Below are 121,896 nucleotides of genomic sequence, written 5' to 3' on the forward strand. Positions count from 1 at the left end.
AAGACTGGAGTGGGTTGCCATGCCCTCCTCCAGGGGATCCTCCCGACCTAGGGATTGAACCCATGTCTCCTGCATTGCAGGCGGGTTCTTTACCACTGTGCCACCTTGGCAGGTTTCCCCAAACCAGGAACTGTCAGGAAATGGAAAGACAGAGAGTCACACGGATGCGGGTTCAAATTCCACCAGGGGTGTTCACTGGCCGTGTGACCTTGGGCCAGTGATTTCACCTCTCTGAACCTCAGTTTCCTCATCTCTAACATGGGGAGAATAATAGGAAGTCGGGTCATGACCCTCCTCTGCTCGGAATCCTCACATGGCTCCCACCTCTCTTGGCAGAAAAGCCAAAGTCTTCCTGTGGCTCCCAGGGCTTGCATAACTGCCCCTCTGCTCCCCTTACAAGCGCATCTTCTTCTATTTTCTCTCCTTCCCTCCCCTCCTACCACACTGGGCAACTTGTGTCCTGCCAACAGGCTCAGTACACTCCTGCCTCAGGGCCTTTGTACTTACTGTTGCCTCTGCCTGCAAGATCCTTCCTCCAGATACCCCTCCTTACCCTACTGGGGTCTCTACTGAAGTGCCCTCAGGAGGCAGCTCTGACCTTTTAAGTTGCTCCCCATTACTCTTTAACCCTTCGAAAGTGTTAGTTGCTCAGTCGTGTTCAACTCTTTGTGACCCTGTGGACCACCAGGCCCCTCTGTCCGTGGAATTCTCCAGCAGGAGTACTGGAGTGGGGTGCCATTTCCTTCTTCAGGGGATCTTCCCGACCCAGGGATCGAAACCGGGTCTCCTGTATTATAGGCAGATTCGTTACCGTCTGAGCCACCAGGGTGCCCCTTTGCCCTGTGTTAACGTCCCTCCACTGCTTGACATGATTTGGGGACTTTATTAATCCCTGTCCTCCAGACTGTATGCTCCAAGGGGGCAGAGCTCAGTTCTATGTTATTCTGTTTTAAACCCTCAGGGCCCGGCTCATAGCAGTTGCTCACCAAATGTTTGTTGACTGCACCCAGGCAGGGTTACGTGGTAAGGCTGAAGACTGAGTGTATAGACGGTTCCAACCCGCAGAGTCCTTGCTCAGTAAAGCGTTACTTCCTTTTCTCCCTTCCCAGCACCAATCACGTGCCACATACTCGACTTCCCATCACAAAAGGAGGCCTGTTGTAGATGCAGAACCCACACTGGAGAACCCAGGCCCACTCCCTGGGGGGTCTCTGAGGTGTGGACCAGGGGCTGCAGCCTCCTGGACGTGGTGACAGGGTCTGCTGTGACCTGGGCCTGGCTGGTTTAGGGTCTGGCTGGGGGAGCTCTTTAGACCCCCAAAAGGGCTGTGGGCATAGGAGAAGCTGGCTGTGGCTTCAGGGGACATTGGGCCCTGGGCCTGGGGTTCATACCCTTGCCCTGTAGCCCCCTGGTTCCCATCAAGGGGGCCCAGGGTTTGCAGAAAGGGGTTTTTTCAATTTTCCGTTTCTGGAAAGTTCTGTCCCAGGAAGGGCAGATGTCAGAGGAGCTGTTGGATACGGCTGGAGCCTCAGAGACTCGGAGCCTCCGGGTGTCCTCTCTCCCCGGCACCCAGCCAGTTCCCGAAGCAGAGGGACTTTCCAGAGAAGTCCGCCTCCTGCTCCCCCTGTGCCTGCCCACGAGACTACAGGCCAAGCTCTCAGCGAGGCCCTGCCCCCACCCTTGTTTCCCTGTTTTTATTTCTTAGAGAGGCCAAGGAATCTGGGGTGAACAGCCCCAACACTAGGCCCACGGTGTGGAAATTTCAGAGCCACAGGCTGGCTTAGCACAGGCCCCAGGATATGACCTCCCCACCTGGACCTCCACCTCGGGCTCTGGGTTGAACTGGGCCTGTAGCCGGCCTAGGGTGGGCTGAGCAATTGCCTGTGCACCCCGTCTTCTGCTGGCAGTTTCACCTCTGCCCATCAGAGCTGCCTTGCCCTATGAGGACCCCCTTCCACACTATTACAGCAAAGCGGATGCAACTGACACACGAGCAAGAACTGTCCTCTAACCTTCAGGGTACCCAGAGGTGGCCAGACCCCCAACCCCTCAGGGCAAACCTGCTGCCACCCACAGCCGTATCCAGCCCAGGAATATGTTTGGTTTGGCCCTTAATGTAATTTTTTAAAATGTGAATCAGTTACCAACATTCAAGATATCAGGAGAGTTGACGTAAAATCCATTTTTCCGACTTCTCTTAAAAAACAGGAATCTCAGGCTGTGCGGGGTCCGCTTTCCTACGGGGCGTGGGGAAGCCGGAGTGGGTCATGGTTCCCCTTTCAGAGCAGCACATAGCAGATATTCTCTTCTTCCTCCCAGTCTCTGCTCAGCCCACTTTTCTCATACACATTGCCTACCAGGGTCTTGAAGTATGAGTAGGAGTTCACCAGACAAAGGCGTGGAAAAGCATTCTGAGAAAAAGAAGAGCGTACGTCTTTGTGATATATCTCTTTAAGATTCATCCAATAAGAATGTATTGAATACTTACGGTACACCCTGGGGCATAGAGCAGGAAACCAACTAGATAAGGATCCCTGCCCACCTTGCGCTCATTATTGCAGACCGCAACTCTCAGCCAGGTACTATTATGTCACCCAGGGACACTTGGCAATGTTCGAGGCATTTGTGGTGTCATAACAAATGTGGGTGGAGAAGGCAATGGCACCCCACTCCAGTACTCTCGCCTGGAAAATCCCACGGACAGAGGAGCCTGGTAGGCTGTGGTCCACAGGGTCGCTGAGGGTCGGACACGACTGAGCAACTTCACTTTCACTTTTCACTTTCATGCATTGGAGAAGGAAATGGCAACCCACTCCAGTGTTCTTGCCTGGAGAATCCCAGGGACAGGGGAGCCTAATGGGCTGCCGTCTATGGGGTCGCACAGAGTCGGACACGACTGAAGCGACTTAGCAGCAGCAGCAAATGTGGGTGGGGGGAGGGGATGCTACTGGCATCAGTGGAGAGAGGCCAGGGGTGCTGGTAAACCAATCATGGCGTGCCCAGGGCACCGCTTCACAGCAAAGACTGATGTGACCTCCAAAGTCCAGAGTGCCAAGACTGAGAAACCCTGGTTTAGCGGGAAATAGTAAACTAAACGAGCCAAGGAACACATCACCTGAAGTCAGGTGGTGCTGAAAGTTTTCTGATGAAACTGATCAGAGTGTGGCAACGGGGGTCAGGAGGTGCGTATACAGCTGCCTAGGGGAGGTTCTGTTTGCACAGAGACCTGAGGATGAGAAGGAGCCGGTCCTGAAAAGATCGAGGTGCCCCCGGCAGGTGACCCCAGATGGTAGTTGCTCCCTGAGCGGCAGCTCCTCCCCTTTCCGCACTGCTTGTCACCTCAGCCTCACTTCTGGGGCTGGGATCAGCGGTCCGGTTGCTACTTTACCATCAAAGGACCCTGGCTGGATGTCACAAGCCTCTAAGAGGCTGACCCGGGCCACCAGACCACTCTGAGCTGGTGTCCTTGGGGTGCCTGGAGGGCATGCTGGGCACTGAATTGCCTTCTTTCATTCATTCATTCAGTCAGTTCAGTCGCTCAGTCGTGTCTGACTCTTTGTGACCCCATGAACTGCAGCACGCCAGGCTTCCCTGTCCATCACCAACTCCTGGAGCTTACTCAAACTCATGTTCATTGAATCGGTGATGCCATCCAACCATCTCATCCTCTGTCGTCCCCCCCTCCTCCTGCCTTCAATCTTTCCCAGCATCAGGGTCTTTTCAAATGAATCAGTTCTTCGCATCAGGTGGCCAAAGTATTGGAGCTTCAGCTTCAGCATCAGTCCTTCCAATGAACCCTCAGGACTGATTTCCTTTAGGATGGACTGGTTGGATCTCCTTGCAGTCCAAGACTCTCAAGAGTCTTCTCCGACACCACAGTTTTCATTCAGGCAGTCGATAAACATCTACGAGGCCCACTGTGGCCCAGCAAGCTCAGGAGCCCCCAGTCACGGCACATAGTAGGTCCACAGGAAATATCGTCAAACAAATGAAAGGAAGGTACCAATGAATAAAGGGGCCCTCGTCCATGTAAGATAATGGGTCATGGCCAGCACTGATTGGGTGCCTACTGTGTGCCAGACCCACCCCCAGCTGGAGTGGACACCAGCTGGGCGGGAGGGACAATGATCATCCCCACTCCATGGTGAGAAGGCTGAGGTTTGGAGGGGACACCGATTGCCCAAGGCCTTGTAGCCAGGAAGCCACAGGGCTGGCACTGGAGCCCAGGCCTCCCAGATCCTAGACTGCACGCCCTGACTTGGCATTTTGTATGCTCTGACTCCATTTGTATGCTCTATCCTCCCAACCCTATGAGGTAGCTGGTGGCATTATCCCATCTTATGGATGAGGCAGCGGAGCTCAGAGAGGTGGAGTGACTCACCCAGGGTCACACAGCATGGGTGTTCAATCTATGGGCCACCAAGCCCTGCCCCTGGTAACACTTACTCCCCCCTGAGGAGGGTTAATGAGACCCACAGGGGACGTGGGCCGGAGGGTTAGGCCCCTTGGGGTCTGTAGGACCAGGCTGGAGGGTCTGGAGGAGGCGGGGTCCAGGGTGGGCGGATGGGAGCAGGTGGGCCTGGGGAGCCGCCAGCCTTCCACCCCCACACTCGGGCGCAGCCGTGGGGAGGCTGTGGAAAGTCTGCCGGTCGTGTGTGCGGCGGCCTGACAATGGCTCCTTGTGTCTGCGAGGCGGGAGGGGAGGGGCGCCATTGTTCTCCGGGACACCTTCCCGCCAGGGCTGGCTGTGGGCGTCCCCGGCCCAGGACACTTGGCACAGGGCTGTTCCGGGCGCCTGAGGGAGGTGTGTGCCCGCATCTGTGTGTGTGTGTGCTGCTGGAGTGTGAGTGTGTGCACAGAGGGGCATGTGTGTCTGACACCGTCGCTGAGTGTGCACATGCATGCCTTGCATGCTGGGGCGCTGTGTCTGAGCAGGCTTGTGGCTCCCTGTGTATACCACATCCCAGCGTGCCTTCCTGGGTGTGTCTGCTCTTGCGTCGTGTGTATGGTGCGTGTTCCGGGGTGTCGAGAGAGACTGCCCTTCTCTGTTAGTGTCTCCGTCCCCACTGGGTGTCTCTGGCATCTCGACGCCAAGGGGACAGCAGAGCTCTGGCTTTCAGGTGAGGGCCGAGTCCTGCTTGTTGCCCATCTTTGCGGAAAGGGGTTCCAGGCAAAGGGGGTGCAGGCAAAGAGCCGGAGGCAGGCCTGCACCAGGGGATGGGCACAAGCAGCTGGAGGCCAGGGCAACGCAGCATGGGGAGCGAGCGGAGAGCACCCCAGCAGGGAGAGTGCGGTGGAGCCATCAGGGTGTTCGTGCTGGGGAGTGACAAGGTCTTATATGGAGGTGCCCTTGGTATAGGATAGATTGCAGGGCAAGTATGAAACCTGCTGGGGGTCACCCTGGGGTGCCCCCACTCTAGGGAAGACTGCAGCTCCAATGGAACTGAAGAATTTATTTACAGGGTGACAGTGGAGAAACAGACATCAAAAATAGACTTATGGACATGGGGAGAGGGGAGGAGAGGGTGAGATGGATGGAAAGAGGAACACAGAAACTTACATCACCATATGTAAAATAAACAGCCGATTGGAATTTGCTGTAGGTCTCAGGGAACTCAAACAGGGGCTCTGGATCAACCTAGAGGGGCAGGATGGGGAGGAAGATGGGAGGGAGGTTCGAAAGGGAGGGGATATATGTATACCTATGGCTGATTCTAAAGGACAGAAATGGTATGGACCTAACAGAAGCAGAAGATATTAAGAAGAGGTGGCAAGAATACACAGAAGAACTGTACAAAAAAGATCTTCACGACCCAGATAATCACGATGGTGTGATCACTCACCTAGAGCCAGACATCCTGGAATGTGAAGTCAAGTGGGCCTTAGAAAGTATCACTACGAACAAAGCTAGTAGAGGTGATGGAATTCCAGTGGAGCTATTTCAAATCCTGAAAGATGATGCTGTGAAAGTGCTGCACTCAATATGCCAGCAAATTTGGAAAACTCAGCAGTGGCCACGGGACTGGAAAAGGTCAGTTTTCATTCCAATCCCAAAGAAAGGCAATGCCAAAGAATGCTCAAACTACCGCACAATTGCACTCATCTCACACGCTAGTAAAGTAATGCTCAAAATTCTCCAAGCCAGGCTTCAGCAATATGTGAACCATGAACTTCCAGATGTTCAAGCTGGTTTTAGAAAAGGCAGAGGAACCAGAGACCAAATTGCCAACATCCGTTGGATTATGGAAGAAGCAAGAGAGTTCCAGAAAAACATCTATTTCTGCTTTATTAACTATGCCGAAGCCTTTGACTATGTGCATCACAATAAACTGTGGAAAATTCTTCAAGAGATGGGAATACCAGACCACCTGATCTGCCCCTGAGAAATTTGTATGCAGGTCAGGAAGCAACAGTTAGAACTGGACATGGAACAACAGACTGGTTCCAAATAGGAAAAGGAGTACGTCAAGGCTGTATATTGTCACCCTGCTAATTTCACTTATATGCAGAGTACATCATGAGAAATGCGGGGCTGGAAGAAGCACAAGCTGGAATCAAGATTGCTGGGAGAAATCTCAATAACCTCAGATATGCAGATGGCACCACTCTTATGGCAGAAAGTGAAGAGGAACTCAAAAGCCTCTTGATGAAGGTGAAACAGGAGAGTGAAAAAGTTGGCTTAAAACTCAACATTCAGAAAACGAAGATCATGGCATCTGGTCCCATCACTTCATGGCAAATAGATGGTAAAACAGTGGAAACAGTGTCAGACTTTATTTTTGGGGGGCTCCAAAATCACTGCAGATGGTGACTGCAGCCATGAAATTAAAAGACCCTTACTCCTTGAAAGGAAAGTTATGACCAACCTAGATAGCATATTGAAAAGCAGAGACATTACTTTGCCAACAAAGGTCCGTCTAGTCAAGGCTATGGTTTTTCCTGTGGTCATGTATGGATGTGAGAGTTGGACTGTGAAGAAAGCTGAGCGCCGAAGAATTGATGCTTTTGAACTGTGGTGTTGGAGAAGACTCTTGAGAGTCCCTTGGACTGCAAGGAGATGCAACCAGTGCATTCTGAAGGAGATCAGCCCTGGGATTTCTTTGGAAGGAATGACGCTGAAGCTGAAACTCCAGTACTTTGGCCACCTCATGCGAAGAATTGACTCATTGGAAAAGACTCTGATGCTGGGAGGGATTGGGGGCAGGAGGAGAAGGGGACGACAGAGGATGAGATGGCTGGATGGCATCACTGACTCGATGGACGTGAGTCTGAGTGAACTCCGGGAGTTGGTGATGGACAGGGAGGCCTGGCATGCTGCGATTCATGGGGTCGCAAAGAGTTGGACACGACTGAGTGACTGAACTGAACTGAACTGATGGCTGATTCATGCTGAGGTTTGACAGAAAACAGCAAAATTATGTAAAGCAATTATCCTTCAATAAAACATTAATTAAAAAAAAAAAGAATTGCAGCTCCCCATTTTGCAGAAGTGGAAACTGAGGCCCAGGCGGGAGAAATGCCTTCCAAAGCTGCACATCTGGGAGCTGCTGCAGTGCCGGAGCTAATTCTCATCTCCCCTTCCTTGGCGGCCTTTCCTCCCTGAGTCTTCCTGTCTCATGGCTATGCAGGTGCCTGTGCTAAAGACAGGGGCCTAGGCATCCTCGTTGTCTCAGGAACCAGGACTCTGGAGCCACCGGGCTTGGGTTCAAATCCTATCTCTGACGCTTAAGAGCTGTGTGACCTTGGGCAAGTCACACAGCCTCTCTGAGCCCCAGTTTCCTCATCTGCAAAGTGCAGATGACGACAGCATGATGCCACTGATGACTCTCCCCATCACAGGATCCCTCTCTACTTAGTTTTTCTCCAAGCTACTTATCACCTTCTAATACCCATGAAAGTGTGTTAGCCACTCGGTTATGTCCGACTCTGCGACCCCACGGACTGTGACCTGCCAGGCTCCTTGACTCCATGGAATTCTCCAGGCAAGAATACTGGAGTGGGTTGCCATTTCCTTCTCCAGGGGATCTCCCCGACCCAGGGATCAAACCCAGGTCTCCTGCACTGCAGACAGATTCATTACCATCTGAGCCACCAGGGAAGCTTCACACAGGACATGTTATACTAATTTGTCATGGCACTAGAGTGTCATTTCCAGGAAAGCAGGAAGTTTGGGGTGTTTTGGTCATTACTAATAACCAGAAGACTGTTGGTGCTCAGTGAACTTTTGTCGAATGAATGAAACCAGGTAATTGGTATGAGATACTGGCCTAGGGCCTGGTACATGGGTGGAACATGAGTGTAGCTGTAATTGTTAACTTGGGAATGGGCTTGGACATGGGTGTTTGGAAGCACAGAAACCCAGGCACCCCACCTAGGAATTAGGGTCCCAGTCTCTTTTCTGCCCTTTGTCCTGCACATCTGATCTGCTGAACCCAGTAGTTTCTATTTTTTTTTTTTTTGCCACACCACACAGCTTGTGGGATCCCAGTTCCCCGACCAAGGATCAAACTTGTGCCCTCTGCAGTGGAAGTACGGAGTCTCAACCACTGGACCACCAAGGAAGTCCGGATATTTTCTGTCTTTAGCCTCCATGGCTCACAATGGGTTGGCTCCTGCAGGTACCGGCGCTGGTGAACATCCCTGAGTATTGGAGCCCCACCACCCCACTTCCCAGAACCCCTGTCCCCCTCTGGGTAACACCAAGCAGAACCCTCTGGTTTGCGGGGAAGCGGGGTAAGCCAGCTGGCAGCTGTGGCGAAAATGTCCCCTGCCGGTGCTCCTGGCACAAAGAGCCACTGGGCAAATATTTGTCAAGTCCACACGCTTTGTCGAAGAGATGGCTTTGTGATCTTTCAGTCTGTTGAGGCAAGAGTGAAGGGAGACCGCCAAGACCAAGTGGGTGACATAGTGACCTCTCAAGGTCATTGTGTCCAGCCCCCTGCCACCTGCACTCAGCGTCCCTGCGTCCTGAGAAGGGCCAGGAGCTGGAGAGGGGACCAGAGCTGGAGAGGGGACCAGGCCCGTCCCTGCCTTGCCTTCCTCCTTTGTCCTGACTCCCAGCCTGGGGCACGCGGTGGGCGCCACGCAGGTCGATAGAAGCGGGGTGTGGGGCTGGCCAGGGTGGCCATGGTCCCGTCCTCAGGGACCAGCTGGGGCCCTGCTCAGCCTAACTGGACAGCTTGGGGTCCGCCCACGGGCCCCCACCCTATCCTTAGGCCTCATCAGGGTTCAGGCCTCTGTCTCTCGGTTCTCCATTCACACCCCCTCGTCTGCTAAGCACCCCACAGGGGAGGGCGGTGGGGCTGGAGCTGAGTAAGCCCGGGAGAGCGGAGGGAGGAGGTCAAAGGGGTCACGGGGTCGAAGGGTACAGGGCCTCCAGGCCAGGGAATTTTGGATTTACTTCTGGGGCTATGAAGTCCCACTGGAGGGCTCCGGGCAGGACAGTGCCGGAAGTGCCTTTCAATTCCTGTAACAAAAGGGGCTTTGTCTTTTTGAAGGATCCCTCTGGCTGCTCTGAGAATACTAGTGGTTGGGGTGGGAGAGACAGGGTGGGCATGGGGGCTGGGGGAGCAACGCCACCCAGGGTGACAGGCACAGGGGTGGTGTGAAGTGGCATTCGGGGTGTATTTTGAAAGTCAGAGCCAATGGCACTGCCTGCCGGGGGCTGTAGGGGTCACTGAGCAAAGAGGCTAGCAGGCCAGCTCTAGGCTTTCTGGTCCAAGTAACTGGGAGGCTGGAGGGACCATTTTCCGTTCCCGGGAGGTGGGAGCAGATACTGCTGTCGGTTTAGGGAACATGGTTGAGTTGAGGTGTTTTGTGGGCAGATGAGTGAGGAAAGCCACGGCCTGCCACCTCTCCGAGGCCTCTGTCCCACCCCAGAGCCCCGTACCTGCCCCAGGACAATTGCGACAGCCACCCAAGCTTCCTCCCAGCCTTTCTGTGCTGCAGCCCTTCTGTTCCACACTGTTCATCTTCAGAAAGCACAACTCTGGAACTCCCCAGGTGGGGCCGTGGTTAAGAATCTGCCTTGCAGTGCAGGGGACCCAGTTCGATCCTAGTGGGTGAATTAAGATCCCACATGCATCAGAGCTTCCCTGGTGGCTCAGCTGGTAAAGGATCCGCCTGCAATGCTGGGGACCTGTGTTTGATCCCTGGGTTGGGAAGATCCCCTGGAGAAGGGAAAGGCTACCCACTCCAGTGTTCTGGCCTGGAGAATCCCATGGACTGTATAGTCCGTGGGGTCACAAAGAGTCCATGTGTGTGTGTGTGTGTGAGAGAGAGAGAGAGAGAGAGAGTCACTCAGTCATGTCTGACTCTTTGTGACCCTATGGCTATAGCCCACCAGGCTCTTCTGTCCATGGACTTCTCCAGGCAAGAATAGTGGAGTGGGTTGCCATTTCCTTCTCCAGGGGATCCATGTGCTGCAACAGAAAAATCCCACATGATGCAGCGAAGGTCCTGCATGCTGCAACTGAGACCCGGCACAGCCAAATGAATAAAAACTAAAAATAAAAAAGAAAGCCCAGCTCTGGGTCACGTCTCTGCTCTAGAACCATCAGTGGCTCCCCACTGTCACCTGGGTAACAAGTCCAAACGCTTCAGTTGGGGTGACCCGTCTGCCCTGACTCCTGCAGCCTCGTCCCCCGTGTGGAAACCACGTGGACGACTCTTGGATCCTCAGACACACCTTGTCCCGCCCCACCTCCTCAGCCTCACTGAAGGGGCTCCTGCCAGCTGAGTGCCCTTCCTCTCCTCGGGGATGAGTGTAAACGTCTTGCCTCCAATGTCTGTAGCCCTTTGTTTATTTCTTCCTCCCAGGACATCTCACACAGTGCCTTTTAAAAATGACTTTGATCTCATTTATCTGTGGCTGTGCTAGGCTGCTGCTGCCTTGCACGGGCTGTCTCTAGTTGCGGACTGCCGGCTGTTCATTGTGGTGACTCCCTGGGTGCAGAGTGCAGCCTCTAGGACGTGTGGGCTTCAGTTGTTGCGGCAGGCGGGCTCAGTAGCTGCGGCTCCGGGGCTCTCGAGCTCGGGCTCGATGGCTGCGGCACACTTCACTTAGTTGCTCCACGACCTGTGAGATCTTTCCAGATGAGGGATCGAAACTGTGTCTCCGATGTAAGCAGGCAGGTTCTTTACCACTGAGCCACCAGGGAAGCCCCTCACGGTGCACTGAATTATACTTGTTTATCTCTTTCCCTCCTCCCAGAGGGCAGAAAGGCGCCAGATTTATTTCTGGGCTTGATGCCAGGCTCAACCCGGGTCCTTGTCAGATTTGGTGGGTGGACCGCTGAAGATGCTGTGTTCCCCGTGGTCTGGGCCCACCCAGTTCCCGTTTCTCCTCCTTCTGGAGAATACACTGATGTCCCCCCTGGGGTGCACCATTCCATCAGCTGAGCTGGCCCCAGCCCCAGGGGCAGACTGGTGGTCCAGGCCTGGCCAATCAGAGCTTCCCAGGCCCCTGGCTACTTCCATTGGTTCAGGGGTAGGCACGTGATCTAGTCAAAGCCAACAGAACTCAATTCTGTGGAACAGAAGGGAAAAAATTGTTGCCTTGAAGTGGCTGAGCTAGTGGGATCTTAGCCTGGTGGAGCCATGGCCCCTGAGCCACCGTGAGAACAAAGACTGCCAGGAAATATAGCCAACACAGGCCAAGGTGCAAGGTGGGGCCAGCCTGAGTCCTAAAAGCAGCGTGGGTGCGCCTGGATCCAGCCGTGTCTGAAGCTGGAGTAGCCCTGAACTCTGTTATATACGTTAATTTGTTTTTCTTTCTGAGTGAGTGAGTGAAGTCTCTCAGTCGTGTCTGATTCTTTGCACCCCCATGGTCTATAGCCCACCAGGCTCCTCCATCCATGGGATTTCCCAGGCAAGAATCCTGGAGTGGTTTGCATTTCTTTCTCCAGGAGATCTTCTCGACCCAGGGATTGAACCCAGGTCTCCTGCATTGTAGGCAGACGCTTTACCAGCTGAGCCACAGGGAAGTCCTTTCTACTTCTCTCTTTAAAATGAACTTCGTATTGGATTTCCACTGCTTACAGCTGTAAGAATTCCCGAGAAACACACGAGCTTTCTTCTGCATAAATCTCTTGCCATCTCACTGCCCGTACCTTCATGAGCCCAAGTGAAATTCCCTCGTTGAGGAACTGCTTTGAGTATTTGCTTACGGAGCTGATATAGTATTGGTCTCTTTTCTCTCTCCTGGATAATGACCCCAGGCTCTCGCTGCCTCAAGCAACTTTCGGAACTTGGCAGGGGGCAAACAGAGTAAAGAAGGAAAATGAGCTCCAACTCTGAGGCTTAAGGCTGAGCCTCTGGCCCCACAGCTGCTCAGCGTGGTGCTGGGCACACAGCAATGCTTCTCGGCCATTCTCTGCTCGATAGTGTAAGGGGAGGGTCTTCAATCTGGGCGTGATGGACTTTCTGAACCGGAACTCCTCTCTGAAATATTGTAATGAGGAGTCCTTCCTCCAGAACGGGTTAAGAGAGGCTTTCTCAGCCTGCTGACTGCCGGCGTCTGGGGCCGGCGCATCCTCTGCAGTTGAGGCCACGGCAAGTTAGATTAGAAGCTTCCCTTACTTCTCTGCCTGCTAGATGTAAGTAGCAATCCCTGCGCCGCATTGTGACAATCACAGGTGTCTAAGGACATTGCCAAAAGTCCCCTGCGGGGCAAATAACCCTGGTGGAGGCAAAGAGCTTTGCATAGGCCTTCACACTTAGCAAGCACTCAGTAAGTACCGGCAACGATAATGCGTGATAACGGTGCTGATGATCACTGAGGAAATTCCGGTGTCTCAGTCAGGGTCAGATCGGACCAAGTTAAGCAGGAAGGGGATTTGTTGGAGGAACAGTGTAAGTTTATGGAATTTATGAGGAAAGGGGAGAACGAGGTCAGAATAGCACAGAAATGAAGGCAGGTGTAAGAAAGCAGGTAGTTCAAGGAAGAGGTGCTGGTAGTGATAACCAGCTAGTCCCCATGTCAGCCTTCCTAACAGACCCTCATTTTGGCCAGGAAATCCCCCCATCTCAGGGACTCGGGGTGGGGCAAGGGACACGATTCTGGTCAATGATACGTGCCGGGAAATCTGCTGGGAGCTTCTGGGAAAGGCTTCCCTGCTTGTCAAAAGAGACAGAGGCGCATTTCACTTAGCACAAGACAGGAGCCCCTTCCTTTATACGGTTTACTAATATTCCACGATGTATGTATGCCCCATTTCCTTTATCCACTCCTCTGTCAATGGATTTTTGGTTGTTTTCACATCTTGAAATCGTGAATAATGCGGCAAAGAATGAAGATGTGCAGATACCTCTTGGAGATCCTGATTTCAATTCTTTTGGATAAATACAAAGAAGTGGGATTGCTGGATTGTTACCATTATGCTAAGTGAACTGAGCGAGTCACAGAAGGACAAGCACCGCAAGAGCCCACTTACCTGAAGCATTTAGAGTGGTGGGACTCGTGGAAACAGTAGAATGCTGGCTGGCCAGGTCTGGAGGGAGGGGGATGTGGGGAGCTGCTATTCAGCAGGTGTGAGGTTTTGCTTGTCTAAGAGGAGTTCGGGTCTTGAGATCTGCTCCACCTCAGGGTGTCTGTAGTTAACCACGTTGTGTTGTACACTAAGAAGTTTGATCAAAGGATAGTTCAGTTCAGTTCAGTTGCTCAATTGTGTCTGACTCTTTGAGACCCCATGAACCACAGCACGCCAGGCCTCCCTATCCATCACCAACCCCCGTAGCCCACCCAAACCCACATCCATTGAGTCAGTGATGCCATCCAACGATCTCATCCTCTGTCGTCCCCTTCTTCTTCTGCCCTCAGTCTTTCCCAGCATCAGGGTCTTTTCCAATGAGTCAGCTCTTCGCATGAGGTGGCCAAAGTATTGGAGTTTCAGCTTCAACATCAGTCCCTCCAATGAATACCCAGGACTGATCTCCTTGAGGATGGACTGGTTGGATCTCCTTGCAGTCCGAGGCACTCGCAAGAGTCTTCTCCAACACCACAGTTCAAAAGCATCAATTCTTCAGCACTCAGCTTTCTTTATAGTCCAACTCTCATATCCATACATGACCACAGGAAAAACCATAGCCTTGACTAGACGGACCTTTGTTGACAAAGTAATGGATAGATGTTATGTTAAATAAAAAGAGCACTAATAAAACAACATTATGTGGAGTTCTCAATGATATCAACATTTAAAAAAATTTATATTGGATTGGCCAAAAAGTTTGTGCAAGTTTTCCATAACATTTTATGGAAAACTCGAACGAACTTTTTGACCAACCCAATATATGAACGTTCTTAGATAAAGGGGAAAAAAAGGGGAGGAATGGGCTCTGTCCCTCTAGGGTTGGGAAGAGGTCATGGCGCTTGCAGCCTGCTTGAGCCAGTGAGGAGAGGCAGCTGGAGGGCAGAGCCCCAGTCTAGGATGTGGGTCCTTGTTGATGTTATTAAACTGCTGCACTAACCAATCCCCGATTCCCCATCACTTCCAAACTTCCAAGCTACAAGACAATCATTTCCTTGTTTTTGAAGCCTCTAATTTTTTAATATTCTTTGTTTTTTTTTTTAAAGTATGTATTTATTTTTGGTTCTGCAGGGTCTTGGTTGCCGCATGGGCTTTTCTCTAGTTGGTGAGAGCGGGGACTACTCTCTAGCTCTGGAGTGCGGGCTTCTCAGCTCAGTGGCTTCTCTCATTGTGGAGCTCAGGCTTCAGATCACAGGCTCAATAGTTGTGGCACACAGGCTTAGTAGCTCTATGGCACGTGGGATTATCCCAGATCAGGGACTGAACCCATGTCTCCTGTGTTGGCAGGAGGAGTCTTTACCATTGAGTCATCAGGGAAACCCTTGAGCCTCTTTTGATTGAATTTTTATTCCTCGTAGCCAAGAGCACTGGATCAATGTGCTAAATCCCAAGATGTATTGTTGCTTCTAAGTTGCTCTTGACATTTCTCGCCTGCCTCCTAAATAATGCAGAGGGACTCATTCTTGCTAGAGATACCGGACCCCTGGGTCCTCACCTGGCTGCCAGATATATCCTGCGGCCTGGAGATGAACTCAGGGCTCAGGCAGGAGGCCTTCCAGGAGACCAGCTGCCAATTCCTCGTGGAGTTCAGACTTGGCCTCTCAGGGCCTCAGTTTCCCCATCTATGAGCTGGGGGTGGTAATGGGGCCTCCTATTTCCCAGGGTGTTATAAGGATGAATTAGATGAGTTCTGTTCTGTAAAGTAACAGGCGCAATGCCAGGCACACGCTAAGTGCTCAGCAAACATGGGTTATCACTACTCTTTCCTCATTTGGGAAATAACGATAAGCAAGGAATCTACCCCAAATTTAGTCCGTGTAAGACTTGTTCAGGACACTGTTAGAACTGGCAGCTATCATCATCATCATTTTTGTTTCCATCTGTGAAACAGGCCGGGGGCTTCCAGAACCAGGGTAAATGGAAGTGCCATCACGGGGTTCCAGGCTGCAGGGTGAAGGGTTCACAGGAAGGGAACCCTTCCTGTTGTTATTACTTGGAGCAAGGGAAGGAGGAACCTGGGAAGACCCAGTGTGGATGGGGTGCAGAATGAGACTGGCGGCCTCAAGAGATGAGACTGGGGTGGAGAAGAAAGATTCTGCCAAAGCAGGTAAAGAGACTTCAAGGAGAAGCGTGAGCCCCTGAGAGTCTCCTGAGGTTCAGGGGAGCCACCACATTGCCAGCTTGAGAGAGAAGTGCCTTTCTCCTTAGACGTGAAAGAAGGGCCTCAGGAAGGTGAGAGGTGGAGGAACACAGGCATTAAGCCAGAAGTGGCCAAGGCAGCCTTTACGCCTCCTTCCAAAGCCCCGAGTCATCACCACTGCCCCAGGCCTCCAGGGCTGGAGGTCGTGGGATCCTTCCATGCTCGCCCGCGCCTCCAGCATTCGGGCCTGGGGCTTCTGCCTCGCTGGGCAGACTCCCCAGCCTCTCCACTCTGTGCACTGGGCACCTTCCTGACCCCAGGACCCATACCTGGCTCCCCCGGGCATCAGAGGGCCTCCCTGTCACTGGATAGATTAAGCGACTCGAGTGAGCCTGCATTTTCCAGCTCCCACTCACCGCCATTCACTCACTTCCTCTCATACTCATCAAGCAGTTGGTTCCTTGTCATTTCTCAGAGGAACCATGTCCCTTCCTGTGAACCCTTCACTTTGCAGCCTGGAACCTGAGTCACCCCGAGATGGCATCTCCGTCCACCCTTGTTCTGGAAACCCCTGGCCCATTTCACAGATGAAAACAGAAGTGATGATGATGATGATAGCTCTCAATCCTAACAGTGTCCTGAGTACATTCTCTGTGGACTAACTTTGGGGTCGATTTCTTACTTATTGTTATTTCGTAAATGAGGAAGACAAAACCCAGAGAGGGTGAGTACTGTGCTAAAAGGTAGAGGAGCCCCAGTATGAGCCCAAGCAGTCTGAACTTCAATCACGATTAGTTAGACATTTAACAGAACACTTTTGTAAAAGAAAAACATTATGAAGAAAAAAACTGGAATTTTTGTTTTAAAATGTATCATTGGTTTACTCGCTCATCAACCAGATATTTCTACGGTAAAGTTCTTCCAGGACCATCAGTGCGGAATACTGTGAGTTAAAACACATTTGCAGTTTACCTCCCAGTTGGCTTGAGTGAAGATGATTCCAGAAAGACTGCATGATGAAGTCTCACTGTCTCTGCAGATCTCAGCTGGCCTCAGACAAGCATTAAAGATGAGCCGAGAAGTCATGAGCCTTGCAACAAGGGAAGTGGCTGGGTGAGGACCATGGTGACCTGGAAGGATGGCCATGAGTCAGCTTCCACGGTGAACTTGCCCCAGTCATGCCAGAGAACCATTGTCCTCAAGAGAAGTCAGAAATCCAGATCTTTAGGTCGACTCTCAACTTTTAAATGTTTCTGCTGAGTAAGAGAAAGCACTGGGCTACGGCCCCTGCACCTTTCAGGGTCAAAAGACAGCAGCAGCCAGTGCTGGCAAGGATATGGAGCCATCGGAACCCCCGTACTCTGTAGCAGGGATTGTAAAAACGGTGCAGCTGCTTGGGAAACCGTCTGGTGCTTCCTTGAAAGATTGAACACAGAGTTACCATAAGACCCAGGAAGCCCACGCCTGGGTCTGTCCCCAAGAAAACTGAAAGCCTGTGTGGCTTCCCAGGGGTGCAATGGTGAAGAATCCACCTGCCCGTGCAGGACACGCGAGAGACATGGCTTCCATCCCTGGGCTGGGAAGATCCCCTGCAGTAGGAAATGGCAGCTCACTCCAGTATCCTTGCCTGGGAAATCCCATGGACAGAGGAGCCTGGTGGGCTACGGTCCATGGGGTTGCAGAGTCAGACACGACTGAGTGACTGAGCATGCACGCCCATCCACACGAAAACTTGCACATGAGTGCTCATGACAGCGTTCTTCATAGAAGACAAAAGAGTGGAAACGATCCAGATGTCCATCAGCTGGGAAATGGATCCAAGAGTGTGGCTTGGCCATACAACAGAACACCACTTAGCATTAAGAAGGAATGCAACGGAACTTCCCAAGTGGTCCAGTGGTTCAGAATCTGCCTTCCAAGGCGGGGGACTCAAGTTTGGTCCCTGGGTAGGGAATTAAGATCCCACTTGCTGGGGGCAACTAAGCCCCCGCACCACAGTTAGTGAGTCCACATGCTCTGGAGCCTGTGAGGCACGACTAGACAGCCCGAGCACGAAACCAGAGAGACGCCAATGTGCAGGGATGAAAGATCCCCCAGGCTGCAGCGAAGGTCCGGCCTGCCGCAGCTGAGACCCGACTCACAGGTACTGATTCATGATTCGCGGTGGATGAACCTTGCAAACATTATGCCAAGTGAGAGACGTCAGACGCAGAAGGCCATATACTGTCTGATTCCATTCATATTAAACATCCAGAAAAGGCCAATCTATTGAAGCAGAAAGTTGATCCATAGTTGCCAGGGGTTGCAGGGAAGGGGAGTGGGAAATGACTGCCCACGGGCCTGGGGTACTTGGGGAGGTAAAACGGATGGTGGCGGTGGTTGTGCCAACCATGGATGTCCTCAGAACCACTGAACTGCACACGTTGTATGGTATAGGCGTTATATCTCAAAGTTGGTAACATTTAAACATGTTTGCCTGATAGAGCTCAGAGCCAACTGCAGGCCACGCTCTTCCGCTCCCTGGTTGAGGAGGTCAGCCTTAGCTGCCCGGATGTTCAGCTACCTGGAACGCTGGGTTCCCGCAGAGCACACGGGGCTGCCCCAGAAGACAGAATTTCCCCCCTGGGGCTCAGCGGCCACAGAGAATCGCCCTGGTGGGGGATGCTGTTCCCGACACTTCCCTTTTTGCTCCTTTTAAAAATAAACAATGAGATGCAAGCCGAGAAAAGTTCTGTTTGTTAACCTCTAGCCCCAAACAAGAAGGAAACAGAGCCGGGTGAGCCTGTGGTTCAGACCAGCTCCAGAGTCCGGCAGGCCAAGTCCAGCACCGTCCTCTGGGTCTGTGTGTGAAGTTTCTGGAATCCGGTGCCTGTGTATGGCGGGGTGGGGGCTGTTTTCCTGCCCTCTTCCTCCTCCCCCCCCTCACCTCTGTGAAGAAGAGCTGGAAGCCTTGTGAGCCCAAGAAAGATGGCCGTGGTCCTGGAAGGGCAGGCTGGGTGAGGAGCCATTGCTCTCTGACCCCGTGGACCTGCAGGGATAGAACCCCTCCGCAGTCAGGCCAGGACAGAGGAGTTAGGAAGGACACCAACAGCCCGCAGAAGAAAGTTTGAGCCTTTTTTGGAGGCAAGAGAGGGAGTCTCCAGGTCAAGGAGGGGGCTGTGCAGAGAAGACAGTCGTGGGAAGAGACCAGGTGCCCCTTCCCTCGTGGATCAGGGGCTGAGGACTTAGTGTGCTCAGTGAGGTGGGGGAGGCACCGTCTCTGCGACCCCAGAGTTGAAGTTCTAGCAGGAGAGACAGACGATGAGGGATAAGCCATACACCTAGCTCGGAATGCCATAGGGGGAGAGTCTTCGACACTTCGACTCAGGGTTTGGAGCCAGAGAGAATCAGGGTGGTGTTTTAGACGGGATGGTCAGGGAAGGCCTGTATGAGGAGGTGGCATTTCAGCTCAAAACTTGAAGCAGAGGAACTGTGAGTGCAGAGGCCCTGCGGCAGGCATGCAGCTGCGTGCCCGAGGCCACTGCACCTGGCACCAAGTAGGGAAACCGATGGGGGTCAGGAATGTCCCAAGGGGCCAGACCAGGCAGCACCTTGTGGGCTCTAGCGAGGATTTTGGTTTTACTCTGAGGGGGGAGCCATGGAGCCCTGATCTGCTCCAGACTCTAACAGGATGCCTGCGGCCCCAGGCAGAGAAGGGACTGTGGGCTGGGACGGGGAAGGAAGCAGGGAGGCCAGGAGGGAGGTGACGGCAGCAGAGCAGAGGGGAGCTGACCGCGGCCCAGGATGGTAGAGGTGCAGCTGGGGAGACTGCTCACTGTCCCCTCTCACCGCACAGCCTGCCCGCTCCCCAAAGACGCAGGACAGGCAAACCCAGGAGGTTCCAAACACACACACACTCTCACACACTCTCCATACAGACAGATCCTGCACGTACACACGCATTCTACATACACAGAGATTTCACACCTGCATTTCACACACATATTCATATATTCTACACACACACAGATTTTATACGTATACACACATATGCACATATTTTAACATTCATATAAAATTTTCACATATATACACATATATATTCTATACACTTGTAGACCCTTTCCATTTATTACATATATATTAATGGATATATAGAGAATGTATATATAGAATACTGGAGTGGGCAGCCTTTCCTTTCTCCAGGGGAATCTTCCCAACCCAGGGATCAAACCCAGGTCTCCCGCATTGCAGGCAGGTTCTTTACCAGTTGAACCACCATGAAAGCACAAGAAGACTGGAGTAGCCTGTCCCTTCTCCAGCAGATTTTCCCAACCCAGGGATCGAACCCAGGTCTCCTTCATTACAGGTGGATTCTTTACCAGCTGAGCTACCAGGGAAGCCCTGTGTTACACACACATAGACCTTTTCCATTTATTATGTGTGTGTGTGTGTGTCAATATAGCCTACGTACACATACACTTTATATGTATATTACACACACATACTTAGAGTTTATACATATAAACACATGTATTCCATGTGCATAGAGACCCTTTCGTACATTATATGCACACATACATGTATTCTACATACATGTAGTCTATACATATCCACACATGTATTCCACATGCATATAGTTCTAGATATGTACTATACACAGAGTGTCTACACATATATTACCCACATTCTACACACATGTGGATTCCACACCTATATAACCCCGCATACATGCATTTTCCATACATATAGACTCAACACAGGTATTCTAAACCAAGTCAACCTTGAGGGCGGTGAGCCCCGTGTCCTGGAAGGGGCCCAGCTGAGGAGCTGGGAGCTGTGTGACTCAGGCCTTGCTTCTCAGACCCTCGTTTGCCTCGTCTTTAAAACGGGGATGACAGTGCCTGCCTCGCAGGGTGTCGGGACGGCCGGATGAGATCACCATGCATGCACAGCAGCTGGCCTGGCGCGGGAGCCGGGACTGTGTATTAACAGGCATCACACTCATAACGAGGCCTGCTTTGGAGCCAAGTAAACCCCACAGAGCTCCTTCCTGGAACAAGGATGTGTGGCTCGCCCGCACAGCCAGTCTCCCGCTTGGGCAGCCCCGGGGCCTCTGTGTGGGCAGAGGGACCAAGAACTGCAGTGGAAGCCTGAGAGTCAGCGACAGGCGTAAAACAGTTAATGGGCGCGCCGCAGCTGCAGTACTGATGGGGAGATGGAAGCTTAGATAGTGTCCGGAAGGCAGGTGGATTAGTCAGGGACAGAAACCCGGCTCAGACTGGTTTAAGCAAAAGAGAGTTTATTGGGTCATGTTAAAAAAAAACTTCAGGGGTGATCTTGCTTCAGACATAGCTGGATCCAGGTGCTTGAATGATGTCATCAGTTTTCCATGTCTCTCTGGAAGATGAATTAATTAATGTTTGTGAAGCCCTAAACAGCACTGAATACACCTACTGCTCTATAATATTGGCTATTATTTTATTACTACTACTATTACAGCTACTGTTGTTACCTTATCAGGCCAGTAACTCAGAAAAAGTGAGTGTTCTTTCTCGACTTTTCCTATTAAAGTCCCAGGACCAGTTCTCATTTAGGTGGGGTTGTGTGGCCATCAATGAACCAAACGCTGTGGCCACGGCCAGGCTCTGTGACAAAGATTAGGTGACCATCCTTAATGCCGGAGATGAGGTCAACTCCACTCGAACCACATAGACAGAGAATGGTGGCGAGGGGCTTCTCAGGGCTGTGACGGGGTCATCTCCAGTGCCTGCCCCCACCCTGAGGTGGGACCCTTGATTCTAGTCATTTGGTTTTCTTTTTTTTTTTTTAATTTCTAGCTGTACCCTGTGGGATGTGGGACCTTAGTTCCCTGACCAGAGATCGAACATGCTCCTCCTGCGGTGGAAGCAGAGTCTTAACCACTGGACCACTGGAGAAGTCCCTCCAGTCACTGGTTTTCCATCACCTGGGAGTCTTGAGACCCAGATTCTCCCTCGATTACCTCCTTTGCCCAAGGGTGGCCTTTAGAGTTGAATAGACGTGGACTCAATACCCAGTTCCACTCCTCACCTAGCTTCACCTCCCTATGCCTCAATTTTCCCATCTGTGAAATGGGATAATTACCACATTAATTCAACAAATATCTTATGGAACATTATATCTGACAGGTATTGGTACCTCAACATTACTTTTTATGTATTAACTCATCTGACCTTGATAGCTCCATGGGTAAAGAATCCGCCTGCAATGCAGAAGACCCTGGTTCAATTCCTGGGTTGGGAAAATCTGCTGGAGATGTGGTACGCTATCCACTCCAGTATTCTTGGGCTTCCCTTGTGGTAAAGAATCTGCCTCCAATGCGGGAGACCTGGGTTTGATCCCTGGGTTGGGAAGATCCCCTGGAGAAGGGAAATGCTACTCACTCCAGTATTCTGGCCTCAAGAATTCCATGGACTGTATACTCCATGGGGTCACAAAGAGTCAGACACGGCTGAGCTACTTTCACTTCCACTTTGTCATCCGACCCTCTCAGTAGCAACTCTGGAAGTTAAGTACAACCATCAGACCTTTACAGGTGAGGCACAGTCACTCATTGGAGGCTGCCCAGCCAGCGAGCGGTAGGGCAGAGCTTTGAACCCAGGCAGCCTGCCTTCAGAGCCCCAGAAACTGGGGATGATGTGCTAAGGCTCAGCAGCTGTTGTGTAGCAGGAGCTTTCTTGGTGGAGACTGTCCCTGGCAGGGTGCGTCCCTTTTCATCTGCCTGTTTTCCTCATCTGTATAATGGCTTCCTGTGGAGCAAAGAGGATGTGATAAAAAGGGACCAAGTGACGCAGGGGCTTTTCTTTATTTCACTTATCGAGAACCTGCTGTAGGCCAGGCACTGAGCTGGACGCGGTGTGTCCAGAGACGCAAACTCCCTGACTCCTGGGAGCTGACATTCCATCGTGGTGATGGACAACAGGTGACTCAACACAGGTGAACAGGTGCTTTGGAGAAACAGAACACAATGCCGGGACAGTGCCAGGGTGGCTGAGAGGGGACTGTCCTGAAGGAGGAGAAGGGGCCTTCCCAGGAAGATCCAGATGTGGGAAGGTTCTCCCACCTTCCAGGCAGGGAGAGCCACGGTGCAAAGGCCCTGGGGTGGGCCCTGACAGGACAGAGCTGGCCAAGCCCTGCTCTTGCTGCTGGCTGGGAAACCAAGGCAGGAAGAGGGGAAGGGTAAGACCCTAGGCAGGCAGCTGGCGGAGGTGGGGCTGGGTGGGGTGGAGGAGGCACACAGGGGCTGGGACCTTTGCACCCCAGCCAGACCCTTCCAGGCTGCTCGAGGGGCAGCCCCCCCGACCCCCTGCCAAGCCAGCTGTGCAGTGGCTGCTGCTGTCCCAGGTCCTCTGTTTAATGCCAACCACGTTTTGCACCCCCAGCTGATCGTGCAACAGGCGTCCGTGGATCTGCCACCATCCGGCCCCCCTTCCTGGCTTGGAACGTGGGGCCCAGTGACTGTCTCTAAAGACTGAAGGGCACCTAGGCTGGGAGGGTGGCAAGGTCATCATGGCCTCGGCGCTGTGTGGCCAAGCTTCTGCACCCTCTACTGCGGCGGGGAGGACAACCGAGGGTCGGTGTGAGGGTCCATGAGGCAACGGTGGCAAGTGCCCGGCACCGACAAGCCCTCAGCTCTCAGAGGGGCCGAGATGCCATCCCCAGAAGGCTGTCATCTCTTTTGCCTGAAGAATAGAACAGAGAGGGAGCAATTTCACCTCCCAGCCACCTGTGCAGGAAGCTAGGAAGTCTCACTCTATGGAAGGGGACACTGAGGCTCTGAGAGGCTTGGGAGCTCGCGCCAGGTCCCACAGCATCTTAATGAGGGAGCCGGGTCGGTGCTCAGGTCCTGCAGCTGCAAAGCCCTCCACTTTCCATGCCAGGGCCCTCCAAACCACAACTTTTTTGCAGACCGTCAATTGTGACTGGACTGCCCCCGTGGTGTATCCTCCTGGGAACTTGGCCTTGGGTTCTGTCTGTGGGTCTGCGCTGGCTCTGATATCCCCAGGTGATCTGAAGCCAAAACCAGCCCTTCCTGCTAGGAAGGGGAGCTAACGTGGATCATTTTCTGTGCTCTAATAGTAATAATAATAATAATAATAGTACTATAGCGATAATAATGTTAGCAGGCAATTATTGAACACTATTACTATGTGCCAGGGACTTTCCACATATTATCTTATTTTAAAATTCACAGCAGCCTTCTGAGGAAGCCTCTGTTATGCCCACTTGACTGATGAGGCCTGAGGCTCTGAGCAACGAAAGGACCCACCCCAGGCCACCAGCTGCATGGTGGCAGAGGAGGGACTGGAGCCCAGGCCCGTCAGACAGAAGAAACTCATGCTTCCGAGAAATGGCTGGGGAACTTGGGACTTTTGCCAGCGACACCCTCTTCTCAGACCTTGGGAGCCATGATACAAAAAGAAACACCCATGGGGACTCACGTCCAGGCCCCTCGAAGCTTCTGAGCAACTCTGTCTCTCTGCCTCTCATTCCCCATCTACCCTGGGCCCTCACCTCCTAAGTAACTTAGTCCATCTCCCTGCTCCCCACCCGGCCCAGCCCCCACCACTGCTCACCTGGAGGCTGCAGCAGCCTCCCACCTGGCTGCCCTGGTCTGCCCTGGGACCCCTTCTCCAGGTGTAGCCAGAGGCATCTGCTTAGACTCTCAGGCAGTTCAGCCTGTCCTTGCCCCCTTCCACCCTGGGACCCCTGGAGTCCAGTCCACACTGCGGCTGGAGGTGTCTTACCGAACCTGAATCTGAGCAAGCCGCCCAGCCCCCAGCCTAAATCCTGTCTCTGGTGGGCCTCCGGTCCCCACAATCCCTGAATGCACATCCCTGCACAAGCCCGCCGCTGCTGAATCTCTTTCCCTGCCCCATCTTACTGAGCTTTCCTTGCACCATCGCTCCAGGCAGACCCAACTTCTAGGTCCCCCAAGGGCCAGCCTCCAGGCCGGGGTGGCTCAGCCTCGGGTGGGAACTTTCTGTAGGCCGTGGGAGTGTGCGCTGTGGTGTTCAGCAGCACCCTGGCCTCCGCCCCGACACCACTCCCCAGCTAGGGCCACCAAATCCCCTGGGGAGAGCAAAGTCACCCTGGGAGGGAGCCGGGGGGTCCGGTGTGCGTTCATGCTGCTTTTCCTTTTGAGAGCTCCCTCCCAGCCCTCTGCTCTCATCCTCCCGCTCCTCCCTGTACGGCAGTCCCTTTTCAGGCCACCCACGATTAACCTTTCCACTCCCAGTGGGGTCAGAAGTCTTCTAGGCGCTCCCACAACCCGCCACCAGTGACCTGATGTTACCGTCTTGTGACCGTCAGGTCGCTTGCCCGCCCCACTGCCCACCGCCCCGGGTCATCATCCCCACCAGGACAGGCACCGTGCCCGCCTGCTCGTGGAGTTGCTGGGGCTCCGTCCACACATGACACAGCCTCACCCCTGCTCTGCCTCTCTGTCCCCGTTCATCCTAACAGTTAGTCACTCAACAGACTCACCCCAAGTCCGCAGAAGGGGCAGGTGGCAGAGATACCGAAAAGAATCTGACATGATTCTGGGCAAAACGTGGGCATTAAGAAATGGCAAACGGTCACACCTGGCTGGAGTCCCAGGTTGGAGGGGCTGGTGGTGGTGGACAGTGGGGATGAGACCGGAGCCTGTGGCCACGGTCAGGCGTTTCTACTTTCCCTGAAGGAGCTGAGAGCCACGGAAGGCCGTCGGCGGAGGAAGGACCCGCTGTGACTCGGGTCCTGTCAGAACCCTCTGGACGGTCAGCGGGAGTGATGGAAGCGGAGGGGAGAGACTGCCGCGGTTTAGGTGGACGAGGATGGTGGCCTGGCCCGGGGGGTGATCACGGAGGTGAGGAGGCATGGTCTGATTTCAGAGAAATTTGGGGCATCAAATGAGAGTTTCGGTGGTTTGGATGTACTGGTGAGACAAGGAGTATCAAGGACAGTGAGTGGGTAGACGAGGTCAGGGATGCATCTGCACCCCCAGAGAGGGGGGTCAGGGGACTGTCTGCACCCCCAGAGAGGGGGGCTCAGGGACGTGTCTGCACCCCCAGAGAGGGGGGTCAAGGGCCCGTCTGCACCCCCAGAGAGGGGGTCAGGGGCCCGTCTGCACACCCAGAGCCCTCATCGGGGAAGAGGCTGGGGCCGGGACCCAGTCCCCCCACCCCAACCCCGGGCCCTGCTTCCCTCCAGGCTGTCTCAGGCGTGGCCGTGGCTCTCCCACAACCCACTGTGTGACTTCTGACTGTGTTCTCAGCCTCTCCGGGCCTATTTCTGGAGCATCTGCATACCCTCCTCTCCAGGAAGAGCGTGAAGGTTCGGGAAGCCACTGGCTCAGGCAGAGAACCTTGCAGAACCTGTCTTGCCAGCCTCACCGGCCCCTCCCTGGTACTCCACAGGCAGAGGGGCACCTGGGGCAGGGCCTGCGCAAGAGCACCCAGCGCAGCTCCTCACGCCTACGCTGACGACCAGCCCTGTACCCCCTGCCCCGAGGGCCCTGAGGATCCGGATGGCCAGCCCTCTGCCCCCTCCCTCCAAGGGCCCTGGGGGTCCAAACCTCCAGTCCTGGGGGCTGAGCCCAGCTTCTCACGCCTACACTGACAGCCAGCCCTCTGCCCCCCACCTCTACCACCGAGGGCCCTGGGTGTCCAAACCTCCAGTCCCAGGGGCTGTAACCCCAGGCCCAGCCTCTGAGCCCTGCACTCCAGCAGAGGTTGGCCTGCCTCGGAGACAAACAGCCTCCCCTAGCAGCATGGCTCGGTGGTCAAAGGCGGGGGGCTGGAGCCCGGCCTGAGCGCAGATCCCAGCTGCCCCTTCCTGCTGTGCAGCCTGGAGCAAGTGACTGTGCCTCTCTGATGCCCAGAGAAAGAGGCTGGGCTAGGAAGTCACGCCCCAGATAAGCAGGGCTTCTACACACAGTGGCTTCGGGCCCCAGTTCACCAGCTGGAGCCGTGTGGATTTTTTTTTTTTTACAGCTGAATTTAATCTCCATCTTGTGTGATTGTTCCAGCAGGCCAGTGGAAACCATCTGACTGTTGATTCCTGCACCCGTTTCCCACCACTTCCCCATCCTGGGTTCCCAGCTTTTCCAAGCTTTAGTAAGGTGGAGGTGTCGGGGACCAGAGTGAGAGCAGGGCTCTGAGTCTGTGATGGGCTCACTCCCACCAGCTGGGCCACGTGGTGCCCGCGTTCTGGGGTCCTTTGGCTGTTTTCTGGCCGTTCCCTGTTCCCTGGCTGGATGGAGGCCTTCCCCGAGCATCCCGGAGAAGCCATTCCTACCTGGCGTCTGGCTTCTTCAGGCTCAACCCCAGGCGGTCCACCCCGCCAGAACTCCGCCCCCGGTTCTGGATGGGGGAGGCTTGCCCTTTGTGAGATGCTTTGTCACAAGCATGAGTTCTTCCTGTTCCTCTTGGTTCTGAAACTCTGAAGCCAGGAAGCCTCTTGTGACCCCAAGATTTGGTGCCCAGCTCCCTTCCTAGAGTCACTGAGCACTGACTGGCCCAGGGCTGCCCTCCAGGAGGGAGGGGGACAGGGGAGACGGGGAGAAAACCGGGGGTCAGGGTGGGGGGCTGCGGGGGTGCAGGAGAAGAAGCATTATCAGTTAAGGCAGCTTTCCCAGACATTCGGTCTCAGGATTTTAAAATCAGTTTTTAAAATTATTGAAAAGCCCAAGGAGCTTTTGTTTATGTGGATTGTTATCAACTGATATTCATATTAGGAATGAAAACGAACAAGTTTATAAAATGTTTATCTTGTTCACTTGATAATAACAATAATTCCAGTACATGTTCATATAATTAACATGCTGTTATAGTAACTATACATTTCAAAACAGAGAGACGCAGCGAGCAAAGTGGCACTGTTTACGGCTTAGCTCCTCTCTCAAACGACTAGCCTAATAGAAGACATCTGGATCACGTATCTGCTTCTGCATTCCATCTGTTGTGATTTTTTGCTTTGGTTGAAATATCTGAAAAACAAAACCTCAGCTTTACAAAGGCACATCTTTGCAAAGCAGAGACTATTGTAATATTGTGAATATTCCTTAGTGGTACACGAAAACTTGCCAGGGGTCATTTCTTAAAGTTTAGTTGCAGCATGGAATCTAAATACCTATGGTGGAATTTCCCACCCTTTATACTCCTGTGAGAATGAGAGTGAAAAAAAGGCAAATAATCTCGTGAACTTTGTGAAAGGGTCTTGGGGACCCCCAGAGATCCTTGGAGCACACTTTGAGAATTGCTGAGTTCTCAAGGACAAGTGCCCTCTCCTGGGTGACACTCATGCCAGGGGAGGGTTAAGAACTCGAGTTCGATTCTCTCCTCCACTGCTTACTGGCTGTGTCCTTGGGCGGATGACTTTGCTTCTCTATGCCTGTTTCCTCATCTGTAAAATGGTCACAGTGAGACCTACCTTACAACATGCTCACCATACATGCCTGCTGCCATGAAAAACACAGTCCTCAGACTTTTAAGAAAAGACTCCTTCATATCAGCCCTTCATCCTCACACGTAACTTCCTGCCACAGGGTCTTTGCACAAGCTATTTCCTCCTTCCCAAACCCTCTCTCTCCTTCCTGACTTTGCCAAAGGAACTAATTCATTATTAGTCTTCAGTCCTCAGCTCAAGTGCTACCTCCTTCGGGAAGCCTTCTGTGACTTCTCTGAGATGTCAAACACCTCAACAGAGGATTCCAGAGCACGGCTGACAACAGTTTACGTATTTGAGAATCGGTAGGTGATTATCTGTCTCCCATTAGACCACAGCCCAAGTTGACTGTTGCCCTCCAACAGAGTCGGGCTTGTGTGGATTGAATGCCGTTGAAAGAATATTTGTCACAAAGTGTCATCTTCACTGATACCTGAGTTTTTCCAGCCTTGGAATGGAAAAGCTGGGCTTTGACAAGTGCCGCCTCCCCACCTCCTACCTTCTCTGCCAGCAGCTGGACTGCATCAAGGAATGGGGGAGGCCAGGGTCCAGGCCCCAGAGCTGTGGTTCTCTTTCTGGGGACCCAGGCCCTTGCCAGGCCCCCTTTGTGTGGGGTGCTCTGACGTGCCCTGGAGTCATGCCTCCCCTCCTCCAACAGGTCCTCCCTTTCTCCAGGTGGTTCCCTGCCCTGAGCCTGCCACAGTCTCTCAAACGTCCGGGCTGGCAAGCACACTGCACCCCCTGTCCAGACCTCCGTTCCCTCTCCCCACTCTGCCTCCAGCATGTGGCTGATATGTATTTGCTGACATAATACGGATGCCGAGTTTGGGAGAGATCGCTGTCATCAAAGGGCATGTATCAGTTAGTTTGGGACTGTAGATAATACACTTAGGAGACTGACTACAAACGGATTCATTGGCTCCCGTAAACAAAAAGCCTCAAAGAAGGGTGAGCTTCAGGCTTGGTTTGATCAGGGCTCCAATCTTTTCCTCTATGTTTCACCTGGTTCTGCAGCTTCTGTGTGTTGCTATTTTCCTCTCATTTTCTTTGTGGTGTTAAAATGGGTACAGCAATCCCAGGCCTCAATCCATTCAGATGTAAGAGGTCTCTTTGAGTGGCTTCTAGGAGTACTTGGAATGCATCTTTTACAGAAATCCACAGCACTGAGTTACCTCTAGGGACTCAATGGACTGAACTGGTTAAGTGTCCGTCCTTGAACCAGCAGCCATGACCCCAGGGTGAGATTTAGAAAGTTAGCTTGCGTTTGGAGCCAGGAGGACAGTCAGCTCCTTTCCAAAGGGGGCTGCATGAGAGAGGTGAGTGTATTAGTTGCTCAGTCGTGTGCAGCTCTTTGTGACCCCATGGACTGTAGCCCTCCAGGCTCCTCTGTCCATGGGATTCTCTAGGCAAGAATACTGGAGTGGGTTGCCATGCCCTTCTCCAGAAGCTCTTCCTGATCCAGGGAGAGAACCCAGGTCTCCTGCATTGCAGGCAGGTTCTGAGCCACCAGGAAAGCTCAGAGAGAAGTGTGGCACCCATCGAAATTGGAGTAGCTACCAACGGAAGAGTGAGATGGCAAGAGAGTCAAAACATCCACCCTGCGGTTTAATTATATTAAAATCTGGAGGAAAAAAGTTCTTTAGCAAAGATGAATCCGGGGAAAACTTTGCCAAATGTCTAGATGGTTCACCAGAACCTCGTTTCCAAGGCAGGAAGATAACGCATTTTTCTGCTCTCCGATCGAATTCCGTTGACTGAAACCACAGCCAATTCACAAAGCCACAAAAGACTTTACTGAATATTTTTTTAATGTGTTTGTTTTTTCTGATTATGATAACAATACATGCTTGTTGTTAAAATATTTAAATAATGCAGAAAAGTATTTAAAACAGTGCTTCTCAAACGACTGTGGTTTTGCCCTCCAGGAGACATGTGGCAATGTCTGGATGTACTTCTGGTTGCTACGACTGGGCAGGGGGGTCGGGGTGCTACTGGCATCTGGTGGGTAGAGGCCAGGGATGCTGCTAACCATCCTGCAATGCCCAGGACAGCCCCCCCAAAACAAAAACATGTCTGGCCCCATCCCTGATGGCTCATTGGTAAAGAATACGCATGCCGGTGCAGGAGACGTGAGTTCAATCCCTGGGTCCCGGAAGATCCCCTGGAGAAGAACTGGCAGCCCACTCCAGTATTCTTGCCTGGGAAACCCCATGGACAGAGGAGACTGGCGGGGCTACAGTCCATGGGGTCACAAAGATTCGGACACAACCGAGAGACTGAGCGACAACAGCAAATGTCAGTAGTGCCAAGGTCGAGAAACTGACTTACATGAAAGTAAAACATTGCTCCTGAAATTTTTGCCGCCTAGAAATAAACTCTGCTGCCATCTTCGGTAAGCATCTTTTAGGATGCTCTCTTTAATATTCGAGCCTGTGCACCTATGGTTGAGTACGAGTTAGGAAAATTTTTTCTCTTCACGTTGATATTTGGCAGAAAACAACAAAATCCTGTAAAGCAATTATCCTTCAATTAAAAAGTGTATAAAATTTTAAAAATTCAAATATAAAAATAATTTTTCTCTATAACACGTTGCTACATCTCTACATTGCCATTTTTAATTACTATTTTAACAAAACTTTATTTTAATATAGTGCTTTATTATGTTTACCATTGTTGACTTAATGAATCATCATAGTTTGGCATTTCTAGGTTTTTCCTTAATTTTTCACTAAGATAAACAATGCTACAGTGAACACCCTCGTCCATGGAGAATGCTTGGCTTATTATATCCTTAGGATAAGTGCTCCAAGATTAGATTTCTGTGGTGCTTTAAAATCTTTGCCCACTGAACATCATGGAGTGTACTGGCATTTAATGTCAGTCTGATAGGTGGAAAATGATATATCATTATAGCTTTTATCTGCATTTCCTTGATTACCAGCAGGCTAGATCCTGCTTCATATGTAGGCCTGCCTCTTATATTTCTTCACTTGTGAATAGTCAATTTTATAATAAGGTGTTTACCTTTTCCTATTGTTTTGCAGGAACTCTTTGTATATTAAGGATATTCACCTTTCCTAAGAGTTTCATAATTGACTTTCAGAAGCCTCTTTTCTTTCTGTTTTTGTTCTTCTTTTTTTTTACATTCTCTTGTGCTTTCGAAGGATGTGCTTAATGTTCTGACAAGCATTTCATGAATTACATTAGGAAATAACTTTTGTAACAAACCCATTTAACAACCCTTCTTTGTTCCCGCCTCCTGATAATGCTCAGAACCCCAGCGTCAGCCTTTGCCCAACTCCGTGTCATTAACCCTTGATCTTTTCCTGCTGAATAGCAGATTGCTTTCCGGAGCTGGGAACACAGTTTCATTTTCACCTTCCCGCTGAAGGAACTGTCGCTGACTCTGTGCCAGACGGCTGTTTACATAAGAAATGATTTGATTATATTGTACAACCAATGGAAGCCTTTCTCAGAATGAAGAAGCCAGAAACATATAATCAAAGCCATTAACTGTGTACAAAGAAATGCAGCCCACTCTAAATTTCCCACCAACCATAATAACAGTTTTCCAGGGAAAAATAAGAACAGGGCTATGGTTTCCTACTAAAAACGTGTTAAGGGAAAGACTTTTAAATGAAGATGGTGGCTTTCACCCAGCTGCACTCTTGAATCACATCAGCCTTGACTCAAATGCCAGCTGTATACCTTACTATCTCTGTGACCTTGGGAAAGTCCCTTACCCTGAACCTGTTTCTTCACTTACAAAATGGCTATAATAGTGATAGTAACCTCTCAGTAACCTCAGAGGGTTACTGAGAAGATTAAATAAAATGATACATATGAAGCACTTTCTGAGTCAGAATGTGTTTAGCCACAGGACTAGAACATACATGAAGGTGGCAAAAAAAGGGGAGAGGGGTTCATAATTTCAGCTAATAATGGTTGTTTAATTTGAAGGCATGAAAGTGAAAGTGAAGTCGCTCAGTCATGTCCGACTCTTAGCGACCCCATGGACTGTACCCTACCAGGCTCCTCTGTCGAGGTGGATAAAAACTTGCATTCTTTCCATCTTCCCGCTCTGCTCTTCTCAGCACTTTGTTGATGGCTCTCCTCATGGCTTCAGGACTGGTGCTACAGCTCCAGATATCAAACACAGACGTGAGAACACCAAGAGAAGGAAAGGCACCTCCCCTCACGTGTCCTCTTCTATAAGGGAGACCACTGTTCCCAGAAGACCCCGGAAGACTTCCCGTTGATCAAGATTGCGTCATGTGCCCATTCCAAACCAATCGAGAGACTGAGGATGACCAGCTTTGGCTCTGTTCTTTTGTTCAGTTGCTAAGTTGTGTCTGACTCTGCGACCCCATGGACTGCAGCATGCCAGGCTTCCCTGTCCATTATCTCCTGGAGACTGCTCCAACTCATGTCCATTGAGTTGGTGATGCTATCCAACCATCTCACCCACTGTTGCCCTCTTTTCCTCCTGCCTTCAATCTTTCCCAGCCTCAGGGTCTTTTTTAATGAATCAGCTCTTCACAACAGGTGGCCAGAGTATTGGAGTTTTAGCTTCAGCATCTGTCCTTCCAATGAATAATCAGGACTGACTTCCTTTAGAATTGACTGGTTTGATCTCCTCGCAGTTCAAGGAACTCTCAAGAGTCTTCTCCAGCACCACAGTTCAAAAGCATCAGTTCTCTGGCGCTCAGCCTGCTTTATGGTCCAACTCTCACATCTGTACATGACTACTGGAAAGACCATAACTTTGACTGGTTTTTCAGTTCAGTTCAGTCACTCAGTCATGTCCGACTCTTTGAGACCCCATGAATAACAGCACACCAGGCCTCCCTATCCATCACCAACTCCAGGAGTTCACTCAGACTCACGTCCATCGAGTCGGTGATGCCATCCAGCCATCTCATCCTCTGTCGTCCCCTTCTCCTCCTGCCCCCAATCCCTCCTAGCATCAGAGTCTTTTCCAATGAGTCAACTCTTCACATGAGGTGGCCAAAGTACTGGAGTTTCAGCTTTAGCATCATTCCTTCCAAAGAAATCCCAGGGCTGATCTCCTTCACAATGGACTGGTTGCATCTCCTTGCAGTCCAAGGGACTCTCAAGAGTCTTCTCCAACACCACAGTTCAAAAGCATCAATTCTTCAGCGCTCAGCCTTCTTCACAGTCCAACTCTCACATCCATACATGACCACAGGAAAAACCATAGCCTTGACTAGACGAACCTTTGTTGGCAAAGTAATGTCTCTGCTTTTGAATATGCTATCTAGGTTGGTCATAACTTTCCTTCCAAGGAGTAAGTGTCTTTTAATTTCATGGCTGCAGTCACCATCTGCAGTGATTTTGGAGCCCCCTAAAAATAAAGTCTGACACTGTTTCCACTGTTTCCCCATCTATTTCCCATGAAGTGATGGGACCAGATGCCATGATCTTCGTTTTCTGAATGTTGAGCTTTAAGCCAACTTTTTCACTCTCCACTTTCACTTTCATCAAGAGAACTAAAAGTTCCTCTTCACTTTCTGCCATAAGGGTGGTGTCATCTGCATATCTGAGGTTATTGATATTTCTCCCGGCAATCTTGATTCCAGCTTGTGTTTCTTTTAGTCCAGCGTTTCTCATGATGGACTCTGCATAGAAGTTAAATAAACAGGATGACAACATACAGCCTTGACGTACTCCTTTTCCTATTTGGAACCAGTCTGTTGTTCCATGTCCAGTTCTAACTGTTGCTTCCTGACCTGCATACAAATTTCTCAGGGGCAGATCAGGTGGTCTGGTATTCCCATCTCTTGAAGAATTTTCCACAGTTTATTGTGATCCACACAGTCAAAGGCTTTGGCATAGTCAATAAAGCAGAAATAGATGTTTTTCTGGAACTCTCTTGCTTTTTCCATGATCCAGTGGATGTTGTCAATTTGATCTCTGGTTCCTCTGCCTTTTCTAAAACCAGCTTGAACATCAGGAAGTTCACGGTTCACATATTGCTGAAGCCTGGCTTGGAGAATTTTGAGCATTACTTTACTAGCATGTGAGATGAGTGCAATTGTGCGGTAGTTGGAGCATTCTTTGGCATTGCCTTTCTTTGGGATCGGAATGAAAACTGACCTTTTCCAGTCCTGTGGCCACTGCTGAGTTTTCCAAATTTGCTGGCATATTGAGTGCAGCACTTTCACAGCATCATCTTTCAGGATTTGGAATAGCTCAACTGGAATTCTATCACCTCCACTAGCTTTGTTCGTAGTGATGCTTTCTAAGGCCCACTTGACTTCACATTCCAGGATGTCTGGCTCTAGGTCAGTGATCACACCATCATGATTATCTGGGTCATGAAGATCTTTTTTGTACAGTTCTTCTGTGTATTCTTGCCATCTCTTCTTAATATCTTCTGCTTCTGTTAGGTCCATATCATTTCTGTCCTCTATCGAGCCTGTCTTTGCATGAAATGTTCCCTTGGTATCTCTAATTTTCTTGAAGAGATCTCTAGTCTTTCCCATTCTGTTTTTTCCCTCTATTTCTTTGCATTGATCGCTGAGGAAGGCTTTCTTATCTCTTCTTGCTATTCTTTGGAACTCTGCATTCAGATGTTTATATCTTGCCTTTTCTCCTTTGCTTTTCGCTTCTCTTCTTTTCACAGCTATTTGTAAGGCCTCCCCAGACAGCCATTTTGCTTTTTTGCATTTCTTTTCCATGGGGATGGTCTTGATCCCTGTCTCCTGTACAGTGTCATGAACCTCATTCCATAGTTCATCAGGCACACTATCTATCAGATCTAGGCCCTTAAATCTATTTCTCACTTCCACTGTATAATCACAAGGGATTTGATTTAGGTCATACCTGAATGGTCTAGTGGTTTTCCCTACTTTCTTCAATTTAAGTCTGAATTTGGCAATAAGGAGTTCATGGTCTGAGCCACAGTCAGCTCCTGGTCTTGTTTTTGCTGACTGTATAGAGCTTCTCCATCTTTGGCTGCAAAGAATATAATCAATCTGATTTCGGTGTTGACCATCTGGTGATGTCCATGTATAGAGTCTTCTCTTGTGTTGTTGGAAGAGGGTGTTTGTTATGACTAGTGCATTTTCTTGGCAAAACTCTATTAGTCTTTGCCCTGCTTCATTCCGTATTCCAAGGCCAAATTTGCCTATTACTCCAAGAGTTTCTTGACTTCCTACTTTTGCATGCCAGTCCCCTATAATGAAAAGGACATCTTTTTTGGGTGTTAGTTCTAAAAGGTCTTGTAGGTCTTCATAGAACCGTTCAACTTCAGCTTCTTCAGCATTACTGGTTGGGGCATAGACTTGGATTACTGTGATATTGAATGGTTTGCCTTGGAAACGAACAGAGATCATTCTGTGGTTTTTGAGATTGCATCCAAGTACTGCATTTCAGACTCTTTTGTTGACCATGATGGCCACTCCATTTCTTCTGAGGGATTTCTGCCCTCAGTAGTAGATATAATGGTCATCAGAGTTAAATTCGCCCATTCCAGTCCATTGTAGTTCGCTGATTCCTAGAATGTCGACGTTCACTCTTGCCATCTCCTGTGTGACCACTTCCATTTGCCCTGATTCGTGGGCCTGACATTCGTGGACCTGACTGGTTTTAGCCTCATAATAACTCACGCTGAGGCTGAAGACAGGCACTGTCCCTGAGCACCTGGCAGATGGACGTCCAGCAAAACTGGACTGACTGAGAAGACAGAGTGGGAAAGCACTGTGTCTACCATGGGTGTGAGTGAAGTGAAGTCGCTCAGTCGTGTCTGACTCTTGGCGACCCCATGGGCTGTAGCCTACCAGGCTCCTCTGTCCATGGGATTTTCCAGGCAATAGTCCTGGAGTGGACTGCCATTTCCTTCTCCAGGAGATCTTCCCAACCCAGGGATCGAACCCAGGTCTCCCGCATTGTAGACAGACGCTTTACCGTCCGAGCCACCAGGGAAGACAGCTACCATGGGCGTAGTTCCTGGCATACAGCATGTGGCCCGAAGGCCCGCACTGGAGGAGCTCTGGCCTGGGAGCCATGCGTGGGATGACCACATCTCCAATTGGCCATGGAGCCCCTCTGCACGGCAGATGCCTGTATCTAACCACACGCACACCATCTCCTCTCGGAAGACTCATAGGAACATCACATCCAACATACCGTATTTGAACTCAGGGTTCACTTCCGGTTCCCTCCCCTTCCTTACTCCTTCCCTGTTGCTGTCTGCCTTGATCAAGCCAGAAACCAACTGGCCCTGGAGATGCCCTGCTTTCCTCACCATCTATGCTCGCATTGCTCCGACCTTACCATCACCTTTGACCCTCCTCATTCTTCCTGTGGCCTTCGGGGCGCCTACGCCTGTGCTGTCCCCTCATCCTGGAAGCTTTCCCACTGCTGTCCCTCCATCACCTTTCCCAGGGAAGCTCTTCTGACTCCTGCAAGTCAACCCCCACTTTATATCAACTCACAGCCATGCATTCCTCCCTGCATTGGCCTTATCACGTTCCGTGCTTATTTACATGGTTACTTGACTCATGTCTCACTCCGCCAGGTTGCAAATTCCACAAGGATAGGAACCAAATCTGTTTTGCTCACTGATAATCCTCAGTGCCTGGCACGTAGCATACATAGCCTGTGTTCTTTTTTAAAAAAATAAATGAATAAATCCATTTCCCACCCTGTAACCATAGAGACCTTCCTAAGAAGCACATCTAGTCACCTCACCCTCTTGCCTCCAGCCTCTGGTTGTTGCTGTTAAGTTGCTAAGTTATGTCCGACTCTGCGACCCCATGGACTGCAGCACACTAGGCTTCCCTGTCCTTCAGTATGCCCTAGAGTTTGATCAAACTCATGTCCATTGAGTCACTGATGCCATCCAACCATCACATCCTTTCCTACCCCCTTCTCCTTTTGCCCTTAATCTTCCCCAGCATCAAAGGTTTCTCTAATGAGTCGGCTCTTTGAATCAGGTAATGGCTCCCATTTACCCTCAGGGCAAAATTCAAAAGGCTTAACATGGCTTTTCCAGGCCCTTCAAGGTAGATCCTGCCAGCTGGCCAGCCCCATTTTCACCTGCCCCCCTCACTCCCTGATTCAGCCACCGTCAGGTCCTTTAGGTATCTGGAAAGCTCCATGTTCTCTCTTACCTCCAGATTTACCCATATGCTACACGTCTGCCTGAAAGCTTTGTCTAGAAATATCCTCCTTCTCATTGTCAAGCCTCCATCTAAAAGTTGTCTCCTCCGAGAAGTCCTCCACACCTGCCCCCACCAGGCTGGGTTAAACACCTCTGACGCTTCCCCAACAGCATGTGCTTATTATGCCTCTGTGTAAGTCAGGCTACATCTGAGCTGCTCTGACAGAGCCCACACTGTCTCAACGGGACAGAATTTTAATTCCCCAGCACGGATGTAGAAGGTCCAAGTTTGGTGGTTTGTTTCAGTTCTGCAAGTTCATTCCAGAAACTGGTTCCTTCTGTATAGTTGCTCTGCTCTCTTCATTCCACAGCTTCCAGTGAAGGCCAAAATGGCTGCTTTAGCTCCTCCATCACCTCTACATTCCAGTCAGCAGGAAGAGAGAAAGGGTCATTCCTTCTGAGGGCATGACCCAGAAGTCGTTTCACATCACTCCACTTGCATCCCATTGGCTAGGACTTGGCCGTATGACCACAGCTAACTGCAGAATAGGCTGGGAACTATAATCTCTCTCAGCCACATGTGCCCTGGGAGCACCTCCAGGTTCTTGCGTTTTGAGGAGAAAGATGAGGGAGGTTGGTAGACCCTGGCAGTCCCTGCCACCCTCACCCTCAGCGCTGAGCACGGTCTTATCTGGCTCCTCATCCACCAGCCCAGCCAGACTGTGAGCTCTCTGAGGACAGGGGCCGTGTGAGGTGGCCGCTGTTGCATCCCCAGCAACCATCAGTGTGGCTGGCACGTGACAAATGAGGATGAGCCACAGAGGCCGAAGGGTGAGCTGGGGAAACTGAGGCAGGCCCTGGTTCAGTTCCACACGTGTTTTCCGGGTGCCCATTACACGTGAGATCCTGGGGGCTCACAGCCTGGTTTAAGTGGTCAGGGTGCAGTGAGGCTGGCCTGGCCCAGTGGTATCCCAACCAACACTGGGTCAGGGTCTGCAAGACCCCCACCTGATGGGGGAGCTGCGGAGTCCCAGGGAACCGGTTCAGAAACAGGGCCGAGTCCCCAGCCAGAAGGCAGAGCCCCCCGAATGCCCACAGGTGGGTCTTGATCCCACGTGGCCCTGGACCACTGCACTTCCGGCTCAGCCCCAGCTTCATCTGGCTGTGGGCCCAGCCCTGGTACTTGCCTCCCTCATCTCCTGAGAGGGAGCTGGGGACGGGGCTCCCCTCTCTCTGGGCAGCCCAGGAGGCTTGCCACGGGAAAGGCCTGATAGGAGCACTGCAGGTGTCAGCCCCGGAATCAAGGGCGGTCTTAGAAAGGAAGAGAGAAAACTCTCTCCTGACCCTCTACCCTAAGAGCTGCCCTGGGATCAAGGAGAAGCAGGCTTAGCTGAAAGAACCCTGGGTTTGAGTCCCAGCTTGATGCTTTCCAGCTGTGTGGCCGAACCGCAGCTTCCCTATCTGTGAAATAATGGGCACCCATAGCCCAGGTTAACTTCTCAGGGTTGGCACAAGACTCGAGTAGGGAAGTAGATGTGAAGGGGCCCTGAGGCCTGAGGTCTTGTAGAGAAAAGTTGGTCATTAGTGTGGTTAAGATCAGTGTTATTTATAGGGTACCAGCAGGCAGACGGGACTTCCCTGGTGGCTCAGTGGTAAAGAACCTCCCTGCAATGCAGGAGACCTGGGTCTGATCCCTGGGTCAGGAAGCTCCCCTGGAGGAGGGTATGGCAACCCTCCCTAGTATTCTTGCCTGGAGAATCCCTGGTGGGTTGCAGTCCATGAGGTCGCACAGAGTTGGACACGACCGGGCGACTAAGCAGCAGCAGCCGCCGACAGAGACCCAGAGAAGTGGGCAAACTGTGAGCCGATAAATATGCCATCTGCAGGGCGGGCGCAGGGACCTCCGTGTTGCGTGAGTGAAGGCATCATATCTCCCCAGCTAAAACCTGTCCACTGACTTCTCCCTGCAAGTCAGAATGGAAGAGAACTCCTGTACATGAAGGCCAAGGCCCTGTGTGGTCTGCCCCACGTCCTTACCTTGCTGGCCTTGAGTCTCAGCTCTGTCCTCCCCCGAGCGCTCTGTCCCAGCCACTCCTTCTCCTTGCTATTCCTTAAAGGTGTCCAGCTGATGGAATCAGCTGCACCACCTCTGTGCTTGCTGTTCCCTCTGCTTGGGCCTTCCTTCCCTGTGGCTCCGGCTTTGCCTCTGCTCCCCAGTTAGATGTCACCTCGTTGTTCTCCCAGAGAGCCACCACCTTCCCAGGTGTCCACCACACCGGCCCATCTGGTTGACCTCCCAGTCCTAATCAGCAGCATTGTAGGCGCATCAGTCCTGTTCATTTATGTATTTGCTCACTTCTTCTCTGCCTCTCCCAGTGCAGCACACGGACCCTGTCTGTCTTGTTGTTCACTGTGTCCAGAGCCTAGCACAGGGCCTGGCACATAAGAGGCACTCAGCATTTGTTGACTAAACGAGCACACACAGTGAGAAAGGGTGGTGGTGGGGGGGTGGGGGTAGATTTTATTGAGCACCTGTTAGCTGCCAACCACATTCATTATTGCCTTCAAGACTTACAACATCACTGCCAGGTCAGATTGTTATCCTCACTTCACAGATGGGGAAACTGAGGTTCAGAGTAAAAAAAAAAAAATGACTTTACTAAGTTCACTCAAATAGAAAAAGGCATGTGTTGGATCTGAAGTCAAACCTCAGACTGAGAAATATTTACAACTAAATTATAAAACTCTTGAAGGTATTAGTAGGTTCTTGGGTGCACATATCTATCAAAGCTCATCAACCGTACACTTTTAAATTGGAGGCTCTCAACTGGGCATCATTTTGCCCCCAAGAGACACTTGGAAATGTCCTGACACTTCTGTGGTTGTCATGACTGTGGGGATGTGCTACTGGCATCTAGGGGCAGAGGTCAAGGATGCTGCTAAACATCCTATTAATACAATACACAGCACCTCCCACTCCCCAGACAAAGAATTATCTGACCCAAATGTCAGTAGTACCACAACTGAGACACCCTGCCTTATATGGGGGCTTCCCAGGTAGCGTTAGTGGTAAGGCACTTGCCTGCCAATACAGAAGACACAGGAGATGTGGGTTCCATCCCTGGGTCAGGAAGATCCTCTCGAGGAGGAACCAGCAACCCACTCCAGTATTCTTGCCTGGAGAATCCCCTGGATGGAGGAGCCTGGCAGGCTACAGTCCATAGTGCCACAAAGAGTCAGACACGACTGAATTGACTTAGCACGCCCGCACCCTTAAATGGACGCAGTTTATTGTACATAAGTCTGTAGGCCAGCTAGAAAAGGACTCCTACTAATCAGAAAGGAAAGAAACAAATCAGTGAGAGACAATCCCAGGTAATTTTAAAAAGCAAATGAGTACATCAGAAAAGACAAACAGGCAATACATAAATGATAAGGGCTTCACCTCAATACTAGTCAGGGAAGTGCAAATTTTAACGTGAATAATTTTCCCCCCATCACACGGGGGGAAATATTTAAGTGATAATACCCTGTCTGGTGAGTGTGAGGGAGGCAGATCCTCTCACACACGGTGGGAGGGAGTGTAAAGTGGCAAAACCTTTCTGTTGATTTGGGAAAACTTCCTGACCTTTTAAATGGACGCGCCCGCAGTCTCAAGTACACTTTGTAGAAAATGTGCCGGCTTCCCTGGTGGCTCAGCAGGTAAAGAATCCACTTGCAATGCGGGAGACCTGGGTTTGACTCTTGGGCTTGGAAGATCCCCTGGAGAAGGGATAGGCTACCCACCCCAGTATTCTTGGGCTTCCCTGGTGGCTCAGCTGGTAAAGAATCCACCTGCAATGCGGGAGACCTGGGTTCGATCCCTGGGTTGGGAAGATCCCCTGGAGGAGGGAAAGGCGATGGGCAGGACAAGTCCTTGGTGAGGATGTTCACTGAGGCATTGTTTCAAATTGTTTCAGTTCAGTTCAGTCGCTCAGTTGTGTCCGACTCTTTGCGACCCCATGAATCACAGCACGCCAGGCCTCCCTGTTCATCAGGGAGTTCACTGTCCAACTCCCGGAGTTCACTCAGACTCACGTCCATTGAGTCAGTGATGCCATCCAGCCATCTCATCCTCTGTCGTCCCCTTCTCCTCCTGCCCCCAATCCCTCCCAGCATCAGAGTCTTTTCCAATGAGTCAACTCTTCGCATGAGGTGGCCAAAGTACTGGAGTTTCAGCTTCAGCGTCATTCCTTCCAAAGAAATCCCAGGGCTGATCTCCTTCAGAATGGACTGGTTGGATCTCCTTGCAGTCCAAGGGACTCTCAAGAGTCTTCTCCAACACCACAGTTCAAAAGCATCAATTTTCGGTGCTTAGCCTTCTTCACAGTCCAACTCTCACATCCATACATGACCACAGGAAAAACCATAGCCTTGACTAGACGGACCTTTGTTGGCAAAGTAATGTCTCTGTTTTCCAATATGCTAGCTAGGTTGGTCATAACTTTCCTTCCAAGGAGTAAGTGTCTTTTAATTTCATGGCTGCAGTCACCATCTGCAGTGATCTTGGAGCCCAGAAAAATAAAGTCTGACACTGTTTCCACTGTTTCTCCATCTATTTCCCATGAAGTGATGGGACTGGATGCCATGATCTTCGTTTTCTGAGTGTTGAGCTTTAAGCCAACTTTTTCACTCTCCACTTTCACTTTCATCAAGAGGCTTTTGAGTTCCTCTTCACTTTCTGCCATAAGGGTGGTGTCATCTGCATATCTGAGGTTATTGAGATTTCTCCCGGCAATCTTGATTCCAGCTTGTGTTTCTTCCAGCCCAGCGTTTCTCATGATTTAGGGAAAGCTAAGTATCCATGAATGTGGGATGAAGTATATAAACTGTGAAGAACATACACTGTGTCACAGCTGTCCCACAATTATCTAAATGCATAATTTTAGGTGATAAAAAGCTCGAGAAATCATATTTACACGCTGTTTCTAGTCAGATCACACAAAATAAATCCGATCCTTCATCCCTTCTTCTCACTAATGTGTTTAGACGCTCACTCGTGTTCCACTCTTTGAGACCCCATGGACTGTAGCCCGCCAGGCTCCTATGTCCACGGGATTTTCCAGGCAAGAATAAATATTTTTTAAAAGATTTTTTTCAATGTGTACCGTTTTAAAAGTCTTCATTGAATTTGTTACAGTATTGCTTCTGCTTTGCGTTTTGGTTTTTTTGTCTGCGAGGCAGGTGGGAGCTGAGCTCCCCGACTAGGGCTCGAAATCGCACGGGAAGGTGAAGAATACGACCCCAGCTCTGAATGGACCGGCAATGGGCCAACGCAAAATGATCACGTCTCCAGCCCACCTTGCAGGTAGGCGGGTGCTGTCGGGGGGCCGGGTGACCCACTCCTGGTCAGTTCAGTTCAGCTGCTCAGTCGTGTCCGACTCTGTGAGATGTAAGTAGAGATCAGTCAGGTGGGGCTCTGACAAAGCTGCCATGTTTTTAATCTAAGAGGAGGATTTGACCCAGATCCTGTACCTTCTCTGCCCTCCTCCAGGGCTGAGCACAGTGTGCCAGGCAGTCAAGTAGCCGTGAGTTTGAAAGTCACGCACCAAAGTGGGAGACAAGGAAACTGGTCATTGGTGACTTCCTGGAACGAGTCCTCCTCTGGACTTCTTTTTACCCAAGGAAAATAGAAGCTCTAGCCGGCAAAGCCACTGGAGTCTGGTACTCGTTACTTGCAGCCAAACCCAATCCTGGAGATACAGTTAACTTACCATAGAGAGTGTGTTGCTTGAATCTTTTTGCAACAGAGCTATCTTTAAGTATTATTAAGTTGTGGGGCTTCCCTAGTGGCTCAGATGGTAAGAGAATCTGCCTGCAATGCAGGAGACCCAGGTTTGACCCCAGTCGAGAAGATCCCCTGAAGAAGGGAAAGGCAACCACTCCAGTGTTCTTGCCGGGAGAATTTCATGGACAGAGGAGCCTGGCGGGCTACAGTCCATGGGGTCACACAGAGTGGGACACGACTGAGCGACTAACACACATTATTAGGTTGGGAGGTGTACATATACATATATATATATATGGTTTGTTTGTTTGTTTGTTTAGCTCTGTCGGGTCTCAGCTGTGGTGTGTGAGCTTAGTTACCTGGAGGCAAGTGAAATCTTAGTTCTCTGATCAGAGATCGAACCCAAGTCCCCAGCATTGCAAGGCAGATTCTTAACCACTGGACCACCAGGGAAGTCCCAAGTTGGGAGTTTTTTAAATTAAAATATAAATCAAATATAGCTGCGATTCATGGGTCGCAAAGAGTCAGACACGACTGAGCGACTGAACTGAACTGATAGCCCATCAGGCTAGAGACTCTGCGGCCCCTTGATGGTCCTTTTCAAAATGCGTTTGCCGGTTGGCTCCAGTTTTTCTGACCCAGGAAAAAATGCCAAGGGGAAATGGAAGTGCACCAAGAGGCTGTCCCCTGCCCGCCTGAGGGGGAGGCTGGGGTGCTGACTGCACAGAAAAAGTTCCATCTTCCTGATAAGAGGGCTCAGGCTGTGCCTCTGACCCCGGAAGGGAGGCTCAGGGGTCACTCTGGGCTGTCCCTCGCTTCACGGCTGAACCCTGTGGCCCTCCAGCCCAGACATGCGACCCGCCCCCCCCCCCCCCCAGGCAGTGGCCCGGCCACCTCTCCCACTTGTTTGTCCTCCTCTTCCCAGAAGCAGGGTGCTCCCTTTATCTCGGGCCAAAGTCCCCTGGGGGCGAGGATGGAATGTCACCTGTCCTCATGGGGTTGATGAGTCATCTCATACTGGTGGAAGGCCACACAGCTGACCTGACCTCTCCCTTTCGCCCCCCTCCCCAGACTTCTCCTGCAGGTGGGGAAGGATGGGCATATTGCCAGAAAAATCATCACGGTGACAAACACCATCTCTGGGGTACTGACGTGGAACCAGGCTCTGGGAGGTTAACGACACAGCCTGGGACTGAGACCCCTGGGTTCAAACGCTGGTTCCAACCCGTCCTAATCCGGTGGCCCCGAGAAGTCAGTGAATCCCCCCGATCTCCATTTGTTCATTCAGTAAACCTTTAATGAGTCAGCACTCTGCACCAGACCCGGAGGTGATGAGGCTGCTGCAATGACTCCCCAGAAACAGTCCTGCCCTGGCGGGCATGGTGGACAGAGAGATTCCAACCTACTGTTACTAACAATATTAATAAGGTTCCACATGCCAGCTGGTGATGGGCGCCATGGGCATCATGGATGCCATGGTGATGGGCGCCAGGCTGTGCTCATGAAGGGGCTTGTTCCTGTAAGCAGGGTGGTCAAGGAACGCCCTGGAGACATTCACCTCTGAGCAAAGACCTGAAGGTGGTGAGAGAGAAGCCATGTAATTATCCTTAGGAAGAGAGTCCCAGGCAGAGGGAACAGCAAGTGCAAAGGCCCTGGGGCTGAAGAGTGCTTGATGTGTTCCAGGAGCAGGGGGCAGGCCGGTGTGGCTGGAGAGGAGTCGTCAGAAGGCAAGGTAAGGGTCGACTGTGGGGACCTACGGGCCACCGCCAGGACCTTGTCTTTCACTCTGGGCGACGTGGGAGCCATGGCAGGGTGTTGAGCATGGGAGAGATGTGAACTGACTTCCTTTTCGGGTAGGGGGAAATGGCAGGATGGAGGAGATAGTTTGGAGGATTCTGGAATAATCCTCTGAGCAAGTTTCTGGTGACTCACGCCGGGGTGGGGCTGTGGGGGTGGGGGACGTGATCAGATCCGGATGCCTTCTGAAGGCTCATGGATGGAAAGTGGGGCAGAGAGGGTTGGAGAAAGAGGAGTCAATGAGGACACTCAGGTTTGGGCCTGAGTCTGTTGAAAGACAGAGGTGGGCTCTTTCTGAAGTGAAGAAGACTGCAGCAGGGGTGAGATCATGCAGGGAGGTGAAGAGGTTCCGTGTCTTACCTGGAGGCTGAGTCATCCATCAGGCCTGTGCTGTCACAGCTGGATATTCAGGCCTGAGTTCAAGTGAGACATCCTGGCAGGAGGTGTATGTTTGGAAATTTTTAGCATGGAGGTGGTATTTAGAGACTTGGTTTCTTCATCTGTAAAGTAGGAATTAAACAGCATCTGCTTTGCAAAGTTGCTGTGAATTTGAGTTAATAAGCATTGAGCGGTCCCATGCAGATAGCAAAACGCAGGTAAATGTTTGTTCTAGGACAGTCCGTGAGAATGCAAAGAGTCGGACACGACTGAGCGGCTCATATGACCTACCTAGTAATTCCACACCCATCCCACTGAATCCTCGTGAGGTCACTGTCCTCGTCACCATCTTTGATTTTATGGAGAAGGAAATGGAAGCTCAGAGAGGAGAGGGGACTGATCCAAGGTCACACAGCCAGCAAATGGCGCAGCGGGGATTCACAGGCTGGCTTTAGGGTCCCTCTTTTGACCGTCCCTCCTGTGGCCTGCATTCCCAGCACCAGGCCCTGGGATCCTAAACTGACCAGACCCGGGGAGGTTCACCGTGGAACACCAAGACGATCAGGAGAGGAAACGACTCTGGGGGAGTCAGGCCCTGAGCCCGCCTGCCTAGGGGCCCCCAGTGCAGCAGGGCTGCTGAGCTGGTTTAGACTTGTGGTGAAGAGAAGCAGTGGCACTAGCCCACCCGAATCCAACCTCAGCCCCACTCCTCACTAGCCGTGGGGCCCTGGAGGTAGGACGCAGCCACCTTGTGCCTCAGTTTCCCCCACCGTAAAGAAGGGTAACGGAGGACTGAGTGGGTTGGTTCCCCCAGGGTGTTTAGAACAGGCCGGGGAGCCCAGCAGGCGCCTCCCCTAAGGCAGGCCCCTGCCATCACGGCTGGCGCTCCAGCTTGGCTTCCGCTAAGCGTGCACTCGCAGGCCAGGGCCTCCTGCCATTCCCGCGTCTCCCTCCGCCTCTTGCTCAGCGCAGCTCATCCGCTTCTTTGGATTTCTCACCCGGAGCCTGCAGTTCCTCCTGCCCCCAGGTGGGGAGCGTGATAATGACCGAGGCGGGGGGTGACCAGATGCGGCGCCTGTGAAGTACTCCAGGTTAGCGCTGTGCCTGGCTCAGCGTCCTTGCTCATCACCGGAAACTCAGCCGCGTCCCCCGGAGGCTGAATAAAAAAGCGTTTTCACAGTGGGACACCTCTCGGCTGTGAAAGAACCCACTAGTGACGCTTGCAGAAGCACAGCGGATCTCACAGGCCTTACGCTGAGAGTAGGAAGTGTGTGCAGAGGAGCACACACTGTGACTTCCTCTATTTGAAATTCTAGGTGGGACAAAGCTAACCTACGATGCGAAACAGGATGACCTAGGATGACGGTGCAGAGACCTGCGGTCATCTGGGGCTGCGGCTGGTTTGGAAAGGAGCATGAGGGAACTTGGCCTTTGAGAGATTTGTATCGTGTTTTAGGTGGTTGATTCTTGAGTGCATCTGTCGGAACTCATCGAACAGAACCCATCACCATCTGTGCATTTTATTCTATGTCCATTATTTCCCACTTATTTTAAAAGGTAGAAACATTTTGCTGTCATTTCATAAGTGTATTATTATTTCTCTGTTGTATGGCCATTCAGACCTCCCCTGGCCCTGCTTTCCCTGCTCTGGTCCTGTCAAAGGCCTCTGGCACATGAGCGAGATGGCCTGGCATTGCAGAAAGAGCTCTCAGACCCAGGTCACAAACGTGCCTCTTCCTTGCTGTCTGCCTCAGGTTGGTCATGTAAACCTCGGTTTCCTCATCTGTTAACTGGAACTACTACTGGTACCCAACTAATACTGAACAGCTAATACTGGCGCCCAGCTCGTGAGATTGTTGCTGGAGTTCAAATTGATGTGAGGTGCAGAGGCCCTGGATATTGGAGGCTCACAAACAGGAGCAGACAAACAACACAGAGAAGCTGGGAGAGGGTGGGGGGATTGAGGGGAGGGGTCTGGAGCCAGGCCACAGCTGCAGGGGTGCAAACCCTACTCCTTGGGGTAGTCCCTAACCTCTCTGTGCCTCAGTTTCTTTACTTGTAAAGCTAGAATGATAACTCCTAGCCATAGGGTTGGTGTTTTGAAGGTTTAAAGAGATAATCCGTGGCGAGTTAGGACAGAAAATTGCTGTCCTTGTTTTCAGGGATGGAAGGAAAGGAGCTCGAAACCTGCAGGGGGAGGGGGGTGGGGGTGGAGCGCTAATTTGGAGGGCCCAGTCCCCTGAATGGTGGTCCCAGCCTGGGTCACGGGGACCCTTGAAGGTGGAGTGGCGGGCGGCCCAGCCTCAGCAGAGCAGGGTCACGAGCTGCCAGGCATGTTCCCGGCTCCTTGGGTTGGCCCCCACGGCTGGAACACATTGCTTCCTTCCTCTGTTCTAGGTGCCAGACCAGCCCAGAAACCGCCTGATGTCAGCAGGCCGGCCCGCCCTCTGATGGGGAGGAAGTGGGCGGGTGCCCTGGGCACGGATGAGCCGGCCAGACGTGCCCCGAGGCGGCACAGTCAGGGCGACGCAGGCACCACGCAACCCCCGCTTACGGAGCTGGCCCTGGCTCGGCTTGTTCCCGCCAAGAGGCTTCGGGGCTGCTTAGGGTCAGGGTGGGGAGATCCAGGGGCGTGTGGCCCATCTCTACCCTTCTAAACACAGCTAAGACCCGGCTCCCAGGGGCCTTGGCCTTCCGAAAGGGTGGGCACCCCAGGAAGCATGGCTTGGGGTGTCTGTGGGGTGTCCACTGTGTGTGCATTTGGCTTATTGTGTAAGGATGTGTAAGCATGTGAATGTATGGCTTTAAGAAGGTGAATGAGTGTGTGTATGTGTGTGCATGTGTGTGTGACTGAGTGTGGGTGTGAATGAGTAGGTATCTGTGTGCTCTGAGTGAGGGTGCCCGGGGAGACGCGTCTATTGCTGAATGTACGAACATGCTCGGGCATGTGAGCCTGCGTCGGAGTGTATGAATGACAGAAGGAGTGTGTTTTTAATCGTATGCATGGGGTGTGTGTGTGTGTGTATCTCCAGGTCTGCATCTCTAGCGCAGAGTATGCCTGAATGTGTGCTTGGGAGCAAGTGTATTCCTGACTGTGTGTGTGTGTGTGTGTGTGCGCGCACACACACATCATAGGCACGCCCACTGTTGTGAAAAAAATCTGCAAGGAACCTCTTTTGCATACAAAACTCCACTCCCTTGCACAAGAATGTTCATGGATGCGTGGGGTCAGCAGATCAATGCATTTAGAATCTTAACTTTGAAGGAGCCAATGAGGAGGGAGGAGGTGTGATCTTTAAGCAGAGCACTGACCAATCAGAACAGGCGCCAGTTGCCAATACCTGGGCTAGCTGAACCGGCCTTGGCGATCCCAACCTCTAGTCCCATCGGCTGTATTTGAGAAGGGCTTGACCCAGGAGGCATTCTGAGGCAGCCCCCAAACCAGCAAATGGTCAGCCTTTTGATCAGTTGATAATCATACCAAATATTTAATCATTCATTCATCCAGCAATATTTCCTGAGCACCTACAGTGTTCTAGGCACAGTTCCTGACTCTAGGGTTGCAGCCAAGAGCTAGATGAACAAAAGTCCCTTTGCTGGTGGTGCTAACACACTAGTGGGACCGAGCAAGCATTAAAAAAATGAACAGCAGATGGAGAGGGTTAATTGGTCGTATGTGCTGTAGATAAAAATAAAGTCGGAGAGGTAGATAGAGAACAACAGATGGGTTTGTTGCTTTAAAACGCTGGTCCGCTAAGACTTCATAGGGAAGACATTTGAGTGAAGATCTGAAGAAGGTGAGGTGCGAGCTCTGGGGACTTCTAGGGGGAGAGCATTCTAGGCAGAGGGCACAGCAAGTGCAAAGGCCCTGGGGTGAGCGCATGCTTGGCTTCTTTAAGAACGAGAAAAGGTGCCAATGGGGATTGAGTGTGTGTGTACGTAACTGATTATAAAAGCCGAGTGCTCCTGCAAAGATCAAGCAACAGAGAATGAATAAAGGAGAAACGAAAAATCCATAGTAACTGGAGCGGGGGAAGGGACGATGGAAGAAGTGTCAGGGTGTCTGTTGTACAGTTCTCTTGATAAAGCAATTTTCCATCTTGACAAGGCAGCATCAAAATAGTGCAGCTGCAACCTCATCTCTCAATCGCAGCAAAATGCCGTGTTAACGGCTCTAACCCCAGCCCTGAGCCCAGCCAGGCACATAGTAGGTGCCAGCTGAAGGGAGTCTCTGCCTTCCACGTCCTCCTAGCTCCCTGAGGCCTGAGGTGGGGAGGCAAGGCGGGTGTAAGTCCCCCAGTGTAGAAACTGGGCGCCCAGTCCCCGCAGACTGCCAGCCCAGCCCCCAGTTGCCCCGGAGTGACGGGGTCACCTCTCTCTCCTCCTGCTTTTATGAGCTGCGAAGGAGGCTTGTTCCACATTGCACAATTGCCCCTTAATTGCTATTTCCTCTCAGTTATGAATTATGTCATGGATACGACCGCTCACGTTATTAAACTTCCATAGGCCTTATCGTCTGGATACCCGCCAGCACCCCGGCCTGACCTACTTTCCCATCGGATTTCAAAACCTCCTCCCTCGTCCTCTTGCTGGGCTTTTCCTAAGGAGAGTTCTCTGTGCCCAAAAACTCGCCTCTAAAAATAAAAACTAGAGCGAGGGGGGAGGGGCGCAGCTGGCCTCGTGAAGCCCTGAGGCTGACAGCGGCCAAGCTCCGCCCCACCTAGAAGTTTCCTCCGGCAGCCTGTCCTTGGGACTCGGGCTTCCTATCAGGACAGGCCATGACACGAGCCGCTGGCATGGGTGCCCTGGACCCTGAGTCTCAGCTGCGGATGGGAGGGCTGACTTTGGAGGCAGGAAAAACCCGGTGGAATCCTGACTCGGCCTGTAACTGGCTCATTCATTCATTCACCCCAGGGCTCTTTACTGAGTCTGTTATAAACTGAATGCTGGATGCTGGGGACATATCGAGAATATACTGGATAGTATCAGGATTCCCGTCCTCACAGAGCTTACCACCTGCTGGGCAGAGAGAGGCACAGAAGAAACGACTGTATAAGAAGAGCAATGAAAATGAGATAGTGTGCGGGCTGGAGGGTGATGGGAATACCCACAACTAAGATGATCAAGGGGGTATTTCTGATGGGAGGGGGTCATTTAAGGCAAAACCCAGGTGATGAGAAGAACCAAGTCTGAGAAGCAGTGCCAGGAGCCGGTGAGATAAACCAGTGATCCGGCGTTCACAATGAGAGCGGGAGCTTGGTCTCAGGGTCATTCAGGGGCCGGTTGGCAGGTCAGGAGGTTACCTCCTTAACGTTTTCACCCTGGGCATCTCACTTGCCTCAGCCTAGACCCGGACCTGCGGGGAAGGAAAAGAATCCATAGAAGAGCAAGCCCAAAGGCCCTGAGCTTGGGAGTGAAGCCCGGTGTGACGGGGGCAGAGAGAGCCAGGCAAGAGTCGGGTGGGAGATGAAACGAGAAAGGTGGCGGGGGCGGGGGGCACAGATCACAGAGGGTCTAGAAAGCTGCGTGGTGAGGAGTCAGTGAGACACATGGATATTCTGAAGGTAGAGCTGATGGTCCTTGAAGGTGAACCGGTATTTGCAGGGGAAGAGGGGAGGAAGCAAGATCTGGGTGGAGCCAACTCCCAGGCTGGGTGGACTGTCGTTCCTGGACAGCCCTAGAGGAGACTGGCAAGAAATTGGGGGTAGTGGCCCTCCCTCGTCCAGCCCAGGCCAGTAGAGTCTCGGGAAACACGCCTGCACGGGTGACAGAGGGGTTCCTTAGCTGTGGCTGCTGGTCCATGGCCTCTCCTAACAATGTGACCTTGCAGACGGCCGCCTGGAGCACTGCGTCAAAGCCACCCTCCGGGGCATCGCGGTTCCGGGACACCCCGGGTTCATCTCCCCGGTTTCTTTTCTTCCTCTGAGATGTAGGGCTAATAATACCAGCCTCCCCAGACACGATATCGCAGTTAGCTGAGAGCCTGTCACAAAGTACACGCTCTTCCGACAGCACAGCTGGGCTCAGTGGCTTACCTGGAGTCACCCGCAAGTCAACGACCAGCATGAGCCAGAATCCAGACCCTACACTTAGGACGTGTCGCGGCAGGCAGGGCTGCGCCTTGGCACACAACTCTCCAGATATGCAACCTTCCAGCCAAACAGGCCTCAGCAGCTGAGGCTGAATTTTTTTTTTTCCTTTCTCAATTGTGCTTATGCGTGGGGTTGTTTATCTAACTTGGCTGAAGCTTGAGGCCTGGACCTATAAACATATCTTTTTAATTATTCCACAAATGAGACATGCTCATAGAATAAAAATTGGAAAACACAAATAAGCAAAAAATAAAGCAAAAAAGCAGAGAGCGAGGGAGAGAGCACGCATGTGTGAGAACAAGTATCTAAATTAGTACATGTATATCAAGAGGGGCACATAAAGAACTAAAGACCTCATTGCAAGCTTCTTCTTTTTTTAATGTATTGATTTTTATTTGAAGGATGATTCCTTTACAATAGTGTGTTGGTTTCTGCCACACATCAATATAAGTCCGCCATAGGTATACATATGTCACCGCCTTTTTGAACCTTCCTACCACCTCCCATCTAAATTGCAGGATTCTTTAACACAGTAAAAGACTGGAAGCAACCTGATTATCCAAGAAGAGGAAAGTTTCGTTTGTTTTTAGTATCCCATTTCTTTGTTTTTTCCTTTTCTTATTTTTGTTTTAATTAAGGTATGGTTGATGTACAATATTACGTTAGTTTCAGGTATACAGTGTAGAGACTCAATATTTCTGTACATTATACTCCACTTAAAGTTGTTATAGAATACTGTCTATATTCCCTGGCTGTACAGTATATCCTTATATCTTATTTATTCTATTCGTAGTGGTTTGTAGGGCTTCCCTGGTGGATCAGATGGCAAACAATCAGCCTGCAATGCAAGAGTCCCGGATTCGATCTCTGGGTAAGGAAAATCCCCTGGAAGAGGAAATGGCAACTCACGCCAGTATCTTGCCTGGAGAATTCCAAGGACAGAGGAGCCGGGTGGGCTACGGTCCGTGGGGTCGCCGAGAACCACACAGGACGGAGAGACCCGCACTTTCACTTTCACAGTAGTTTGTACGTCTTAGTCAAGAATAAGGGTCTTTTTAGCCAAATAAATTAAATAGTATTCCAGTATCAGGTAACCACTGAAGTGAATGAAGCAGACCTCTGAGTAGGATTTGGAAAAACTGCCAAGATGCAACATTAACTGAGAAAAGATACAAAGTGATTACAGGATGCTAGAGTGTGTGTGTGTGTGTGTGTGCGTGCGTGTGTGTGTAAGGCAAGATGGGACAGTATGTGTACATACATCTCTTGGGAGACACACAGACCATCTCTCAGAGGACAAGGCCCTGTGTTTTGGGGGAAGAGTGGCAAGTCAGAGACGAGAGGAAGGTGACTTTTCGTCCCGTTTGCACTGCTCGAAAGCTTTTGGTTTTGGTTTTGTTTCGCTGTGTGCGTGACTGTCTTCCACGATACATGTTAGCACTGTTTGAAAGATCGGAGACGCCCCTCTTGGACTCAGGCTTTCCTGCAGGCCTCGGGACAATCTGGGCTGCTGTCTGCTGAAAGCCCGCTGCAAACCCGGGGCGGCAGTGAGACGCCAGTGGACCCAGGCCCCGGGGAGGAGGCTGCAGGCTCCTGACCCGCCGCACGACAAGCAGCTGCTTTTGTCTTTTTTTATGAGTGGGACAACAAGTAAGAGTTCAGCTGTAAAAGGGTTTTGCCCACTTTGAAATGAAACGTTTGAAAAGCTTTGATCTTGAGTTAATCTCATCCTACTGATGGGAAGACATGGGTCCAGAGAGGAGGAGGAAAAAGAAGATGATCCCAGAAACCAGCAGACCTCGCTCTGGCTGAGAGCCTTAGGTGGTAAATTTGTCTCCTTGAACCTTAGCTTTCTTCCTTCAAAAACAAATAAGCAAACTGACAAATCAGTAAGAACTCTTCACAGATAATCTGAAGCCGAAGTAAACCCTGAGGCCTTAGTCTTTTTGGTTCTGGCAGAAAGATGCGCTGGATATCAGAAGTCTTCTCTTTGACCCTCTGATTCTCCAGCAGGCGTGGGCGGGATCCCTGCCCCCAACACCCATGTCGGTCAAGTCCAAGATCAGGCATATCTCATTTATCAGAAGTCACCTCACTGCAAAATGCAGGATACTCTAGGATGCATTCAACTGCAAGGACAGGAAACCCGGCGCAAAATGCTTAATCATTAAGGAAATGTATTTTCTCATGAGTTTAGAAATCCAGAGGCAGGGGAGTGGATCCAGCAGGCATGCATTCAGCTGCAAGAATGTCACCACTGGTAAGTTCTATCATCTCCTGTTACTAAGCCCAACAGTAAGCGTCTTGGGCTGCTAGGGTGCCTCGGTGATGCCACCAGGGCACCAGGTTCTTCCTGTTTCTTCACTTGGCCTTCTTGTCCTCACGGTTGGTCGTGGTTGCAAGATGGCCATTCTCTCTAGCTCGTATCCGCACTGTAGCCGGAAGAAGAGGACAGGGGTGAGCAGAGCACCTGTTATGTTTGTCTCTTTTCAAAAAGCTTTCCCAGGGGCCCCACTTGGCAAATTCTTCTTAATATTCATGTCTCATACCTGGATCACATAGCCGCTCCCGGCTGTCACAGGGACTTCAGGAGGCTGAGAGCTTTTAGCTGGCTGACTGCCATCCCAATAAAATCAGGGTTCTGTAAACAAGGATAAAAGGAAGAGTGGCTATTGGGCAGACACTAAGCAGTATCTACCACAAGTTGTTCAAGGGACATTAATACAAGGACTCAAAGACATTATCCAGCACACGAGTTTTTCCCCCTTTCTACTCTTCTGTTGTCAGTGTGGGCTTCTGTCCGGAGACCTGATTTCCCTCCTCAGGCTGGGAGGGTGACCCCTGACTTAAGTACACTGGTCGATGCCCCCTCAGACAAAAGAGGGTTCTTTCAGCCAACAAGAAGAGTTGACAATAGCTGTAACTAAACAGTCAACAGTGTCTGCCATACCTCGATTAATCAGAATTTTAAAAATCCCATCCTCTTCTTTCAATTCACTGCAATCTCCCTTTTGTTCTCACAGGTATCATTATCTACGGCGGTGATAATTCTGCATAACAAACACCCCAAACGTTTTATTCTCTTGAATATGGAGTTGCTGCAGGTCAGCTGGCCTGGTGTGGATCTGTCGGGGTGGTTCTGCTGGTCTTGGCTAGGCCCATCCACCTGCCTGCTGTTCTGCTGGAGGTCTGCTGACCTAGGCTGGCCTGGCAGATGGGACTCTGCCCTGCCTCACATGCCTCTCACCTTCTTCTGGGACCCAAAGACGTCACCAGGTGTGTCTGCTTACAGGGTGAAGTGAAAGTGCACGTCGCTCAGTCCTGTCCCACTCTTTGTGACCCCAGGAACTAGACAGTCCCTGGAATTCTACAGGTCAGAACACTGGAGTGGGTAGCCTTTCTCTTCTCCAAGGCGTCTTGCCAACCCAGGGATCGAACCCAGGTTTTCTGCATTGCAGGCAGGTTCTTTACAGCGATGGCAGAGGCATAAAAGCCAGGTGGAGATATGCAAGGTCTCTGAAAGCCTAGTCTCCTGCGGACACACTGTCACTCTCATCTCATTCTGTTGGTAAAAACAAACCATGTGGCTGAACTCAAGTCACCCGGGAGGGAATATGCTCCACCCCTTTTGTGGGAGGAACCGCAAGGTCACAGGTCAAGAGGCGTGGATCCAGGGAACAGGGAAGAATTCCTCAGATCCAGCGTCATTTCTGTTTGTTGGTTACCTACCTCACTGACTTCTCTTTTTCAGTCTCACCTATGGTTTTCTTGTCTCTATCCTTTCTTCCCTCCACATTCGAGAGAATAAAAGGTTGGGGTGGTTTGTTATGTAGCATTATTGTACCTGTAGACGACCAATACCTGCAGGGACGGGAATGAGATTGCAGTGAGGGGAGGAGAGAAGAGGGTGGATAAAAGTCTCTGGTCAGTAGAGGTGAGGCAGACCTTGCCAGTTGCCCAGCCACAGCCAGCGTCAACTCTCCTGCCTGGCTGAGAACCCTCTTTAATTTGAGGGGGCTATCACTCCATGTTCTCAAGAAGAGCACTCCCTCTGCAGCCTGAGGAGCTAAGTCCGGGCAGAAGACGGACACGGGGGCCCCTGAGGCTCTCTGGTCACCTCTACTCCTTTTCTGCACACGTTCTCTGTTTTAGGGCCAGCCCCGGGTCTTCAGTCGCCAGCTTTGCACTGATAATCCTCAGATCTGTACGCTCAGGCCTGGCATTTCCCCTGGGTCCACCTGCCAAGTGGGCATGTTCACTGACCCTTCTCACGGGCTCTCAGCTCTTTCCCACTCAGACCCTGATGCCCTTGGCCTCAACCATACCCCACACTTCCTCCTTTACTCTGGGTCTCATGCATGCCCATCAGTCACTCAGTCCAAGAACCTGACTCCGTGTTCTCCTTTGTGCTATAGTTGGTACTTACAACGACCGTTTGCTGAGCACTTAACCACGTGCCAAGCACGAGACTGAGCATCGTGCATGTGTCATCTGATTTAACCCCTGAGATGAAGGAGGCCCCGGTACTGTCTATATTTCACCCAACACAATCCAGCCATCCCCCCGAGGTGTGTGTCCCACAGTTAGAGCACGTGGCCTCTCTCAGAAGCTTCAGTGATCATGCCCAACCAGTCGATCGAAGTTCCCCCTTTAAAATCCTTTATGGGGACTTCCTTGCTGGTCCAGTGGTTAAGACTCGGCTTGCAATGCAGGGGATATGGGTTCAATCCCTGGCTGGGGAACTAAGATCCCACATGCTTCACGGTGTAGCCAAAAGATAAAATATATTTTTAAAAAATTTAAAAGCTAAGTTAAAAAATTTAAAAATTTAAGTTAAAGTTAAATTTAAAAAAAATTTAAAAGCTAAGTTAAAAAATTTAAAAAATTTAAAAGCTAAGTTAAAAAAAAAAAAAACCTTATGGTTTTCATTGTCCTAGAGACCTGAGCTAACCCTTTGGTCTGTAGTAGTTGGCTCCAAGATTCTTTTTTTTTTTTTTTTAAACTTTTTATTATGGACTGGGGTATAACCTATTAACAATTTTATGATAGTTTCAGGAGAACAGTGAAGGGACTCAGCCGTACATAGATATGTGTCTATTGTCCCTCAATATCCCCTCCCATCCAGGCTGCCACGTAACACCGGGCTTAGTTCCAGGTGGCTCCAAGATTCTTGCATTTATTTACACAAGAGGAGAAATGACTGAGCTTTCTCAATGTGCCAGGAAGCTTCTAGGCACCAGAGAAAGACAGCCGTCCCCAGGAACTTAGGTCCAGTGACAGTAAACAAAAGAACACGTATCTGACGTGTCAGGGAGTAACAGAGGGCTGGGGAGAAAAAGAAAGCTGGGTGAGCGGTAGGCATTTGGGGTAAGGGACACCATTTTGGTGGGAGTCAAGGACAGTCTCTCTGATAAGAATGTATCGCAGTCAAGGAAGTAAGGGAGCAGTAAGTGCAAAGGCCCTGAGGCCCAAAGAGGCACGGTGGAGGCCAGCGCAGGGAGTGGGAGGGGTGAAGGAGTGAGGAGGAAAGGGGAAGTCAGACAGAACCTTGCCGCCCGCCGAGAGCACTTGGCACCAACCCTGGGTGCAGTGGAAGCCGCAGGAGGACTCTGAGAAGAGGAGGGGTGTGACCTGACTTGGGTGTTCGCAGGACCTCACTGACTGCGTATGGATTAGACTCCGGACGGGGGCCAGGGAGGAAGCAGGGTTTTGCAGGCCTCATAGTGCTTAGGTCACAGATGGGATTCAGGTGTTCAAGTGACAGTCTCAGAAAGCACAGGGAAACCAAACAGGATTTTCGAGTTAACTCAGAATCTACCAGAAGATGGCAGGGAGCGGTGTGTGTTAGCCTCAGGCACCGCTGGGCCACCGGCGCTCTCAGCAGCATTCTCAGGAGATGATGAGGCTGTGGTCCCGATGATGCCTGTGGGTTTCCCCTGTGCCCCCACCTGCTGTTCTGGCCCAGGGAAGGGTGAGCGCCAAGCACACCCCACATGACCCAGGTGATGGCGACCGGCGACCAAGCTCCCACCAAAGATGCTGACGGCTCCGAACAAACACTGACGCTCCTAGTTCTGCAAAAACAAACCATGCCTCCTTGCACGCTGTACCCGGCCCCGGCCCCAACACCGCCGTGCTGCGCCGAGCTCCCTTATCTCGCCGCACAATCCTTCAAAGAATAACAGGGCATATTTGTATCTGTGGTTTGGATTCCCCCAACCTGTGACATCAGATAAGTGCGATGTTCATAAAAAACGAACGACATCGCAGAGAGGAAAAAAACAACTGAAAACAAGTCCCTGGGTTCGGCCTCAACTTCCTCTCTGGGGAGGAAGGGGCTCTATGTGGTTGAGGTTTCACGGTGCAGAGTCTGGGGCTGGGGATGGGGGGTGGGGATGGCGTCCTGCTCTCTCCCCAGCCAGCTCTCATCTCAGCCTTTCCACTTGCCCCTGTAGTATGGAAATGATGCTCTCAGGGCTGCTCTTGAAAAGTGACTCTAAAAAAAAAATAGCAATAATGGCAATCATCTGCCATAGGCCATTTTCTTGGGCAGTAATCTTCACAGCCACCTGCTTCACCCTCACGTGGGGTAGCTACTGAGATCAACTGGTTTGTAGATGGGAGACTGACACTCTGAGTAGGAAAAGAAGGTGGTTATAAACACTATGTGGCCACTTTTGGTTTTTAGAAAATGTAAACATGTAAAATGGAAATTAAAAAAAAATTTTTTTTAACTATATAAATAACAGTTTGGCAGGAGATTCGCCGAGAAGTCACAGAGGTTTTCCTGGGTGTTGGAAGTGCCAGGGAGACTGATTCCCTGATGTCTCTTTTCCATCACTCGGGTCTCAGCAAATTGGCTCCTCCGCTGAGAGGCCACCCCCGGGCCCATCTACACGGACCCTCCCGCCTCCCACCACCTTCATCTCTTCATGCACCTGTCATCACGGGGGGGTACCTTGGTTTTCCATCTGTTTCTGGATTCACGACCTGTGTTTCCCACTAGAGCATAAACACCACAAAGCTGGAACCGCATTCACAGCTCCTTGAGCAGCGCCTGGCTTTAGCGGGCCTCAGTAGATACTCCTGGACCAACTGTGTTTTCTTCCTATTTTAAAAATTTTCTTTTTAAAAACCAAGCCATCTGGATTACTTTTAATTGCTATTTTAAGAGCTGGTTAAAAGTGAGCTGGCCAGAGCCCCTGCAGGGAAGCGTCGCCTTTGCAGGCTTATCTGGCTGGACGTGAAGGAAGTGGGTGCCCTGCCTTTCCTTGGGCTGTGTCAAGGGGTGAACATCCCGGAGTTTCTCAGCCCAGCCTGCTCTGAGTTCCCTGGCCCCGGAGATCTCTCCGCCTGGGACAGGGTTATCTTTGAATGACAGCATATTCAGCTCCCCCACTCCCAACCCCCTGGGGTGAGGCCGCCAGAATCTCAGGGGGCAAAAGGGGGCCCCAGGCCAGACGCAGCCCATACAGGGGAGGCGTTACTTAGGCCACGCAGTTCCAACATCTTGGAGTTTTGCCATCATTTAAAAATCAAGAGACTTTGGAAGAAAACTAAAATATCTTCCCAACGGGCAGGAAATAAGATGAGAATAAAATAGGTGGGGAGACTTCACATCTTTCAAAGGGCAGTTGTGCCAACATATATAAACCGATGCTGTTTCGAGTAGTGACCCACAGGATTTGTTTAATGGGATAAATTCATTTTGGAGTTTACAAGGAAAAGTATGAAATAGAAGAACGGTGGGAAGAACTATCACAAAGGTGGTATTTGAACTCACTGGGGAAATGGAATATCAAATCCAGGATGCCAGCATAGCACATTATCGATTTATTCCATTTATCACTAAAATAAAAAGACTCTCATCTTCCACTCTATTAAAAAAAATACACAGATTTCACATAAAATGTCTGGGTTTCTGCCTGAAAACCTTAAAAGTACGAGACCCTCATTTTCCTGAGGTAGCCGTGGGCTGGCACAGAGTTGAAACTCCAGGGCTTTCTTGTTCACCGCGTCCCCCTCACTCCCTGCTGCTGCCTCCCCCTGCCCACGCCGCCCCCCACCCCAGCCGCCTTCATCATCTGTGTGTCTTCTCTGGGCCCTGAAGTCACTGGAGTTCGTAGCCCCTGAACTCAGGGCTGGCACAGCAGAGAGACTCAGGGGACATTGGAGCTCGGATGCCTGCTGTCGGCCCCCTTTATGCTCACGTCGTTTTTCTTGGTGGACCTACAGACGCCAAGGAGGGGTGTGGCTTGAGAACCTAGACCGGGGAGTCAGAAGCTTGAGTGACCTCTGAAGAGTGACTTTCCCTCGGGGTGCCTCAGTTTCCCCCTCTGCCAGGGGAATAATAAGATCTGTTGCTTATCGCCTGCAGGAATGTTGCCGTTGTTCCTGTAAAATGCATGAGCCAGGGCTCAGAGCAGAGTCATGCCAGGGAAAATGAGGTGGGAGGACAAACCCTCCTTCTCAAATTTTGGGTTTTTTAGTGTCCTTTTAGTCTTTTTAGGGAGACCAGGACAGGAGGAAGGGGGAGCTGGGCAGAGCAGAGGATTGGCTTTGATCTCCTTTTGCCAAAGAGGAGGAAAGAAAGTAAGCAAATAGCCCTGGCCTCCTTTGATTCCACACTGCCTGCCCGAAGAGCTCTGCAGCTGATAAGAACGAGCCGAATTCGATCTGGGCAACTCCGCCCTTCTGACCGGACTTACCCTGGGCAGCTGGAATCTGGGACCCTAAAACCCGTCCCACACCCTGCCCGCAGTGCCCACCTTTCATGCCCTTCTTTGCTTGCCCCTGCGATGGAGACTAGAGGGGGACAAGATCGGGGAGAATTTCCCACCCAGGAGCCACACACCAGACACGAGAGAAGGAGCTGGGAGGGAGGCCTCAGAGCACGTGAGCACCCCAGCTCCCCAGTCCCAGGAAGGAGCCCTCCCAGGGGGACTAATGGAAAATGAAATTCTCAGACATTGAGACTGGGCTGCTGGAAGGAGGGTGAAGCTTCTGGGGAAGAGCAGAAAATCTCCCTTCCCATCAGTTGGTGGGGAGCAGCCGCGTGGTGCAGAGGTTCACAGGGTGACTTTGAAGCCATCCCGCTCATGGGTGTGTGACTCTGGGCAAGTGATTTCACCCCACCTAGCCCTGGCACCTGCCTTGTTAAGGGTTAAGTGAGGTCATGCCCCTCAAGTGCCTGGCACATAGTGGGTCCAGGGACTGGACACTTATGGTAAAAGGCCAGAACAGCCTCAGGCAGACAGACAGAAAAACGCCAAGTCCAGAAAGATGAAAGAGGATCGGTTGTTTGAAACCTCTCAAGGCGCCAAGGGCCATGCAGTCAACAAGGTCAGGAACCAGGGCCCATTTGAAGTTGGGAAGAGGTAATTCCAGACCGAGTTTAGCACAAAGAGAGGACATTTCCTCCATGTTACCTCCAAGGAGGCCCCAGCTGATGGCGTTAAGCTTCCCAGGGACTGGTAAGTAGCTAAAGGTTAAGGCAGAGGGGGGCTGCGAGAATAGTTTCTGGGGTCAGGGTTCCTTCCCACCATAGCCCCTTCCTCACTGAGCGATCTATGCGTCCTGGCCTCAGTCTCTCCACCTGTAAAATGGGAGCCCTAGTGACATCAGTCTCCGGATTTTGAGGGTGAATATGTAGCTTTCAGTTGGTGCTCGGTGAATGAGTGGACGTCACGAGCCACAGCTACGTTAGGGATAAGGCGGCAAAAGCAAGGATTGGTGGAGGGAGACGAACTGACCTCTGTCCGGTTCTCACTTGGTGATTAAGCCCAGGCCCCGTTCCACGCCACCAGCTCGGCCATGGCCACCGGAGGCAGGAGCTTGCCCTGCCTCATGCCGCTCCATGACCCGGACAGTGCCTGGCACAAATCGGCGGTTTGCTCACAGAATGCGTGGAACTGGACAAAGAGGAAAGGAAGGCAGAGAGGCCAGGGAACTTGTCCAAGACCACACAGCAGCCTGCCCACCTGGGGTCACCGCTGGGGTCACCGCTGGGGTTGGGGCTGGACTGATCCGGCCGCAGTGTGACTTCCCTCTGCTTCTCCATCTCCTCGAAGCCTCCCAGCCCCCTCTCGACCACTCCCTGTCCAGGCTGCCCCCACCTAGTGGAGCCAGGGAAGCGGTTCGGCCTCCTCCAGGCTCCTCCGTGGACCGTCCAGCACCCGCTGCCCGCGGCACGCCCTCACCTCTGCTCTCTCCCAGGCAGGCCGGCCGTCAGGAGCTCACCGCCTGTGGGCCTCACCTGGCCTCAGATGTGTTCTACGCAACCTCATATACAGTGTGGGTGTGTGTGCTGTGTGTGTAAGGTTTTGTTTTTTTTTCATAATTTTGAATCATTTGTCAACACTTAAAAACTGGAGATTTCACATAAAAACCAGGGTTTCCAGCTTCTGTTAGAAACTGGCAGCTTGGGGCCCACCTTTCCTCTGCCAGCTGGGGTAGTGCTCTGAGGGCCTCCAGACCCCATGTCCAAGCCTGGCCCGCCTCCTTCCTTGGGGCCTCCTTACATGAAGACCCCAGGATTGCATGAGAGACCCAGGCTCCCCACACTCCCTACCACCACGCCGGGCCACCTCGCATTATAGATCCTGCAGCCTAGGGTACTCGCCTGGGAAGCTCCAGAGGCTGGGTTGGGCCTGGATTCCAGGTTTGTGGCAAGCAGAGTGACGCCCCTCCAGAGATGAATGTGAAAGTGTGAGTCACTCAGTCATGTCCAACTCTGTGCGGCTCCCTGGGCTGCAGCCCGCCAGGCTCCTCTGTCCACGGGATTTCCTGGCAAGAAGACTGGAGTGAGTAGTCATTTTTTCTCCACCCTCCTCCCCACCCAGGGATAGAACCCAGGTCTCCTGCATGGCAGGCGGACTCTTTACTGTCTGAGCCCCCAGGGAAGAAGGATGGCTCTTCCAAAGATGTGCATGTCCCAATCCCCAGCACCTGTCATTACGCCACCTCATGTGACAAAAGGACTTGGGAGACATGGTAGAGAATCTAGAGATGGGGCTGCGTTTCTAATGAGCATCCGTGTTCAAAAACAACTGGACTATATGAGGATGCTTTACTTTTAGCGAGTTTGTTTCTCTCTCATGTTCATCGCTTCCATTTCATTTAGTTTATGTTTTCCAATTTCTCCATCTCTTTTTTTGTGGTTGTTCTTTCCCAAGCCTTTATCAAGCATAGTAGAAAAGCTTTTGTATGCACACACACACATATATATATTATATAGTATGTATAATATGTATATTTTAGAAAACTTATGAATTTTTGCCTAGCTAAAAAATTTATGATGGTTGATTCCACTTCTTTGACTTAGTGTGAACAGAAAGCTAGATTTCTAATTTATATCCACTCAAAACCTTGATATAGTTCCATGTCTTTTGGCATCTAATATTACTGCTGAAAGATTAGGAAGTTTATTATCTTAGAAGTTAAAAAAATTTGTTTAATTAGGCTGGACATTTCTAATCCAATTCTGAGAATATATTTAAAAAAAGAATCTGGAGATGAGAAGATTAACCTGGATTATGCAGTAGGCTCAATGTAATGGCAAGCATCCTTATGAGAGGGAGGCAGGAGGGTCAGAGTCCGAGAAGGAGAGGTTTGAGGGAAGCCGAGGTTGGAGTGGTGTGAGCCAAGAGTATGCGTGGCATCTAGAAGCTGGAAAAGGCAAGAAGCGGAGTCTGAGGAGCGAACCCTGGGTTTGATTTTAGCCTGGGGAGATCTATGTTGGACTTCTGACCTCCAGAGCCATAAGGTAACAAGAGTCTGTTATCTTGGGCCACTAAATTTGACATAATTTGTTATAGTAGCAACAGAGATGGAGAAGGAAATGGCGACCCACTCCAGTATTCTTGCCTAGAGAATCCGTGGATGAGGAGCCTGGTGGGCTGCTGTCCATAGGGTCGCACAGAGTCGGACACGACTGAAGCGACGCAGCAGCAGCAGCAGCAACAGGGAACTTCTAACTGGGCTCAAATCCTGGTTTGCTATTTAATCGGCCGTATGCCCTGGGCAGGTGACTTGCTGCTGCCGAGGCAAGGTTTCCCTATCTGAAAAGGGGGCACCAGGGCTCTCCCACGGGGTGTCGTGAGCGGTCCGTCGGCACGGCAGAGAAGTGTGAGCACAGCCCAGCAGCTCCTGGTGCCGATCGTCTAGCATTGCCCTCACGTCTCTCTCCGTGTTGTTGAAACCAGCTCAGAGCCAGCTGAAAAAAATCTGCCCACTGCTACCCAACCCTCAGGGATGAAGTCCAAACTTCTTACTTCTGGCCCGGCTTAACCCAGCTTGCCTAATGATAATAATACTGCTACTGCTCGTAAAGCATTTGGCATGTGCTAGGGATGATTCTTGGCGCTAGTGGTACAGAACCCACTGGCCCATGCAGGAGACGAAATGAGACGAGGGTTCGGTCCCTGGGTCGGGAAGATGCCCTGGCGGAGGGCATGGCAGCCCACTCCAGTATTCCTGCCTGGAGAGTCCCATGGTCAGAGGACCCGGCGGGCTACAGTGCATAGCATAGCAGAGTCAGACACGATTGAAGCGACCTGGCAAGCACACAAAGGCATGATTCTCAGCACTGTTGAGATATTTGATTCATTTAACGGTCACACCAACCCTATCGCTTTCCCGGTTTTCAGATGGAGAAAACTGAGGCCACGGGTGAAATCACATGCCCAGGGCCCCTTGAAAGGGTGGTAGCTATGCTGGTATCTCTTTTATTTATCTAGCTTTGGCTGCACTGGGTCTTCGTGACTGCACGTGGGCTTTCTCTAGCTGTGAGTGGGAGCTGCTCTCTACCTGATGTGCATGGGCTTCTCTTTGTGATGGCATCTCTTATTGCAGAGGCCAGGGCTCCAGGTGCGAAGGCTTCAGTAGCTGTGGCACACGGGCTTAGTTGCCCCGAGGAATATGGAATCTCCCTGGACCAGGGATTGAATCTGTGCCCCCTCCATTGGCAGGTCCTGAATCCTGCGGAAGCCTTAGGAGATGGGCACGACTGTCATTACTCCCATTTTACAGATGAGGACACTGAGGCCCAGAAAGGTGGCATTGGCTGCCCCAGGTCACAAGGTGAGTGAGTGGTGGATTCTAAGCCACTGGACCACCAGGGAAGGCTGCTATGCTGGTATTTGAACGCACACTATTGTGCCCTGGGGCCTGAGCACTGACCACTGGACAGGGGTGTCTCTCTGTATGTGGACAGACCAGGCCCCAGAGTGTAACCTAAGACTCGGTGGTCTTGGCATCCCCTCCACCCACCACTTGGCCCAAGTGCAATTATGGACTCAAGACTCTTGGTTCACAGCTCTGCCCCAGGGTGCATTTATTCCACAGTTTCCAGCAGTGCCCCCTCGGCACTGGGTACTGTGCCCCAGAGAAAATGCAGATTCCTCAACCGAGGCCCAGACCCTGAGGACAGACGAATATGCAACCATCACAGCTCAGCAAGAGACAGCAGGAGCTGGGGGTGGGGAGAGGTCAGGGGAGGGGCGTGCAAAGACGGGCCTGAGGAAGTGTGATGCTGGCCCAGCCAAAAGACAAGGCTGAGTGTGTTCCATGTGAGGGACCTGGGATAGAAGAGCCTGTGTGTCCGGGGAACACTTTGTGGCCACATGTGGCCAGAGTGCTGCAAAGGAGGCTTGACCACTCACTGTCCTTGTGACCTGGGGCAGCCCACGCCAGCTGGGCCTCAGTGCCCTCATCTGTAAAGTGGGAGTAATGAGAGTTGCACCCATCTCCTAAGGCTGTTTGCAAGATTCAGAGCATTGGCACATGCAAAGTCCTGTGCTCGGCCGCAGGCAGACTGAAGAACTGACCATGAATCAGCACGGTTGCTAGGATTATATGAGCGTGAACCGCCCAACCTGCTCATCCTTCCCCTTATACTCAGATCCTTAGGTGCAGAAGCCCCGGAGCCCCCATATTCACATTCACGGGGCGACTCAGGAGGTAGCAAGTGAGGAGGCGCTGCTCCCTGGGACGTCCAACCAGCAGACTGGTGCTCCTAGCACCCCAGACCCGGGACTCCAGACCAGTGTCCACCATCCCCACATCCCCTGCTTCCAGCAGCCTCATCCACCCTGCTTCGCGCGCTCCGGTTCCCTCTGGTCCTTGTCTTTCTTCTCCTGGACTCACTTGAACTTTCTCCACATCTTGACCGACCCTGGATGTGAGTCACATTTGATCCTTGAGTTTCTCTTTTTTCAAAGGCACATTAAAACTGTGAGAACTGCTAGGCCTATCTGAGCACTTGCTGTGTGCCTGGCATTTCCAGTCATTCATTCCCTCATTCATTTATTCAACAAATGGCCGTGGGCACCTCCCAGGGGCCCTGGAGCGCAGCAGTGCACCATAAGGGTTCCTGCCTGGTGGGATTTACACTGCAGGGGGTGAGGGAGGAAGAGGAGTAGATGATAAACCTGCCAAGTCTCCAACCCGTTCTCACTGAAGCACCACTGCAACCCCAGGAAATGTTTGTTCCCATTTTCCAGGTGAGACAACCAAGGCTCAGAGCCGGGAAATCACTTGCTCAAAGGTACACAGCTAGGAATTTGAACCCACACCAAGTTCTTAACCTCCCCAGCAGACTCTCTACAGAGATAAAAGCCATTGGCCCGGTTCCACCTTCAGTGTGTTTGGGATGCATTGTAGCGCCCCAAGTTGGGGGTGCTGGTGCCCAAGGGCTCAGCTCATTCCCATGAGCCCACAGGCAGGATGAGCTCTGCCCTCCCTCCCAGCAGCCTCCAAAGGGGAAGGCCAAGAACACAGTCACTCTCTGGCCAGAGCTGGTGGGAACAGGACGTCCCAGTCCTCTTGCCCTGGCCAGGCCCCGTGAGCTATTTTGGGGCACGTTTATTGATGGGACATGGGTGCCCGGCTGGACTCCTGATTTCAGAGGCACAGCCGCAGGCTGGCCTAGCACGGCTCTACCCCTGCACACCCTGCCGAGGGGCCGCCAGCATCCATGTCCTGTCCAGGCCCCAGACCCAGGGTGCAGCCTGAACTGGCTGGCTCCGGGAAAGACAGGATTCCCAGCTGGAGTGGACGGATCCTGGGGGTCACATGGATTATTGTTTCCCAGAATTCCGGCGCCTGATTCCATTCATAGGAGGCAGAACCAGGAATGAACCCAGAATGAATACAGGAATGGGTTATGAGGTCAAATGCAGGGTTAGATAAATCCTAGCTGCATCCCCTGTGACAACTTACCTCGGGGAAGCCAGGTCAAATCTCAGAGGCTCAGTTTCCCTGTCTGTAAAATGGAGTCAGTGATAGTTCTTACAGGAAAGGAATGGGATTTAATTGAGATAGTGTCTACAGCTCAATACCTACTTATACAGTAAGTGATTGATAATTAATAAATTTGCAAATAATGATTGACAGCCAACATTTACTGGGAATTTGGCATGAGCTAGGCCCCTGGGCTAAATTGTTGATCTGTTTTGTATCATTTCGTCCCCCAGCAACTCCAGGAGGCCTGGGACACTGTTGCTCCTGTGTACAGATGAGAAAATTGAGCTCAGAAAGATGACGTGCCCAAGATCACACTGCAAATATGTGGCAGAAAACCTGCCTTTGAACGCAGACCTGAAGAAGAGGGGACAGGGCAGACCCGAGTCCAGGGCCACCTCCCTGTCCCCCAGGACTATACCCGAGGTCGGCTGCAAAGTTCCTGTAAACACCGAGTCCCTGCCAGGCGGCGTTTACCTCAGTCATCCCTCAATCTGGGGAAGTGACCTCCTGGCCCTTCCACCTGATGGAAATCCAGAAACCAAAGTTTCCAGAATATTCCCTTGACCTGCCTCCCTCTCTTCAGAGTTATTTTGTTTTCCTGGTTAGTCGGTGAAAGTCTCCAAGAAACTGGCTGGTTTGGCCAGTGCCCTGGGCTGGGTAGGAGGGGTGTTCTGCCGTGTACACTGTGGGCAGGGTGCTGGGGGGACCGTGGACAGGGGAGGCCAGGGGATCCTCTGCATGAGCAACCTAAGGCCAGAGTGGATGCAGCGTTTCCTTCCTAAGGGGTTCTTTGTGCCCTGAACCCGCTGACAGGCTCTGCCCCATGCCCTGAGGGTACACTCCTGCCACCTTTGGCTAAAAAAAGCAGTCCTTTGAGAGATCTGCCCTTCTGGGCCCTTCCAGCTTTTTCTCCCACCCCGAGGCCCCCTCCAACACCATCCTCCAAAAAGACTGTGCCTTTGCGCCCTGCTGAGCTCTCCCCCTGGGAGGCCATTTCTCCATTCTCCACCTGCCAGATGCTTCTCCCTACCTGTCACAATTCCTCCACTGTGGGGCCTTCCCAGAACCCCCCCCCACCCCCCAGCAGCATTGTCCCCTGCCTGGGGGTTGCCATAGCAACCATGAGACACCGCCTCCAGAACCACCTTGGCCTCCCACTGGCAAGACCCTGATGTCCAAGTGGCGAGTGGTCACCTCCACACGGGAGTCACCCAGACCCCTCAAACGTCACAGAGAACCTCAGAACCTCCCCTTTCCCCTCCTAAAACTCCAGCCCTTCCCACTCATCTTCCCCTCTCAGTAAATGGTGCTGCTCTTCACCCAGAGGCTCAGGACAAAACCTAGGGGCTATATGATTCCCTGTTGCCCCACCCCACACATCCCGTCCATCAGAAGGCCTGTCAACTCAGCTGCTGAATGTCAATACATCCAAATCCGTATTCTTGCACCACTGTCGTAGACACACCACCAGGGCACAGGCGGCCGCCACCCTCACCCACTTAACTGTGACCACAGTCCCTTCCCTCGGCTCCAGGCTTCCAGCTTTGCTCCATCACAGCAGGAAGTACCTTTGTCAAAGATAAATTAAGGCAGGTTGCACCCCTGCGCAAAGCTCTCTAGAATTCCTCTTCCTTCTTAGAATAAAAACCTCCTCCTCTCCGAGGCCCATGAGACCTTGTATGATCTGACCTTTGTCCACCTCTGTTCCTGCCACACACACCTCCTCCCTGTTCCTGAGCTAGAAAACTCGTCTCTGGACCTAGGCAGAAACTTGCTGTTCCCTTTGCCTGAAACTTCTTCAACCAGATATCTGTCTGCTTCAGTCTGTCGTTTCATTCAGGTCTCTGCTCAAATAGCATCACCTCAGAGAAGACTTCCACGACCTGCCCATGTGAAATAGCCAGCACCTTCACCACCCACTCCAGCCTACTTTATTTTCCTTCATGGTAGTTGCCACGATCTGACATATTACCTACTATCAGTATATTTGTCTCACCATGGTTTGCTGCTAAATGTTTGACTGGCTCTCGGCAAGGAGGTAGCTCTGATGTTTACATTTGCCAATTTCTATGGTGTGAGTTCTCCCCCTGTGGCTAGTCTCAAGCTCCCAGCATGACTTCCCTGACGGTGGAGTAGAGAAGAGATGTCCAGTGTCCTGCCTTCAGATACTCTTTCCACCGTATAGTATGGTAGATGGTGCAGAGTATTCTGTGATGCACTAATAGATGTCAATAACCTCAAGAACATAGAAAACTGTATGTCAGTTAGAAAGTGATGAGTTTTGAGTAGCTGTTGCCTTTATCTGTATTATCATTAACTGTAAGTTCGAATAATTAGAGTTTTTGTGATGGCTGTGTAAAAGCCAGCTTGCAGAGTTGGCCGGCCAGGACAAGCCACCTCCAGCACAGCACAGGCTATGGGCCACATGAGGGCAGGAATGGCAGCCATCAGGCTTTCTGCGCTTTCCCTGGGGTCTAGAACAGTAGAAGTGGCCCATAGTAGGTGCTCAGCTCGCATTTGGCGAGCATTTTATAATGCATCTTTTCCATCAGCAAGCACAAACGGCTTGCCCCCATCAACTTGACTCTGTGGGCAGAGTCCAGCCTACAAATGGGTTTCATTTGGCTCTCAGAATGTTTTTAACATTTTTTTAAAAACTCGTTGCCAACATTTAAAAGTCATGAGATTTTTTGCATGAAATTCCACATAGACCTGGATTTACAGCCTCTCTTGAAAATTCTGAAGCTCTCAGCACACGAGGCACGCTCCCCTCGTGATGACAGAGGTCAGAGCTGGGGAGCGGCCGTCGCCTCCTCATGGGCCTGAGCTTTGCCGGTTCATGGCGGACCCCTCCCTCCCTGTCGCCTCACACCAGGCCCACTCATTCACTTACACACCCTGCTGCCCTTAGATATTCGAGTTTGTTGCTTTTCTTTTTTAAGTCTGCTTATATATTTGACATGCCAGGTCTTCGTTGCGGCATGCGGGATCTTTAATTGCAGCACACAAACTCAGCTGACCCACGTGGAATCCAGTTTCCTGACCGGGGATCGAACCTGGGCCCACCTCTCTGGGAACGTGGAGTCTCAGCCACTGGACCACCAGGGAAGTCCCGAAATCTGGGTTACAATTGCCATCTTAGCCTCTGTTCTAGCCCTTGTCACCATGTCCCCTCCAGACTGAGGCCACCTGAGGGCAGACTCTGTGAGTTTGGCCCCCGGGGGCTTCCATTCCTGCTACAGGGTCTGGCACACAGTAGGCTCACAGGCCCTGGAATTTGGTGAAAGGTTTGTTGTCAAATGAATCCCAAACCCTCAGCTTCCCTAACTGGGGCATGCACTCCATCCAAGCCCCGACCGGAATGTGACAAAGAGGTTGGCCCAGGCCAGGGTTTTAAAAATACCCAGGGCTGGTCAGCTGCGAGCACTTGGAGGTGTTGAAACAAACGGGCAGCGTCTGGCTGGAGGCCAGCACCCCAACTTTGCTGTGCAAACTTGGGCTCGTAGGAGGGGCCATCGACAGCTCCCGGGGGCGGTGAGCAGTGGGGAGACCGGGCTGCAGCCCCTTCCCCTGGCGCCCCGCTTGGGAAAGTTTATAAACAGCGCTCGGTTTATAAACAGCACTGGGTGACGTGACATAATTTCGCAGAAAGGGCTACAGGGCAGACTGTGAACACAGGGCAGCTCTCCTAACTTTTCCTCGCCGCGGTCTCCTGGCGTTGAGAGCCGGGGTGTTGCTCTCCCTGTGGTCTCCCCGCAGCCTTCAGAGCCACTGCCCAGCACGCCGGAGTCACAGTTAAAAATAACGCTCCCAGTACAGCCCCCTGGGGGACAGCCAGCCCCGGGGGGGCTGGACCAGGGAGGTTCCGAGCTCTGATCGAGGGCCCACTGGGCGCCAGGCGCTTCCGAGACCTCTGCTCGCTGAGCCTCACTATGGCCTTGAGAGGGAGGAATCATCGTCCCCTGCACAGATGGGGAAACTGAGGCTGGGGAGCGACACAGTCCCTGGTTCAGAGTTCTGTGCTCAGCTGGTGGCAGTATTCAGATCCGTGAGACTAGCGTGTCAAGGAGTCAGGGGCTCAGTGTTTTGCTTTGCTGGGTCCCGAGTCCCCGGAAGAGTGTCCAGGCCTCAGCAGGCATGGGGGCAGCCCCTACTTAACGTGTCCAAACCCTGCTCCTCCCACTGACATTTTGGAGTTAGGGACACACGCTGATAGATCAACTGAGTATGTTGCATTCCAGATGTGTCTCCTTAGCAATCGGTGCTAAGAAGAAAAATACATCGGGGAAGGGGATGGCGCACCTCAGAGAGGTACAGCTCTACATGCGGGAGCAGGGCCAGAGCAGGCCTCGCTGAGCAAATATTTGAGGACAGACTCAAAAGACATGAGGGATTGGGCAATGCGGATAACTGGAGGAAGCACATTCCCGGCAGAGGAAACAGCAAGTGCAGAGGCCTTGAGGCTGGGACGTTGCCGGGCATGTGTGAGGGCGAGGAGGAAGCCAGTGTGGCCAGGGCAGCGTGGGAGCCGGAATCCTTCCTAGAGGCTCAAAGCTTTCCTCTGGGGTCCACGGGAGCCCCAGAGGGTCCTGAGCAGCTTAGCGTGGCCTGACCGAGCTTCTGCAAGGGTCCCCCTGACTGTGTGTGGAGAACGGACTGTCAGGGCCTGGGAAGAAGGGCGGCAACCAGAGAGGAGGTGACTGCGATGGTCCAGGCAGAAGGGCATGGTGGCCAGGCCCAGGGGAAGACTGGAGGAGGGGATGTGGGGGAAGGTCACGACCTCACAGTCTAGATCTGTTCTAGAGGCGGACAGGACACCCTGCTGGACCAGATGTAACAGAAATCAAGAAATCAGGGGCGGCTCCAAGGATTCAGGCTGAGCGGCAGGAAGGACGGAGCCCCCTCCTTAGGGAGGCGCAAGCACTGTGCCGGCTCCCAGGGGAGGACGGACGTGGGTGGGACAGCCCTTCCTGGGACCACGGGGGACCTCGGCAAAGCCCTGCCCCCAGTATGCGGGCCTAACTTTCTGACAGCCCCCCAGTTCAGATGAAGATCCTTCCTCCGCGCCCCCCATTCCATCCCTGGCAAAAGCTCTTGTACATTATGCAGAAGCCACCACATGTCCTCTCCCCTTCAATCCTGAAGAGCAGCAAACTCTTCTGTGAGCCCTCATCGTGTGCCTGGCAGGGTCCTCTTCCTTACATTTGTGAATTCATCTGATCATCACAGCAGTTCAAAGAGGGGAGGACTATTATTTGCATCTACTTCATGGATGGGAAAACTAAGGCCCAGAGAGGTTAAGTCACTGAAGTCTTAGATCACTAATAAGTGGCAGAGGCAGGATTTGACCCCAGGGCTCATGCTGTTAACCATGCTACTGTCTCATGAGCTGCTCACCATTGACCATGAAGAGTCAAACTGGAGGACTGGGGTTGGGAGAGGGGTCCTCAGCCACCCCTCCCAGCATCTACCCCATGCTGTGTCTCTATCCTGCACATCAACTGAAGGGGTGGATATTATGGTGATTATGCCCATTCTACAGATGAGAAAACTGAGGCGCAGAGAGAGGAAGTGCCATGCCCAAAGTCACACAAGCATGAGGACCCAGGGTTCTGGGGCTCCAGACCCCCTTCTGTCCCCATGTCCATACTACCTGTGCCTGTCACCTACTTCTCGCCCTGGTAGGGAGGGAGATGTTCAGGGGTACGAGGGCCATGCTGAGTTTCCTTCCGGTTGGCCAGAGGATGAGGAAGCAGGCTGAGGGTGTGGAGAGGTAACGGGGACAGCACAGCTCTTTGGGCCTGTAGATTCTGTCTGACAGCAACCAACGTTTCTGAGGCCAGCGCTGGGCCAGGCTTGGGGAGGGGGGCGTGGAGGCAGGAACACACAGCCGAGTGTGTGAGGGAGGTTGAGGCCCCAGTTGCCTCTGACGCCACAGGAAATGGGGGGGCTGTCACAGGAGTTCACTTCGAGAGCAGCCCAGGGAAGCAGGTGCTCGTGAGCGTCTGCTTTGGGCAGCCTGTCTAATCTCTTCAGAACTCAGTTTCCACTTCTGTGAAATGGGTTGCTAATGCCTGCCTCGGAAGACGGTTGTCAGGCCGCGTGGTTTTTAGGATGGGAAGAGCACAGGATCAAGCACATCGCAGATGGTCTGGAGACGCGGAACCTGCTGGGCACATGGAGCAAAAAACGAAGTGCTCTGGACACTTTCTTTACCTGTGAAGTGAATGCTTTCCCTCTATTTCATATGTACACAGAAGCTCTCAAACCCCTGATGAGGTGAGTATCAAGATCATCTTAACCGGGACTTCCCCGGTGGTCCACTGGCTAAGATTCTGCACTCCCTAAGCAGGGGGCCCGGGTTCAATCCCTGGTCAGGAAACTAGATCTCACATGCTGCAACTGAGACCTGGAGCCGCCAAACAAGTTTTTCAAAAAATCATCTTCAATGAACAGATAAGAAAATTGATACCCAGTTAAGTTATGAGACTTAACCAGGGTCACAGAGCTGGAAAGGGATGAAGTGGGAATTCAACCCTGACTCACTGGGCTTCCCTGGTGTCTCAGATGGTTAAAAAAAAAAGATCTGCCTGCAATGCAGGAGACCCCGGTTCGACCCCTGAGTCAGGAAGATCCCCTAGAGAAGAAAATGGCAACCCACTCCAGTATTCTTGCCTGGAGAATCCTATGGACCTCCCACGGGGTTGCAAAGAGTCGGACACAATTGAACGAATAACACTTTCACTTTCTTTCACTCTGCCTCCTCAGCTTTGCCTCTCAAATTACGAACCTGAGATCACAGTAGCTTCGGTTTTTCTCGAGCACTTACTGTGTGCCGTGTGCTATTCCGAGCACTTCACATATTACTCTAGACCTCCAGTGGTTCAGACAGGTTCTGCTTCAGTCCCATTCTACACACGAAGAAAGAGGTTAAGTAACTTATACAAGGTCAGACGCTCTGGAGGTACGGCCCATGGTCTTAGGCCACCACGCTCCACTTGAGAGGGTCAGCCCAGTGCCCGGCGCCCAGTAAGTGCTTAATACACTGCTAAACCTTGGGAGAGGATAAAGAGATGAGCAGGGCTTTCCCGTTCTAAGCCACGCTGAGCGCTCGCTTGAGAAGTCACCGTTCCCTGTTCCCACCCCTTCCTGCCAGTCTCGCCGGCCAGAGGAGAAACTGCCTGGGGGCCCTCTTCCCGTCTCCCCCGCCCCCTGGGGAGGTTCTGTGCGGCGTCCACGGGGTCACGGGGCTGCTGGCCGGAGGGCTGGCGAGGACCCGAGTTTGGCCAGGTTATCAAGTTTCGTGGTCAGCCACCTTCGCCCCTGACCAGAGCTGTCTTTCCAAAACAGAACATTCAGTCACCGCCCGTCCCTGTGCTCAGCTGTCCTTGTGCTCCTGACCTCGCTTCCTGCCCACCCGCCCGTTTGTTTTTTTCCTCCCCACCCCCTAGTATCCTTGTCTCTTACTGACATCTCGCGAAGATGACCAGGGCAGGCAAGACAGAGTCAGAGAGAAAGAGAAGCTGAGAGGCCGAGACGGGAGAGAATCGGAGAGACTGTCGGGCACTGACGGATCAAGACAGAGGCCAGTCACGAGCGAGACAAAGATGGGGTTCAGACAGAGGTGGAGAGGCAGAAAGAGGGGGGACACAGAGAGACAGAGGGAGCCCCGCAGACACCCCTGCCGTTCTGCACCCACGGTCTTGGGTCTCCTTGCCATGGATCTGAATGTTCTCCCAAGTCTGCAGCATCTCCTGCCTCTGGCCCCTCCAGCCCCTCCCTCACCCCACACATAATTCCTGTCCAACTCCTTCCCACCTTCCTTCTCCAGGAAGCCCTCCCTGCTCCCACGGTGCCCTAGCTGCCTTTCCCTCACCAGGCTGGTGCAGTCCACTTACTGGTGTGTCTCCTCCACTGGCTGTCCACGCCTCGAGGGCACGAACTGGGTCTGCCTGGCTCGTGCGACACCCCTTGCACCCAGCACAGTCTCTGACACACTTGCTGCTCCATGTACACCGGCCAAATGAAGCACCTAACCAGCTGCCTTTGCATCACCTCGGAGAAGCCCTCCCTGGTGGCTCTGATCACTGTGTTTGACCGTATGATTATTTGCTGTAGGGTCTGTGACCCCTCTGGCCCCAGGAAGGCAGAGTCTGAGTTTGTTGTATCCAACCCCCTTTGTTTCTCTCCAGTGCCTGGAAGAGTGTCTGGAACAGAGTAGGCGCTCAACTACTGGGGGAAGGAATGAATACCCAAGTGGTTTAACTGCTAGCTATTGGAGGGGTTATTATTATTATTAATCGTTATTGGAGTACGGTTTGCTTTACAATGTTGTGCTGGTTTCTTCTGTGTAGCAAAGTAATACTCTCTGGAGGTTGTGAATCTTATGTCTTAGTCCATTTGAATCCAGCTCAAAGCAAGGCAATGGCACCCACTCCAGTACTCTTGCCTGGAAAATCCCATGGATGGAGCAGCCTGGTGGGCTGCAGTCCATGGGGTCGCTAAGAGTCGGGCACGACTGAGTGACTTCCCTTTCACTTTTCACTTTCATGCACTGGAGAAGGAAATGGCAACCCACTCCAGTGTTCTTGCCTGGAGAATCCCAGGGACGGGGGAGCCTGGTTGGCTGCCGTCTATGGGGTCGCACAGGGTCGGACACGACTAAAGCGACTTAGCAAATCTTCCTGTTACCATTGCGATCAAGCCCCGAGTCCTCCCTGAGGCCTGCGAGGCTCTGCACGCTCTGGCCCCTGCTGCCCTCCATCTCCGCCTTGCTCTGTCCTTCCCTCACCGCCCCTACCGGCACCCGTGTCCCCGTTCCCCAGGGCACCATACAGGGCAGACAGTCTCAGCCCCCCAACACCCCACCATACGTCACGCCAGCAGAGCCGTTGTTTCTCTTCTGTGAACAAGGCCGCCTGGCAAATGGAGCACATTTGCACAAACAACCTCAGTGTCAGCAGTGGGCCTTGGTCACTGCGGGACAGTCTCCAAGGTTCAGCCGGCCAGCTGCCCAGGGCCTTGTCCCAAGACAGAACTTGAGTCCGAGCCTCAAAAGAGCTGTCTGGGTGGGAGGGGGCGGTGTCCTGGGGCCCTCGGTCTGACCTTCCTGTCCTGCAAGAAGGGAGGAAAGAAAGTCGTGGGGAGCCCGGGAAAGCAGTGCTCACTGAGGAGACCCCGTCATCCTCTGGGCTCAGACCTGGCCCCAGCTCCTCCAGAAAGCTCCACTGGCCGCCTTCCTCGCTTCCGGGGACCCCTGCTCTCACCCTCATCATATCATAGCAGCTCATATCACGTTCGGCTGAACGTCTCCACTGGACCGTTTCCTCCACTGGACTGTGCTCCGGGTGGTTGAGGCCGAGTCTTCTGTACCTTGGTGTCCCCAGGGCTCAGGTCTGGCAAGTGGGAGGCATCAGCAAACACGTTCTGAACAGGAAAGTGATCGCGGAACGAGCACTTCCCGCCTGGGCTCATATTTGCTTCTGTCTCTATCACCAGGACGTGTGCCCAAGACCTCGGCTCCTGTATCTTTGTTCTCCAGCATCTGTTGCTGCTCGACACAGAGGAGGAGGTATGGAACACATGTGGAAAAAATGAATGAATGAGCCCTTCCTATAGCATCCCTCGTATCTGTCTCTCCCGTCGTACTCTGAGGTCAAGCACCAACCCTGTTTGTTTCTAGCGTCTCTGAGTCTGGCGTAGCGCTCAGCACAAAGGCGATAGTCGGTATGTTTTTACTGAGTAGATGGATGACGGACAGATGGATGATGCTTGAATGTATGGATCAGCGAAGAAGTGAATGGAAGGCAGGATCAGTTCAGTTCAGTTCAGTCGCTCAGTCGTGTCCGACTCTTTGCGACCCCATGAATCCCAGCACACCGGGCCTCCCGGTCCATCAACAACTCCTGGAGTTCACTCAGACTCACGTCCATCGAGTCAGTGATGCCATCCAGCCATCTCATCCTCTGTCGTCCCCTTCTCCTCCTGCCCCCAATCCCTCCCAGCATCAGAGTCTTTTCCAATGAGTCAACTCTTCGCATGAGGTGGCCAAAGTACTGGAGTTTCAGCTTTAGCATCTTTCCTTCCAAAGAAATCCCAGGGCTGATCTCCTTCAGAATGGACTGGTTGGATCTCCTTGCAGTCCAAGGGACTCTCAAGAGTCTTCTCCAACAACACAGTTCAAAAGCATCAATTCTTCAGCGCTCAGCCTTCTTCACAGTCCAACTCTCACATCCATACATGACCACTGGAAAAACCATAGCCTTGACTAGACGGACCTTTGTTGGCAAAGTAATGTCTCTGCTTTTGAATATGCTATCTAGGTTGGTCATAACTTTCCTTTCAAGGAGTAAGCGTCTTTTAATTTCATGGCTGCAGTAACCATCTGCAGTGATTTTGGAGCCCAGAAAAATAAAGTCTGACACTGTTTCCACTGTTGGGGAAGGCTGGGTAGAGTTGAGTAAACTGGGTAGGTGGGTAGAAGTGTGGGTGAATGGATTGGTGGGTACCAGGGTGGATGGATGGATGGAGAACGACTGGATTCATGGATCAGTGGAGGAATAACGGAATGTTGGAGAGAGTGAATAGGACAGTTGGCTGGATGTGTGAGTGGGTGGATTGTTGGCAGATAGATAGATGGATAGATGGAAAGCGGGACAGAAAAGTGCTACAGTCCAGGTTGGGAATGGGGGGAATAATGCTTTACACTGCCCCCATCTCAAAGCCACCAGTTTAGAATTAAATGAGGTCAAAGAATGAGTCAGCTAGAGTTTTCACATGAGGGATATTTAGCAGGAAAAAAAAATAATGTGAGAAGGAAGAGCCTCTGAGCCTCTGAGATTCTCAAGCAAAATCCTGTAAGTTGGTTATGCTTTCTTGCAGTGCTGGCGTGTTACTTACTGAGAGCTTACCATATGTCGTGCCTCTGGGTTTCATCTGGAAGTGGGAAGAAGTCTGACATGCCGACCCTGACTCAGAGTGTGGTCAGGGTCAGACACGACGGTGCTACGTCATCAGTGGGTCTCCTTGGTGGAAGCTGGGTGCACTCCGAAGAGCAAAGGTTTTGGAGATACACAGTGGGTTTGTGTCCCGATCCTTCTCTGTGTGGCCTCAAGCAAATTGCTTGACCCCTCTCTCCAAACCTAGACTCCAAACCCAGATTTGCTCATCCTACCTGGTAGGATTGTTGCCAGCCCATGCTTATGAAATGCAAGGCCCAGGCCTGGATGTGACTGACAGATACCGAGGTGGGCCTCAGCTTGTAAGGCTGGCAGAGCCTCTTAATTTTCCATCCCTGCCTTTCAATGCGACGCAAGCTTCCTGCAGTGAGGGCCACAAACCAGGGAAGAGCTGGAGTCGGCGAATCCAGCGCATCTGGATTCAGGTTCGGCCTCGTCCACGCCCCCGCTGCTCGGTTTCAGACAAGCCCCTGGGCCTGTCTGAACTCCAAGTCCCACCTCTACCTCCAAGGCCCCCTTGCTGTTTCTCAAACACAGCTGTTACGCCTGCACCCAAGCTGCGAGAGAGGCTGCGAAAGTGAGTTTTCTTGTGTCTGCCGTGGGGAGGCGTGGGCTCCCCAGGTTGACGCTCTGCACACAAATCTGCCCTGAGACACGGTGCAGGGGGAAGGGGGTCTGGAAAGGCAGACGGAAGACATGGGTGTCTCACCCCATCCGGAAGAGGAGTTCCGTCCCATGCTGTTTACATGGGACTCTATGCAACATATTTATTCATTTATTTTCCACTCTGTTCTCTCAACGCTGCTATTGTCAGTTTCATGAGGGGAACTTCTGTGTCCTCAGGGACTGAAGCCCAGCCAGGCGCACAGTTTGTGTCAAATAAATGTGTTGGATAAATGAGTGGATAGATGACTGGATGGATGGATAGATGATTGGATGGATAATGCATGAATTGGTAGGTAACTAGCCAGGCACAACAGAATTAATTAAAAGCTTAAACACACACACACACACACACACACACACTCACACACACACTCACACACACACACACTCACACATGCCTACATGGGGCATTTCGCTGAATCCTCGTGGTCAACCTCCGAGCGGGCAGCTAACACTACCCTTTTTTTCAGAGCACAAACCTGAGGCTCAGAGAGGTGAAGTCACTGACCTCAGGTCACATAGCCAGAAAGTGAAGGAGCCAAGAATCCAGGTAAGATCAGCTCGATTCCAAAACCCAAGCCTGACCTGATTGGGTCACTGGGGCCACACAGGACCCGGGGGTTTTCAGTCCCCAGGTGGTTCTGACGTGCAGTCGGGACAAGGACCCAGGGGCCAGACCAGCCAGGTCTGGGGGCAGCGAGCCGCCTTTGGGGCCGGCTGCCGTCTCCTGTTCTGCCTCGCAGCCTGTTTCCCCTTCTCTGACATGGAGGCGTGGAGGCGATGGCAGCGCCTGCCTCAGGGGGTTTTGGGTGGAGGCAAGGAGCGGAGCAGAGCCACAGGGTAGGAAGCTCAGGGCAGAAACCGCCCTGCAGAGGCCACAGGTTTCCTCACTGCGTGGGGGGCTGTCGGCCGTCCTGTCCCTTCTCTCAGCTCCCCTGGGCACAGACACATTCCAAACCCATAGTGTAGAGCCCAAGATAAGAGGAAGGAGACGTCTTGGGGGCATTCAGGAGGCTCGGAAAGGGCAGAGCAGGGCTGCTGTAGCGACTCTACACTCAGAACACATGTCCACTGGCGTGTGACCCCGCTGACCACAACTGCGCGGTTCATGACAGCAAAAGCCAGGAAACAAGCCCCACGGTGGTAACAGCTGGGGTGTGCTGAGAGCAACGCTTCTCAATTCAGAACCAATGACATCTGGGGCTGGATAGTCTCTCTAGGGGCTTCCCTGGTGGCTCAGATGGTAAAGAAGCTGCCTGTAATGCCTGAGACCCAGATTCAATCCTTGGATCGGGAAGATCCTTGGAGAAGGGACTGGCTACCCACTCCAGTATTCTTGCCTGGGAAATCCATGGACAGAGGGGCCAGGTGGACTGCCGTCCATGGGGTCGCAAAGAGTCGGACTCCACTGGGCGACTGAGCACAGCACACAGCACAGTCCCTGTGGAGGGAATCTGCTCTGTGCATTGCAGGATGCTAACAGCATCCCTGGCCTTCGTCCACTAGATGCCGGTAGCTTCTTCTCTGCTCCAGTGGTAAAGGTCTCCCGACACTGCCGCATGTCCCCTAGGAGGACAGAATTGCCCAAGAGCATCTGGTGGAGAGCCTGCTCCACGCCAAGGCCTGCAGGCTGCGCTCTGCGGGAGCTGCTTCCTCTGGGCCCTCATCACACCCAGAGGTGGAGGCTCTTCTTCCTTCATGCAGACACAGGGAGGCGGCTGGTTTATCCCTGGTCACGGAGCTGGCATTTCAGCACAGCTGTGACTTGAACCTGTGATAAGTCCCAGGGCCCTCTTTTTCTAGCCACTTTCTGTGGGTTCCTTGGCTTTCTCTCCATTTACAATCATGTTGTCTGTGACTCGAGATTGTTTCATTTCTTCTTTCCCTGTCTGGCCACCTTGACACATTCGAGGAAAAAACTTGCATAACATGAACTATAGCTCAAGTAGATTCTATAATCTGCACAGAGATTCTCTCAGGAACTTAGGTCTCCTCAATTACTGACATTTGGAAAATACAGAGAGAAAAGAAAACACGACATCTCTGATAGGACCCCCCATAAAGGCTAACTTTCCAACAGTTTTGTCCTCCGAGTGGCTTCCTCTGTTTAGAAATTTTGTTGTGCAGTTGCAATCACACTCTACACACAACTTCAAATCTTGCTTTTCCTAAACTGTACAATTTTTAAATGTTATCACAGAATCCTCTTGGATGTTATTTTAATTGTTGTTATTGTGGCAAAGACCCATGCTTCCCTCCAATTCTCTGATCTCTCCCTCTTCTTTAGTAATAAAGATCTCAAATTTTAGCTGGGCAAGTGACCACCCAGAAAAAAAACTACATTCCCCAGCCTTTTTTTTTTTTTGGCTATACCATGTGGCATGTGGGATATTAGTCCCCCAATCAGGGATCAAACCTGTGCCTTCTGCATCAGAAGCTTGGAGTCTAAACCACTGGACCACCAGGCAAGTCTCTCCCCAGTCTCTCTTGCAGCTAAGTGTGTCCATGTGACAAGTTCATGGGGTATAATGTCCAAGTCCTTACGGAGAGAGTGCCTGTGCTTTTTCCCAGCCTCCTCCCTGGCTGGAATGCAGAGTTGTGGCCAGAACTGAGTGGCTATCTTGGGCCACGGTAGAAGCCTAGAAGAAAGAATCCCTGACGAATGTATGAAGCCACCCCACCAGCCCTGGACTAACATCTCCACACTCCTTTTGTGTAAGAGAGAAAAACAAACTTTTCTTTCACCTGTATTCTGGTTTTCTTTGGCCACTCAAGGATGTACATAACCCTGAGCGCCCCACTAACATTTAACCCTGAGCGTCCCACTAATATTTTGCTGGAGCAATCAGTTCTTGGCTTCTTTTCAGGATCATTGCCTGATTCACTAAACCCGTTCCCTGGTCACAGGGTGTTTAGGTAGTTTCTGATTCCTCACGACTCTACATAATTCTACTGCAAACATCTTGGTGCATCTTTCACTATTTGTGATTATCTCCTCAGATTAGAATTCCAGAAGAGGGATTTAGGAGTCAAAGAACATGAATAATCTTGTTCTTGTTGTTTAGTTGCTAAGTCATGTCTACGTCCGTGACCCTATGGACTGCAGCACACCAGACTGCTGTGTCTTCCGCCATCTCCCGGAGTTTGCTCAAATTCATGTCCACTGAGTTGTGATGCTATCCAACTGTCTCATCTTCTGCTGCCCCCTTCTCCTCCTGCCTTCTATCTTTCCCAGCATCAGGGTCTTTTCCAATGAGTTGGCTCTTTACATCAGGTGGCCAAAGTATTGGAGCTTCAGCTTCAGCATCAGTCCTTCCAATGAACATTCTTAATACCTGTTAGTACTTGTCATCCCGGGGTGGGCACAGAGTTAGGACTGAGGGCTATTCAGCCAGAAACGAGGCCCAGGTCTTCTGGCAGGGCTGTCCAGAAGGGAGCCTGCTTGCTCTCCTGGGACCCCTCCCAATGCATCCTTGAGGGCCAGGTCCATTCTCCTCCACACCTCTTGTCCTGCCCTTCTCTGATTACACATCTCTAGCAGGCGTGTCTGACTGGTAGAGCCCCAAGTCCCAGGCCTGCACCAAGCCAAGCGAGGCTGGGAATGTGCATCTTCCGGCATCTCTGTCGGGGAGCTGTGGCCACTAGGGTAGGAACGTCCCTGACGTGGAGGATGCAACGTGCAGGGCAGCCAGAAAGTAGGGCAGAGCTTAGTTCCACAAGCAAAGACCCAGCTGGGCCTGTGGGAGGAATGCAGAGAGGTTTCTGGCAACACTTTTTCATTTCTTCTCCACTTATGATGCAGGAACAGCAGGCAATAAAGGGAACAAGGATATCATTCCTGGTTGTGTCAGCCTCACAGTTAACTCAGCTCTGCAAAAGCTGAGTGAGAGCCGGCAATTCGCATCTGTCAGGTCACAGGCCCCTTTCTCTTTCCACCACCCGAGGCCAGCAAGTCAACCTGGATGTCCTCCTCCAGCTGTGGTTGTGTCTCTCTGACCACTGACCACACCCCTTAAGGGGAGGGCCTGTTTGCCTTATCCACTGTAGTCTTCCCAGCACCCAGGCAGGCTCTGGCACACAGAGATTTATCTGGCACAACAGATAAATCTTGAATGAATGAATAATGACAGTCAGTTCTCAGCCTTGGAAGGAAGCTTGGAATCTTGGAATTAGCATTTCTTGATTCAACCAATATTGAACGCCTACAATGCTCCATAAAGAAGGTTGAACACTGAAAAATTGATACTTTCTAACTGGTGGTGCTGGAGAAGATTCTTCAGAGTCCCTTGGACTGCAAGGAGATCAAACCAGTCAATTCCAAAGGAAATCAACCCTGAATAAGTCATTAGAAGGACCGATGCTAAAGCTGAAGCTCCAAAACTTTGGCCACCTGATGCAAAGAGCTGACTCATTGGAAAAGACCCTGATGGTGGGAAAGACTGAGGGCAGGAGGAGAAGGAGGGACAGAGGATGAGATGGCTAGATTGTATTACTGACTCAATGGACATGAATTTGTGCAAACTCAGGGAGACAGTGAAGGACAGGGGAGCCTGGCAAGCTGCAGTCCCTGGGTTCACAGAGTCAGACACGACTGAGCGACTGAGCAACAACAATACTCCAGGCTCTGTTTTAGGTGCTGGGGCTACTGTAGGAAAGATAACAAGCACAGTCGGTGGGCATGGACACTAAATATGAATGTGATCCAAAATATGAGTGTAACGAAACATAATGTGACATGATATTCATTGTTCAGTCCTTTACGACCCCATGGACTGTAGCCTGCCAGGCTCCTCTGTCCGTGGGATTTTCCAGGCAAGAATACTGCAGTGGGTTGCCATTTCCTTCTCCAGGGGATCTTTCCCACCCGGAGATCAAACCCAGTTCTCCTACATTGCAGGCGGATTCTTTACTATTGAGCCACCAGGTAAAACTTAAGAAAGGAAGCTTTAGGAAGAAAGATAACACTGGATAAGTAACTTAGAGAGGCTAATTTAAAAAAAAAAAAAAAAGGTTGTGAAGTCCTGTCTTAGAAGAAGACATTTGAGCAGAGATCTGAAGTAAGCAAGCCAGGAGAAGCGTATTCCTGGCAGAGGAAACAGCCGGTGCAAGGGCCCTGGGGTAGGAACGGGCTTGACATGTGCTGTATGCACGGAGGCAGCCAGGAAGGGAAGGGTTATACCCAGTTTCCCAACTTCAGCACATGTACGGAACACTTCACTGGCAACTGGCGGAAACAGTGGGATGGGAGTGGGATGAGTTTTTCACTCTTAAGCTTCTCTGGAAAAACATGTCAGGGAGAGACAATAAATCTTGATTTGTCCCAAAAAACAATGGGCCCGTGAAACCCATGAAGTGTCAGGCTGAAAGTAAACTGCCGAAGGGCTGGGGCACGGGTGGCTCATATGGAATTCGTTAAGGGATCTGTGTTTGAAAAAGAATTTCCCAGTTCGGGGCAGAAGTCTCTGGTCAGCATCAAAAAGCTGTTTATTGTGGTGCCTCCGTGCAGACATGAAAAATGGAGATTTGCTGCCTAGCTAGAGACGTGGAAAGATGTACCCGATATGCTAAGTGGGAAGAAATAGGTCACAGGGTAGGATAATACATTATGTAACCCCTTAGAGAAGTCACCCATTCCTTCCTTCATTCGGAAAATATTCAGTGCAGGCCTACTGTGCGCTGGCACCCTGCTGGCTGTGGGGGCCGCAGACATGACCCTCCCTGCCTCCTGGAACTTTCTGCACAGTGGAGAAGGCAGATAATGATCAGAATATCTAATCACCAAATACAAATATATCGTCACAAGCTTTGATCAGAGCTAAAGAAAAAAAGATACCTGGGAAGGCAAGAATGTGCAGAGACGTCAGGTGGTGGAAAAAGCCTAAAAGGATGTACTCCAAACTGTGGAAGGGGAAGTAAGGTTTCAGGAGATTCCACTTTTCTTATCTTCCCCTTTCTTCTCTTTGTGTGTTCTGATTTTTTTAAGCAATGTCATACTTTATAATTAAGTGAGTTGAAAAACACAAACAAAACCAAAATGAATAGAGGAATTGGAAGTCATGTGTCCAAAGATGATTTAACCCCAGGAAAGGAAGGAAGGACATGTGAGAATCTGCTAACTGTGCTGGCTTCCAGGAAGCGGAGCCAGAGGCTGGGGTGGGAGAGACAACCTCATAGCTCACTGGAGGCCCCTTAAACTGTTTGAGTATGCACGGATGAAAAAACAAACAACAATAATAAAAATAAGCAAAGATATTTTCAAATGAAACTTCAAATCAGGTTTTATTTTTGTGAAAAATGAAAAAGCAGGCCAGAGAAGGAACTTAGGACAAATAAATTAACTAAGCCAAATTTCCACAAAAAATCTGTGTGTTGTTTCTCTCTGGAGGGGGGCCTTCTTGTTTTCATCTCCGTACATCTCCGTACTTCTCCGTATCTCCTATATTTAAAAAAGACAAGAAAACAGACCTCTGTGCTTTGAAAGGCATTGTTTTGCCTGCATTTCACAGTAACTCTCTAATGTGTCTTGTTCATTGTTCCCATTTCACAGATGCGGAAACTGAGGCTCAGCTGATGAAGCCCCTGGCCAGAAGTCACACAGCTGGATTGAACCCAGGTTGGTCTAACCCCCCAAAGTCTGTTTTAAACCAGGATGCTCAGGTGCCCTTCAAGATGTCCTTCACGGAAATTGGCATTGCTTTTGAAAATCAGAGGGGGAGAAAACCAAACAAACCAAACAAGAAATATGACATTTTTTAAACCACTTCTTCAGGCTCTGATGGGGCCTGAGACCAACTGCGCTTGGGCAGGATTTCCCGGCAGGGGCACTGTTTGTACTTTGGGTGGGGTGTTCCTTCATGGTGCCTGGCCATCCCCCCGCCCACTCCATGCAGGTCCCTGCCCTCTGAAGACCAGCTGTGTCCCCCAATCCTGCGTCATCCAGACCCCCATCCCTCTCCGAGGCTTCCCCTGTTGAAGGCTGCTGGGGGGCGCCCTGTGGTGACACCCCGTTCCCGCAGTGAGCCGAGCGCTTCCCAGGCTGTAAGCCCCCTGTTAGAGTTGACCCTCCCTGCAGATGAGGGGAGAGATGAGGCTCAGAGAGGCTGGGTGACTCGCCCGAGGTCACACAGTAAGCACTGAGCCCTGGGTCTTGTCCCAGGCTGCAGCATCTCCCCTTGGGGACCAGGCAGGCCCAGGAGCTGTCTCTTACAGCCCGGGGGCTAGGCTGAAGGGGAGAAAGAGGCGCGTGAACTGCAGTCCCCGGCCCCGGACCAGGTGGCTGCCAAGCACCACCGTTCACTCTGGCCAGCGGAGGCCAGGCGGGGAGACTCGGAGCCCCAGGCTGAAGGGCCGGGCGGGCGCTGGGGACGGGAAAGCGCGGCTCCCTCTGCCTGCCCGGCAGCGGCCGTGGCCGCCTGCCAGGCCCCGCCTGACGTCAGGCTCTGACCAGGGACATAATGTGCTGGCGTGGGGACAAGGGCTGGCTGCAGGGAGACGGGCCGGAGGCGGGGCGGTCAGGGGAGACAGGCAAGGGGGGAGCGAACAGGAAAGGGAGAAACAGACAGAGTTCAAGACGCAGAGACTCGGAGGCGGAGAAGAGGAACACAGAACCAGAAGGAAGGGACCCCGAGGGCGGGGGAGGAAGACCCAGGACATGAAAGGGGAAATTGAGGTGGAAATTGAGAGACCCAGAGATGCAGAAAAACAGCAATAGAAAGTGGTTTAGAGAAAGCTGCGGGCAGGTGAGGGGGACAGACAGACAGACAGCAGAGATCAGAGGGGTGTGAGGTTTAAGTGCAAGCTTGGGAGACCCCAGACCTGGGCAGGACGTGGCTCTGCCCTGGGGGCTGGTGACTCAGCACTCCCGGCCTCTGATTCCTGACCTGGGGGCTGGGGCCCGCAGTCACAGGCCTTATTCATTTGGGGAGGGAGCAGGGTCCCCCCTCCACAATAGGGATGGTGGGAGTCCAGCTGCAGGGAACCTTCTGGCAGCACTCGGCAGGTGATGAGAGCTAGAGACACTGGAGGTGACAACTAGAGGGGGTGGGCAAGGCAAGAGAGAAAGAGGGTGCAAGCAGGGGAGAAGGGAGAGCTGACCCCACGGAAAAGAGCCCCTGCTCCAGAGTGCCCCTGGCCCCACTGCCGCCAGGCGTCCCCCCGCCCACCCCCGGCGCTACACGAACACAAGGCCACTGTCACAGACCTTGGCCCGGCCTTGCCTGCCTCAGGGCCCAGCCCCCTGTTTATGGGATTGAGAAGGCCATGATCCCAGGGCCATCACGTCACCAAAGCCGAACAAGGCCAGGGCCCGCTCGCTGCCGGCCTTCCAGCCCTGTCATCCCTTATCCAGCTTAATTATTAAACGCCCCAGCAGGGCCGAGGGTCTGAGCCAGCTGCCCTCCCAGGGGTGGGCAGGGGTAACTGCATGTCCCCATTTATGCAGGGGCACACTCAGTCTCGAGACCCCAGGCTGTACTTGCAAAGTGCCCTTTCTCTCGCCCCCACTGCTCCCAGGAGCCGCCATCACCTTCATCTTCATCCTCAGAGTTAGTAAGCTAAAGCAGCTACCGGGTATGGGGCACGGTCCCTAGGCCCCCTGACAGTCCCAAAGAGTGAGCGATATTATTGTTCCATTTTCCAGATGAAGAAACTGAGGCTCAGGAAGCTAGAGTCACTCTCTCAGGGCCACCTGGTAACTTGTTAAGTGGCAGAGCCATGTGTCCAGCCCGGCCACCCTATTGAGCAGATAGCAGCCCCCATTTCCTGAGCAGCTGCTGAGTGCCAGGCTACTTGAGCCAGATGCCTTACCTACATCGTCTCTTTCAACTGAGGTGGCAGTTCTTAGCCCAGCACGATTTTTTTCCCCTCAGGAGGCTTTAGGCTACATCAGGGGTCATTTGGCATTCTCACAACTGGGGACATGCTCCTGGCATCTCAGGGATGGAGGTCAGTGAGGCCTTTCAGCATCCCACCCCGCAAAGGGCAGCCCCCACAGCAGAGAACATGAGTTAATAAGAGTTGCTCAGTTGTGTCCAACTCTTCACGAACCCATGGACTGTAGCCCTCCAGGCTCCTCTGTCCATGGAATTCTGCAGGCCAGAATACTGGAGTGGGTTGCCATGCCCTCCTCCAGGGGATCTTCCCGATCCAGGGATGGAACCTGTGTCTCCCACATTGCAGGCAGATTCTTTACTGACTGAGCCACCAGGGAAGATCCAGCCCCCAAGGTCAGTAGCATGGAGGCTGAGAACCCCGCTGTAAGTGGAACAGGTGAGAACCCCGCTGTAAGTGGAACAGGTGAGAACCCCGCTGTAAGTGGAACAGGTGAGAACCCCGCTGTAAGTGGAACAGGTGAGAACCCCGCTGTAAGTGGAACAGGTGAGAACCCCGCTGTAAGTGGAACAGGTGAGAACCCCGCTGTAAGTGGAACAGGTGAGAACCCCGCTGTAAGTGGAACAGGTGAGAACCCCGCTGTAAGTGGAACAGGTGAGAACCCCGCTGTAAGTGGAACAGGTGAGAACCCCGCTGTAAGTGGAACAGGTGAGAACCCCGCTGTAAGTGGAACAGGTGAGAACCCTGCTGTAAGTGGAACAGGTGAGAACCCTGCTGTAAGTGGAACAGGTGAGAACTCTGCAGTAACCCTGTTACAATCTCCAGTCGCAGACGTGGAATCCAAGGCACAGACAGAGAGCCCCACTGCCGGGGCTTCCACCCCATGACCCCGCTCTTCCCTCACGAGACCCAAGGCCACTTCTGATGGCGTCTGCCCTTAGGAGACCTCAACTAACCTCTATTTCAGGCCCTTTGAAGCCCTTGCATGCCTAATATAAACAAGGCCTCACTGTTTTTTCACATGTGAAGACGGGGTTTTAATCACTGACTGAAGAAAGAGATCAAGCCAAAAAGTCACCAGGACAGTCAGAATGTCTTTAAATGTGTTTGTATTTTATTCACAACAGCAGAGGGGGCTGTAGGGAACTGGCCTCACAGGGATTCATGGAGCAAAGGTTTCCTGAGCACTGCTAGGTGCCAGGCCCTGTCTCTGGTGCAGGAGATACAGCAGAGAACCAGACAGACCGGCCCTACTGGGTCTTTAAGAGATAGCAGTCTTGTGGGGATGGTGGATAATCAACAGGAAAACAAACAGTAAAGACAGCTTCAGACTGTGTTCAGACTGTGGGGAGGGGGAAGGGCTGTCACAGGGAGGGCAGAGTCCAAGGGGGCCTTTCTGAGGAAGTGGGACCTGAAGGATACCAAGCAATAGCCTTGGGAAGAGGCAGGGCGGAAGGCTCCAGGCCGAGGGAACAGCATGTGCAAAGGCCCCGAGGCAGGCGTACGCGTGGAGTGTTGAGGCCCAGCAAGCAGGGCTGGAGAGGAGCTTAGAGAAGTAACCAGCACACAGCTGTGTAGGACTCTGTGGCCACTGTAAGGGCTTTGCATGCGCTCTGAGGGAGCTGGGGTTTATAGGGTGATTTTAAGCAGAAAAGGCGCAAGACTTAACTTAGGTTCTAACAAGATCCCTTTGGATGAATGATGCTCCCTTTCCCAAATATCCTCCTCTTAATCCCCCAGACCTTTGAACGTCACTTTGTATGGCATAAGGAATTATGCAGCTATGATTTAGCTAAAGATCTTGAGCTGGGAAGATGATCCTGGATGATCTGAGTGGGCCCAATGGAATCACGGGAGTCCTTATAAGATGGAGGCTGAAGGAGGTTTGACCACAGAAGAGGAGAAGGCAGAGAGAATGACAGAACCAGATTGAAAGGAGGCACAGTGAAGAGGGAAGAAGGGGCCACAAGCCAAGGGATGCAAGTCACCACTGGAAGTTGGAGAAGACAAGGAAACAGCCTCTCCCCAGAGCCTCCGGCAGGAGCCAGCCCTGCCAGCATCTTGACTTCAGTCCAGAGACTGATTTCAGACTTCTGACCTCCAGAACTCTAAGTAAATAAATTTGTGCTCTTAAGCCACGAAATTTGTGATCATTTGCTACAGCAGCCGTGGGAAACTGATGCAGATGCCATGGGGAAGACAGAGGTGGGGAGAGTGGGGTGGGCAGTGACGTGGGGAGAGTGGGGTGGGCAGTGACGTGGGGAGAGTGAAGTGGGAGCTGGGGGACCAAGGCTGGGGGCTACCGCAGTAGTCCAGGCAGGAGATGAGGGTGGGCAGAGAGAAGTGGATGGATTCAAGAGGACTTTAGGAAGCCAGACAGGCAGCCTTGCTGATGGGCTGGATGCAGCATGGCGGGGGGGTTGGGGGGGTGTGGCTGGGACCCAGTGTTTCTGGCTCACCCAGTCATCTCTGGGCTAGTGCCCAGGACACAGAGTTGGCCACCACACAGTTCCTGCTCTGGGGAAGAATTCAGCCGGGGGAGGCCCAGGAATAGTTACAGGGTGATGAGGGAGACCAGGCTCAGCTACCCTAGAACCTCACATCTCACACACTCAGGTCTCTGCCACATCCTCAGGGAGGCCTCCCTGACCACCTTGTCTTAGAGAACCCCTCCCTCCATCTCTTTCTCCCCCTGCTTTGGCTCGCCTCATGTGTCTTGTGGTCATGCTACTTATGTGTCTGTTTCTTTGCTGTCTGACTCCCTTCCCTGCTCAATATCAGCTCCACAAGGAGGACTTGGTCTGACTTGCCTAGCACTGAATCTCAGCACCCAGCGTTGGCCCGCCTGAGAGGTGCTCAGCACACGTGTGTTGAATGAATGAATGAATCCACGTTTTCCGACAAGGACACGAAGAAAAGTCAGAACAAGGGAATGACTAGCTCAGGGTCACACAGTGGTTCAGTGTGGGACCAGGATTTGAACCCAAACTGATTCCAAAGTTTGCATTAAGTTGCCCACCTCCTTTTACTACCAATGATACAACCTGTGCTTGAGAAGTTTCCACACTGTGGGATGCAGTACTCCATCCTTCATGAACGCCAGACATTCTACTTTTTAAAGTATTTGTTTGGTTGGCTATGCCAGGTCTTACTTGTAGCGTGGGGGATGCTCAGCCTTTGTTGCAGCGTGCGGGATCTTTAGTTGTGGCTTGCAAACTCTTTCTTAGTTATGCATGTTGGACCTAGTTCCCTGGCCAGGGATGGAACCCAGTCCCCCTGCGTTGGGAGCGTGGAGTCCTAGCCACTGGACACCAGGGCAGTCCCCAGAATTCTAAATGCGGCACCTGAGGAATTCTGCAGGGCACTCGTCATGCCCAGGGAGGTTACCTGTCATAAAACTGAAGCTCAGCGAGACTGGGCTCCTCCTGGACATGCACAGCTTGCCAGCAGTAGGGCCAGGATTTAATCCCCACTGCACCCCACACTCAGGGTCTTCTCTCTCAGTCCCAGCATGTTCTGGGCCCCTGAGAAATAAGGAAGGGCCTCCTAGCCTAATGGCCTAAAAGGCAGGGTAAGTATAGACGACTCCGCCCACGGTCCTGGGGGAAGTCCAGCAACACCTCAAGCCGGGAGCTTCTGAGAAAGAGAGTCAGGGGTTAGGGCCTGGGGCCCTGGGGTCACACTTCAGCTCTGCCCCTTCCCTGCTGTGTGGCCTCAGGAAAGTGGCCTCCTTTCTCTGACCCAGGGCTCTTCCAATACTCCAGCTAAAATTCTAGACAAAGCCCTATAGAGCACATGTTAAAATAAAAAGACCCAGCCTATATTCTGACATTTTTCATTAGACTATACTGCCTTGGCCAAACACATGTACTCATAATAAAATATACGAAGCTTAATCTGAAAACATCAGCAATAACAAGGGGAGCTTATTTTCCTCTCCTACGCACAACGTCCAGATGTAGGCAGTTCGGGGTGGGTGTGAAGATTCCACGGGGCCCTCAGTGTCCCACCCTCTGTCCCGTTCACCACTCTGCCACCCCCAGGGTGTGGTCTTCCTGTTCATGCCCCAACACGGAGGCCACAGCACCAGCCTTCTCCTCTGCCTTCCAGGTGGCAGGGTGGAGAAGGAAACACAGTGAGTAGAGGGCAAACAATAGCTGAATCTCTAGGAAAGTTTCCAGAAACTGCTGCACATACTCCCAATCACAGCCCGGGAGTCAGAGCTTGGTTGTATGGCTGCACCCAGCTACAGGGGAAGCAGGAGAAAACTTTATTCTGCACGGCCATGAGCTCTGATAAAAGTGGATCAAGTACTTGAAAATGAACGAAGTTATTTCAGATAATGATACATGCTGGGAAGGGAGCAAACAGGGTGGCCTGCGGGAAGCTGTGTGGGGAAGGCCTCCTGAGGTGACGCTGGTGTAGTCTAGTCGCTAAGTCATGTCCGACTCTTTTGCGACCCCGAGGCCTGTAGCCCACCAGGCTCCTCTGTCCATGGGATTTCCCAGGCAAGAAGACTGGAGTGACACGGTTGAGGCCTAAATGAGAAGACGGACTGGGGCTGAGCATCCTGGGAACAGAAAGTGCTTGCTCGGAAGTAGGAACGGGCCTGGTTGCTGAAGAAACAGGAAGGAGGCCAGCGCGGCTGAGATGGGATGGGGCTGGGGGCCCGCTGGGGAGGAGGTGGGGTCACAGAGGTCAACGGGGCTAGATGCAGAGCGACACTGGGAGGCCCTGGCTGGAGTGTTGGGTTTTTTTTTTTTTTTTTATCAGTGCAGCAGGGTGATACAGGAGGGCTGAGGTTGAGGATGCATCTGACTTGCTGTGACATCCTTCTGAGAGGGCGCAGACCCCCTGAGCCTGGGAAACATACCAGATCCTTGGCAGAGCTTCATCTGTTCTTTCACTCACTCGCCCATTTATTCCTTCAATGAATGGGCTATAGTAACAGGACTGACCCCACCCTCAGGAGAAGGACAGACAGACTGAGCAGACAAGCAGACACAGCTCACAGGTGGCTGTGGGCCCCCTGAGGAGATGGGCGGGGCTCCAGGAGGGCCCGCGATCACCTGGGAACCAGCAGGAGCTTTCCACAGGGGTGATTTTGAGCTGACGTTTGAACCAGAAGGAAGCGTGATCTTGGGGAGATCTGGAGAGGAGGGAGACCAGAGTCCAGGTTGGGGGAATAGCTTGTGCCCAGGCCTGGAGACTCAGGAAGAGAAGTGCCCATTCGAGAAACTCACCAGACTCTGGACTGGCAAGAGCAAGGAGGATGAGAGGGGAGGTGAGCAGAGGTCAGGTCTCAGAGAGCCCAGAGGAGGGGCTTGGGGTTTCTGGGTTCCAGGCAGGAGGCTGTGTTAAGAGCCTTGACCCCAAGTCCCAGGGATGGGCCCGGGGTCAGATCAAGATAGGCAGGGACCTTGCTCTCCTCCAAGGGTGTGCATGGGCTCCCTGATGACGGGGGTTGCTGCCTTCCTATGGCCCTGCCTGCTGGGGTGTTCTTCTCTTGCTCTCAGCCCTGAGAGTGCCCTCTGACTCAGCCCCCTCTAGGCAACCCCTCCCATCACCCCCAAGGCCCCCATCCCCGCCCCCATCCCTCCCTGAGACATCTCCACAGAATTGCCTGACCCTGGCACCCCTGCAAGAATGTCTATAATACATCTGCAATCAGACCTGCCCATTTCACAGAGGGAGGAACTGAGGTCCTATGAGAAAGAGACTCTTCCCCCATCTCACTTCCAGGTTGGAATAGCGTCACAGCCTGCTCCCCCATCTCCTGACACCTGGCCCTGAATCTTCACACAGTTTAATTTTTTTAAAAAAGAAGGAAGACGAGAGGAGGAGGAAGAGAAAGGGGAGAGAGGGAAAGAAGGGAGATGGAAGGGAGGAGAGAAGGAAGGGCATGAACAAGTCACATTCAAATCAAACTTCTAAGTGTGGGCCCTTACCAGGGAAGGGAAAGGAATTAGCACACCCTGACCACGTGCCAGGCACCTCACCTACATCCGCTCCATCAGTGGAATCCTCCCTGCCTCACAGTACGAGGAGTACAGTGACATCCTCTGAATGGTTTGGAAAACAGAGAGGCTAGGCAGCCTCCCCACCGTCACACAGCACTTATCTGGAAGAGAGGAGATTTGAAGACCATTCTGGCTGCAGTTCTAGCCCCACGAACTCGCCTATCGCCAGCCCAGGCCCCTGCTCCCCTGCCTGCAGAAGCTGCAGCCTCATCTCCCCAAATGAAACAGCAGCAGTTTTCCCTGGCTGCCCACAAGCCTGCAGATATGTTTCCTTTGGCACATGCTGCATTTTAATAAAATTTGAGCCAGTGTTCACAAATAAAGAGATTTTACATAAAAACTCAGATTTCTACCTCCCTTCAAACATTGGAGGATTGGACTCAGCTAGGTCCACATTCTTCCTGGCAATAATCAACTGGGGATGGGCGTGTGAGAAAGGACCCCCCCGCCCTACACTCCCCACCTCTCCCTGCTGTCTCCTTGGCCTTGAGACCAAATGCCAGCAGCCATTTATCCCAGTACATACACTGTTGTTTTTCTGAGGGCAGGGACATTTTCTCTGTACCCTTCTTGAAAAGAAGAAAACAAATAATAACCCAAGAGGGATCAGGTTTCCAGAAAAATGGGAGAATGCATATTTCTTTGTGGAATTTTCTTAGTGTTTATTATGCAAACAGAGTGTGGCTAAGCTCCCACACCAGTGCTGAGGTTTCTGACCCAGTGACCCTAAGTAGGATTGTCAAATTTAGCATACAAAAATATAGAATGCCCAGTTAAATTTGACCTTCAGATCAACAACAGATTTTTTTCTCTTTTGGTAAAAGTATAGCCCATGCAATTGGGACAGATGTAAACTAAGACATTTGCTTTCTTTATCTGAAATTCGAATTTAACTGGTCATCCTTTATTTTATCTGGCAACCCCATCTAGAGGGGTTGAGAGCGGGTCTCTAAGGGGCTTGCATTTGAATCCAGTTTCCTCCTCTCTGGGTGATTTAAGACAAGTCAATTGAAGTTCTCTGGGCTTCAGATTTTTCATCCTAACAGGGATGATAATAGTGTGATGACTTGATAATGTATGTAAAGAGCTCAAGGCAGAGCCAGGCTCACTCTACACACGCAGGAATGTCAGCAGCTGGGATCCACGCCATCTGCCTCCTGTGCACGCACCAGTCATCTCCCTTCTTTTCTATCTGAACCCCAATTCGTGCCAGTCACTTCTTGCCCAGGGGAAAATTGTGATTGGTCAGCTAATTGTGGCGTATCCATGCCAGTCTGCTAGTGATTGGTCCAAGGTGAGCATGTGACCTGGTTCTGACCAATGAGATCCAACAGGCAGTTTGCAGGAAGAGCGCTCCAGGGAGACTGTTCTTCCACTGAGGAGGGTTGGCAATGCTGCCACTGCCTTCTCTGCTTGCCGTGGATAGAGCCATGGGGCCTGGGAATGCTTGACCTCAGTCACCATCTTGTGCCAATTGGGTGGCAAGAGCCAGTGTGCTGAGGATGGCAAAGGGCAAGGTCAGAGGACTCCACGCTAAACTCTTTTTTAAGTAAATGACAGGTGTTCTTATGGCTGAAGTCACTGTTATTTGGCTCTAAAGAGAGGCAGCTAAGAGCGTGACCTCTGGAGTCAGCTATCTGGCGTCACACCTCGGGTATGTCACTTACTAGCTCCGTGCCTGCGTTCCCTACGTGGAGGGAAGAGAAATCTCCTCGTGAGGTTGTAAAGAATAAATGAGTTAGTGTAGGAGAAGTGCCTATTAAAGTGCCTGGCAAGTTATGTTCAGCATATAACTGTTGGTCATTGTGATTCTTCGGTTATCAGCACCCAAGCATTTCTAATTGATAGACATTTTATTAAGTCCAAAATTCTCAAATGCTGTGAAACTCTGAGAGCTAATAATACATTACAGAATCTAAGCCGCCCCCCTCAATATAAGCAAACGTTGCATTCTTTTGAGTAAGTGTCAAAAGTCTCCCAAGAATTAGTACGTGTGTTTCTTCATACCTCGTTCATCCTGCAAGGACCGAAGCAACCTGAATGGGCCGCTCTCCATCAGCTTCCAAGGAGGAAAAAAAAGAGGCATCTACCACTCATAAAAATAAGTGATGGCCCTACCCTCTGGGAGATGGGTAGAAACTCCAGGGCCAAAATATGGTGGACTGAGCATAATTATATTAGCTATGAACCCACCTGCCAATGCAGGAGACGTAAGGGATGCGGTTTGATTCCTGGGAGGGGATGGGAGAGAGGAGACCCCCTCGAGTAGGAAATGGCAACCTACTCCAGTATTCTTGCCTGGAAAATCCCATGGACAGAGGAGCCTGGCGGGCTACAGTCCATAGGCTTGCACAGAGTCAGACACGACTGAAGTGACTTAGCCCTTTCAGCAGTAAATGTCAGAATAATCCACTAACTGTGGCTTGAACAGGAAAGGCGTTTAATTTTTTCAGAGGACAAAAAGGCTGGAGATGGATAGTTTCAGGGTCAAGGCAGCGTCTCAACAGTATCACCCAGTATCCAGCCACTTTCAACCTTTCTACTTAGCCACCCTATGCGTTGGCTTCTTCTCGTTAGCCTTGTCTCCTTGTGGTCACAAGATAGTTGCCACCACCCCTAGCATCACATCCTTAACAGAGTTCAAGACAGGAGAAAGTGCTGAGGGGAGAGGGGAACCTCCTTTTTCCTTGAGCTCTTTTAACCTGGGAAAATAATCTTTCTCACAGTCTCCTTGAAGGGACTCCCCTCACATTGAATTGGCCAGAACTGGACATACATCTGTTCTACACTGCAAGAAGGCTGGGAAAGTAAGTTGAAATCAAGAAGAATGGGATAATATGACTAAGTTAGCCCCATATTAATCCCTCCCTGGGGCTGAACTTATCACCTCTTACTCCTTAACAAAATCGAGGTTCTGCTTTTGAAGACAAGAGAGCCTGGCTGTTGGACAGACAACAACGGTGTCGCCAACCTGTAAGCCTCAGCTTCTTCCAGAAATCTCACTGACACAGTGGTAAAGGGATTAAGACAGGAAAGGGGGCAGATGCTCAGGACAGAGAACAGGCAAGGAGAAGGTGGAGGAGGGGCGATGCCTCCCAGGGTTTGGAAACCGGAAGACAGTGCTTCGTCAGGGCTCCTCATCTGGGGTCCTAGCCCTGTCTCTGCCAGGAGCCAGCTGTGTGGCCTTGAAAAAGTCCCTTCCCTTCTCTCGGCCTCAGTGTCCTTACTGTGTAGGTAAATCTTTTTGGCTGAGAGCTTGCCTCAACATTTCTCCCACCTGCACATGCAGGAAGACAGGGGTCTTGGACCCTTTGCTCCACTAGATAAATGACTCTAACACCTTTGGGTTGTTTGAAAATTGCACCTGGATGACCTAAAGGGTGTGGATTTCAGGGGCCAAAGGAAACTCTTCAGCCCTAGCGGTGTAGGAAAACTTTCAGTGCCCTGCACTAAAGGAGACCTTTAGAGCCGATAAATGGCAATGGAGGACCCTCCAAGGATACAGGAGGGAAGAAGGCTGGCCTTGAGCAGTCACGCTTTAGATCCATGTCTTTTCTTAATTTCCTTATTCTCTGGGTGATCTTGGATGAATATTTAACCACTCCGTGCCTTAATTTCCCCATCTATGAAATAGTTGAGGCTGCCAGTTGTCCTAAAGTGGAGCACCGAAGAATTGATGCTTTTGAACTGTGGTGTTGGAGAAGACTCTTGAGAGTCCCTTGGACTGCAAGGAGATCCAACCAGTCCATCCTAAAGGAAATCAGTCCTGAATATTCATTGGAAGGACTGATACTGAAGCTGAAACTCCAATACTTGGACCACCTGATGCGAAGAACTGACTCACTGGAAAAAACCCTGATGCTGGGAAAGATTGAAGGCGGGAGAAGGGGACGACAGAGGATGAGATGGTTGTATGGCATCACTGACTCAATGGACATGAGTTTGGGTAAACTGTGGGAGTTGGTGATGGACAGGGAGGCCTGGCATGCTGCAGTCCATGAGATCACAGTCAGACACGACTGAACAACTGAACTGAACTGAACTGATCCTTCCCCAGCTCCATGGGGGACTTGTAGCTGAGGATGGGGCTGTCCCCATAAAGACTACATTTCCCAGCCTTCCTAGCAGTTAGATGTGTCCATGTAACCAAGTTTTGACCAATGGGATATGGTGTTAAGCCATGGGGACAACTTCCAGGTTCCACCTCTCCATTTCCCTGCTGCAATATGAATGTGGGGTGGAGGCATGTTGTACATGAGGCCAGGACAACACCGTAAGGAGGGGAGGACAGGTTAGCAGCCTGGGCATGACAGTATGGGGCTGCCACATCCGCCCCAGCCTGATAAGTCGGTTGTGACTCAATGCATTGAGATACATAAGTCACTGAACACAGGGCTAGGAACAAAATAATCCCTCGTGTAAGTACGTGTGGGTCTAATGCAGTGGTTTTCAAACAGGGGCAATTTTGTATCCTTTTCGATCGTCATGACGGGGAATGGGCAACTGCTCCTGGTCCATCATGAGTGGCCAGGGATGCATCTAAACATCCTACAATGCTCAGGGCAGCCCCCACTGTAGAGAACTGAGTATCCATCCCCAAATGTCAGCAGTGCCATGGCTGAGGAAACCTGGTCTGATGGAATGATGCCCACTGCTTACCTAGTGCCCAGGGCATTGTAGGATGCTTGGATGCATCCGTGGCCTCCACTCACGATGGACCAGGAGGCCTCGGGGTTCCAGGTAACGGGCAGGATTCTTTGACTTGCTCGTCCAAAAGGCATCTGTCTGCCCCACTGCATCTTTATATCGCTCACCGTCTCTGTCTGCACAGGCCCACTCATGGGGCGAGGGGATCTGCATCAAGAGGAAACGATAACCTCATCACGTTTCTGCAGCTCACCCCTGCCGTCTCCCACCCCTCCTGTGGCAGCGAGGGACACGTTCAAACGGCTCTGCCTTCCTCCCTACCCGCCCCGCTGCCAGCCAGGCCAGTTTCCGGGTGGTGGGCGGAGGGCAGGGTGCCATCCCAGTGTGGTCCAGTTTTCCCAGGCAGGGTGAGAAGGGCAGGGTGTTTTTTTTTTTTTTTTTTTGCTCCTGGAATGTAGCGCCCAGACCACCAGGGCTGCCTGCCCAATAAGAGAGGGCTGAACACTGATAAAGCCTTGTGGACTGTTGAGGAAACTGCTTCCTAGAGAAAAATCCAAATTTCTCCTCTTCAGTTTCCCAGGATGTGGTGAGCCCCAGCCTGCTGGGATGGCAGGGCAGGCTTCCAGAACCTTCTATCCTGGCCACACAGAAACCAAGAGACTGGAGCAAAAAAGTTAACCTCCTGAGGAGCTCTGGGGATTTACTGAAAATTGTAGGGGAAGTGGAGCCCACACTACCATGTTCAGAGGCATTTCTTCCTTGTCTCTTCTGTTGGTCAGCTGTCAATGAGTTACTTAAATATAGGCCATGCCCACCCCCGCTCACCATCCAGTGGCTTCCAACCACCAGCACCTGTGTCTCTGTGCTGAGGGTTCTCTCCGGCCAGCAGAGCACGTTAAGCCCTTGCCGGGCCGGAAGTGCCCAAGAGTTCATGCCCTGGTGGCAGCCCTCAACCAGTGACATGGAGGTGTTGGATAAAAACCCACTTCCTCCCTCCCAGGTAGGACTGCTTCTGCGAGATGTTCTCTGCTGATCCCAGTGGTCCCCAGCAGGAGTGAGCCCCAGCTGGCCACAGCAGTGACCTGCTCAAAAATGGACCCCGGACCGGCTGCCTTCGCTTCCCTGTTTGATGTCCCCACTTCCTTACTTCCTAGGATCACCTCCCAAATACACGACTTGCATTCCTGTCTCAGTACCTGCTTCTGGAGGCACCCAACCTGACACCTGCGCTTACTATGAGTTAGACATATATTCGGGGATCAGAAGGGACACGGTGGACCCCTGCGGGATGCTCACAGTCAAAAGCCAGACACCACTCCAAAAGTCATGCAAAAGCAGAACTGCAAAGGGTGAAGAGGGCTGAGGCTGTGCAGAAATACAGAACCATGTTAAAACCCTCTGACGGCTGCCCTCTGCTCCCAGGTCAGGATCCAGAGTCCGTGTGACAGTCTTTAGGGCCTGCACAGCCTGCCACCACCGACCTTTCCAGGCGCACCTCTTCCCCCGGGGCCGCAGCCGCAGGGCCTTCCTGGCTCTTTCTCAGTTGTGCTGGTTACGTTCCTGCCTCAGTGCCTTTGCCTTTGCTGACCCCCCGCTCTTGGGTATGCTTTACCCAGATCTTTCCATGACCAGCCCCTTCTTCTTGATTCAAATGTTGATTCAAACATCACCTCCTCAGGGAGGACCCCTGAGGTCACCCTCTTACCACGAGACCCTGTTCATTTACTTCCTGTCACATGTTTGTCTGATGTTCTCTTATCTGTTTGCCTGTTTATTGAATGATCCCCAAATGTGAGCTCCATTAAAGCAGTGCCTGTGTCCTCGGTGCCTGGAACAAATCCTGGAGCAGAGCGGGTACTCTATGGATGTTTGGTGGAGAAGTGGTTGAATGTTTAAGTGAAGGAAAGAAATAATGAATGAATGATTGAATGATGTAAGGACACTGACATGGTTGGGGGGTGGGGTACTGAATCTTGTCTGGAAAATCAGGGAAGACTTCCCTAAAGAGGTGATATAGAAGCTGAGATGCAAATGTGCTGTGCTTAATTGCTCAGTCATGTCCAACTCTTTGCAAACCCATGGACTGTAGCCCGCCAGGCTTCTCTGTCCATGGGGATTCTCCAGGCAAGAATACTGGTGTGGGTTGCCATGCCCTCCTCCAGGGGATCTTCCCAACCCAGGGATTGAATCCAGTCTCCTGCATTGCAGGAGGATTCTTTACCATCAGAGCCACCAGGGAAGCCCAAGAATACTGGAGTGAGTAGCTTATCCCTTCTCCAGGTGAATCTTCCCAACCCAAGAATCAAACCAGTGTCTCCTGCATTGCAGACAGATTCTTTACCAGCTGAGCTACCAGGGCGATGCAAATAGGGATGGGATACTAACTGAGCCAAAGGTGTGAAAGGACTACCTAGACAGAGGAAAAAGCATAAGCAAATGCCCAGAGGTCACACCTAGGTTGTGCTGGAGAACAAAACAAGTGTAACTCAAGGCTTCTCTTTGTTTGTTTTGATTGAGGCACAATTGACGTATAACATTATATTAGTTACAGGTATAGAGTAGAGCAATTTGATATTTGCTTATATTGTGCAATGATAGAGTAAGTCTAGTTAACGTCTGTCACCATACAGAACTACACACATTTTTTCTCATGATGAGAACGTTTAAGTTCTGCTCACTCAGTTCAGTTCAGTCACTCAGTCATGTCCAACTCTTTGCGACCCCATGAATTGCAGCACGCTAGGCCTCCCTGTCCATCAACAACTCCTGGAGTTCTCTCAGACTCACATCCATCGAGTCAGTGATGCCATCCAGCCATCTCATCCTCTGTCGTCCCCTTGTCCTCCTGCCCCCAATCCCTCCCAGCATCAGAGACTTTTCCAACGGGTCCACTCTTCGCATGAGGTGGCCAAGTACTGGAGTTTCAGCTTTAGCATCAGTCCTCCCAAAGAAATCCCAGGGCTGATCTCCTTCAGAATGGACTGGTTGGATCTCCTTGCAGTCCAAGGGACTCTCAAGAGTCTTCTCCAACACCACAGTTCAAAAGCATCAATTCTTCGGCACTCAGCCTTCACAGTCCAACTCTCACATCCATACATGACCACTGGAAAAACCATAGCCTTGACTAGACGGACCTTTGTTGGCAAAGTAATGTCTCTGCTTTTGAATATGCTGTCTAGGTTGGTCATAACTTTCCTTCCAAGGAGTAAGTGTCTTTTAATTTCATGGCTGCAGTCACCATCTGCAGTGATTTTGGAGCCCAGAAAAATAAAGTCTGACACTGTTTCCACTGTTTCCCCATCTATTTCCCATGAAGTGATGGGACCAGATGCCATGATCTTAGTTTTCTGAATGTTGAGCTTTAAGCCAACTTTTTCACTCTCCACTTTCACTTTCATCAAGAGGCTTTTTAGTTCCTCTTCACTTTCTGCCATAAGGGTGGTGTCATCTGCATATCTGAGGTTATTGATATTTCTCCCGGCAATCTTGATCCCAGCTTGTGCTTCTTCCAGTCCAGCGTTTCTCATGACGGACTCTGCATAGAAGTGAAATAAGCAGGGTGACAATATACAGCCTGACGTACTCCTTTTCCTATTTGGAACCAGTCTGTTGTTCCATGTCCAGTTCTAACTGTTGCTTCCTGACCTGCATACAGGTTTCTCAAGAGGCAGGTCAGGTGTTCTGGTATTCCCATCTCTTGAAGAATTTTCCACACTTTATTGTTATCCACACAGTCAAAGGCTTTGGCATAGTCAGTAAAGCAGAAATAGATGTTTTTCTGGAGCTCTCTTGCTTTTTCAATGAGCCAGCGGATGTTGGCTCACTCAGCAACTTTCAAATATGCAGTACAGTATTATTAATTACAGCTGCTGGGCTGCATAGCACATCCCGATGATGTATCTATGTTTTAACTGGAAATGTGTGCCTTTGGATCCTGTTCGCCTGTTTAGCCCCCACTCCCCACACCTCTGACAGCCACCGATCTGTTCTTTGTATCTATGAGCTAAGTTGTTTTTGTTTGCGATTCCACATATAAGTGAGATCATATGATGTTTGTCTTTCTCTGTCTGACATTTCACTTAGCATAATGCCCTCAGTTTCCATCCATGTTGTCACAAATGGGAAGATTTCATTCTTTTTTATGGCTGAATAATAGTAAATTATATATGTAATATTATATATAACACAATGTTTAAATATTTTATATAATTATATATTATATTTTATATATTTTATATAATATATGATTTTATATATTATATAAAAATATATTAATATATAATGACATACAGTAATAATATTTTATATAACAACAATAATACAGTATAGTAATATATAATATATATAATTATATTATTTATATATTGTATGTGTTGCATAATTATTATAGTATATATCTAATATTATCTGTACATCACACTCAACATTTTCTTTATTCGTTCATCTGTTGATGGAGACTCACGTTATTTTCATGTCTTGGTTATTGGAGATAAAAATGCAGTGAACGTGCGGGTCATATAGCTTCTTTTTGGAATTAGTGTTTTTCAGGTTTGTCTATCATTTTTTAAAACTTTTATTGAAGTATAGCGGACTTAAGATACTACACTAGCTTTAAGCGTATCACATAGTGATTCAGTATTTTTACATGTTACCAAATGGCCACCTGATAAGTCTGGTTACCACCTGTCACCACACCAAGTTATTACAATATTGTTGACTACGCTACCCATACTGTACATCACACCCCCCAGATGGTGTATTTTATCATGGACTTTGGTACCTCAGGCTCCCTCACTTATTCCACTCATTCCCCCACCCTTCCCTCTGGCAGCCACCAGTGTATTCCCTGCATCTGAGACTATCTCTGTCTTATCAAGTTTGTTCATTTGTCTTGATTTTTAGATTTCATATATAATGATGTCAAGTGGTATTTGTCCTCTGACTTATTTCACCTTCTAGGTTCATCTGTGTTGTCACAAATGGCAAAATCTCATTTTATCTCTGAGTAATATTCCATTGTGTGTGCGTGTATGCAAATGATATATCTGATAAGGGGTTAATATCACAAATATACAAAGAACTCATACAACTCAACATCAAAAGAGCAAACCAATTAAAAAATGGGCAGAGGATCTGAATAGACAACTTTCCAAAGAAGACGTACAGATGGCCGGCAGATTCTGAATGAAGTATCTGAAGATACTGAACATCACTAATCATTGGGGAAAGGCAGACAAAATATCTGATAAGATGTTTGCAAATGATGTATCTGCAAGGGGTTAATATACATATATGTATATATACACCACCTGTTCTTTACCCACTGATGGACACATAGGTTGCTTCCATATCTTGGCTACTGTAAACAGTGCTGCAATAACGAGGGATATGTGTACGTCTGTGTGTGTCGCTTCAGTTGTGCCGGATTCTTCGTGACTCCATGGACTGTAGCCCGCGAGATTCCTCTGTCCATAGAATCCTCCAGGCAAGAGTACTGGAGTGGGTTGCCATGCCTTCCTCCAGGGGATCTTCCCAACCCAGGGACTGAACCCAGCTCTCCTGCATCGCAGGCAGATTCTTTACTGTTTGAGTTACCCAGGGAGCCGTGTTCAGCGGCATATATCTTTTCAAATAAGTGCTTTTGTCTTCTTCAGGAAAGTACACAGAAGTGGAATTGCTAGATCATATGGTCGTTCTACCTGTGATGTTTTGCGGAAGCTCCATACTGTTCTCCATAGCGGCTGCGCCAGTTTTCATCCCGACCAACCGAGCAGCGCATTGACCTTTTCTTCACATCCTCAGTTCTTGCTCTATGTTGTCTTTTTGACGACAGGCGCTCTGACAGATGTGAGGTGAAATCTCACCGTAGTTTCCATTTGCTTTTCCCCGATGATTAGTGATGTTCAGTATCTTCATGTGTCTGCCAACCATCTGTACATCCTCTTTGGAAAACTGTCTATTCAGATCCTATGCCCATTTTTTAATAGGTTTGCTCTTTTGATGTTGAGTTGTAATGAGTTCTTTGCATATTTGTGATATTAACCCCTTATCAGATATACCATTTGCAAATATCTTCTCACATTCAGTAGGCTGTCTTTTCATTTTGTTGATGGTTTCCTTTGCTCTGCAAAAGTTTTTTTTAGTTTGATGTGGTTCCGTGTGTTTATTTTTACTTTTGTCGCCCTCTGTGCCCAGAGCAGGGCTTGGCGCATAGTAGGTGCTCAATACATTCTGTTCAACTGAATGCATACAGAGCAATAGGAGTTGTGCTCACATGTAGTCTCAACACAGGCAAAAAATACTTAGAGATCACCATGGTTCATGGCCCTTCAAAGGGCAGCAGACACATAGATTATCTGTGTATTGAAACAGATATACAGATTATCTGTGTATTAAAATTTCATGGAGGATGGGCAACTAGGAAACACTGAGAAACCCTGTTTTAGAGGAAAGATGGGACTACTGGAACACAGAGTAAAGACCCTTAAACCAGCCTGGAGATCACAGAATGCTTCCTGGAGGAGGAGGCATTTCAACTCATTCTTAAAAGATATGGAAAACTCAGCTGAATCAGGGGCCAACAAACCTTTTCTATAAAGAGCCAGATAATAAGTGTTTAGATCCACAGGTCTCTGCCACATCTACTCACTTCTGTTGTAGATCAAAAGTGGCCATGGATAATCCAGAAACAAAGAGATGTGGCTGTGTTCCAATAAAACTTTATTTACAGAAACAGATGATGGGTCAGATTTGGCCCCTAGGCCATAGTGTATCAACCTCTGATCTACACGATGGGAAAGGCAAAGCCACCAGAGGGAAGAGCTCTAGCAAAGGTGTGGAGATGGGAAAAAAAATGGAGAACCAGAAAAGAGCCAACAATGCAGTTTCCTTCTCCCTGGGGCACAGAAAGAAGTGTCAATATTTATACAGACGTGTGTTGTCACACAGGCCGAGCACAAGATCCTGTTAATTCAATCCATAGTATTTATTGTGTGCCTACTACGTGGAGCTGACTGTGGCTCAGATCATGAACTCCTTATTACCAAATTCAGGCTTAAATTGAAGAAAGTAGGGAAAACCACTAGACCATTCAGGTATGACCTAAATCAAATCCCTTATGATTATACAGTGGAAGTGAGAAATAGATTTAAGGGCCTAGATCTGATAGATAGAGTGCCTGATGAACTATGGAATGAGGTTCGTGACACTGTACAGGAGACAGGGATCAAGACCATCCCCATGGAAAAGGAATGCAAAAAAGCAAAATGGCTGTCTGGGGAGGCCTTACAAATAGCTGTGAAAAGAAGAGAAGCGAAAAGCAAAGGAGAAAAGGAAAGATATAAGCATCTGAATGCAGAGTTCCAAAGAATAGCAAGAAGAGATAAGAAAGCCTTCCTCAGCGATCAATGCAAATAAACAGAGAAAAACAACAGAAAGGGAAAGACTAGAGATCTCTTCAAGAAAATTAGAGATCAGATCAGATCAGTCGCTCAGTCGTGTCTGACTCTTTGCGACCCCATGAATCGCAGCACGCCAGGCCTCCCTGTCCATCCCCAACTCCTGGAGTTCACTCAGACTCAGGTCCATCGAGTCAGTGATGCCATCCAGCCATCTCATCCTCTGTCGTCCCCTTCTCCTCCTGCCCCCAATCCCTCCCAGCATCAGAGTCTTTTCCAATGAGTCAACTCTTCGCATGAGGTGGCCAAAGTACTGGAGTTTCAGCTTGAGCATCATTCCTTCCAAAGAAATCCCAGGGCTGATCTCCTTCACAATGGACTGGTTGGATCTCCTTGCAGTCCAAGGGACTCTCAAGAGTCTTCTCCAACACCACAGTTCAAAAGCATCAATTCTTCAGCACTCAGCCTTCTTCACAGTCCAACTCTCACATCCATACATGATCACAGGAAAAACCATAGCCTTGACTAGACGGACCTTTGCTGGCAAAGTAATGTCTCTGCTTTTGAATATACTATCTAGGTTGGTCATAACTTTCTTTCCAAGGAGTAGCGTCTTTTAATTTCATGGCTGCAGTCACCATCTGCAGTGATTTTGGAGCCCAGAAAAATAAAATCTGACACTGTTTCCACTGTTTCCCCATCTATTTCCCATGAAGTGATGGGACCGGATGCCATGATCTTCGTTTTCTGAATGTTGAACCTTAGGCCAACTTTTTCCTCTCCACTTTCACTTTCATCAAGAAGCTTTTTAGTTCCTCTTCACTTTCTGCCATAAGGGTGGTGTCATCTGCATATCTGAGGTTATTGATATTTCTCCCGGCAATCTTGATTCCAGCTTGTGTTTCTTCCAGTCCAGCGTTTCTCATGATGGACTCTGCATAGAAGTTAAATAAGCAGGGTGACAATATACAGCCTTCACGTACTCCTTTTCCTATTTGGAACCAGTCTGTTGTTCCATGTCCAGTTCTAACTGTTGCTTCCTGACCTGCATACAGATTTCTCAAGAGGCAGGTCAGGTGGTCTGGTATTCCCATCTCTTGAAGAATTTTCCACAGTTTATTGTGATCCACACAGTCAAAGGCTTTGGCATAGTCAAGAAAGCAGAAATAGATGTTTTTCTGGAACTCTCTTGCTTCTTCCATGATCCAGTGGATGTTGGCAATTCGATCTCTGGTTCCTCTGCCTTTTCTAAAACCAGCTTGAACCTCAGGAAGTTCACGGTTCACATATTGCTGAAGCCTGGCTTGGAGAATTTTGAGCATTACTTTACTAGCATGTGAGATGAGTGCAATTGTGCGGTAGTTGGAGCATTCTTTGGCATTGCCTTTCTTTGGGATCGGAATGAAAACTGACCTTTTCCAGTCCTGTGGCCACTGCTGAGTTTTCCAAATTTGCTGGCATATTGAGTGCAGCACTTTCACAGCATCATCTTTCAGGATTTGGAATAGCTCAACTGGAATTCTATCACCTCCACTAGCTTTGTTCGTAGTGATGCTTTCTAAGGCCCACTTGACTTCACATTCCAGGACGTCTGGCTCTAGGTCAGTGATCACACCATCGTCATTATCTGGGTCGTGAAGATCTTTTTTGTACAGTTCTTCTGTGTGTTCTTGCCACCTCTTCTTGATATCTTCTGCTTCTGTTAGGTCCATACCATTTCTGTCCTTTATCGAGCCCATCTTTGCATGAAATGTTCCTTTGGTAGCTCTAATTTTCTTGAAGAGATCTCTAGTGTTTCCCATTCTGTTGTTTTCCTCTGTTTATTTGCATTGATCGCTGAAGAAGGCTTTCTTATCTCTTGCTATTCTTTGGAACTCTGCATTCAGATGTTTATATCTTTCCTTTTCTCCTTTGCTGTTCACTTCTCTTCTTTTCACAGCTATTTGTAAGGCCTCCCCAGACAGCCATTTTGCTTTTTTGCATTTCTTTTCCATGGGGATGGTCTTGATCCCTGTCTCCTGTACAATGTCACGAACCTCATTCCATAGTTCATCAGGCACTCTATCTATTAGATCTAGTCCCTTAAATCTATTTCTCACTTCCACTGTATAATCATAAGGGATTTGATTTAGGTCATACCTGAATGGTCTAGTGGTTTTCCCTACTTTCTTCAATTTAAGTCTGAATTTGGCAATAAGGAGTTGATGATCTGAGCCACAGTCAGCTCCAGGTCTTGTTTTTGCTGACTGTATAGAGCTTCTCCATCTTTGGCTGCAAAGAATATAATCAATCTGATTTCAGTATTGACCATGTGGTGATGTCCATGTGTAGAGTCTTCTCTTGTGTTGTTGGAAGAGGGTGTTTGCTATGACCAGTGCATTCTCTTGGCAGAACTCTATTAGCCTTTGCCCTGCTTCATTCCGTATTCCAAGGCCAAATTTGCCTGTTACTCCAGGTATTTCTTGACTTCCTACTTTTGCATTCCAGTCCCCTATAATGAAAAGGACATCTTTTTTGGGTGTTCCACTGGAGAAGGGAATGGCAAACCACTTCAGTATTCTTGCCTTGAGAACCCCATGAACAGTATGAAAAGGCAAAATGATAGGATACTGAAAGAGAAACTCCCCAGGTCAGTAGGTGCCCAATAGGCTACTGGATATCAGTGGAGAAATAACTCCAGAAAGAATGAAGGGATGGAGCCAAAGCAAAAAGAATACCCAGCTGTGGTTGTGACTGGTGATAGACACAAGGTCCGATGCTGTAAAGAGCAATATTGCATAGGAACCTGGAATGTCAGGTCCATGAATCAAGGCAAATTGGAAGTGGTCAAACAAGAGATGGCAAGAGTGAATGTCGACATTCTAGGAATCAGCAAACTAAAATGGACTGGAATGGGTGAATTTAACCCAGATGACCATTATATCTACTACTGCAGGCAGGAATCCCTCAGAAGAAATGGAGTAGCCATCACGGTCAACAAAAGAGTCTGAAATGCAGTACTTGGATGCAATCTCAAATAGACAGAATGATCTCTGTTCGTTTCCAAGGCAAACCATTCAATATCACAGTAATCCAAGTCTATGCCCCAACCAGTAACACTGAAGAAGCTGAAGTTGAACGGTTCTGTGAAGACCTACAAGACCTTTTAGAACTAACACCCCCCAAAAAATTAGAGATACCAAAGGAAAATTTCATGCAAAGATGGGCTTGATAAAGGACAGAAATGGTATGGACCTAACAGAAGCAGAAGATATCAAGAAGAGGTGGCAAGAACACACAGAAGAACTGTACAAAAAAGATCTTCACGACCCAGATAATGATGATGGTGTGATCACTGACCTAGAGCCAGACGTCCTGGAATGTGAAGTCAAGTGGGCCTTAGAAAGCATCACTACGAACAAAGCTAGTGGAGGTGATAGAATTCCAGTTGAGCTATTCCAAATCCTGAAAGATGATGCTGTGAAAGTGCTGCACTCAATATGCCAGCAAATTTGGAAAACTCAGCAGTGGCCACAGGACTGGAAAAGGTCAGTTTTCATTCCGATCCCAAAGAAAGGCAATGCCAAAGAATGCTCCAACTACCGCACAATTGCACTCATCTCACATGCTAGTAAAGTAATGCTCAAAATTCTCCAAGCCAGGCTTCAGCAATATGTGAACCGTGAACTTCCTGAGGTTCAAGCTGGTTTTAGAAAAGGCAGAGGAACCAGAGATCGAATTGCCAACATCCACTGGATCATGGAAGAAGCAAGAGAGTTCCAGAAAAACATCTATTTCTGCTTTCTTGACTATGCCAAAGCCTTTGACTGTGTGGATCACAATAAACTGTGGAAAATTCTTCAAGAGATGGGAATACCAGACCACCTGACCTGCCTCTTGAGAAATCTGTATGCAGGTCAGGAAGCAACAGTTAGAACTGGACATGGAACAACAGACTGGTTCCAAATAGGAAAAGGAGTACGTGAAGGCTGTATATTGTCACCCTGCTTATTTAACTTCTATGCAGAGTCCATCATGAGAAACGCTGGACTGGAAGAAACACAAGCTGGAATCAAGATTGCCGGGAGAAATATCAATAACCTCAGATATGCAGATGACACCACCCTTATGGCAGAAAGTGAAGAGGAACTAAAAAGCTTCTTGATGAAAGTGAAAGTGGAGAGGAAAAAGTTGGCCTAAGGTTCAACATTCAGAAAACGAAGATCATGGCATCCGGTCCCATCACTTCATGGGAAATAGATGGGGAAACAGTGGAAACAGTGTCAGATTTTATTTTTCTGGGCTCCAAAATCACTGCAGATGGTGACTGCAGCCATGAAATTAAAAGACGCTACTCCTTGGAAAGAAAGTTATGACCAACCTAGATAGTATATTCAAAAGCAGAGACATTACTTTGCCAGCAAAGGTCCGTCTAGTCAAGGCTATGGTTTTTCCTGTGATCATGTATGGATGTGAGAGTTGGACTGTGAAGAAGGCTGAGTGCTGAAGAATTGATGCTTTTGAACTGTGGTGTTGGAGAAGACTCTTGAGTCCCTTGGACTGCAAGGAGATCCAACCAGTCCATTGTGAAGGAGATCAGCCCTGGGATTTCTTTGGAAGGAATGATGCTCAAGCTGAAACTCCAGTACTTTGGCTACCTCATGCGAAGAGTTGACTCATTGGAAAAGACTCTGATGCTGGGAGGGATTGGGGGCAGGAGGAGAAGGGGACGACAGAGGATGAGATGGCTGGATGGCATCACTGACTCGATGGACCTGAGTCTGAGTGAACTCCAGGAGTTGGGGATGGACAGGGAGGCCTGGCGTGCTGCGGTTCATGGGGTCGCAAAGAGTCGGACACGACTGAGAGACGGAACTGAACTGAACTACTATGTGCCAGACATCATACGGGGCACTGGGGATGCAGCAGTGAACATAATCACTTCCGTGTCCCCAGGGTCTAAAGCCCAGCCAGGCATATAGTTTTCGTTAAAGAAATGTGTTTGAAAAATGAATGGATAGATGACCGGATGGATGGATGGATGGTTGAGTTGGGAGAAAAACACAAAACACCCAGATAAATAAATAAGCAACTACATACTGCTTCCTCAGTAGCTGTGTGACCTCGGAGAAGTTACCTAACCTCTCTGTGCCCCAGGAGGTTGACATAGTCGGTCCTTTACACGGAGGGTTCCGCGTCTGTGGATTGAACCCGCTGAGGATCGAAACTATCTGGAAAAAACAATTTCAGAAAGTTTCAAAAAGCAAAACTTGACTTTGCCATATGCCAGCAACAATTAACATAACATTTACATTGTATTAGGTATTTTAAGTAATCTAGAGATGATTTAAAGTGGGCTATATGCAAATCCTCTGACATTTTACATAGAGGACTTGACCATCCGTAGATTTCCTTGTCTGTAGGGGTCCTGGAAACAATGCCTTGTGGATACTGAGCGAGTGTGTGTGCATGTGCGTGCTCCTCGGCTTCAGTCGTGTCTGACTCTTTGCGGCACCATGGACCATAGCCCACCAGGCTCCTCTGTCCATGGGATTCTCCAGGAAAGAAGACTGGAGTGGGTGGCCATGCCCGCGTCCAGGGGATCTTGCTGACCCAGGGATCAAACCTGTGTCTCTTACGTCTCCTGCATTAACAGGTGGGTTCTTTACCACCAGCTGCGAAGCCTGTGGGTGCTGAGAGATGACTGTAAGAGCAAAATGCAAGACCAGCGTGTAGTGGCCGCTCTATAAATGTAGCTGCTGATAGTGAGTCAATATGCTATTAAACAAACACACAATTTAAAACAACTGATCAGTGCGACATCGAAAACAGCAGGTAGAGGGGAGAGAGAGAGAGAAGAGGGGGGCTACCTTGAATCACGTAGTCTGAGTCAAGGCTGTTCTGGCCACATCCTGTGAGTATAGCCTAGAATTAGTGGTGTTTGCAGCCCTGATGCCCTGGGGCCCCACAAGAGAGTTTATTAGGAGTACAGGAAGGTGTCTTCTCTAATTAGAGTATGCATGTAAAGTGCTTTGAAATCTGAGGATTAAAGGGGGAGAAGAGGTGAGACTCTGGTCATGGGGCCAGAGCACCCACTGGGAACCCATCCCTGAACCTTGAGAACTAGACTCAGCTCTGGCAGCCTTGTCTGGAGTGGGGCCCTTCTCTCCTCTGAAGTGGAGGTTAGGGGCAGTGGAAAGTACACCCTCTTAAGGCATGGAGCCCGGGGAGGCGGGGGAGGGCAAAGGTGTTGGAGCCACACTGAGATGATGAGCTTAAAGCAATGGGCCCAGCATGAGACAAGGGGTGCTGAGTCAGAATTAGCTGTTTCCAGTCTGATTCCATTCCTGCTGCTTCTTGTTCTCTGCCACTCTCTAGCTGGGTGACCCTGAGAGAGCTCCTCCCCTTCTCTGAGACTGTCTTCTGAGCCTCAGTTTTCTCTTCTTTAAAATGGGGTGGTTGCAGTGCAGCAGTGCTCGTCGCAGGTGAAGCACGTGGCCCGGAGCAGAGGTAGTAACACGTCCCTCGGTGGATGCTTAGGGAGCCACTACCTGGTGCTGACACCCACCACTTCCTGCACGTTTCTGAGTTAATTCACTTGACCCTGATCTTCCAGACAAGAACCTCAGGGTCACCGGAGACAGCCATGTGCTGCCCAGCACCAACCACATGGAGCACGATAAGAACAGCACCTCTGACGCTCTGGTGCACAGAGAGGAGAAGCTACTTTCTCAAGGGCACACAGCTAGTACATGACAAGACCAGGACTAGGCCCCAGGCAGCCTGGCTCCTAACCGAGGATCACCTTTGCCCTCATCAAGATGGTTGTTGTAATGGAGAGTTTCCGGGAGGCAGAGAAATTTCCCCCTTGACTAGCCAAGCAGGCAACAAGCCTCCCTTCACTGTTCTCTTACGTCCCCCTACCCTCAACGCCTGTATGTGTCTGGGAATTTTTGATGTTTTTACCGTCTTCAGATTTTACAAGAGGAGCCGTACATCTGTGTCTTGGCTTGTTGTGCCCACTGCAGTCCATGGGAGCCTGTGAAAATGCCAGGACATCTGGCCTCAGAGATGGGCACCGACTGTGTCCCTTCCTATTCATCATCGCATTCTCAAGGCCTTCACTTAACAGATGGGCTGAGACCAAGGTGATTCCAAGGCCACACAGCTCGGAAGCGGCCGAGCAGACTAGGGCTTTGGGACTCCAACTTCGCCCTTCTTCATTCCCATATCTGAGTTCTCAGACTGGTGGCCCGCGAGTCAAACGCAGCCTGCAGCCTATTGGATTTGGCCTGCACGATGTTTTCATAAAATTAGAATGTATCACCAGCATTTAAAGAAAGGGATATTTCCAGGAATAATATGCAAAATATTTAACCAGACTGACCCGGGCATCTATCATTCAGAGTGGACGCTGGCAGTCCAGCCAAAACCCTGGGTATTGCAAGAAAATGCAATAAGATAATCAAAAGGTCTAGAAAAGACCAACCTTATGGAGACTTTAAAAAGATCAGGAGTTGCTGGGGCTTAGTAGGGAGGGAGGGATAACTGAGCAAAGCAGAGAAGATTTGTAGGGCAGTGAAAGGGTTCTGCACTAGACTATGACAGTATAGACACGTGCCAGGACACAGTTGTCCAAACCCACAGAAGGCACAGCACAAAGAGTGAACCCTAATGTAATTACTGGGTCCCTAACGATGTGTCCATTAGATTCATTGATTCATTAGATCATTAGATTCATTGTAGCAGACGTCCCACTCTGGCAGGGGGGTGGGGTGGAGGGTTGTTGGTAGGTGGTAAGGCTGAGAGTGGGATAGGGTGGGAGCAGGGAGAACAGGAATTCTCTGTACTATCTGCTCAATTTTGCTGTGAGCCTTTAAAACAGTCTACTGAAAAATCGGAAGGTCTGGCTACACCGCTCGCACATTTTTCACGGAGCCACAGTGGGAGGCAGCTGAGTCCTCGGGACCCCCTTAGGTGGAGCGTGTGTCCCTGAGTGTGCTAGGCTCCAAGTCTGTCTGCTGTGGCATCACCTGCCCAGGCCCTGCGTGTGGTTCAGGCATGGAGAGGATTCTTCGGAAGCTCTTGATGCGAAACAGCACTGGGTAAAAGTGTGCCCTGCCGAAGCCGGCTCATGAGGGCGGGAAAGAGGCCTGGCGGTGCCTGCCTCTGTCAGCCGCTGCTGACTCCTTGCTGGGCCAGGGCCTCCTGGGCATTTTCCACGGGACAGAGTGAGCCTCTCTTGATTCAGCCTTCATCTGCCTGGGCCTGCGGTGGGCGGGGGCCCAGAGGGGACTCGGCCCCGTGAGGCAGCCTCGCTGTGCGCTGCAGCAGGCGGAATCAGGGTTCTGAAGGTGGAAATGATGCCAGCCCGGGAGAACAGAGCAAAATGGGCCGGACGCGGAGAATCAGAAATGATCTCTAAGAGCTCTTAAATTCTGATAAATCAGATGGATTTTTCTTCTAGTAGTTTACTTTGTATAATCACTTATTCGTTTAACAAACATTTATGGAGTACTAAGCACATACCACACCCACTCCAGTGTTCTTGCCTGGAGAATCCCAGGGACGGGGGACCCTGATGGGCTGCCATCTATGGGGTCTCACAGAGTCAGACACAACTGAAGTGACTTAGCAGCAGCAGCAAGCACATACAAAGGAGGCCTTGGAACAGGGATAGTTGGGGTGGGGGGAGGGTGTTCAATAGCCAACTGTTGTTTGTACCTGACCACTGTCCATCCCCCTCCCCTCTTCTGGGAACCACTCCTTCCCCGTTGTCACTCCATGTGGCTCAAGAGGAAGTGGGCTGTCTCCCCAACAAGAGCAACAGGTGTATTAGGCCTGGGCAATGAGCATATTCCACCCCCATTCCTAGGGATTGGTTCTGGGATGGGCATGGGACCCAAGTCAGGCCAACCTGAGTCAACCCCAGACTGATGCTGGGAAAACATAGGAAATTCAGCTTTTATCCACTTGGCTTGCTGACCTGGCAGAGTGGCAGCCTGCATTCCTGGGGCTACAGGGTGACCATAACTGACACAGAAGGAAAGAGAGCTGAGAGCTGGAAGGGGCATAGCTCCTAAAGAGCAGGTACGCATCTGGATCCAGCCACTCCTGAAGCTGAACCCATCTCAAGAATTTCAATTTGCATAAAGTGAAAATGAAGTTGCTCAGTCGTGTCAGCAACTTTGCAACCCTATGGATTGTAGCCTACCAGGCTTCTCTGTCCATGGGATTTTCCAGACAAGAGTACTGGAGTGGGTTGTCATTTCCTTCTCCAGGGAATCTTCCCGACCCAGGGATTAAACCCAGATCTCCAACATTGTAGGCAGACATTGTATCGTCTGAGCCATGAGGGAAGTCCCATTTGCATAAACCTACACATTCTCACACACACACTCACTCACTTTTTTCTTAAACTCTCTTGAGCTGGGTTTGTTTCTGTCATTTTCAACCCAAAAACCTGGACTATACACCAGTGGGTAAACGGGTAATCCACCCAGGCTCTGCCAAACCGCACAGACCCTGCTATGGGATTATCCGGACCAGACGTAAAATGAAAATGCAGGGCGCTTGTTCTGAAATCAGTAAGGACTTCAAAATGGCAGCTGCAGAGCTGTAAACCCGGTTTGGGTCCGAAGGCGGAGCCCTTTGGTGTATGGGGTGCTGTGTGACTGCAGAGGGCCCTGAAGCCCTGCGGAGGAGCTGGATTTTATATTCCATCCTGTTGGAGACGTGAAGTCTCAGACATGCAGGGCCGTTCGCACAGTCCTACTAAGAGCCAGTGTCGGAGGCAGGCTTCAAACCCAGGTCTTGTTCCCTCAGCTTCCACTGTCGCTGGAAGGGCCGTAGGAGGACAACAGTGTCTCTGGACGCCCGAGACCTCGGGGGCCAGGATCAGGGGTTTGCAGCCCTGAGACCCTGTGCTCGGCAAACCCATGTGCGTTCCCTTCTCCTTCTCACCTTCACAACAGTGACCAGGCCCTCACTTTCCCAGCGTCCTTGGCAGCTGGCTCAGGCATGTGATCCATCACGTGACCAGATCTGCCAAAAGAAACGTAAGGGGAGTTCCTGGCACGCAGGGAAATTTTTCACTTTGGGGCAAAGGGGACAGAGTGGGCGGTGCTGCCTCTCTTCCTCTTATCATTAGAAGGACTGAGCATCTATCCTGAAACCATGATGGGGAAGCTGAGAGAACTGCAGAGGTGCCAGCAAGAGCCCAATTTTCTTCAGCCACTAAGTCAAGACCAACAACAGTCTCCCTCTGAACTTCTTATTTTGGGGAAAAATAAACCCTTGCTTGTTTGAACATCAGTCACTTGCATTCCCACCTCCTTGCTGCCAAATGCATTTCTATCTGTCATAAGATCTTAGGTTGCTCTGGAGCCCCACTAAACATAGGGAGATACTGAGGTCTGGAACTGAGAAGAAACTTCCTTGGGCCACACGCTGGAGTCACGAGTTTACTGACTCACCATCTAAGGCTCCTTCAGCTCATGCTATACCTCCCGGTCTATTTCCTTTCATTCAGGCTGCTATAGACACGGCCAACAGCTGCTCTAAACCAAACGTAAGGCAGTGACGACCTTGCCCCTGAATCTTTCCAGTCTCTTACGTAAATGGCCCCCAGGCCACTGCCTCCAAGCCGTTGGACCCAGGACAGCTTCCCACATCCTTTAAAAAGATGAGATGACCAAACGTAGAATCTGTGCTCCTGGAAAGTGTGAGTCATGAATCCTGAACCAGAAAGTTCACAGCCAGGAATCTGCCTATCACTCTGGTAGTCTAGACCCCAAGGCTTCCACTAAGCTTGTCCCATGAAGCACTGACTCATCTGCAGCTTGTGGTCAGTTCTGACACTCAGATCAACTTCTTCTCTGCTTGTGCTAGGCTGGTGGTCTTTAGTTAGGTGCTGTGAACCTCCTGTCTCTGCCCCACCTCCTTAGAGGAGAATATGAATACTAAAGACATAATATTGATGCTAATACTAACAGTACTTTCATATTCCCAGTGCTTTAAATGAATTTTAATTTTTTTCCTCAAAAGTCACTGCAAAAGATAAATATTTTATGATCAGAAAAGCTAGGGCTTAGCAAAGTTCAGCCACTTGCCAGGATAGCAGAGTCTTGGTGGAGCTGGATTATGGCCCTGAATCTGTTGGCTCTTGGAGGCCAGCTCTAAAGGACAAAGCCAACTGGATCCTTTAAGATAGTTTTCAGAGGCTTCACAATAGCAGTTTAGATAATAATAGCATTTATTGTTTTTTAAAAGACTTCTGGAGACTGGAGACCCTAGGGTGTATTTGGAATCTCAGGGAGATCATAAAGGACCAATGCTCCTTGCCTTCAACTGCAAGTCAGCAACTCGTCCTTAGGCTGTTCACCTAAAGTCACAAGATGGTTGCCACAGCTCACTCATCACCTCTTCACACAATTACAGCCAAATCAGGAAAGGAAGAAAAGAGGCCAACAGATCTCTCCTCATATGCCTCTTTCTTATCAGAGAGGAAATCCCTTCCCAGAAGCCCCCAGCAGAGCTTCCCTTTGGCCAGAACTGGGGCAAATGACTACCTCTAGACCAATCACAGGTCCAGGAGAATCGGATGGCGATAATTGCTTTAAATCAAATGTGGTTTATTTCCCAGGCCTGGGTACATGACCAGCAGAACAAAGGCAGGGTTCCATCAGCAGAAAGGAAGGGAGAGATGGCGACTGGCGTGGTAACCCCCAGTGTCTGACACCCCAGCATTTTAAATGTTTAGCACAACCACCACGTAGGTTTTCAAGATTATTGTAGGTGGTACGTGGATAAAGTCGTGCTTTCAAAGAACTTTTAGTATTTATTACATATTTACACGCATTTAAAAAAGCACACATATTACTAACTCATCAGAACCATGAATTCATGGGTATTTTTCCTCCAGATGAAACAACCACGTTTAAGGTTTTTACAAAATTATGTAAGTTAAAGAAAAATATTGTTAATAATAATTCATTTACTTCAAGATTTGGCGATTGTAAGGGTAGGAAACACTGTTTTCAGTTACTCTGACTGGCATTTTTTCCAGCTTCTCAGAGGCCTCTGCCTTCAACCTCCTTCTTGAAGAAAATAAACACCCACAAAGCTTTCTGCATCATCTGCAAATATGATTCAAATAAAGCCTCGAGCTCAAATATAATCCAGGCTCCCTAGGCTAGGGGGAGCAGGCATCTCGGCTCCAGTCCTTTCCTGGCATTTCACCTCCGTCTTAGGAGTTTTACAGTTTTACTGGGCCTGCCCCTCCTGTTGTAAGCTGTCGCAAATTCCATTTCTCAAAGAACAAGATACAAATTATAAACAGAGAGACAACTTGGGATTTCTTGTACTTGTCAGGAATTTTCAAACTGTCCTGAGACATGAACTTTTTTCATTTAGACAAGAATTTCAGGGGTCTGTCCTAAGAACTGGATCAATGACGGCCCAGTGATGCAATGAGAGACACTAGAGTCTTTGTTAAAAGGAATGAGGTCGATCAACGCAGATCCTCCCCGACTTACAATAAGGTTACGTCCCAGTGAACGCATCGTAAGTTGAAAACATTAGGTTAAAAGTGCACTGGAGGAAATTCCCTCCAGTGGCTAGGATTCAGCCCCTGGTCACATCCCATAAACCATGTAGTCAGCCTTGAAAAAAAAGAAGAAGAAGAAAATACATTTGATGCACCTAACCTATTATCACAGCTTAACCTTGCCTACCTTAAGCATGCTCAGAACACTTACATTAGCCTAGAGTTGGGCAAACTCAATGAACACAAAGCCTATTTAATAATAGAATGCTGAATGTCTCGTGTCACCTATTGATACGGTGCTGACGGGGAAGAACAGGATGGACGTCTGGGTCCAGGACGGCTGTCTGTGTATCAGCTCTTCACTCTAGTGACCGTGGCGCCGACTGGGAGCTATGGCTCACTGCCCTGCCCGGCACCATGAGAGAGGACTGGACAGCATATCATGAGCCTGGAAAAAGATCAAAATTCAAAAGCAGAATTACAGTTTCGACTGAACACATATCACTTTCACACTATCATGAAGGCCTGACCTGCCTCTTGAGAAACCTATATGTAGGTCAGGAAGCAACAGTCAAAACTGGACATGGAACAACAGACTGGTTCCAAATAGGAAAAGCAGTACGTCAAGGCTGTATATTGTCACCCTGCTTATTTAACTTGTATGCAGAGTACATCATGAGAAACGCTGGGCTAGATGAAGCATAAGCTGGAATCAAGATTGCTGGGAGAAATATCAATAACTTCAGATATGCAGATGACATTACCCTTATGGCAGAAAGTGAAGAGGAACTAAAAAGCCTCTTGATGAAAGTGAAAGTGGAGAGTGAAAAAGTTGGCTTAAACCTCAACATTCAGAAAACGAAGATCATGGCATCTGGTCCCATCACTTTATGGGAAATAGATGGGGAAACAGTGGAAACAGTGTCAGACTTTATTTTGGGGGGCTCCAAAATCACTGCAGATGGTGACTGCAGCCATGAAATTAAAAGACGCTTACTCCTTGGAAGGAAAGTTATGACCAACCTAGATAGCATATTTAAAAGCAGAGACATTACTTTGCCAACAAAGGTCCGTCTAGTCAAGGCTATGGTTTTTCCTGTGGTCATGTATGGATGTGAGAGTTGGACTGTAAAGAAGGCTGAGCGCCGAAGAATTGATGCTTTTGAACTGTGGTGTTGGAGAAGACTGTTGAGAGTCCCTTGGACTGCAAGGAGATCCAACCAGTCCATTCTGAAGGAGATCAGCCCTGGGATTTCTTTGGAAGGAATGATGCTCAAGCTGAAACTCCAGTACTTTGGCCACCTGATGCGAAGAGTTGACTCATTGGAAAAGAGTCTGATGCTGGGAGGGATTGGGGGCAGGAGGAGAAGGGGACAACAGAGGATGAGATGGCTGGATGGCATCACTGACTCAATGGACGTGAGTCTGAGTGAACTCCGGAGTTGGTGATGGACAGGGAGGCCTGGCGTGCTGCGAATCATGGGGTCGCAAAGAGTCGGACACGACTTAGCGACTGAACTGAACTCAACTGAAAATCAAAAAGCCATAAGTTAAACAAAGTCAGGAACCATCTGCATGTGCTGAGAGCAGAAGACTTCCAGGAGCTCTGGTTACGTGAAAAAAGCAGAACGTGTGCAACGTGAGCCGGGTGAACAGAGTTTCTGTAGAGAGCCACGCAGTAAACACTTGGGGCTCTTGGGCGACACAGCCCTTGCTGCAAGTCCTCAAGGACGCCATCTGAGCGTGAAAGCAAACACACAGGACAGTGTCCCAGCACAGCTTTACTCGCGGATGCTTTGAGTTTCATATCATTTTCATGGGCCATAAAGTATTATCTTTCTTTTGATTTGTTTTCAACCATTTAAAAATGTAAGAGAATATAAAAACCATTCTTAGCTTGCAGGCTGTACAAAAACAGGCAGCAGAATAGATCTGTCCTGAGAAAACTGTCGTTGGCTGATGCCTTGTATAAACCATTGGTACAAAGAGAGATGTTAGGCAAAAGTGGGAAACGGAGAAAGAGACACCACAGTACATATATGGATGGATGTGTATGTGTGTGATATGCTATATAGCTGGAAAGAGGGAGACAGTGAGAGAGGTTCGTACGCACAGTTAAAAGCACACACAAAAAACGAGCAACAGTTGGAGCTTCTGGAGACAGGAACTGGGAAAGATCAGGTGAAGCCAGAAGGAAGACAGTTTGCCCCACAACCCTCTTACCCTGTCTGAATTTTTCTGTGTGCTCATGTTTCTTTCACAAAGCAGGAAACATTTGCTGAAGCAAAAAAGATTCCTCTGCCCCGTCAATGAGAATGAGATGATGATATGAATCGACACGTGTACGCAGCCATGGCACAACTCCAGGGGGCGCTGTTCATGGGGTTATTTATAGCCTGGAGCTCCTGGAGTTGTTCAGGCCCCGCCCTGTTGGCAACCAAATTAACACCAAGACTTTGTATGAAGTGAAGTTCATAATTAAATATTGAGGGAGCCCGGTGAGGAGGGAAGTTGTGGGAGGAACAATAAAATCTCGCTATTTCCGTTTTAGGCTGTTCCTTATCTGGGTCACAGTAAAACCAATGTTCTGCCAATATTTACTTTTGATCTTTGCTCCAGCGTGGCGGAAAGATGCCCGGGCACGGCATAAATGTGAGGGTGGAATTGAGAGTTATGAGAAGAGAAAGGAACTCACCCTAAAATAAAATCGTCTCAAGAACCTAAATAAGAAAATGCCATTCGTTTCACAGAAACACTCAAAGGCCACGTTTACTTCTTCAGCTGCCGCTCTCAGAAGTCCTGTCAGCTTTCCCGGAAATCTGGGGTTCTGTGAAACCCCTTTGGAAGCATTTGTGACTTAAGTCAGAGGTCACAGATGGCAGCTTCCCACCTAGAGAGGGGCGTCCCCCATGACTCAGCGGTAAAGAATCCACCTGCAAGGCAGGAGACACAGGAGATGTGAGTTCAGTCCCTGAGTCAGGAAGATCCCCTGGAGGAAGAAATGGCAACCGACTCCAGTATTCTTGCCTGGAAAATCCCAGGGACAGAGGAGCCTGGTGGCTATAGTCCGAGGGGTCGCAAAGAGTTAGACATGACCAAGCGAGTAAGCGCACTTGCGTGCACACATCCATATAGGCGGCCGGTGTGGATTTTTGATCAGCAGTCGTTCAGTGGTTTCAAAATCAAAACATTTCACATAAATATAGAAGTTTCTGGCTTCCCTCGAAACACTCGGCACTTGGCCATACTGGGTCCATGTCCCCACGTGGAAACGTCAGGCTGTGTAGAGCCGAGTGCTGGCTGCACCTTGCAGATGGGACCGGGGTTACCAGCGTGCCAGTCTCCACCACTCCCTGCTGCCCTCCGTCGGCACTGCTTCATTCGCTGCTTGTTTTCACACTTTATTCGCGCAAGCAGTGTTTACTGAGTGCTTACCGTGCGCCAGGCCCTGAGATCATAGCTGTGAACAAAACAGAAGAACATCCCCCACTTCGTAGAACTTATGTTCCAGCTGGGAACACAGATGATGAACAAAAAAGGAAGTTAAAAATATATGAAATGCCAGAGAAAAACAATGCAGCCAAAGTGGGTACGGACTGTGAGGCTGTGGTTGAGGCAGGCCCCACTGAAAAGGTGGTAGTTGAGGAAGTACCTGAAGCAGGTGAGGAACAAACCTTGAAGGTATCTGTGGAAAGAATGCTCCAGCCAGAAAGAGCAGCGAGTGCAAAGGCCCCGAGGCAGGACCGTTCCTTGTGTGCCTGAGAAACGGTGAGGGGCCGGTGCATCTGCAGGGTGAGGGGGCCAGTGAGGAGGTGAGGTCAGGGGGGCGTCAGGGTACAGATCTTGAGGGCTTTCTAGGATCTGTGGCTTTTCCTCTGCCTGAGGTGGGAGCCATGGAAGGTTCTGGGCAGAAGAGGGACATGGTTGGACTTAGAGTCATCGGGGACGCCCCTCTCTAGGTGGCTGCATGAAGGGACTGTGTACATGTGTGCGTGTGTAGAGGGCGGGGTGGGGACCAGGCGTGGAGGCAGTGAAGACCCACTGCAGTAGTCCAGGCACAAGGTAAGGGGGCCAGACGAGGGCGCTGGCACAGAGGTGTGGGAAGAGCTGGGGTTCGGGTCACAATCACTGTGTGTCCAGGCTCTTTTTGGCACGTATGAGAAAGTTTCCTCACTCACCCTGACCCAGCCGCATTGTCCTTGCACAATGCAGCCTCAGGGCTGTATCTTTAATCCCCCAAAGACCTTAGGAGCCCATTTGATTGTCAAATAGCCCCATTTTACAGATGAGGCACTGGAATATGAGCTCCTGTTCACCCAGTGTATCGTCTAGAGAG

General features: G+C 50.7%; 3 long non-coding RNA genes across 11 annotated transcripts; 1 reads left to right on the plus strand and 2 right to left on the minus strand.

Annotated features, from left to right (window-relative positions):
- Positions 1–51,620: 51,620 nt before the first annotated feature.
- Positions 51,621–74,532, minus strand: LOC109567545 (uncharacterized). Of its 5 annotated transcripts, XR_011570285.1 has the most exons (5): positions 74,416–74,526; positions 73,347–73,428; positions 61,896–62,059; positions 53,824–53,915; positions 51,621–53,706 (listed from the first exon to the last, which is right to left on the minus strand). It is a non-coding gene; the product is annotated as an uncharacterized lncRNA (long non-coding RNA). The 5 variants fall into 5 exon arrangements; XR_011570286.1 differs by lacking the exon at positions 73,347–73,428 and having other exon boundaries at positions 74,416–74,532; XR_011570284.1 differs by lacking the exon at positions 74,416–74,526 and having other exon boundaries at positions 73,347–73,647.
- LOC109567546 (uncharacterized) lies at positions 72,301–89,104 on the plus strand. Of its 4 annotated transcripts, none has more exons than XR_011570283.1 (6): positions 72,301–72,796; positions 76,016–76,088; positions 77,399–78,052; positions 78,612–78,691; positions 84,689–84,754; positions 87,319–89,104. It is a non-coding gene; the product is annotated as an uncharacterized lncRNA (long non-coding RNA). The 4 variants fall into 4 exon arrangements; XR_002182082.2 differs by lacking the exon at positions 72,301–72,796 and adding an exon at positions 73,886–74,141; XR_011570282.1 differs by lacking the exon at positions 72,301–72,796 and adding an exon at positions 73,886–74,102.
- A 20,374-nt stretch (positions 89,105–109,478) lies between these two features.
- On the minus strand, positions 109,479–120,920 carry LOC109567773 (uncharacterized). Of its 2 annotated transcripts, XR_011570289.1 has the most exons (4): positions 119,784–120,920; positions 117,846–118,008; positions 114,977–115,057; positions 109,479–110,244 (listed from the first exon to the last, which is right to left on the minus strand). It is a non-coding gene; the product is annotated as an uncharacterized lncRNA (long non-coding RNA). The 2 variants fall into 2 exon arrangements; XR_011570288.1 differs by having other exon boundaries at positions 114,977–118,008.
- Positions 120,921–121,896: the final 976 nt, after the last annotated feature.

This window comes from Bos indicus, chromosome 13, assembly GCF_029378745.1.
Source record: "Bos indicus isolate NIAB-ARS_2022 breed Sahiwal x Tharparkar chromosome 13, NIAB-ARS_B.indTharparkar_mat_pri_1.0, whole genome shotgun sequence".
In the NCBI taxonomy this organism is placed as follows: domain Eukaryota; kingdom Metazoa; phylum Chordata; class Mammalia; order Artiodactyla; family Bovidae; genus Bos; species Bos indicus.